Source organism: Buteo buteo, chromosome 6 (assembly GCF_964188355.1).
Source record: "Buteo buteo chromosome 6, bButBut1.hap1.1, whole genome shotgun sequence".
NCBI classification, from domain to species: Eukaryota; Metazoa; Chordata; class Aves; order Accipitriformes; family Accipitridae; genus Buteo; species Buteo buteo.
This window is the reverse complement of record NC_134176.1, coordinates 3,933,001-4,056,109: the sequence shown is the minus strand read 5'-3', so window position 1 is coordinate 4,056,109 and position 123,109 is coordinate 3,933,001. Positions and strand designations below refer to the sequence as shown.

The window sequence follows — 123,109 nt, the reverse complement described above, 5'->3', positions numbered from 1 at the left end:
CCCTTGAGAAACTTTCGATGACTACATTCAGCAACCGTTCCTTCAGAACTGCAATTTCCTTTCAGCGAAAGAGAAAAAATGAAACGGCAAAGGAGAAAGCAACAGTAAAACTGCAGCTCCCACCTCCAGCTGGCATTGAGAATAGGAACAGGGACAGGTGTTGGTGGCCTTAGCTTATGGCCCAAACTTCAAAAATAAGCTATAACCATTCCCAGGGCTTCAGGAAACAGTTTGCCACCTTTTACCCTCCTCCACGGTAAAGCCAGATGCTCAGCTCACTATTTACATCACTGTAGTGCTCAGAAACTGACTTTTATTTAACTTTCTAATTGTTCCATGCGCACTGGCTGTAGCACCCAGACCCAGCAGCTCTGTACGAGGTGCATTTGCGTCTTCTGACAGTCACGATAGGAAGTTTTCATTACTAACCAGAAAAAAGGTCCATAACAACCATTAACCATAACATTAAAATATCGTTGCCTGTCCTGGTGTAATTGTTCTCCACCTTATGCTGCCTGTTTTGTCTCACAGCAATGGGGAAAGATAAAACCACACAGCTATTAAAACTGACAGGGAGATGCTGTTAAGCAGTGTGTTTCCTGGTAAATCTAGAGTTAATCTCATGTACTTGTCTGTCAGCTGAGCATGCCCAGAGTAATCCAATTAGGATAATTAGAAGTACAGTCTAGTACACTACTGTTCCAGTCCAACGTTCAGGTAAGTTGCACAGTGCAGTTGGTCAGTCTGCATGCACAGCCCTGGGGGTGGAACTGATCAGAAAGCAAAAAAAAAAAAAAAAAAGCATAGTGAACAGATGCCCTTAAGAACACCAACACCTTAGCCTCTATGTTTTTACTTTTTTCGGTGGTTACTCAAACAGCTGCAGCAGACTGCTCATAGGGAACACAAAGGCAACCCCCATACAGCAAAATTCCAACCTGGTAAGGTGCAAGCAAAGCTCTGTTCAGAGCTCCAGAAGTTTTAGGTACACCACTTTGCATGTCTAAAGCGGCACAGGTTCAAAGTATATTGGACAGTTCCTGGCTACAGAGCAGCTGAAAGGGGAACTTGGAAAGGAAATCCATCTTGCATATTTCCCCCACTACCCCAAAAGCTGTAATCAAAACTTTTATATATCAAACTGCTATCAGTTTCTGCACCTCCACTTAGATGCTTTTGTCTATAAGTTGGCATTCAGCATAGGAGTTATCCTAGCAGAAGGGAAGATGGCAAACATTTCAAAAGACTTGTTTACTTCTTGCATTCTGAGGAATTAAATGCTAGCTCAGCTAAATCCTCTTCCCGGACTTCAGCAGTGAAGGAGTACATAAATACCACTTGCCCTCCTCTGCCCGAGGGAAGGGTTGCCTCCATTTGGTATGTAAGGCATAGGACTCCAATACAATCCTTACACCAGAGAAAAGTTGCTCTTCGAATGTTGAAGACACAGAACTCAACTCTCTTCAAGAGTTACAGAGAAGGTACACCAGGATAAGCAGATTTAAACAAGTTTTATTCATAAACTGTTTGGGGAAAGGAAATATACCGATATAAAAAAAGTCAAGAAATGAACTGACTTTCTTAAAGTCTGCTAAACCATTCAGGCACATTTGTAAATTCACACTGTAATTGCTAAGAGAACACATCTCCACACATTTTACTTAACCTGGGCTGTAATGAATATTGTATTTCAGAACTGTACAGGAAACACACCTGTAGCCAACTTGCAACTAGTGATACCAAATTACTAGCTACATGTTACACAAACAGCTTACAATAATAATCAAGAGGTACATTACTTCTCTCTTTTTATACAATTAACCCAGTATGACATGTGCAGTCAATCACAAATTGTATGGTTAATTTAAACAGGTTTGTAGTCAAGCTTGGACTCCAGCTTCTTAGAATCAGCCACTTTTCTAACAGCTTTCATGAAGTCTTCCTGAACTACAAAGTCATGATCGGCACGGATCGCAAACATACCTGTGAAAAATAATTTAACAGCAATAAGCTGGTGCTTCTTGCAGCAAGAGTACAGAGAAGACAGTACATAAAGATTCACTCAAGTTAAAGTGAGAACAGATCCGAGTTACACTATCTGCATGTAGACTTTCACATGCAGGTCTTCAGTGTTGGGAAGAGGAATAAACTTCAGTGAGGTCCCCTTTCTGAACTAGGTAGAAGAAAAGTATAACTTGCTTTAAACTGTGAGTGTTTATTTACTGTGTTACTCAGCCTTCCAATGTAGGCAAGCCCTAAGCGTACAATGAAATTATAATGTGGAAAAAGCATAAAATAGTATTAACTATTTTAGCACCCAGGTACTAAGAGACTTGGATTCTCTGCAAAAAGGAGAAAAATGGGTACCATTGCTGTTTCTGGAATGCATCTAGTTCTTATGAGACAGTACAACATATGCCACGATACTCAGCCAACAAGTGGTTAGAGGCCAGCTCCAGCTCAGAAACGGTATGGCTGGTTTTTATCTCCCATCGTGCTGAACCTGAACTACAGAGATCTTTTATACCACACAAGTCACAAATCCACATAACTCTGTGCAGATCCAGCTTGTGTACAGCAGGGGATACTAGCAGGCGCAATGTCACATGAATGCAGTGCCACTGCTCCGAACTGGCAGCAGATCTGCACGTATCAGCTGGACTGTTGGTATGCCTAGCTGGGTTATCTGCAGACCTGATAAGAGACTTGTCTGTAACCTTAGAGGGAGCATGTAAAGAATCAAGTTCTGGGTGACTGTATAGGTCACAAGGAAACTTGGAAGAAAGAAAAGAGATTTTATTCAAGTTGTTCCATCAAAGGTTCAAGGCATGTCACCATGCTGCTGCTTGTGCTTAACAGTCCAGACACATGTGACACACTGTGAAATATGCAACCGTTTTGGCATTTTGGTACTGTCCAGGTGCTAACATTCCATTAAGTAAATGCTACCTAGCCCTTAAGAACGGAATACAAGAAGTGAGCCATCAGTGAACAAGCGTCGCGTTCCAGCAAAATATTTTTGACCTCCTGATTTTAATCCATTGACAGAAGTATCGGAGAAACAGCTCAAGTGTTTAGCATTAACCAAGACTTAGCATATCAAAGTTAAGAGTTAAGAAAATACCTGCTTCAGTACAGACATTTCTCAAGTCTGCTCCATTAAAGCCATCTGAAAGCTTCACAATTGCTTCATAATCTATTCATAAAACACAAATGTCAATTAGAAATAAAATCACACTTCCCATTATGGATGCCACCAAAATACGTATCTAGCTAACAAAGAAACACTTTACTGTGATTTCAGTGCAAATAGACAGCTGTCCATTAGACTGACAAATTAAATCAACTGAAATAATCAGCTGTATTACCCCTGTCATTAAAACAGAAATGTATTGCAGCCAAAAGCTCATATTATATAATTAAATGCCAAAGTTACTAACTCGTAGCTTTTCTTGCATTTCATGTTGATGCTTGTAACCACATCAAGGCAATGTTCTTATCATTTAAATGATGTAATAAAACCAGAAACTTATCTCCAAGTGATCATAACTCAGTCCCTTTCCACTCATAACAACTGCATCTACTAAAAGCATTTAATGTCTTGATATATTAAGCCTTGTATTTTATGCACATATATTTACTAAAAAAGTGGCTATGGTTATAGTTTCTAGAATCAATCTCTAAAACACTGAGTCTGTTGAGCCTCCAGCAAGTTCTGATTTTTGCAAGGCTGATTATTTAAAAAAAAATAAAATCAACTTTTCTGCAAAACTTTTCAAAACAGTTTACCTTCTGTATGAAATTCAAAACATTTGAACTGAACGTTTTTATATTAAGAATCCAAAACCCCCTAGAGATTAGAAATTCTTCAACTGTATTTTAATTCCATGTAGCACAATGTCCTATAAACAAGTCTTCCAATAATTGGAAAGTCAAAAAAAACAAGCGACGGGACCAAGCAATGTTGAACATCACTGAAGACTCTGAACTTACAAACCTTGCAGACACCAGTACTAGAGCAGGAGAATCTCACGCTGGAACCTGGAACAGGTCATTATCTTCGGATTTTAATGCAATTCACACCCCACCTTGCCAGTAAGTTCTAGCCTTCCTTTCAGGATCTCAAAGCTGAGCATCATGGTCTTCCCACATCACGTTCGGAAATTTAGCTAGTACCCATCTGACATCTCACCCTGCTAAATGGTGTAAAGGAATGATCCTACCCTGCTTCCACTCCAGTGCCCAAAGATAGGAGAAAAAGAATGAAGTACTTCATCTCAGGTTCATGATTTGCTTTGGAGCTTCTTCTGTATCTTAGACTATAGTCACATGCATGCACGTTTAAGCCAACATTAAGCAATCCTCAACCCTCTCGCCCTCCCCCAGCTCATTCCTGCTCCCGAGTCACCCCCTCTGTTGAGCTGCAGCTGCTCGTGCAGCCAGATGGTGAACGAGATCGTTCCACTATCCAGATCGCGCTGCCTGGCTGCATGAATAGCTCATGTCAGCAAAGAGGCGGGGGCGGGTCGCATGGGGCTGGGAACAAGCAGGCAAGGTCTGTGGGGCCTTACTGAAATAAAAGGCAGCCACCATCATTTTAAAGGCAAATCACAATTACAGTTTTCTTGAGGAAAGCTCTGAAGCGTCACAGTAAAACTAAGACTCTGGTCAGCTTAGAGTAACAGAGTCATTAAATAAACCTTCCCCATTTTATCTGATTGATACTTCTCCCCCTTACGCTCTGGAGAGAGCTCTCTCCACCACTAACCAAAGACAAGCTTTGTTTCAGACAACAAGGTTTTCATTACACCATCTCCGAACTCCAAAGTAAGTTTCTCCATGACTTTTAAAGATTCTTTACTGTTTTCAGACTTCTGCAGCAACAATTTCTCTTTCTTTGGGGGGACTAATGAAAATGCTGTTTACTTGCATTAAGGTATTCCTTTAGAAACAGGAAACTACCTGATGAGAACCATGCTGATTTTCCAGCTTACAACTATGCTCCAGGGGTTTATATTCAGTTTTCCTTTTCAAAGGAAGACTCAGCAGCAGTTCAATCAGGATGCATTAAAAGAAAAGAAAAAAAAAAGAAAAAAAAAAAAAGGAGAATTCCAAGAGAGGAAGTTGTGTGGCCAGTGTAAGGGTAGGAATTAGAAGGGCAGTCATCATTAACAACTCACCCTCTTCACGTTTTTACAAACAGAAGTAGGAAGGATATCCAGGTAGCTTCCTACTTACCTATTTCACCATGTTTAGTAATAGGACCTGCATGAATCTTCAAAATATCTAATCTGGCTTGTTCATTTGGTAGATCAATATCTAGAAAGAATTACAGCTTTAATAAAAGTGAAAAACCACAGCTCATATGGATAATACCCTCCTTCCAGCCACTGTGAAGCAGTAACTCACGGATTTTTCTATCCAGTCTTCCAGGCCGCAGAAGTGCAGGGTCCAGCGTGTCTGGTCTGTTAGTAGCCATGATCATTTTAACTCTGTGCAGAGTATCGAATCCATCCATCTGATTCAATAACTAATAGAAAACAGAAGTTTGTTTTTAAAAAACCCAAAACCTTCCTAGTGTGATCTATTGTACTTATTTTCTGCATAAGTATTTTCACCAAGATGTATGACCGGTAAAGATAAATCAGAAAAAAACCTGCTACAAGCCTTTTAATGAAAGGCCACAGCCCCCTGCATATTCTATAAGCAATAAAGAAGAGCTTAAGAGAGACACTTGAAAATGCTTTGCTCAGAGAAAAAGATCTTGAGCAAAGCAGAACTCAAACGTGAAAGACTTGCCTAAAACAATAAGGCAATGAAAACAGCACAAGTACTAAAGGAGCCAATGGCTGGCTGACACATTTTGATTGTATTGCACTAAGTCCAGGACATTTAAATTAGACTTGGAGAACAGCCTCTAGAATACTAATACACATGTACGGAGACATTTCATTGTGAAGATTCAAAGTACTTGCTCTTTGATCGCAGTGATTTAATTCTTTATGTAAGGCAGACACATTCTTTTGAACCGGACAAACTGTTTGCAAACATAGGCCAACGAAGTTTCCCATTAGCTTCAGAATTCTTAATTGTCACCAGTGGTTTTAAAATTCCTTTCACACAACCCTGTTTACCAGAGCAATTAGTACAGAAACAAAGAAATACAACTACTTCTCCTCTTAGTTTTGAAAAATCAAACTGTAACAGTTCTAAAATTGTATAGAGTAAGTGCCTTTGGGACTAAAGGAGACAAGCTCCACTTTCCCTTCTTTAAGAAAGAGGGGCCCTCCAAACCTTCAAAGAAGATGCAGCAAGCAGCAGCAAAGCAAAGTCACAGTAAGAAGAGAAAATATCCCAAATAATTTCAGCAGTTTTTCTTTCAATTAGTCTCCAAGTTGAATGCATGGCTGAGTTATCAGGATTTGCAGCTGCCTTTTGTAAAAGCAGCATCTAGTTCACTTCTAGCTTAAAATTATTAACTCAGAAAAAGTTCTACCAAGCCAGATCACAGTGTAACAATTCACATCTGTATTATTACTTGGCGTGGACTGTAAGTACGTAGTCAGGGATTAGACACTCACCTCCATCAGAGTCCTCTGAATTTCTCTATCAGCTGAGGTGCCTTCAGAAAAACGGCGACCACCTGCAGCATACCAAACTCCTAAGTTACAGTACTTTATTTTTGCCTCCATATAATACTAAATCTGAAGACAATTAGGTATCCCTTTTAAACTGGGGGGAAGTAGGTGTGGTATTTAAAGAGTTAAACGGACACATTTTTAAAATGCTTTTTCATGTAGTCAAAAATATCCAAGCCAGATACGAACAGGTGTGGTTCTAAGCTAGCTCTAATAGCTCCAGGAGGAAGCTGAACCACTTGTCCCGCTATGTTTCTTCTGAACAAACATGCATGCACACTCTCTTTGGAGAAGACAGACTGGCTTTATAGCCATTTTCAGCGTTAAAAGGAGACTCTAGCCATCCTCCAGGCCGTTAGCCTTACCAATAGCATCTATCTCATCCATGAAAATGATACATGGCTGATGATCTCTGGCATAATTGAACATCTCTCTGATCAGTCGAGCACTTTCACCAATGTACTTGTCCACTATTGAACTTGACACCACCTTTTGAAAGGCAAGAGACACGTGAATGAAGAGATTGGAGTGCAAACAGATTAAGCATGTGTGCATGTGCGTGAGTGCAAGAGTAAAATTACACTACCTTTAGGAAGTTGCAATCAAGCTGGCTAGCAACCGCTCTGGCCAAAAGTGTCTTCCCCGTACCTGGACAGACAAGAGACTGAAACTGTTTAACTAGTAACCCAACCTTGCATGCTAGCAACATTTAGAAACAAACAAACAAACAAACAAAAAGAAACAAACAAGGCTACTGCCACAGTTTGAGAGTGATAACTAAGCATTCATTACCCTTTCAGGAGACTCACCAGGGGGGCCGTAGAGCAAGCAGCCTTTTGGAGGTATAATTCCCACACGCTGGAATAATTCTGGGTTTGTAAGCGGCAATTCTATTACCTGTGAAGAGACAGATAAACAAAATGAGTCTCTGCATTTTAAAATAGATCAGCAATCCCAGGAAGCTAATGGTACACTTGCCAGGCTGTTTTCCAGATACCCGCATTCTTATTTATCCGTGCAGCATATCTTGTATGAGAAACAGTTATGTAAGCAAATGTCAGATTGATCTAGTTGAACGATCCACAATCCTGCCCTTGTTGTTCAGACTTCAGCTCTGCAATGGCTTGTTTCTCTCAATGCTCTTTGCTCAAAACATGTTTTGCTGCGGTCATAATACCACTACCCAGAGCGATTCTAGTAGTTTTTGTGCAAAATTCAAGTTTGACAACCAGCAAACCAATCCTATCTATGCCCTCCCACTTGACTTTATGGCACTCCCTCAGCCTAATGGGTCTCAGATCCTTCAAACCCTCTTCAGAGGATTTTCTTCATTTTAATCTCAATCTGAACTTCTGTGACAGTAGATAAGATATAACCAGTTTGAGGACTGGCCTTTGGTGATTAGAATAATCTTTCTCTGCTGCTGCAAGGTGTGTGCACAGCACAGAAGCACTCTCTGTTACAGTCAGTTGGCTCACAGCAGCACAAGCTCGTCTTCAAACACCCGCATTCCTAGGCAGGCTTGCACAGCCTGCAGCACTGATGCCCAAACTAACAGGATTACTTCAGTATGAGCGCACCAGCACCCCGCAATCACAATGCTGTTTGTTAGAAAGACAATTACAAAGCTGGAAAACATTTAAACACTTCAGAAGTTATCTTCTAGTACAGGAAAATGTGGTCTAAGTTAATGAAACATGGAAAGTGCTCATCTGATAGGATCCTTTAACAGTCTGTCTTACGATAGTTTAGGACAAACATCAGTAAGACATTTTTGTACTAAAAAACTTCACTCAGAACACATCCCACTATTTGGTAAGCATTTTTGAAATACTGGATACCTCTCGCAGCTCTCTGATTTGTTCTGACAACCCTCCAATCTCAGAATATGAAACATCCCCTGGATCTTCATGGGACATATTATAAACCAATGGATCCACTTCCCTTGGCAAATATCTGGAAAAAAGTTAAGAGTAGACATTTCTCACTGTGCAGACATATTTGTAAAGTTATTGCAATAAATTTTACAGCAACTATGAAAATGATTTCTTCTCTTCCCACCTTGATAACAAGACAAATGTTTGCTGAAAAAAACAGAATAAACCCCAAACCTAGCCAACTTTCTCAAGTTTTAAACTAAACAAAAGCTTCAAAAACTGCTGAAAATGCCAAGTTTTAACTGTTTTTTTTAAAGAAAACCAACTTCTTTTTAAATCATATATGATAGACACATAAGTCTTCCCTCAAAGTAACGGTCCTTCCTTAAGCCCTGCTTTGCAGAAAACATTTACAAAATATTACAGAACTGATTATTCAAACCTTTGTGTAACCTACTCAGATCACTTTTTCCCCCCCTCCTTTACATGATGAGCAGAAGAGCAGTCGTAAAGCAGAAACCTACCTCATAATAGTCAGAGTGGTCATATCCAGAGCAACTCTTGTCCCCGGCTTCAGCTTACTTTTGTCAAGCTAGTCACAAAGAAGGTATTTCCATTAGAACCACACTCCAAAACAATGTCTGGTTTTAGCCAAGATGTTTACTGTAGTTTGCACTCTTTGCTCCATCACACACAAGAAGAAAACAAAGCCACTGAGCCTTGCCAAGCAGCTCATTTAGTAAACTCTGTGCCCCTGTCACCACTGGTTTTGGGAATGCTTAAACTTGTAAAAAGCTGGCCTGCTGTTTCATGGGAACATGAACTTCAGGAGAAGCGATCCAGGAGCTGGCCTAGACCAACGAACCTGTTGGTTGTCACAACTGGACACCAGAAAAACTAACAGACCACAATAATTTTTGTTAACATTGAAATAGATCTTGAACAGCAAGTCATTAACTTACCTCTGCTACTTTTGAAAATAAATACTGTTTTCTAGATTGTAATTTTTTTTTCTTTTTTACTGCCGTCAATCTGACTGGATTAGTGAGAGATCTAATTCTCCCTTCTGTTCAACACAGCACAGACCCAGCTGTTTCAGAACAACTAAGCAATTCTCCTTTAAGGACACATGGAACAGCCCGCCCATTTGAATCCGAACTTGTCACCCTTCTACTCAACGGCATTCTCATTTCTGGACTGACAGAAAGGGCAAATAGATGCCCCTAACCTATTTTCTCCAAGCCTTCCATCATTTGCACATTTTCACATAAGTAGTTATATCCCATTTTCAAAGTCAGCCATTCTAGTTGTTACTCTTTAGCTGTCATTTACCTCAGATGCCCTACTCATCTGCCTGAGCAGTTTTTGTCTGCTTACTCCGCTTTTATGAGATTTTTTAACACATTAGCAGTCCTATTCCAGTACCCCCTGCTAAATTCTGCTGGGATTAAAACAACTAACTCGCATTTCTCATTTTGTTTTTAAGAAACCTGTCTAGGAGAGCAGCCTCACCTCTCACACAACACAACCTTGAACAACAATCATAGAGATTACCTTGCCACTCTAATTTCTTCTCTTAAAAAAAAAAAAAAAAAAAAAGGTACCCAATCCACATTTGAAGAATATGAAACCTATTTACCTATTTATTCTGAGCTTTACTGACATGGCGTCTGAAAAACAGGGATTTCGACAACCATTTGCAAGGACTGCCTGAAGCTTCCCATTGTTCCCGCTAGGGGGATTTATAAGGTCCCTTGCACACACGGGCTCTTCAGTCTCTGGTAGTGTTCAGGATCAAGCTGTCACCCCTCCCTTCCTGGGGTCACTAATAAGACCTCTTTCCAGCTGCCTAATCTTAAGAAATCTGTAAAACCTTGAAATTCTATCAGATTCAACACTGGCCAATAGATTTATGTTATTCTGCAGTGGGAAGAAAACAAAGAGAAACACTTGACCTTGAATTCCTTAGGAAATGCACTTTAGATAGGGAAGTAATTTTGTTTCAATTTAAACAGGGTCACAGCACAGCCACAAGCACTTTGATCAAAACCTAGTTCTATTCCATGAAACACTCCATGGCAAATGATTTGCCTTGACATTTTGAAAACAATCATGGATATGTTTGTTTAGTCTCTGGTATCAAGCCAAGGATCTTTTAAGATCGAAGAGTGCTTTTACTGAAGAATAAACTTGAAATGTGTATATGTTGCAATGCCAGGCTCATCCAAGCACAACCTCTTCCTTAGCATTTATCTCTGTTTCAACACTGAACCTCAAGACTACCTCATGTGCTCCAAAGTGGAATTAAGCATACTTATGTTCCAGAAAAGTACTTTGTTCATTCTGGTGAAAGAAAACAGCGAGTTTGCACCACAACATCTTGAAAGGGATGAAGCTTAAAGTTATGTATTTAAAGAGCATTTCAATACTACCAATTCTTGCAGATGTTTTATGCAACCAAAAACATATCTCATCGGTACACTCGACGAAAGTCAAGGATATCTGTATATATACTACAAGAACTAACACACTTACTGGTACCCCATTTCTCAAATAGTTTTTCTCTAAAAGGAGGAGAAAAGGTCCATCCTTACTGAGAAATACACAATCCACTGACAGTCAATGGCATAGGAAAATACTTATTGCATGAGTTTTGCTCCCTGCTTACTGCTAAGTGTTGTTAATTGTGGGCCTTTACCAGGAATTCCTCTGACACCTAGAAACACCCCCTCTGCCCCTCTTTTTAAATTCTTCAAAGTACAGTAGGCTCCCCGCTCTGCCACTTGCTTGCTGCCCCTCAGCTCCTACAGCCACCACAGTACCATTTTGGCTGAATCATCTAAATAGAGTTGGTTAACTTTTGTATGTTGGAGTTCTATTACATTGTTCTTCAATTTAACTTCCATGTACAAACCTTAAGCTAATCCAGAGATTCTGGGTACCGCAAAACATATGCACATTAGTCTTGCAAACACATTTTCCTTCTTTACATAGAACCAGTAAGAGTTCAAAATTCTGCCAAGATCGACAGTTTCTCTTCAGAAAGACTAAGAAAAGCACCTCTAACATCAATACTACACCTGTGCTCCTTTTACTGAAGAAATTTCTATTTTTTACAACTTCCATAATATAGGAGAACATGCTACAATCATGATGTGTTAAAAGCTCAACTGCAGTTACCTTTCTCCACCATAAAGGAATTGGTTCAAGATGCACTGAGAGGTCACAGCTGTTAAAAGATCGTACACTTACTTGTGCATTAAAATAACTACATAAAATGCTGCTGCCTTCTCAGTATATATGATCCTTCCCTGGGATCGCTGTTCTCTGTTCAGAGACACCTTAGTGTCTAACATTTCATATATATTCTTCTTTGCTTCCACTTCTCAAAGTCAGGGAGGAGTGTAATAAAATCTAAATAGAGATTCACTTTTGCTCCCCCAACAGCTCTGCAGTTGCAGAACACTTGCACTAAGTATTGTGGTTCCTACTTAATGGGCAGCATTGGTGAGGAACAGCTGATCTACAGGTGTTAATTACTCTAAGTGGGTCACATTCAGTGCTCAATTAACCAACAAGCATTTTTTAAACCATGCCTGCACTACATCCCTTATACTTCTGTATAAAAATAAAAAGCAAAGAGTACCTCTAAGTGGTTCTTGCTGACTACAGCAGATGGATTACGCTGGAAGCAAGGTTCTCTATTAAAGTGTCTTTACTTCTACAGAATTTGCTGTAGATCAAAAAGCTGTTGTCCTGTGGACTAGAAGTGCCATGGCTTTTTTTAACATCATTAAGGACAACTAAAAATCCCTCAAAGTGTTTAGAACAGGAGCCTTGCCCCCCATAATTATTTAGTGAAGTGGAGTGCAAAAGCATTAGAAAAAAATCCGTGAAAAGCTACATAAAACATATAGTTACAAAACATCAAATCTAAAGCTCAGCTCTATGACAGTAATGGTCATACACCGTGCTCACAACATAGCAACGGGGACCTTACACAATTGATAAATTTTCATAGGGATTAATTTTTAGAGAGTTCAAAATCCGGCAGAAAGACAGAGCTTCAAATCAGTGAAAAGAATAAAACACATGCAAGGTTCCACGAATGCTGTGGACTGTTTTGTCTTTACTAGGAAGTTACACTACTAGCAGCTACAAAGAGGGAGGACAAGCAGATACCAGTATAAAATAGCCACATACACCTTAAAGAAGAAAATACATAATCCCACTAAGGACCCAGTTTATGAAAAGTAATGCTAATATTCAAGACCAAAGCAAAATTTTAATGAATATTCATATAGATCAGCTACCTGACGACGACAGCCAACCACATATCTTGGTCCATTTGTAGCCTTCACAATGACTGGCGAGAGAAGATCAAAGAAAAACATCAAATTTACTTGATTCACTGCTCTGAATTACGCTTCTGAACTATCCAGTATATTACATTCTTCTGCCAATAGTCAGATCACCAATACTTGTAATTGTTTACTCCTCCAAATCTCTAGCTGGATTTTAACTACAAAAGCTTATTTTCACCATTTCAAAGAACGTAACAGTCCAGCGTACTTACATTTCTCTTCTGTTAGCTGCTTAAGAACCTCGCCAACAATCTGCAGAAGAATAAACACAGTATTAGCCTACAGATAAATTACCATTGCAAAATAACATTCAACGTGTTTCAGCACATGGAAGATGACTGTCAACTTTGAAATTCTTTCTCTTGCTTCACACTGCTTGCCAGTACTTTTATTTCTTTAACACATCCCTGTTAACCAGGACAAACACAGGAAACCTCTCTAACCCCTATGTTCAGTGTCTCTGTCCCTGACGGTACAGCTCCTCTGTTAGCTGTACCATTCCCGCTTAGTCTTTCTTGATACCAAAAATGGACTTAAACGCTACTTCCAGGCAAGTTCATTGTCAACCACCACCACAGGATGCTATGACCTCGTTTCTCTTACGTACCTGCCCGACACTCTGCAAGGCCTTGAGATCATTTTCTGACTTTTCATATTGCTTGGTGAGCTCTTTCAGCTGTTCCCTTACTAGAAAAAGGAAAGGAACACAGGATTTTGCTGACATTCAATCCAAGAGTAACTCGTGACCAGGCCCTTTTACAGCAGAACAGCAGCAGTTAGAGCTAGATTGTGGGGGATCTGCACACCCAGTAAGCCTCCCTTCTGCGAGCACAGCGGAGCCCCTGCTCAGCAACTCCAGAGCCTGCCCACCCTCAACACAGCGGTGTCTCTTATTAGCAAAAAATCTCTGCAGAAGGCGTCTAAAAACCCAATCTAGAACCTAAAAAACTCAAATTCAAAGGTACCAGTGCTTCTGCACAGCACTGATTTTTGTACGGGGGGACATGCTACTGCCAGGACAGATGTAAGAGAGGACATTTGCATCAGGAAAATAAAAGCTGAGAGAAGAACCTTACGGGAGAGGGGGGGGGGAAGGCTGAGGAAAGAGAACGGCCCGGCTCGATCTGGGGGCGACAGGGCCTGACCCTCCCGCCCACCCCAACGCAAGGGGGGTTCCCAGGGCTGCCCGGCGGGGCCCTCCCAAGGGGAAAAGAAAACAGTCACGGCGACCGGCAGCGCTCCGACAGGGCCCCTGCCCGCCCTCCCTCCCCTCAGGCCGGCCGCTGCCCCGCGGGGCCCGGCTAGGCCCGGCCCATGACGAAGCGCCGGCAACGGCTCGACGGCCACCGGCTTCCCTCAGGGTTTCCCCGGTGCTCTTAACAACGGCGATCCCCACAGCGATCACCCCCGGAGTAGACGCTCACACTCCTTGAGGCGACCGTCGATCTCTTTATGCTCCAGCAGCTTCTTGCGGTAATCCTGCAGCGCCTTGTCTCTCGGGTCCGCCATGACGAGCAGCCGCCGCTCATAGGGAATGCCGGGAAGGGCCATGGCCGCCGGGGGCAGGGCCGCGCGCCCGCCCCGCCCCGCCCCGCCCCGCCCCGCCCCTCACAGCGCCCCCTACCGCCGCGGAGGGGATGCAATGCGGGAAGGCGACGCGCATGCGCATTGCGACAGGCGCCAACATCCCCGCCTGGGCGTCCTGCGGGCCGCCCGTCCCCCGTACAAAGTACGTGCTTGTATTTATCTTTATGTCTCTGTGTATATACGTGCCTGTGTGCCCGTACCCGTTGCGCCGAGGTGTCCGGTACGAGTAAGAGCCTCCGCAGGGAGCTTCACCCACCCCCCCATCCCGGTCCGCGGGTCCTCTCCTCAGCCGTCGCCTCAGGGTTTCCTGTCAGGGGTTTAGGCCCTTCGGGAGCTCGTCAGGCGCCAACGACAGAGGCGAGTCGCTAGACTACAGCCGAATTATAAATGCCGTTAACTGAGTTAGCAAGGATTTGTTGTCGGCGCTGACTGGCAGCGGTTTAGGGATTAAGGAACGGCCGCGGCCGGTGGGTACGGGAGAACCCTTGCGCAGGCAGAGCCAGGACAAAAAGCCCGCGGTTCTGTGAGGAAAAAAAAACGGCGGGAGGAGCGCGGGCGGCAGCGGGTCCCGGGACGTCCCGGCACCGGTGAGTCACCTCGGGCGGGCAGCAGCTTCGCCCGGGTCACCGCCGGCGAGGACCCGGACGCCCTTCCGCAACGGGGGAGCCCGCCGGGCCGGGCCGGGGCTGCGTGCGGTGCGGCGCGTAGCCGGCGGCGGCCGCGCCCCCGGCGAGGGGCGGTGCGCGGGGCGGCTTCTTCAGGCGGCGGAGGCGGCGGTGGTGGCGGTGGCTCGGTGAGATGGCGGCGGGTAGCGGGTTGCTGCTGAGGGCGCTGGGACTCGCCGTTCTGCTGCTGCCGGTGGTGCCCCGTGGACCGCCCGGCGCGGCGGAGAGACGCTGCTTCTGCCAGGTGGGCTCTGGCCCGGGGGGGACTGGACGGGGACGGGATAGGGCGGGCGGCGGTGGGGTCCCTGCCCTGGGCGCGGGGGGAGCCGACCCTTCCGTGAGTACCGCTGGGTGCAGGTGTCTTAGTGCCTCGACTCCTCTCCGAGGATGGGAAAGCCTGCCTAGAGCAAAGGGACTCGGAGGGTGACTTCTGCCCACTGAGCAGCACCATGCCCTCTTCCTTGCCTTCTTAACTGTGTTCTCTCCCTGCCCCTAGCAGGGAAGGTGAGTGTTTCAGCTAGGTCTTCCCTAACCACCCAGGTGCCTTTCGTCGGCTGTTTCAAGTATGTGTGTTACTATAAGGTCTTCCCTAACCACCCAGGTGCCTTTCGTCGGCTGTTTCAGGTATGTGTGTTACTATAATGTCTGGGAGCTGCCTCATCCCCTCTCCTGCAGGTCTGCCTGGCTGTGCCTCCCAACTCTACTGTCCAGGAGAGAGTGTGGCTGCAGCAGGCACCTGCTACCCTACCCTGCCATGCCCAGGGGTGAGCTGGGCTGCCCCTGCTCTTTAGAGCTCTTCCAGGGTTAATTCCCCTTGTTGATGTGCCAGGTGTCTTACCGTCTGGTCCAGCGTGCTCAGTGCAACTTCCGTTGATGTGCAGTAATGAGAGAACTGGGTATAGTCAAACAGCTAGATTTAGGGGAATGGTTGCTACACAGCTTCCTTTTAACTTAACTTTGCGCAAGCACTTTTGCAAGATTAAGGAGTGAAGATGGTACAGTGTATTTAGTGCTTTATTTTTGTTGCCTTTTAAAAAAGGAAGCTGTTGAAAAGCCTACTCTTACTGTATTAAAATGCTAGTGCTTGAATGGGAGTCAAATTGAGAGTGGAGAGAGAAAACAAATGCCATTGTGCACTTGGCTTTGCCTTCTGGGTGGCTCTTGACAGTTGATTTTAATGTGGAAATGGTAAATACAAGCTGGACTGATACAGAATAGAAAAGCATGCATTTTGAGTCTATATCTCTGTGGGGTTTTTGCTTGTACACTTCCTGCTTAGCAGTGAAGTTTGTCTCCTAAGGATTGAAGTCTGAGTCAGGAGTGTGGTATGGGATAAAAAGTCCTAACCACTAAATGAACTGGCATTCTGGCATAGTAATGGCTTGCAGGCTTTTTTCCTTGGGTAGAAGGAACTGGCATTGTACTTTGTACACTATTGGTTTGTTGCAACGCACTTCTTGTTTATGGAGTAGTGTATGGTTTGGTTTATTTTTCAGTACAAGTGTTCAGGTTCAAGATTTTTCCAGACTTTATTGCCTTTGGGAAAATGTGTTATGTAGGACAGTGTTTCTCACTCTTAGTAACCACTTAACCTTTGAAAAAAAACACCCGAGGGCTGCCTTGTCTTTTCATAAAAAACAATCTGCTGATCATCTTGCACCGAACTGGTCTGGTGGTTTTTATTTACGACCAAATAAAATATAGGGCAAGCCTTAAATGGTATGTTTTATCTTCCTTTGTTTATATACTTGAAGGCCTGGGTATAGCTTTTGGTTTCTTCCTGTGAACCATCTCTTGCTGTCTCATGAGCTTGTCAGGTTAAGAAACCTTGATGTAGGGTGAATGGAAAAGCTTTGACTTGTCCGTCAGCCTGTGTTGGGACAGTTGACAAGGGCCACTTTTGAGAGCGCTTGCTCTAGCAGTACTTCAAATGCTGACTTAAGTGGGCCGTAATTCTGGAATGGGCATTGTGCTCTTGTCTGTCTACGACTAAGAGCAATGTCTCACCTGCTTTTTTTTGACTGTTACTTTAGCTCCTCATTTACTTAGAGAGGTTGCTAACCAGTACTGAAACTTTTCTTAGAAACATCCGTCTGTTACTAAAACCACTTAAATTTCACATACTGTTTCTGCTTTCCAATCTGTCTCATTAGTGCTGAATAACATTTCAATATCAGATTTCCCTTGAACTTTACAAACAGCTCGTCCCCCACCCAGATATTCCTGTTTGCATTAATGCTTTAGTCAGCCATGAATCAATTCTCCATATTCCTAGTAATTACTGCTCATTTGCTGTTTACAGACTGATGTAGCTGCATTAAGGATGTGCTGCAGGTGTTCAGCAGCTTGCGATTTTGACTGGGTTTCCGGTCTGGCAGAGGACTGGTTTCCTTCAGGGGCATTTCTGTGGCCAGTATGCTGTCATTAGGGGTGAGTCCAGGCACTGAGAGTTACCTTGTTGTTACCTGAACAGACTTTCAAGCTGCTCTTAATGTTCTTGTTGAATTGGTGTTCACCCAACAGCCTCCCAGGCAGGAATTCATACCTAGGATGGTTCCCGATCTCTGTAGGGTGGCTCAAGAGGTAGCTTCCAAGTGCAGAGCAGCTGCAGATCCTTCTTTGCTAGCAGATGCTTGGAGGTGCCATCTGACAGCACTTCAGCCTCTGCGTTTTAACCCCATTGTGAGGCTCCCATGTGAGGTTTGCTTCTGCGTGAGCTTCGGAACCCCTGGTCCTTGTTTTCTGGGCAAAAGATGCGGGAGGAAGCACCTGGGCCAACATATACTGCTTCCAGGGCAGAAGCTGGGCATGACTGTCCTTACCTGGCTGCCAGCTACTTGTTCCAAGTGCTTGCAAGGATAAAAGGGAGACCTAGCTGTAAAGAGTGACACCGGTAAGCAGAGCCACAAATTGCTTGTACAGGACAACTGCAAGGAAGCTTCTGCTGGGGTAGCAGGGAAAGCATCAGCTTGCCATCAGCCTGGGACTGGTGTGGCTTCTCTGGAAGAGCAGGCAGCTGCCAGTGAAGTTGGTACAGGCTAAAAGCAACTCCTCAACCACTGTAGTGTTCCCTTCCCTGTGCCCTGCTGTAGCTGCAAGTGGGAGATGCCGAAAGGAGTTTGCCTTCTTTCCTGCCCAGCTGTGCAGTAGATGGTGGTGTATGGGTCTGGGACAGAGCCCATAGCAAGAGAAGAAAGCCCTAAATCCACTCCCCAGGGGAGATTTCTGTGACGCTGAGGGAAGCAGAAAGAGGTAGGGAGAGACAGACCGGCAGTGCAGGGGAGAGCAGACTGACAGGAGCCTGGGATGGAGGTAAAGGAAGATGAAGCAAAGGCCAAACCCAAGGACTATGCAGAGTCCACGTGTGGCGGTGTTTCAACCTGCGTTACGCACACAAGGCGGGTACATCAGTGTTAAGGGATTGAGAGCGGCTGTTGCAGAGGGCCAGCTGAACGCCTTCCTCGGTGCTTACTCAGCAGCCGGAGCCACTTGTGTCACGTCTGTCCCAGCGGCTCCGTTGCATCTCTTCCCAGTGGGCAAACCCAGCCCTGCCCTTCGGTCTCATGCCAGGCTCTCACACCCCTGCTGGGTGGAGTGAAACCCATCGCTGCCGCTCGGTGCAGTGATTCACAGGTGCCAGCAAGCACATGGCACATGTTTGGGACTACATCAATTTTTGTTTCATCTTAAACAACTGTTCTAATTATTATAGGCTGAAGATGTAGATAAATGTTTTAGGGAGGTGGGGAGGGGGGGAAGTGTTCTAAGGCACCGCCCATTGCAGGGCATGCTTGAGACATGCTGTAGCTCAACTGCTCTGACAGCAGGAATTGAAGTCCAAAACAAGTGAGTGTCTGGCTGCATACAGGGCTGAAAGAAAGAGGTTCTGGGGTGGCAGGTGGTCACGGAGCAAGAGGGAACTTTTGGGATGAAGACCGTGCCCTGCCAAGTAGTCTGATACTGCCCACTTCCCTGTGTCTTAAAGCGGGTCAGTGCTGGTTGGTGGTAGCATCACTGGTGCTTGGATCTTGGTCTCTGAGGAGGTTTGGCTCTTGATGCTGCCTTCCGTACTCCTTTGCCTATGAACTTTGGTAGGTTGGCCACATACAGGCGGCATCACCAGGCCTGGCTGAGCTTTTTTTCCCAGCAGCCTGCTGGCTTAGGAGGCAGAGCAGGAAGGTAAGCAGGCCAGCGATACCTCATTGGCCATGTGCCAGCTAGGGAAACTGCCCATTTTTGCACAGTCTGACTGAAATTCTTGGAGGAAGAAGGAGTTTTCCCTCTGACTTGAGCAGAGTTTGAGTTTTCCCCAGCGCTTCCCCTCTGCCTGTGCTGCCTCCGTGGGCATATTCTTGGTGGCATTGTGGCTGATCTTCTCACCAGTGTTCTTCTAAACCGAGCAGCAGATATTCTGAGATCTCCAAAGCATGACCCCCACCGACTCCTGAATACTGTGGGAGCATCTGCAGCACTTCACCCTGGATTATTTTCAGGATGATGTTTTGCCACGTTGGTTCCGACTTGAATTGGTCGCTAGACATAGTGAAGACAGGCCTGGCACAAATGGTGCGTCCTGTTTCAGTTGAGGGCTGGCTGGGTGCTCCGATGTTACCTCTTACAGGGATTCCCTTGGAGTGACATGTTTGTCTAGCATGGATACAGAGAGCAGCCGAAGGTTATCCACAAATCTTTTTGTAGGCCGCTTTTAGACCCAATCAATAAGCTGCCTGCCCCAATGGATGCCAAGTTTCCAGGAAATAAAAAATGTGGTTGCTTGTTTTTTTTGTTGTGGTTTGTTGGTTGTTTGTTTGTTGTTTTGTTTTTTAATTTTGAAACAGCTTTAAATTGGGTAACTAGATTAGCAAATTGCGGCTTTTTTTTTATAGGGGTGATTCAGGCTAGTGGAAAGCTTAATTGCTATGCTGTTAATCTTCATTACCATGCAAAATGCCTGACAGAATACAGTACATGTGTGAGGTGGTGGGCTTCAATGTGAACACTAGAAATAGAAGTGAGCCTCCAAAACATGGTGCCTTAACAGAAGCGATTTGCTCAAGTGGAGCAGGGCATTCTGGCATGCTCTGATAGATTTCCCTTCACTCCCCCTTAGGTCAGTGTGGCTGAGTCCAAAATATCAAATCTCTGTTGAAAAAAGCTCTTTGCAAAATACTGATTCCTGCTATGGAGCAGTCTGGGTCTAGAGCCTGGATTCTTTCCCCCTTGGTCCAGGGTGGCAGGAAGAAATTTGCACCTGCCTTTAAGGTGCTCTATGCTTAATCCAAGCCATTTTTTCCCCCACCTCCCCATTGCATGTGACTGTGTGCTCTGAGGGCAGGTGCTCTGTTTCTGCCTTCCTTCTCGGAAGGAGGGCAGGGAGCTTCATTTCCAGAGTATTAATTATAATGGTTTAAGTTGATGTGTAGCTCTTGCTGAGTTATCTGAGGGCTCTCCGGAAATGCGTCAAGGCAGGTGGCTCATGTTTCTCACGTGGCGCTCTTTTCTCTCTGCGCATAATATATTTTGCCCTAATTGCGAAGGCTGGAGTAGCACCTTTTTTTGGATTCAGGGAGGCTTTTTCTTGAGGCTTGCAGGATTTTACACCCATTTCCTGGCTCTGACTGCCAAGATGCCTGTGACTTCAGTCATCTGCTGCCTTTCCTTCAAGAGGGGTGATACCTGCTCCTGTTTGCTGCCCCACAGTGTTCAGCAGCCCTTAGGCTGGTTGAGTGTTTTAAACGTAAGAAAAGGGGGAGCCCCTTAAATACAATTCAGCGCCTTCTTAGGTGTTGTGCATCCCCCATCTGCCTGTTTGTTTCTGGCCTCCTCTGGGGAGCTTTTATGGCACTACTCGGCAGTGCGCTCTGTCACACTCTGCAGTTGCTGCCCGTGCCAGTGTTTCCAGGCTTACTCTGCTTGTCTCTGTTTCCAGCTTTCTCATGCACAGAGAGAAGGCAGAGATTGGACATAACCTCCTAGAATGGTGTAGTGTGGAGTACATCGTTTCTGTGCTGTCTGCTATGAGGATTTTGTAGGCTTTCTGGGACTGAAGTGGCAAGAGGGTTTCTTATATCATGAACAGTGGCAAACATCCCATTCTTTGCTTCATAAATTAACAATATTAATTTAAAACAACTGCCTGATCTTAAGCCCCTGAATTTATCTGATACTGGGGAATGGCAGCTTGCCATGTGTTGTATTGCTACATCAACATCCAGGAAAAATCCCTGGCGTGCTGTTGAGAGTGAATGAGTAGTAATACTTGATTTTGGCCAGGGTGATTTCCCCAAGTACACATCAGGGGGCGTGGGGGAAGCAAAACTACTTCTGTGTTGTGGGACTTTGTCATCCAGACAGTAATCTACGTGTCAGAAAGCCATAGCTGAATTTGTGCTACATTTTTTTTATTATTTTTTTTTTCTTCGGGGCTTGCACACAGCTTGTTGAGTTGTTCAGGATGATGCAAGAAGTATTTGCTTTCTACATCAGATTTAGAACAAATGTTTTCTTGCCAAATGGCTCTCTGAGGCAAGGAGAGAGACTGTTGCAGTTGCTGTGGTTCTGATCAAATGGCTGCAGCGCAGTTGATTAACAGCAAGGACTTTCTTTGAGAGCTGTAATCTTTGGTGGCATTATTGTTGTCTAACTGGTCCCTTATGCAAACACCAGCTCTCACCTGTATGCCATTCTACAGGAGTGACATACTGAGGCTAGTCTCAAATGGGAACCTGAGCTGGCAGCGCGTATGGCTCACAGCTGTTACAGCAGCTGATTCCAGTGTCTTGCTGGATTTGGCCCTGACAGAAACATCTGTGATCCTTATAACTGTGTCTGATGTGTGGACCAGGGCTGTGTGGTTTTTGTGTCTGTGTGTGACACAGTCTAGTTGAATGTGTCTGTCATGTCTGCTTTTTGAAGAGATGGAAGTGTCTGCCTGATGCCTGTTACTCTGACATCAGTGAATTCTAATAGATCAATGTATGTTAGAGGAAAAGCGTTTCCAAATAAAAGTGCCTGTCCCCAAGCAACAAGTACAGGACAAATCCTAAAGGATGCATCAAAAGAAGTTCTCTGCCAATTCAGCAGAGTCTGGTTTAATGTTGTTTAATTCTGGTTAAACTTAACTAGTTGACTCACTGGTAAAAGGAAAGTGAATTGCTTTATTGTCTGCAGTGTTAAAAAGTACTGGCTAAGTTGTTCATAACTGTTTGTTTGTTGTTTGGGTTTTTTTATCCAACAGGTTACTGGTCATTTAGATGACTGCACTTGTGATGTAGAAACCATTGATGCCTTCAACAACTACAAGCTTTTTCCTAGACTGAATGAACTTCTGCAAAGTGATTATTTTAGATACTACAAGGTGATTTTCTCATTCAAGAACTGTATTTATTTTGTGTGCTGCTGCTTTTTTTTCCTGCTTTTTTTTCTCTCTCTCCTCAATCTCTCTTGAAGTTATTGCTGGTCTTTTTAAAATCAGCCACCTATATTTTAATCCTGATCTTTTAAGAATGCAGTCAGTAAGTGGGACTCTTCTATTATCAGGAGAATCTTAATGTGGTACAACATGCTTATAAGATGCACAATTTAAAAGATATTTTCTTAGGCATTTTTCCCTCTTAAGAACTTAAGCAGTAGACCAATGAAATGACTTCTTTCATTGAGCTGTGGCTCAGGTCTTGATGACTGGAGATCCACATTGCATAATGAGAGTATTCATAGTGTCTCCCCATCAACACAGAAAGCCTGGTTTAGTTACCAAACAATCAGGTGAATTGATGGTGTTACTGGCAGACCATTGTCATCAGATGGATTCTGCTCCCATTCAGTGAGACTGCATGTATATCACTAAATGTGGGGTTTATTTGAGTGTGCTTTGGTTATGGGGCATTATTTTACCTGCTGCATACAGATACTGAACTGTCACTTTGCCTGGTTGTTTCTGCAGGCAAAGCAAGTATTTACTCTTCTGTAAGAACAGTTTAAAAAGTCCTTGACTTCACTGCACTGCAAACTAGAATGGGCCCATATATAAAGTCACAGGGGTAGAGCTGCTTTTCCCTACTCCCCCTTCCTACCAAACCCACAAAATCTTGTTAAATGTTAATTGTTTTTGAAGAATGATACTTGATACCAACTCACAGAAAAGAAAGACTAGGATTTGTTAAAGAAGTTAATGTCCTTTCCCCTTCCAGTGTTGGGATTTGTTACAGAAATACTAAGATTGGTCTGAATGAAGCATGAATGGAAATGTCTGTGTGTGAAAGCATCAGAAGAAACAGCACAGCAAGGATTACAAGGATAACCTGTACTCATAACCAGGACATGAGCAATAGCAATCAATCTGGTAAACACCAAGGAATTATTTGTTCCTGTCGAACCCAGGAGGCTTGCACATCAACAAGGCCAGAACACAGATGACTTGACAGCAGACCACCTGCGCTCTGGCCACAGGAGGATGGCAGTAAGGCTCCAGTGCATCGTGTTCCTGCTCCTGCAATGGGGAGGCAGGCTGTAGTCCTAAGATGCCCAAAACAAAGAAAATTAATGGGGAGCAAACTTCCCCTAAGAGTTGTGGAGAATGAAGTGAGCAGTATTTCAAGGCCAAAGATTGCCCCATAGTAACTGTTGGCTCCTAAAGAGTACAAACCACGTGGCCCAAACCCAGTTTGTCGTTGCTCAACAGGAGCCTCAGGACGTGATTAGGAATTAGTTGTCTGTGTGTCCTGTCTTCTGTGTTACCACAGACAGTCCTGGCCAGGTTGCATGGGCACACACATCTCATATGCAAGACAAGTGAATGAGTATGATCAACTTTAAGATAAATAACACCATCTGTTTCCACTCTCACTGCACTCAACCTTGCACTATGTTTTGTTATCTGAAGTCTTGCACTAAGGCGCTGAAGATGCGTGTTGGTAAACTGTGGTGTGGAAGATTGGCTTGGTTGCATGGAGGAAATGTGTAATAGGATAATATGTTATTTGTAGGTAAACCTAAAGAAACCTTGTCCTTTTTGGAATGACAACAGTCACTGTGGAATAAGAGACTGTGCCGTAAAGCCCTGCCCATCTGTGAGTACCAAATCCATTCTTTTACCTCTTTTCTCTCTTTGGCTTTTGCAGACCAAGAGGAAGAAGCAGGTCAATGACTTGCTCTTCTCGTTATCGTAGCTATAGCAAAACTGTGGCTCTGATGGAGCTTTCTTAGGTGCAGTAATACTGGTATCCATGTGAAAGGCCAAAATGCTAAATTCTGCAAGTTTAAAGAAAGACTAGGCTTTTAACAGCCAGCCCGCTGTGAATGGCCAAAAACTTGTTCTGGTCCATCTTTTATTTTTGGTATTAGTGGGATGGTTTGGGGGCAAATCCACTGTAGTTACAAGAAGTGCCTTTTGTGTTAAATGCTAGGATACGCACCCTGTTGGCCTGTGAGCTGCACTGTGATTTGCAGTTTTGGCTGATGAATTTGACCAGGCCCTTTCCAGGCCTCTCTCTTTACATGAAATGGCTCTTTCAGAGCCCTCTGTTTCCCAGTACAAAAGCAAACACTCTTGTCCCTGTATCCTGGACAAAAGGGTTTTGTTTGCTGAGAAAACATCTTGACTGCAGGTGTCTGCCTGAAAAGAAGGGGACGAAAAGGGAGTGAACCGGAACTTTGTTGCTGGGTTGACAGAGGTGGTGAAAATGCCAGCCAGCCTGGCTTTGTAGTTGGCAGCCAGCAACAGGCCATCTTACACTCTCATTCCTGGGTCTCTAGAGCAGTCAGTGTGTATGCTAATGGTGTGCAGGGGTATGCCATGCTGATGGTGCGATGAGTGCTCTCTATGAGAGAGGCCTCCTGACCCTACTTGCATGCATTTTTCCTGCTCACTGGTTTATTTTCACGTACAATTTAAAGCATGCTGCAGTGAAGCAGGTGTCTGTCCCCCTCACCTGGTAACTCTGTGGTAACCTGATGTAGTGTAGCTGGTGGCTGAAAAAAAAAGCTAAGCTGATATGACACCTTGAAACAAGCTGGTACTCGTGTGGGGGCATCATTTGTTATGTAAATTCTGATATGTATGTTAAATTCATCCGTCTTCTCAGCAACTACTCTACCTCTCAAATAAGAGTCCTTTGCTTCCCTAGTCTTCAAAAAGCACCTATTATGGACCCAAAACGGAATGATGGTGGTTTGTTTTTTTCTCAGAATAACCCTAAATTTTGTTTAAATACTTTTCTTCCTTAAGAAGGATGGTTTGGTAATGATTATGACCAATGTGACAGAGTAATGTTACAATTATGTTAGTATTAGCTAGAAGTTGTTCTTATTTTAAGAACTGACTGTGTCACTGCTGGTTTTAATTAATTTGATTTGGGTCCATTTCATACTGAAAGCAACAAAAATAAGTCTTATTCATTGATTAATTTTTCTCTTCCTGTGCTGCTTGCCATCATAGTATCTGCTCCTGCAGCGTAGAAGTGGTTTTATTGCCTTCCTACTGATGGAGGAAATGGAAGCTGAGGAGCATTTAGGGCCTGATTGTCTTGTGCGTACTGCTTGGGTTGTGTGGGGCTGGCAAGCCTGACATTACATGATGGAGTGGTAAAAGGGAAGTTTTTGAATGATGTATATCAGGGGCTGGTAGATGCATTATCTGAGGAGGCGCCTGGGCTCCTGCCAGGAGCACCAGCATCACCGGAAGACAGGATGCCAGACATCAGCTGACCAGAGGCAACTCCAGCTCCTCTGAAGTTTATATTGGCTTCCCTAACCTCACGCTTGGGTAAGCAAAACATAACCTGATGTAGCACTTGTGGAAGGCTGCTGACCTTTTGAGAAGAGGAGTCTTGTGAAAAATCAAAATAAAATACCAAGAATATTGCTTAACCTTAGTCCGTGGAGGAGCCAGAAATCGGATGTGTTGTAAGCTGAGCCGAGTGCTTTGATTACCTTCTAACTTCTAGAATCTGTGGTAACCTTCCTAATCTTTCTCAAAGATTAGGCTGAAAGGCCTCATCAGCCCCACATGTAGCACATGCTCAATTTTGTCTTTCAGGACGAAGTCCCTGATGGAATCAGATCTGGAAGTTACAAGGTAGGTGTGTCTGTCTGCATAAAATGACGCAGCTTATAGGACCAGTTTTGTGTCACTGCAGCTGATAAAAGCTGCCTTAATCAGATGGGCAGTATTTGTTGGGATGCACTTTATGGCTAAATTTTTACCCTCTTTGAGTGTTTGGCATGCTATAGACCTTTGAGGTGGCTGTCCTGAAGTCAGGTATTCCCCTCCACTAACATAGAGCAGTTTAGCAGACTTCTCCAAGAGCAGGTATTGTCAGGCACAAAATGCTCCTATGGCAGTGCCAGAGGCTGCTGTGAGTCCCTGCAACAGTCATCACTATTGCATAAGCCTCTGAATATCTGCAGACATCCTGTGGAAATACAGGGTGGAATGAATCATAAAAGTGTTTCTGATGCTTAAACTGGTTAGTGCATTAAAGACAGAATTCTAACAGCAGAAAAACTGCTTTTTAATCCTCCTCTCTCCCCACTCTTTTGCTTTTCAACCCAGTATTCGGAAGAAGCCAATAACCTTGCTGAAGAATGTGAAGAAGCCAAGAGACTTGGAGCTGTTGATGGCTCTTTGAGGTTTGACTTCTTTTTCCACAATCCTTACTTGTCTTGAGGGAAACCTAGTATCAGTGCTCTTTCTGATAGTCTTTTTCCACTTTCCTTGCAGCAAGGAAACCCAGCAGGCAGTGCTCCAGTGGACACGACACGATGACTCTTCAGACAGCTTCTGCGAAGCTGATGGTATAGGGACCTCTTACATCTGACAAGTCTTGTAATGGGATCTTAAGCACCCCTGCAGAACTTTCAGGCCAATGTGTAATACTTCAGCAAGCCTGGAGCATGTATAGCTTTTCTTCTCCCCCCCCGCCCCCCGCCTTCAGTATTTTGAAAATAATACGATGCAAATATTTCTGACAAAGTATTTCTGACCCCGCTGGTCAGGGTCTTGCTGTGTTTAGTAAGTTAGCACCTTGGATGGAGCATGCTCAGAGTTTGCTTTGCCATCAGCGGCCTTGTGCTCTGATAGCTCTGAAGGCCAGAGAGCTTTGCCCTGCTGCAGTGGGTTGATGCATACCAAGTATTATGCACCTGTCTCTGGGGAGGGATGAGCTGGTCTCTCCTGGCAAGACTGTTCAGTATGCAAAGGGGTGGCTGGATCAGCCTTGGAAGATGTCATTTTCCTTCAGAATTTTTTGTCACTGACCCAGCACTCTGCTTCACAGACATCTATTCTCCTGATGCGGAGTACGTGGATTTACTCTTGAATCCTGAACGCTATACTGGCTACAAAGGACCGGATGCCTGGAAAATTTGGAACAGTATTTACGAAGAAAACTGCTTCAAGTAGGTGCTTTGGGAGACAGGTTCCACAAGCCTGCAGGCGCTGATTTTTGCAGAGGGGCTGCATGTGCTTTAACTGTTCCATTAATCCCCATCCTCCTGTCTTTGCTGCAATGCTTGTGCAGTGTGTGCTGTCAGAGGAGGGGACAAGCCATGTGGCTGCTCCGTGAGCCCCCCTTGGCTGTTCTTTGGACCACGGCTTGCCCTGATGCAGGCTCCCGATGCAAGCCCTGCAGTGTGGTGAGACAGCAGCCTGGCAGGGGGTGCGCATCTCTTGCGTGATGTGGTCCTGGGCGCACAGTCCTCCCTGGCCATCGCACAGGTGAGGTGAGCTGTCTCCCCAGTCTGTGTGCCAGTTTGAAGTCTGCTATGAGTACCCCTGGGGCTGATGCACAGTACTGGTGGGCATTGGTCTATGGTCTTGCCTGCTGTGGTCTCTCTAGTGATTTCCTCCCCATTCGTGCTAGTGTATCATGTAGCACCACGGCCATGGTGCACCACTAGCACCTTTCTAGACCCTTGAGTTTTCCTAGCTGTTTGTTCTAAAGAAAGAAGGGGGGGGGGGGGGTGACATTTTGCTCTACCCCTTTCCTGTCTGAGCAAAGCTGAAGCACAGAAGGAGAACTAAGAACTGCTTAGGCTATTTGACTGCAGAGAATTAACTACTTCTGCTGTGCTGTGTTTCTGCACAGCCAGGAGACAGTGACTTAGATACCTACCATATTTAAAGGATTTTTATTTTTTTTTCCTCTTAGGCCTCAGAATGTAAAAAGACCTTTGACATCTGGTAGAGGTGAGTCATTTATCTCACTAAGTGGTTTAGTAGTGTACTGATCCTAGCTCCAGGAACAGTAAATGCTCTCTGAGCTACTTCTACTGAATGAGAATGGACCCAGGAAGAGCTCAGGGTTCAGTCCTGCTCCCAGTCCCTCCAAAGCTCACATTTCTTCCAGGAGTGGAGGATCAGACTTCCTTTCTCTGGGACGGGTGCTAGAATGCCACACTTCCAGGTGCCCTTGCATTAACCATAAAATTCTACACTTGATCAAGAGCTACAACAATCTGCTCTTCCTGGGTCCCTGGTTTCTGTACTCGGCAATGCCAAACCATCTGTGATGGACTGAAATGAGAATCTGGCTGGGTTCCTCTGTGGAAACCATTCAGTAAGAGAAACTCTGCCCTAGAGGCTAAGGCTAGACAGTGTAAATGAAAGTAGGGAAGGGTTTTGGAAGTGTACAGTCTTCTTGCCCAAGGCTGCTAAGAGACCTCATGTCTTCTGAGGCTCCATCCTGCCCAGACATCTAGAATGTCATCGACCTCACTCCCCATTCGTTTGACCGGAACACCGCTCCAGCAGTACCCTCTGGGGTGATCTCTTGATTTTTCCCTAAACTGTGCAGGTGCTTGCCCCACTCCCTTGAGCCTTGTGCAAAGGAGTGGCACTTCAGGAGCAGCACTGGTGAAAGAAATGTACAATGGCATTTAAAATATCAGTCCTTCCCTTGACCACCTCTGGTGTTTAGGCCAAGATCAGAATGAAATAGCACAGGTATGTTGAGGGGAGAGGGAAGGACTGCTGTTTTGCAGATGAGGAAGCAGGAGGACATGAAAATAGAGAATCTGACCTGATACCTGCAAGAGTTGTTGCAGGCAACTAATAAACTGCAGGGAGCAGGGATGATGTCTTTGAGTATCTTGTCAGAGGTCATACAGGAGATCTCTGGCAGAGGCGCACATTTGTGTCCCTTTTTTTCTGGTTTCTGCTTCAATTGTGTGGTGGTTTTACTTCCTTTGCAAATATTGATCCCTCCTGCGTTGGTCAGGTTATTCAGGAGCATTGCTCATTTGGTACGTTCACTGCTGCAGTTAGAGATGATATTTTCTATGTTCAGAACATTTCTAAACGTCCCTGGAGAGGCTCATTCTCTTGTCAGAGCAGATTAACAGAGTGATCTTAATGCTTGTGCTTTGGAGTTTAATTTTGGTCATGTGTAATTTTTATCTTCTCTTTTCTCTCCCTCCACCGCTCGTGCTTTTTTTCATCAGGAGACGATGGAGGTGAGTGGCACTCTGTTTGTTTTTACTGATAACAGAAACAACTGTGGTGTCTTTATCACACTGTCACAAGCTGTACCATTAGGTAATGCACCTGGTTAGAAAAATCATTATGCAGGCAAATCAGAGGTTGTCTTGAAATTCTGCTGCGTTCAGGACCCTGTGGAGAGATCCCTCTGAGCTCCCTGTGCCTGAGGCCAGCCTGTCCTTGTGTGGAGGTCTCAAAAAGCACCAGCAGTCTTTTAAGAGTACAAGTCCCATTTGAAGGTAGCTACTGAAGTGTTGTAAGCCTTCAGGAACAGGACTTGTGTTTTTTCAGCGCTTGTTATTGCTGAGAAAGCAGCTCTCAGTCTGGAGCTTTGAGAAAACTCATAGGTAGTCCCAACAGCCTCTGACAGCTGGTAGGAGCTGGGTGCCCAACTCCCTTAGGCCCTGCAGGGCTTCCATCTGGGAAGGGCTGTGCCCTGGAGCTCTTCACCCTCTGCAGCCCTGGGCCTGTGTATATGGCATGTCTTTGTCTCCAAATTAGCTCCAAATCCATGTTTATGTTCTCCAGATTACATTCAAGCATGTAGTAGAGGCTAGTGTGAAACACTGGCTTGTGTGATTGTACATGCTTGGTTGCACTGTTTTATTTTATTTTTAATAAAAATATCTGTCTCGCCATCCTGGCCAGAAGAGAAAAGTGATCCGTGGTCCTTGTTTCCCCTTATGCTGTGCCGTTCTGCAGCGCTTCTGCACCTTCATCCAGCCCTTGCTGAGATAAGTGGGAAAGACCACGTGCTATGTTTAGCTGCTGCCACGCTGTGCTGTAGAAGCATTAGTCAGAAGGGTGGGGAGAAAAACTATTTTCATGGTCTTCTAATGCTCTTTTCCCTGCTTCTGCAAACTGGAGCGAGCAGAGGTCCTCTGGGGGCTGGCCTCAGGTGGTTTCAGGGCATCAGGCTTGGGCAGTACCCTCCTCTCTGTGGCTGTTGCCCTCCAATGCCGCAGAGGGGAGTGTACTGCCCTGTCTCATTTGTGTATCATCCTGTTGTGCTCTGAAAGGTGTGGCCAAAGAAGTGGCCTAAAACATGACACGGTGTGTTATAGCCCTCTTGCTGCTGTAAGGCATCTCAAACTGATGTGCTTGTTTTCCTTTTGTTTCCAGGGCATACGTTTTACAAGTGGTTGAAAGGTAATCCTTTTTCTAAACTTGGTTGCTCTTCCTGGGATGAATGCAAAATGGCCAGGGAATGGGTGGGAGTTTCTGGCCCAGCTCAGGTGGGATTAGATTTCTGTCTGACAGCCAGGAGAGGAAGATTCAACGTATGCTTTCAGTATCTTGAAGCACCCATTTCTTTTCAGGTGTCTGTGTAGAGAAACGAGCTTTCTACAAACTCATTTCTGGTCTCCACGCAAGCATCAACATCCATTTGAGTGCCAGGTACCTTTTACAAGGTAAATGCTACTTCCTGCCTCAGCTCTCCTGCATCAGTCCTAAATTGACACTTCTGTGGCTCCACTAAATGCTAGCTGGAGCCCATTCTACCAGGGTTCAGGCCTGCTTCTGTGCTCTTCTCTTCCCTCCCTCAGCACACAGGTTGTGTAACAGAATTAGGAATGCAGTTACCACATGCCTTCAGGTCTGAAAATGGCTGGACTGTGCTCTGTACCAAGACTTCCAGCACGTATTCCTTCTATTCTTCCTCCAAGGTTATTTTGGAGTGGGTTTCTAACTGCATGTTGAGGACAGCCTGTCTTTATGACGGTCAGTTTAGCAATAATCTCACCTAGACTGTGAAATGCTTGGCTGGGCTTTCCCAAGAGCCTTGATCCATTTCTATATGCCATTTCCATTTCCTTTGCGTGCCTTTGTCCATAAGTAGCTATCTGAAGAATCTAAATGTTAACCCTGGGGTTGAAAATCTAGGGTGATGTGAAAACATGATTTGTGTGTCTCACGTGGCCAAGGGCTGTGGCACGCTGCTCATGCAGTGTGGGATGCAGGTTGTGACTGACTTCCTGAAGGATTTAGTCACAGTAGTTTAGAGTTGTACCTGTGGACCAAGCCTACCACCTTTATTCTGCTAAAGCTTACAAAAATCAAGTACAGATTTAGAGATAGCTGTTGGAATTTGGATAGGTAATTGAGATTTAACTAAGTAATTACATTTAAGTCTCACAGCCCACGTAGGCCTCGTCTTGATGTGAGTTAGGCTACATTAGAGTTAGGAGATAGAATAACAAGAGAAATATCAGAGGCAAGACATGAGTTGGGACTGCAGAGAGGATTAGGAAAATAAGGTTGGCTACAGGCAGCCAAGTAAGTGTCTTTGGCTTGTGTAGAAAGGGATAACTGCTACTGGTGAAAGTCTACAGAAGGTGATCTCTGCTCTGAGAAGGTGTTCCTTGGCTCAGCTTGGGTCCATGCAGGGATTTCCATCTGCAGGTACCCTGGTTGCCTTGTAGAGCCTACCTCAGCTCAGAGCTGGGAAGGAGTCCTTTTCTGCTGGGCTGGTTATCCATTGGTGATTTAGAAGATAAAGTTTCTCCCTTTTTTCTTCCATTTTTATACATCAGCTTGATATAACTGTATTATATCTCCCTTTATATACTTTATATACTCTTGAGTACACGGTAGGATGAGCAAAGAGATATATTCTTTGTGAAACCTGTGGGCTCGATAATGGAAAATAGAGGCCAATCTCCTCCCATCCTTGGCTGCTTTTGTTCTCCTGCATTTCCACAATAGAAGGAATTCTCTTAAGATGTCCCTGTTTGTTAGGAAACCTCCCAACCCCTGGCCCCCATGCTGCTTCCCAGTGCAAGATGATCAGGAGGTCTGCACTGTCTGCCTCTGCAGATGCTTAGATCAAAGCAGAGACCTCTTCCAAGTTGTCCAGTAAGTTAGTGGCTTTTGTGGGTGGGAGTGAAGGAACGAAGGGACCTTCACAGCCTGTCTGGTACATTCATCCAGCCCTCTTCACTTGCAGACAAATATTGAACCATCATCAGCTTACGTAGAACTGCTCTTGGAAACAGTCAGCTCACCTGATGAGAAACTCTTCAGCTGATTTAACTCTGTTTAAAATGGGCAGCCTCCATTTTTAGCTTTTGCTTGTAAGTCTGGGTCATCTTTTAAACCAACTGACAAAGCTCTGCAGGAGTTCTGCATTTGTTGGGGTTTGATTTTGGTTAAAAGTGTGCCTCTCTTGACTCTTGAACAATTTGCGGTTAGTGAAAGGGCTGTGACTATCATAAAGCTTGGATCTCCCTGGTTAGAGTTACATTTCATCATTTAGCTCAGGACGGTGGGAGGTGGTGCACCAGAAATGTACCCATCTGCCTCACGTCTTTGGGTTTTTTTGCTCTCTCAGATACGTGGTCAGAGAAGAAATGGGGCCCTAATGTTACAGAGTTCCAGCAGAGATTTGATGAAGTCATCACCAGAGGGGAAGGTCCCAGAAGACTCAAGAACCTGTATTTTCTCTACCTGATAGAGCTGCGGGCCCTATCTAAAGTGCTGCCATTCTTTGAGCGCCCAGGTTTCCAGCTCTACACAGGGAATAAAAGTCACGATGCGGAAATGAAAAACCTATTGCTGGAAATTCTCCATCTGGCCAAGTAATTACATTCAGTACCTGGGGAGAATGGCTCTTTCAACCCTGGCGTCTCTGAGTGGGCTTAACCTTTCCTTTAAAGCACCTAGAAAGGCAGGTTCTGGGTTCTTTCTTGTAGTGGGATAGTGTGTTTTGTGCAGTAGCATAGTATTGCTGGGAGTACATTGATATCTGTATTCAAATTGCAAACCAGGATAATTAGGCCCACAGTTTAATAGTCTAGGCTGCCTTTTTGATTTAGCAGAATGCATTTAATAACTGCCTATGTGTCAGCCCTGAAACTGGCTATCCGTTTGACTCATCTGTGGAAGGCCAGTCCTGGCTTTGTGGTTTTGACTAGAAAAACGATCCTTAACATGTTAGTAACAGAGGTTTGGACTATTGGACAGACTTTGGAGTAAGAGGAATGAAAGATACCAGAACCAGATGGAAATGGGTGTCTCCTAATGTGATCAATGTTTGAATTTGTCTTGTCACACTCCTTTGCCTTCAGTGCTTACGTCTGTTAGAAAACAGACTACAATTGCTTAGAAACCGTAGGGCAATTGCTGAAAATGTCTCTAAGGTGAGACGCAAGCTAAAATTGAAAGCCTCCAAGAGATCTAAGAAACAAGCAGCTTGCACTTAAAATACATCTAGAGATGTCCAATGTCTAACACCTATCAGTTTCATTCACACACCTAACCAGATACTTCTGTGGATCTGGACTTCAGCCATACAAACAAGCTGTGGAGAGATAAAACTCTTTTCATTCTATTTCAGGTCTTTCCCACTGCATTTCGATGAAAACTCATTCTTTGCAGGGAATAAAAAGGAAGCTGTTAAACTAAAGGTAATTGGCCAGCCCTTCCCTTTGGGGCATTTGCTACCTAAAGGGTATTTTCAGGTGTGTGTCTGGGACAATACTAGATCTGAAAGGGACTCCAGTACACTCAAGGTACTGGGTCAGGTATTTCCAATTCATTTTGCTTTCTGAATGGTTTGGATACTTGTGGGTAACTATAGACCGTAGGGTCTGTCTTAAGGAGAATGGTAAGTTGCTGCTGAGGACCCCACTTCAGGAGGCATTTCCCTAGCTCAGTCCCACTGAATTTAGCCTGAAGCCCAGGATTAATACATTATTGGATTTGGATTAATACATGGAAGAAGTCCTAATCAGTGTGTAACCACCATCAACTTCAATGTCTTTTCCCCTAGGAGGAATTTAGGCTGCACTTTAAGAATATTTCTAAGATAATGGACTGTGTTGGCTGCTTCAAATGTCGCCTGTGGGGGAAGTTGCAGGTAAGCTTTGTCAGCAGCTGGGGACGTGTCTGTAAGCACCTCATCTGATGGGACTCTGGCAGACAGATGCTGTTCTTAGATACTGGTCAGCTCCTAGATACAGATCAGGGCTGCTTGAGTCGTTACCTAGTCCAGTCAGCAGGAAGCAGTGTGCCAATTCCAGCTTGCTGGGCCTGGCAGCAGCTGCCTGTTGCCTCTGCACTTGAAAACTGGGTTAGGCTGCTACAGCTGCTCCCCGGGAGAGGGGAGGGGGCACAGAGCCTCTGGCAAGCGAGGCAGAGGGGGGTATAAAACCGTGGGTTCAGCGAGATCCGCACTGAATTTTACGTGTGGTCAAACCTAGGCAGGAAGCTTCTGCTGGGTAGCTCTGCTATCACAGTTAACACTAAATAAATAAAGCGTCCTGGCTCTGTTCTGCTCCCTTCTCTGAGCTGTGTTAAGTGAAATCCAGGTCTTGCTCTGTTGAGATGATGTCAACATGAATCCTTGCAAAGATGAAGGAGGGAAGTAAAGTTAAACTTGTGAGTCAGGCCCTGGATGTCTCCCCGCTATTAAATAATCTTGTTTGTCATGCACAGACACAGGGCTTGGGTACGGCGCTGAAGATCCTCTTTTCTGAAAACCTTATAGAAAAGATACCTGAAAGCGGCCCTTCCTATGGATTCCAGCTGACCAGACAAGAAATTGTTGCCTTATTTAATGCTTTTGGAAGGTTAGTTTGAGACTTTTTCCTCTACTTTTACACAGGCTGCTGCGTTAAGTCCCATTTAAGCTTAAACAGTCAGTTCTTACCAGCAATATTAGTATTAACTCCTGCTCTGATCATACAGTCTCATACATTAACTCCTGCTCTGATCATACAGTCTCATACAGAAGCTCTCAAATATCAGACAATGTTAATATGGAGCGCAACAGTTGGAACAACTTAAAACAACTTCTTTATACGCTACATTTCTGTAAGGAATTCAAGGAAGCATTTGTATTAAGATACAAAGAATTTGGTGATTTTTAAGAAACTGTGTGACTGTCCTCGGAGCACATTGTCCCCAGACACGGGTTGCTTTTCTTGTTCTATGCTCACTTTAGAGCTCTCCTTCAGGCTTCTCACTTCTACCTATTAATCCCCAGATCCGTTTGCAATGGTTGCGTTTAATGGGAATTCATTAGTCCAGCCCTTGTAGAGAGCTGGATGAGGAGTTTTTGGCAGAAAAGGAGGGTAACAAGGCCTTTAGGAGAGAGAGGAGATTACAAGACACTCTGGTTATACATTACCGTTTAGTGGTGTTGACAGACCTGGAGTTTCTGGCAAACAGGTTTTTCAAAGGATTCTTCAGGTGACGTTGCTGCCAATTCTGAAGCTCAGGGGTCCCGCTGTGCCTCACTTCAAACCGACTGATTGTCCCTTCTGCATGTGAATCATCAGCAATGGGGAGACCCTAATGTACATCAGTCAAATCTGGAAAACCCCAAAATACTCTTCCCCGGGGATGTTGTGGCACTCCCCTCCTGAGCACAGCTGCTGCGTTCCCCTTACACTAGAGGAGCTGGGCTTCCTTCCGCCCTTCTCCTGCTGTGTCGACACAGCCTTCGGAAGCAGCGTGTGGGAGACTTACGGACCCTCTGAACGTCTCTTTCAGAGGAAGTTGAGGGCTGGCAGGCAGAGAGCCTTTTTCTTCCTTCCCTTCCCCACTCTGCTGCCCAGCTAAAACTCTACCCTGGAAGTCCTTTGCTGTGCAAAAAGACTGGGGCCAGGCAGCTCTTTCTCGGACTCCAACCTCATGTCCCACCCACCTGGCTTAGAAGAGCCTTTTAAAACAGACCTCTGTCTTTTGCTGTTGTTCACAAGTGATTTGGGTTATTCAAAACCTCCTTAAAACAGAAGTTTGTCCAGGCTGGGAAGGGCAGACCTCTCCTTTACGGAAGAGGCTCTCACAGGCCCTGTCCTCAGAGTCTGATCTGGCATCTTCACTGATGCTGGTGCTCCAGGGGCAAAATGCATTTAGCAAGAAAAATGAGGTAGGTGATTCAAAAAGCCCTTCAGAAGAAACAAGCTTATATTGCAAGGAGACTCTGTGACCTGCCTGCACAGCCGGTACTATTATGGTCTGTTTCTTGACCTCTAGTTAATGGGTTTGTCTGATCACTGCTGAGCTCTCTGTAACATCCTGTTCCACTGTGTTTCTCAGTGTTTGCTTTAAAAAGAGTCTGCGAAATTAGTGAAGGGCCTGGTTGTAACCAGAACCTAATTTAGCTGAAATTCTAAATTCTCTCTTCCCAAGAGCTCATGGAAGCTTTATTTGATAGCAGTCCCTTTCTCTTAAATTTTAAATAAGGTCTGATGCATATGTTGCTCTAACGTTTCCCTTTTGCTTTCCTTGTGCACAGGATTTCAACAAGCGTTAGAGAACTGGAAAACTTCAAGAACATCTTACAAGATATGCGGTGAATTCACTGGAGAAAGAGAGACTTAAAGTTTTACTGCTTGGCTGTTCTGGGTTCTCTAAAAATGGACAAACACCATCGTTCCATCACACTCCCAACCACTACATCATGAAGACCGCTTGCTGGACCTCCTGTTCCTAGCCGATTGTCTGTAACCTGCTGATGACAAATAATTTTGTACAAGGGGAAAAAAAAAAAGCTACTTTTTTGTATAAAAGTGGGGACTATGTGTAAAGTTTATTTTATATATTGGAAGATCATTCTGAATAACTTCTTTAAATATTGCTGTACTATTTTGATGGATTAGACCTATCTCTGTGCCTTCAGAAGCTGGAGGTAGGGCAAGAACCGTGCCACTGAATAAATTTGGGGAAAATTCCTTGTCTGCTCCATGATTCCAATCAGCCCCTCACTTACAGTGTCCCTACACTAACTTTCTGCTGCATAAAATGCTGCAAGGGATTGTAGGAGTCCCCAGTGCTTCAGAGCTGCTGCTGAACAAAGGTGCTTTCCTCTTCTTGGTGAAACTTTCTTCTGGCAATGAGCTGTTCCTGATGGTCTTTGCCGCAGTAACCCTGCTGCGCTGACTGCGTGTTGCAGGCTTCAGCAATTGCTTCCTTGTCGAAGGCAAGGGGAGACGACAGACGCAAAGCAGCAGCACGCTGGAGGAACCCCGCTTCTCGCCGTTTGGCCGGCCTTGCGCCTCCATCTTGGCTAGAACCTGGTGGGAGCAACGCTGCTGGAACCCTGCTGCCCGGTGAGGAGTAAGAATGCACCTTTTAGAAGACGGCGCTGGGTTTTGGTCTGTTGTGGGAAGGAGAGGGTGGCTACAAAGGGCAGGCACAACCCTCTTCTACCTGTTCCACTGTTGGGGACCAGAGGGGAGGCAGAAAACAGGGTGTCATTTATGAGCCCTGCAAAGCTGCTCTGCTTCCAGCCAGCACCTGAAGGCACCCCCTGCCCCTATCCTCATTTAGGGCAAGGGGAGTCAGCGGTACCTCTGGATACCCCCCTGACTCCCATGGCGCAGCAGCTGCCACCAGGACCTGAGTTACAGCCTCTCTCCTGCGGCAAGCGCCGGGACCCGTTGGCCTTTCTGCCTCTCCCAACGTGTTAAAGCAGGTTTGTCCTCTTTTGGGATCCCCTCGTCTGAGGCTGGTAGCCAGGCAGGGCTAAAAAGGGAAAGGACGTACCCGCCGCTGGGCTGCCGCTCCTCAGAGGCGGCGTGGAGCTGCTCGGCGGCTGAAGCAAAGTTGAATTTTGCCGCTCCAAGGACAAGCAGCTGGGGAAATGGGACAGAGAGCTGCTGTGGCAGAGCAGAGGGCCCCTCCCGGGCCTGGCCCAGCTCCCCCACAGCTGCCCATCCAGCACCGCAAAGTAAGGGGTGAGACACCCCGGCCCTGCTGCCAGCCGGCTCCCGCAGGGATAGAGCCAGCCCCGATTACACCATCCACCTTTGCAACAGGGGCAAAGGACAGTCTCATGCTTGGGCAGCGCTGCCAGAGAACAGACACCCGCCCCGGTGCAGCAAGGGGGTGCGGCAGCCATGCTGCTTTTCACCCTGAGCCCCCAAAACAGGCTCTGGGCGCAGGTGCTGCTGCGCAGGAAGATGTAGCATGCGCTCCAGCTAAGCCGCTGCTATTTGCAGCGAGCTCAAGGCCACGCAGATAAACCCGTGCAAGGAAATAAAGGAAGCACTGAGTTACTGAGCTGGGGTTTTTCAGCTCCTCCACAGCTCAGTGCCGGAGGAGGCTGGACGGATCGCAGGTCCCAAGAAGGGGACAAAGCACAGCCCGCACCCTGAAATGTCTCCGGACCTGCCCTGGGAGCTGTGTGTGTGGAAGCAGAAGGCGGTGAGGTGCAGGGGACGTGGTTCGAGCATGTTGTAACTCACAAGCTGAGGACACAGGGAATACCGCATCCCTCTGGGCCGCAGCCAGCCCTGAAAAACAGCAGAGGATAAAGCACCCTGTGAGGGCAGGGGGAAGGGTCTGCCCTCCCCAGCACCAGAAAACCACAGCTGCAAAGGGGAGCTGCAGGATCGCTCACAAAAAACACCTCTGGGTGCTCTGCACCCCGCCACATTCAAGCCCCAGAGATGAACTCACAGCAATGCTACAGTCACACTGGAGGAAAGCGCAGCGTACTGGTCCCCAGCAGCTGCCGGCTGGCCAGCACCAAGCTACACTGCATCCAGCTCAGCCTCCAGAGCCCATCGAGAAGCAGCTTTATCAAGTTACCGGACACAACTCGGCAGAGCAGACAGCTTTCTGGGGTCCCATGCTGGCACAGCCAACCAGCCCCTGGCCAGGACAAGGGGGACTGCAGGACCTGGCTGGGTCACATGGAGAGCAAAACACAGCCAGGCCTCTGGCAACCTAGCACAGAGGCTTTTGGGTTTGTTTTTTGGTGGTTGTTTTTTTTTTTTTTTTTTATTTCAACATAGTAGTGCTTGGTTACAGTTTAGTGAAGAACAAATAGGTACATTCATTGGCCACAGCTTCCTGTTGCAGCCAGCTGCTGCCTGACTGCAAAGCCAAAACACTGTTAAACCATACCAAAAAAAGAAAGTTTAATGAAAGGCAACTATGCATTAAAAAAGTCATTGTACTTCTCAGCTATAAATTACTTCAGTAAAACACAGGACCAGCCCCAGCAGGAGCGGTCAGAGTTTTGAAATTAACGGCCATCCATACAAATGAGTAAAACCAAAACACTTTGCCAGTCACTCACGAGTACATTAGCAACAAGACTCACTGCCCCGACCTGCCATCCTAATGCCAGGAAGATCGTATTGTTGTTGTGTGCTTCAGTGCAATATGAACAATGAGCCTGTAGCCCTTTAATTTTTTATTTTTTAATTATTTTTTTTTGCACTACACTCCTTTCCCTCCAAAGAAAACTTAAAGTGCTCCTAGTGCTTTGGAATTTAAGCAAGAACAGGGGCCACTAGCGTCACTTACTGTCTTTGGTGACTTATGGGAGAAGAAAGAAGGGCAACGCACCAAGTCCAGGTCCTTCATTAGCTTTGCCATAAGCCAAGCCGTGATTGAGATGGAGCAGCCTGTTTCTGCACCCCAGCCGAGGCAAGGAGACAGGTCCTTTACACCAAGCAAGGTGGAACAGCCAGGAGAGCCACAGCAGTCAGGGCAGAGCTCTCTGGTTCAAGTACTAGAGCAAGAGGGATGTGCTCAAAGTTATCATCGCAGAGCCTTCCCCAAAAAGAAGCAGGGTTTGCTCCTTTTTTTGGGCCAGCAAGAGTGAAGCAGGTTAGCAGGGAGAGGCCCACAAGCCAGCACAGGAGACCACACAGAAGGACAGGGTGTTCTCAGCGTGACAAGTGACATCTAGCTCAGTACAAGCGAGGTGGGTGATCGAGTGACCAGACCATACTAGTGAGCACGTGGCAAGTGAGGAGGGGCCGGGGCTGCCCCAGTGCTCGGGGTTTCTCTCACACACAGCTGTGGACACTGAGGCTGCCTCGGGGTCCCTCCAGCACCAGAGGCCAGCCCAGCGTCCCACACCCAGAGCCGGGCAGCACCGTACCACTCTGTGCACAGGTAAGTCCTTCACCCCAGCTGGGCCCTTCAGTGTCAGCCTTGGGTTTGAACAGCAGGAGCAGCTCTAGATGGGTTAAAAAGCAGTTCCAGTTCAGGTTGTCACTAGAGGTCAGAGCAGCTGTCACCTCTGGATCAGTTTATCCATCCAAGTCTGTGCCCAAAGCTGCTTCACTCATCCCCACATCAGGCTCAGGGACAAGCCAGGAATAACAGCAAGCCTCATCAACAAGGGCCCAACAGAGCTATAGGCCAGGTCAAACTTGGCTATTTTGGTTAAAGAGAGACAGAGAAACCTCCTCCCAGATTGACCCAGCACACTCAAACCCTGTGTACACCACCAAGCGCTGCTGACACAGCTGTGTGGCAGCGGGAGGACTCCAGGCCCACCATCCTGCCCCACGGCAGGGGAAGGGAGAACAAGGCACCCAGGGAACAGATCTCCGCAGTGTCTGCCACTTCCCTCCACAACAGCAGGCATTGCCTCCTCCCCAGTGGGGACCCCACCAGTTCACATTCACTTCAGGTTAAAACTCTTGGTTATCTGCTAAATGCAATTTAATACTGAGGGGGGAAAAAGGGGAGCCCCACCATGGGTGATGTGGAGGGGGGAGCAGGACTGCTCTCACCACCCACCAGTTAAAGCAGCTCTAGTTTTACATATGCTTGGGGCCACACGTGATCCTGCACGCACACTCTTGCTGAGCCAGCTCCAGCTCTAAGCTTTCCCTGAAGGCAGCAGCCTATAAAGTCTTGCCCCCTCACTTGACAGCAGCTACCATCCAAGCCAGCCCTCTTCCTTTGCCATAAGCTAGTGGGTTGGTTACAACGTAGTGATCTTTAAGCCAGTAGGAGCACTTGACCTCACCCTCGCAGGCCTCTGCTAGGATATGCTTTGAGCTCAGCTTTGAACCCACAGTCCTAGGTAGGACAGTTCAGCAACCAGGTGAAACAAGGACCAGCAGCCAGAGCAAGACCACGCTGGGCCCAGAGGCCTCAGCCCTGCCAGGCGTGAATATGGCACAGTATGCTTTAACATTCACCGCAGGAGGCCCTGCCCGTAACACGCTCGCTTAACAGAGCTTCACACTCCCAAGTGAGTCAGGATGCAGAGTACTTCACGGAACACGTCTTTGCAGGAAGACAGTGCCTCTCCCAGCTATGGATGTGCAATTAAAAGAGTAACTAGAACAGTCTCAGACTAAGCACAGTCTGAGCAAGATTCGTTCCTTCCAAGTGTGCAGATAAAAGTGCAAATATGCATTTGATGTTTCTTTTCTAGTGAGGAAGCTCTGGTGCATTTAGCTGCCAACATCTTGAAGACCAGACCAAGAAAAAGCTTCCAGAGAGTTCAGCTTCACTTTGCTACATGGTACCTTAAAGTCACAGTTCTCTTGCTTACTGCCTGCAGCCATAGGCTCAGTCCTGCTTACAGCTGCAGCAGGTAGTGGAATGTTTGTGTCAATGAGTTAGATGCTTCAGGGAAGAAGGAAAGAGAAAACCAGGTTACAATCCTATACATGAATGCCACTTCTGGGAAGAAAGGGACCTCGTAGCCTCTTCAGTTCTGTGGTGCAGGGTATGAGCTATGGTGATTATTCATCTCCGAGCCGCCTGCGGCAAAGAGCAAGGGGGCACTGTCTGTAGCAGTTCCGCTGAGATGGGGACCCACCGCGCAGCTGTCATTCCCCGCCAGGGACCCATAGCAGCCAGAGCACTGAGGGGTGGCCAAGCTGGGAGGAGAGACAGAAAAACCAGACATGGACTCTTAGAGAGTAATAATTTGACTGTGGCTAGCCTCCACTGCTAGGAAAGACTTCTGCTCCCAGCACTGACCAGGGTATCCAAGTCTGCAGAAGCAGGCTATGACACACAGGCACAGTATCTCCAAGGAACCTGGCTTTGAGGAAACAAGTACAAGGGAAGGAGCACCAGGCCCTACAACACTGGTCAAGAAAAGCCAGAACCTCTGAACCCCTCACTATAGCCCTGGGCAGGGACAGGGCTGTCAGGTTTCCCCTTACAGCTTTGCTAGGGATACCTGACCGTTCTCCCCCACACCAGGAGTTCCTGCAGAGCTTTGTCCCAGTTGGCTCCCAGAGACCATGTCCCTCCCAGGACTTCACCACCTCTCACTTTCCAGTGGAGAAACTCCTCTGGAGGTCATTTAAGAGCCCTCTGCCCCCACAGCTGAGGAATGATCCTAGCAAGATCAGCCCTCCTGGATGAGGCCTCCTGTCTGCAGCCACTGCTTATTTCTTCCACCTGTGAGTACCCAGTGCAATATCCACCTCTCAGAGTTGGTCACTTCTGTCTAATAAAAATAGCTCCTTGGTTTTGCTCCCTTCTGCAGCTCACAAGCTCAGTCAGAAGGCTCCTTGCCCCATCCACCTCGCCCAAGCTGCCTCTTATATCAAAACTTTTTCCTAAGAGCAGAAGCCAAGAGCTCTGTTGCTTCCACACTTGACAGCAGAATGGCAGCTGTTTCACTCACCCAGCACAATGCTTACCCTCCTTCTCTGGCCCCAAGCCGTGACAAGTCATCATCGCTGTCATAACGTCTCGGATTGTCAAAGAAGTAGGCTCTGGAGCTGTAACTGTGACTATTGACCATCCCCGCTGCAGTCTGTTAAAGAGAAAAGAGTGAAGCTAGAAGTGAGATATTTCTGACAGTCTTCCTAAAGGCCTACCCCCCCACCCCAGGCACCTCGGGGCTCCTCTCTGCACAGGGGTACTCAAGCTACAGCAGCTTGCTCAGGCCTACCAAATTCTGACTCAGTCTCTGAGCCCGGAAGAACAGCACCACAAAAGTCGTTGGCACCAGCTCCCAGAGGAAGAGGACCACTCCGAACACCACATACTCTTCACTGCTCACTTCCACATGCACCTGTGGACAGAAATTAGAGGTCTTTGTATAATCCAAGCCATCAGCAGAGCTACACAGCTTAGAACTAGGAATGCAGAGAAACTCTTACAAAGGCAGGAGTCCCTAAACCAGAATGGGGACCCTTACCTGACTTCTGCTACTGTTTCTAGTGAGCTAGTTCTCTTCAGTGTGCTACCAGGGTACTGTTAGCTCCCTCCCCACACCAATGACTCTCCCTTGCACACAGCCACGCCTGATTAAGCATTGCTTTTCTGCTCTAGTTGACTTGTTCCTCCTCTCCCCCAAAAGAAGAGCTGGCAGGCTAAAACTGAAGAGCACAACAGGGAATCCCTTCTGAGGAAGTAGCCAGATAGAGGAAGATTCAGGTTTGCTCTGGTGGAAAGAGCAAGCAGGGCTTCTGAAGGCAGAAACCCAGCTCATCTGGGGATTCAGCTTAACAGACACCCCCACATAGACCCCTTTTCCCCTACACATGCCCTCACAGGATGGTAGAGTAACTGCCTTTCACTTTATTAGCTCTGGATTGGGGGTCACAGACACTTACCTTGTCTGAAAGGTTGTCCCAGCCATAGTTAAAAGGACCAGGAACATTGTCTGGAGATATGGCCACAGCTACCAGGTTATAGCAAGCCCTTGAGGAATACAGAAGAGCAACTACAGATCCCACAAGAATAGCCTGGCAGACAGATGTTCCCTAGAAGAGGAAGAAAAAACAGTTTTAATACAGACCTTCTTAGAGCTGCAATTCTCACCCTCCCCTTAAATGCATGAGAAGCTGTGCAGGCAAGAATGACCTAGAACATTTCTATGTTGTTGCTAAAATATTCAGAGCTGGTTAAGAGCTTCCTTGTGTGATGAGTTCATTGCAGTAGCAGAGCTACACAGCCAGTGTCGCCTGCGAGAGGGAAGACCTGAGGCACAGGAGTGTCATTCTCGGGATCTTATCAGTCAACTTCAAACTGGTGGTCCACAGAGATGCTATCCCAACCACTACCTTACTGTGGTAGTCTCCAGAAGGCAAGCCAATGACCATTAAGAAAATCAACTTGCTGCTTCTACACTCTGATCAGACTCTACAGCAGAGATGTCCACCCAGCTCATTCACTCTGCAGCAGTTTGGCACCCCAAACATTGAACACAACGTTTCTCTAGGAAAGAAACCCAGATATTTGCTGTAGGCAACTCTGAGAACAGTCAGAAAGACCCAGCACTTGAACCCCAGCACTGCTGTGGGACAAACCAGGCTTTGCTGTACACAGAGCAGCATGCTAAAGAGCAGCTAGATGTTGTGGGATCTCTGCTTCCTGCTAGCTGTCCTGTGCTGGTGAAGAGCAGCTTTCTCCACAATGTATCAGATGCAGTGCTGTCAAAGGGATAGCTGCATGAGGTATCTGAAGGTCACAGTACTTACCTTTCCTGGACAGCTAGCCATGGGAAAGCAGCTACTTGGAGACCTGCAAGTGTCCCCATTTCTTTGCTAAAGACACCCACAAAGCCTTTAATAGCCACCAAGTCACTGCACAGCAGAAGCCAGTAAGTGGGCAGACAAACATCTCCGCAGCTGACTTGCCTTTGTATTTAGAGAGATGATCTGCTCAGGAAGCACACCTCATTGACCTGCTCCACATCCGAGCTACAGGTATGCCAGCTCTACTTTCCTAGCTTTACAGCGCTTGCTCAAGACTGTGTCTTGGAAGAGTCAGCACAAAAGTGCTGCTAACAAACAAGTCCTTGTGACACCACCAAAGCACAAGAACACAGCCTGCTCTAGCACTGTTAGCTGAGCCCTTGGTATTCAGGACAGCAGAAAATGAGGCAGAAAGGCTAGTGAAGCAAGTCTCCAGCTAACAAGGACCACAGTATAGGATCTGGCAGCAGTTCAACAGCACAGCCTCCTTCTGAAGCGTCAAATGGCTCTAAGGTTCCTACCTTCAGTGGAAGCAGCAGCCTCACCAGGCCCCTCCAGCCTTGCTGTGTTGTTTTGAGTCAGCAGGTTCACAGCTGGAGTTCAGGAGGCAGGACAGCCTTTTCAGGCATTTGTGTAACACTTCTGCTCATCCCCACCCTATTTTTGCAGCTCCTTCAAAACACAAAGTCAGAGCATGCCTCCAAGGCAGGGAAGGGAGACAGCATTTGAATGCAAGAGACCTTTACCAGACAGTCAGGTTGAGTATTCAACCTGAGAGCAGCCTTCTCTAGAGCACGTTGTACTAGAGCACAGCCCCACAGGCAGCCTCGGGCATGTAACTGGAGGAAGTAACTGCATTTGTAAACTACTGCTGGGTGAACTTGATAAGTTAATTAGTGTCCAGAGCCAGTCAGAGCTGGATACCTGGCCCATGCAAGTAGGGATCTGAGCAGGTTCTCAGCTTAGTCATGGCTCCTCTGTCTCACTTCAGATCACCTGGCTGCAATCTGCAGCCTCTGTGGATAGCTGTCACAAGAGCCAGCTAGGCAGCCACTCCCAGCTGCCTATGGCCCACACACCCCAGACTCTGGGCAACCACAGATGCTCTCTGCTGCTTGAGAGGCCCAGACTTCTACAGAAAAGTCTCAGCTTCAGCCTTGACAGCACAGCTCTGGCCACCCTCTCAGCTTTCACTCAGCTACCCTCTCTAGGAGGGGGGGCAATGGACCACAGCCACTTTGAGTGGTCATGCAGATGGCCTGCTAAGGAGCAAGGAGATGCCTCCAGCCAACACACAGTTGTCTGGACCCAAAATGTCTTTGTAGTAGTGCCTGCTGCAAGGCAGCTTGTCACCCTCTCCATCCTCCTCCTGAGGGGGGACAGAGCCATCCAACCAACAGCATCTGGGAGCACTACAGTCTGGGCAGCCTCTCACCTGAGCCAGGCATGGCAGTGCTTTAAGCCCAGATAGATTCATCTGACTGACAGCACACTGGAAATAAGGAAGCCAGAGCCCCACCTTCTGACACCTGGAAAGAGGCAATTCAGAGCATATGGGGTAAGGAGCTGTACTACTGCAAAAAGACAGCAGCTCAAAAGTGCTAGAGCCAGGCAGCTGGCTTCCCTGAGCCTGACTATGCTCAGGTGCTCAAGCTTTCCCTATAGATGCTTCCAGGCTCATCAAGAGACTGCTGTCTGCCCTTCTCAACAGGCCAGGTCCCCACCCTGGAATCACTGCCTTTGATAGGAGTGATATGGCTTCCCAGAGGAAGAGGAGGCAGCTCAAGTGCACACTTAATTGCAGCCTACTGCCACACTAAGATAAGACTGCTGGTGGCTTATCCACTTTCCTACCTGCTTGAGAAGTTGTGTATGTTCAGACCCTCACTTGTCCTTCAGCCTCAGGGCAGGACCTACAGCAACTTCTCCTCCCCTTCTAAGATGGTCACCTCACCCAGGATGGGCAAGCACTGCCTTTGGCTCAAGCAAGCAGGCAGGCAGCTAAAGCTGGACTGCTGGGGGGGATCCCCTTTGCAGAGAATTGTTACGCATCTGCCAGAGGTAACAATATGCTGCAGACTTTACTGTCCTTAGTGACAATATACTGCAGAAACTGCATCTGCTACTCTTAGAGAGCCCTCTCTTCCAGTCAAACCCTAAATTATACTTCTAAACCTGAAAAGCATAAACAGCACCTAAGTCTCCTGTTGTGCCAGCAAAGCTGCAGACAACATATTCCCCTAAAACATGTGGGGCACTTCATTCCCACAGCAGCAGCATGCACTTTCTGGAGGGAGGCATTCAAGACCTGTCACCTCCACACTGGAGGGAGTATCTGAGCTCAGGTGCCACCAGGCCAGCATTGCTCTGAGTAAGCACACACAGATCCAGCTGAGAATCCAGCTGATGATTGTGCAGTTCCAGCATAGCTTACAAGGCATTTACCTACCTTAGACTCGAGGTAGACATTCGCTGAAGACATCTTTCCTAGTTTGCACATGCAGCAAGCCAGTGAGATGGCACAGAGGATGAAGAGGCTGTCGTTGACTAGGGCACGGGCAAGGACCGTCCACCTCAGCTGGTTCTCCGGGACCTCACCATGGATTAACATTGCACAAGTTAAGTTCACAACTAAGAAGAGGAGGCTGGTAAATACGGAGCCCAGGTACAACAGGACCCTGGAGAGATGGTGGGGGGAAAAATGGAGTTTGAATCAGACAATTCTGGGCTCATTCTGCACCACCCTCCTGTCTCATCATGCAAGGGAACCTCCCAGCATGCCCAGTGCTCTGCTTGCTATGAAGATCAGACATTCCAGCAAGTTTCAGTGGTTGTATTGACAGCCCAAGTCTGCAGAGTATTCATTTGAGCTGCTCTCATAATGCATGAGCAGTGTAAGTAGTCATGAGTTACAAGACTCATCTTCTGACAGTCAGGTTCTTATCTTGCAGATTTTAAGTGTTGCTCTAGCTCTGCATTAACTTCAGTCAATAAGCTATGAGTCATCACAACCACTGCAACTTCTTTATTGAAAGCCACTGGAGCTCACATTTTCCATTGTGGGTTTCCCTGGAAATGGCTAGGAAGCACCTGGGCTGCACAAACAGATGTCTCACCTATTGCTCAAGCCTTATCCTGCAGATCTTTTCTGGGGTGGGACAGCTCAGAATGACCTTGAGAGTTCATCTAGTTTGCTAGCAGCACCAGTACTGGGACACTGGTGACATATGTGGAGGCATGCAGCACATGCTTTAGCTTCCTTAGTACCCTTGAAGCTCCCAGTCCTGCTCCAAGGCACAACACTGATCCTTTGTCAGAGCACAGCTAGGTATGGCATTAGCTCTGTTCAGTCTTTGGGGTCTGAAGCTCCCACTGCTAGCACCGCAGCATGAGTTCACCTTAAGCCAGCTTTGAGGGTAACATTAGAAAAGTATGACTTACTTGTACTTGTTGAATTCAGCTGCACATTTCACTTTGAATATGACCTAGGGGAAATTTGCACAGTATTACTTAACATGACCTACAGTTCTCCTTTAAACTTAGCAAAGATACATACAACAAGGGAGCCAGCATCCACTTGGACACCTTGAAGGACTCTAGATAGGATCAAGTCTTGCACTGGACCCACTTGTGAGAAAGACTGGTACTCTTTTTCGTGCAAGAGCCAAGCCCAAATGTAGGTGTCCAAGAGGCATAAACATATTTATTACCCCATACGTGACAAGGACTTTAACACCACACCTAAGGACTTCAAGAAAAGCAGCGAGTTTAGCACTCAGTAGTCACTAAGGTCATTCAAAAATACATCTACTTTGCCCAGCTGCATATTTTAGGACCTCAATCATGCTCAATTTCCCTGTTAGAGAAGGCTGCTTCAGCTGCTGCGCTTTAGCAAGACAAATAGCTGATCTAAAATAGCCCTCTGGTATTGCATTATGGACCTGCAGGCTGTAACAAGCATTTGGAGCTCAGAGCTCCTCCACCCTTAGGATTTTTGTAGGCCAAATACACCTGAAAAGTAACTCTGAGATGGTAGGAAGTCCTCCAGAGGTGGAAAGCCCAGCCTGCTAAGTTGCATGGCACACTTGACAGACAAGTGCATTAGATGACAGTTAGTCATTTACAGACTGTTTCACCCTTCAAAGCAACACTCACTCTGTCCAAGAGTGGATCTGGGTTCTGTTAATCTCCTCACCACACAAGGGATTAGGAGACTCCAGCTGAAAGTTGCACAAGAAGGACCATTGCTTCAAAGCAAAGGCTCACAGGCCTCTCATCAGACTGCCAGGGTCTGAACACATGCCTGCACCCCCAGCCATTTGGGTTGGGAAGGCTGGAGGAGAACCATCAGCTCATACTCAGGCAGCCCTACAGCACTCTTTCCAATATGGCAGACAAGCTTCCATGTGCCTTTGGGCTGGAGGTATGCTTCAGCAGGAGCCACCAGGGGCAAGACTTCTAGCCTAAGGAAGTATGGACAGTTTAGGAAGGTGAAGACACACTCCCAAGTCACAGCTCAGATGTGAGCACAGCAGTGCTGCTGCAAGGGGACAGGTAACCAGTGCTCACACATGGTCAGGACAAGCAGCGGGAAAGCAGCATGCTGGCAGAGCTACATGGAGCTCACTTGTCACACACTGATTCAGTACAGCCATAGCAGGAGCTGGGTTTTGTCCCGGGAAAAATGCAGATCCTGGTACAGAACCCACCAAGAAGGATCCCAGAGCTGAGGTCACATTCAGTCTCAAACAAAGCTCATGTCCTGACTAAAGACTTTGAAGGAACTTGGGAAGAGGTAGAGAGCCATCTAGCCAGATCCAGTAGACATGTACTTCTGGTCAGCATAAGACCACTGTGGGATCACTGCACAGGTGTGGAGGTTTAGTTTCACTGCTTCTGCAAGGAGTCCTCCCTGTCAGCTTCCAGACTGTGGCTGCAGTGAAGGATCACTCATCTCTTACAAGGCACCCTTAATCAGCTTTTTTTGTTCCGATGGGATTTCTTGGCTCCTGCCTTCCAGTCAGCACTGAGGTAATGGCACTCTGAAGCTTCAGAAACCAGGCTCCCGCCAACAGGATTTCCAGAGACATTTCAGGATTTGAGGGTTGTCTGATCCATTGCAGTAGTTTCAAGCATTTGAAAGCCCTCCTACAGCACACTGGACAGCCTCAGCAACCCTGTTCTGAGAGCCAGTTTCACTGCCTGACTCCTCTCCCCCAGTCTGAGGGAAGATGAACTCAAGCAACACTTAGTGGGAAACAAGACACAGTACTTCAGCAGAGGGAGGTATCCAGCCCCCATGGCTGAGCAGTACAGTACTACAAGCAGTCTCTGAAGCCCTCTACCCTGTTGTCCTGGCCCATACCAGCCCAGAGAGGTACAGAAGTGTGGCATAATCCACTCTGAGCCCCAAAGCTCACCTGAGCTACAGGAAATCTGGGCCTCGGAAGGACCATATGGTGATTTCGAAACAGAAAAATCCCCGAATCCTCCTTTGTCCTTAGTTTGCCTGTAGGCTATATTCAAGCACTTTGGGAGTGTCACAACAGACACAGAGGACATCCAGCTGGGAAACCTCTTGGTTCAGTACCCATTCGCACAGCACAGAAATCCACTTGAGGTATTCATACTTCTGTTCTGACTCCCAGAAGAGCCATCTGTAATCGCAGCCTCCAAACAGCAGTGCAGAGTCTGTGGCTTGTATTCCAGCTGGTCACTCTGGGTGAGAACAGCCCCTCAGCTGAGCAGGGAAATGCCACTGGCTAGCAGAAAGAAGATGTTGACTTCTGCAGCAGCCCTGTGCAAGGCAGTCTCTCAAGACCCTCCCCTACAGCCCTGAGGACTAAGGCACACAAAGCTGTCTCAGGGTTAAGAGTGCAACAGCAACCTGAGACTCACGCTTGGACTGCTGCCACAAAAAGCAGAGGGAGACCACAGCACCAGACTTACACTTTTATTAGCTCCCAGCTATTTAGTCCTATAACTTCAGGGAGAGAACAGGCATCACTCAGTTCACAGTGGTTTTAGTTATTAAGACATAACTCATCTGAAGATTGCTTTTTCTTCACAGGGGCTGGGTCAGTAGGTGACACCAGTAGTGTTCACAACACACCTTTGGGCTCTTATCCTTGACACAATCTTGCAAGGCTTTCAGCACTGGACTAGCTCTGCTGCTTTCAAAGCCCAAGGACAGCTGATGTAGAGGGTTCTGCTGTGAAGAAGCTAGTGCAGAGAACTCAGGAGTAGTCCTATTCTTCATAAAAATAGGAAAGACAGACCCCTGCCCTCAAACAGGTGCATTATGCCAAGTTGCTAGTAGCAACCCTCACAAACTGAACAGTTCCTTCAGTTCCTAGCTGAGACCAGCCCCAGAAGTCATGCAGTTGCCTGCTGAAAATAAGAAACAGGTCTCTGCTAGCCCAGAGCAGCAGGACTGAGAACATTTACTCCTAAGCAAGCCTTTTATAACAGTTAGGCAACACTCAGTTGTCTTCCCGGAGCCACAAATTCTTTGAGCACTTCACATCAGCCCCAGACCTGGGAAGAAGGAGAGGCCAAGAAGAGCTACAGACCTCAAAATCCCCGTGATGCTGGAGGCTTTTGTTTTTGTGATGAGTGGATATATTTCAGAAAAGTGAATACCTTGGTGACATCACTAAGCCCCAAAAGTGAACTTGCTAAGGGTATGTTCTCAGAGCATCATTTAAGAAACACACTCATCCTTATAAGGTGTACTGGAGGTGTCACAGCTGCTATGAGAAGATGACAAGTGACAGACACCACATCCCACAGATGGCTAAGGACCACTTTCAGTACCTGTACAAGCCAGGATCTCAGCCCTAACATTGAGCGTCAGATAGCACTTCAGCTTGGTTTTGGTACAGCCATTCACAACAGATCTCAAAGATCCAGGAGAGCCAGAAACTTGTCATTGTCTGTCTGATGGAATCAAAGTGTCTTTTGCTCCGTAAAAAAAAAAATCATGAGTTTGGGCCCTTGAGATAAGACACAACCATGTCCTGCCTTGACATGAACACGCCCTCTCTCAGTTGCAAGAGCATCCACAGACAGATTCCTTCTCTCACCACAGTCATTCAGCAGTGAGCATCGAAGCAGAGCACAGACTATTGTGGGACTACACCCCATAACAAGTGTTCAAGCCCCCACCTGCCCCTCAGAAAAATGGAACTATCTATGAGGAGGATCTCTGACCATCCCCACTAATACCAAGATCATCCTATGCCATCATGAACAGAGGGTAAAACTTGCATGTACCCTGATTCCCTAGAATAGCTGGTTGCTGGCACAGCCACCTGTTCATTTGGGAACCATGGGGCCCATGGGAATCATCAGCTTTGGGATGGAGCAGTTTTGAGTTTAAGTGACCTCTTGCCAGCTGTCCCTCTGAGGCAGAGGGCACATGCTAGGTGTCTGCTAGACAAGCAAGGTGGAAGAGTACAAGAACAGATGGAAGCTTTTGCAGTTTTCCATCTGAGAAGGCAGGAACATACCGGACAGCAAGGACAAACAGCTCCCAGGCTGGATGCTCTTTCCATGCATGTCTGCTCCAGTGCAATTAGAGCAGCAAGGGATGAAAGAGGCTGATGTCATCTAATCAGATGGAGCACTTAAAAGAAACCCAGACAGGTTAAGGGTTATGGCCACGCCAGTCTGGCGGAGCAGCCTGTCAGAGCCTCACCACTCCAGCAGAAGGCCTTACTCATTGTTGCACGCAATTGCTGACTCCCAAGTGAGACAAGGATGCCAAGTGCTCAAGAAGGTCTTTGAAAGGATCAAGATGGAGGTTGTTGTGGCTACATTTCCATGTACTGTGCTCCTGACCATGACCTGGGGGAAAGCAGGAACTGGCAGACTCTTGGGAAAGGTAGCATTACTCAAGCAGATGTCTAGCTGGCAGCAGAGGAGCTATTCCAAAACCAAGGCAGAGAAGCCCTCTGGGTTGGATATCTGAGCCATGGTTCTGCCAGTTTGAGGCAAGATTGGGAGTGGATCTGAGGAATTCTGACCTGATATACTGTGAACTCCAGATTTCCTGAAAAGGAACTCATTCTGTTACAAGCTGAGGCAGAGAAGAAGAGGTGCTCCCAAGCAAAAGGCATTACACCTTTTGATTTTCCAGGTAAAAATAAGGCAGTGACAAAAAGAAATGGTTACCACCAAATAAGCATCCCACATGCATTTTGTCAGACCTCCACGTCCCCTCAGGAATCTCAGGGGCCAGGAGGGGATAGGAAGAGGATAGCCTCTCCCCACAGAAAGGGGGAACACCAGGCAGTTTCTTGACTTGGAATTTCAGCCCCAGAACAGCCAGGAGTACAAAATAATGCTAGCTCTCCATGGGTATTTGTTGTTTCCTGGAGCTCTTCCCCCACCCAGCACCATTTCAACCTCAGCTTGTACATAGCCTGAGGAGCTCTGTAAATCAAGCAAGATTAGCTCACATAACATAGCAGAGGCCACACTTTCTTCCACTGCTTAGACAGATGCCATTTTTCCAGCATCTCCACAAAGGAGACACTGTGTACAAAGACAATTAGCCAGGCCTTCAGCACAGAAGCAGCCCATGCTTTTATCTGAGGACATACCAGACTGGGATGACACCCTCAGAGTAGCAGAAGCCCAATGCCCTTCTACAGGTTGCTACCAACTGGCCCTTAAGAACTGGGAACAGACAGGCCCTCCACAGCAGGTTCTGCATGAAGTCACACTCATAAACCTACCAGTCATCTCTAGATCTTGAGCCACTTCAGCTCAACTGCTGTGGTTCCACCATAGCTTCTCTCCTTCCTCCAGGTAGTGATAATTCTTGTTTAATTACACCCTAAGCCCCCTTAACATAACTCCTTCTGTGCTTTAAGAGAAGCACTGAACACAGCCAAGCCAGGCACATCTCAGCTACCAGCACATGGCACCCTTCTGTCTAGGGAAGGATGGGATAGTTTAATCAGCCTGTTGCCCAAGCAGAGGCAGCCAAATATCACTACTCAGCATCATTTTCTTTTGTTAAAATGGAAGCCAGAAAACCACCAAAGGATTTCGGTCCATCTAGCTGCACTCTTTCTCCAAACCTCCGGAGCTGCAGGCTTCACTGCCTACCACCACTGAGATCACCCAAAAAACACCATGACATGCTGGACACCCATTCTGCTTGCAACAGCCAAGTGTCAGACCCTCTCTGTAACTAAGCACACATACTCATTTTAATAAGTCATTTTATCCTTCCCCACTCTAGATTCTGAGCTCTTATTTCCTCAGACAGGATTTCCCTTGGCTCTAGGTCTTCAAGGAGAAAGAAATGGGGTATATTCAACCAGAGTCCACTGAAAAACAGATATAGTGGGAGGAAGGGAAGCCCGAGAACCTATTTGAATTTACTTTGCCATTCTTTAAAGGAGCCTTTTAACAAGCCTGCAAAGAGGCAAATCTGCTGTCAAGTCCAGTGACTTAGAGGAAAACAGAAATCCAGCCACTTTGTGGTACCAGAACATGGGATCCCTTCCTCAGCTTGCCTTTCAAGTGACACACAAACACCTCCTGCTTGGAGCAATTGGTAGGTCAGGCTTCCTTTAACAGACAAGATGGATTATGCACACTATGCACCATTTGTTATTTTGCTGCCACTCGATCGGCAGCATATATAACACTGACAGCTTTTTACCCCAGCGTCCAGGTGTTTGTGTCAGAGGGGGAAGAACCAAAACAGCTGAACAACCCAATTTCTCCAAGTCTCACATTATCATGTGAATGTTGATGTCCTCGGGAAAATGAAATCATAACTCCCATCGGTGACACATCGGAGCGATGGAGCGATTTCGCTGTGTGTTAGCGATTCCTTTGTGAGGCTGGTGAACAGCTGAGAGCTGCAGAGCAAAGAATCTGAACAACAACAACAAAGCTGGAAGGAAAGTACTGCCTATTTATGAAACAAGTCACCAAACTGGAAGGCAGGCAAGCAAAGGGCTGCTCATGAGAAACTGGAGCAGAAACAAAATATTCAGAGGAGAAAGGGGAGGGGAGAGCCAAGGCTTTAAAAGATAAAGACAAGTGAAAGGACTAGAGAAAGGAGGATAAAAAAAATAATCACAAAACAAGTGATGGGAAACCCAGAAAAGAAGGAATACAGCTCAACAGCAATAACAAGCAGCTACGCACTGTCCCAGTAGCGATCATTGTGCTAGGAAGGGGCCCACCTCTCCAGCCCCAGGCTGTTGTCTGGGGAGGCAGAGGGATCTCAGGGTTTTTGTCTGACAACAAGCTGCAGAACAACAAGCCCAGTTCACAGCGGAGCGGAGAGATGGAGAGAAGGAGGGAGCGCAGCAACAATAGCAGAAGAGGCTCTAGCTGGTGACGTAATGGTTGGCATCACTCCAGGCCAGAGCAGCCCCTGCTGCTGCCACTTTCTGGTCCCCTTTAGAGAAGGGGAATCAATTAAAAAAAAGATGCAAAACAGTCCCCCAGGAGACCCCCGTGGCACTGCCACCCCTCGCAGGGTTGCAAAGAGGAAAGCCCCACCCGGGAGCAGGGCACATCTCTGCACCCCCCAACCCCAGATTCAGGGCATGTGACTGTTTCCCCCCCCACACCCCATGCCACCCCACGGAGTCTGCATTCAAAGCACACCCCTGCATCCCACCACCCTGACGCTAGGATTCAGGGCACACTTTTTGCTCACCCCCCCCCCCCATCCCACCCCACCCCCAAGGCTGGATTCAGGGCATAATCCCTGTGTCTCTCCTCCTCCCCCCCCAAGCCTAGATTCAGGGCAGACCCCTGCATCTCCCCAAGCTGCCCCAAAGCCTACATTGAGGGCAGACCTCTCGGCACCCTCTCCCACCGAGACTGGTCAGGGCACACACCTCCACACCCCTCCATCCCACCACCCCAGAGCCTCAGCTTCAGGCTGTGCCCCTCCAAGTTTAGGTGTGGAGGGGGGGGTGGCTGAAGAGGAGGCTTTAACCCCGGCGTCCTGCAGGGTGGGGGTTTGGCGCGTCCCTCCCCCCCCCCCCCTCAAAGAAAAAAAAAAAAACAACTTACCTCAGCGAAATAGAGGTTGAGGAGGCAGAGGCTGGAGAAGAGCAGGCAGCCGGGCAGGCAGTAGAGGAGCCAGTGGGCGAAGGGCTGCTGGAGACGGAGGGCCTGCAGGGAGTTTTGCAGGTAGAAGGAGAAGAGGGTGGTCCTGAGGGCTGCCCAGAGCAGGCAGAGGAAGAGGCAGAGCGTGTGGTAGCTCAGCCGCCGCTCCCGGTAGTAGAGGAGCAGCCAAAGCTGCAGGTAGGCGAAGAGAAAGAGGGCGGCGTAGAGCGCCGTGTGGAGCACGGTCAGCCCCAGCTCTACCGCGTAGGGCACGGCGGCCCCCTCAGCCAGGGCCGCCCCCTCAGCGAGGGCCGCCGCCGCCGCCGCCGTCGTCGAGCTCATGGGGCAGCGGGAGGCAACGGCCCGCCAACGGTCGCCGCGCGCGCTCCCGCCCCGCCCCTCTCCTCAGCCCCGGCTGGACACCCCCATACAACAAAATGGGGGTGAGGGACGGGGGGGGGGGACGGGGGGTCTTTTCTTTTTTTTTTCCGCCCCCCTCCCCGTCTCGCCCGCCCTCCCGGCTGCGCCGCCCGCCCGCCCGCCGCCAAACAACTCTCTGCCGGGGACAATCAGCTGAGCCCGATTATTTGAGGCGCTCGCTCCTGACAGCCCCGCGCTCCCCATTGGCTCCCCGCCGGACCGCCCCCACCGCGCCCATCCGCCTCGCCGAGTGGCCGCCGCCGCCTGTCACTCACGGCCGCCCCCGCTTGCTCCCCTCTCGCTTCTTGGGTTGCCGCCGCCGCCCGCCCTTCCCTCCCCTCCGCTCTCCCGCCCCGCCTACTTCGAACGGCGGGCGGAGGCGCCGCCTCCCGCGCTCCCGCCCTCCTCCCCTCCCGCCTTGGCTCTGGGGGTCTCCTCAGCGACGGGGGCAGAGACCCTCCGCCTTGGGGGGGGGGGGAGCCGGCTCTTAGCAGCTCTCTAGCTCCGGGGGGCTTCGTGTAGGAAGCGGAGAGCTTTCCTACAGGGGTCCCCGAGAGCTGTCGGGGGTTGGGGGGGGGGGGGTTGTGGAGACCCCCGGTAGCCTGTGTGGGTGTGCGGGAGGAAGCCCCGCTGTGGTAGGTGGCAGGTTGGGTCTCTGGTGGGGTGAGGATGGCTCAGTGCGGCTCAGAGACCGACCGTTCTGCGTGGGCAGCGATCCCGATGGCTGCAGGGAGAGCTCAGGGATCCTAACAGGCAGGTGGGCAGCTGAGAGAGACCCCCCCCCACCGGCTACCGAGAGACCTCGGCTCGGGTCTCAGAGATCCCTTCACTGGATCCGCCAGCTTTATTTTTGGCATCCCAGCTTCGCCAGCCGTACAGCCAGGCCGCCGACCGTGAGGGACCGCTGGGGCCGAGGGCAGACCTCGACGCGTGATGCTCTCCCAGCAGCCGTGGTGGAGGGGCGAGGACTTCAGCTCGGGACGCCCAGGTAGGTGACATCCCTAAGCCATCTGGGAGGCAGCTCAGCAATGTCATCCGTCATCACGGTGCCAGCTGCTTTCCAGGGAATTTGGGGGGCTGGGCTGTCCCCAGGGACAGACTAAATGGGGGCAGCAGCAGTGGGTGAGGCTGCGGGCCGTCTGCTGTGCACGGGCATCGAAGCACTCCTCTCCCGGTGCGGGCAGAGGGGAAGGCCGCAGCGTGTCCTTCTTGCAGCCTCGGGTAGCAAGCGAGAGGCCCAGCAGGGCTACTGGGTGCTGGGAAGTGGGACCTGGAAATGAAAATGAAAGTGAAACTCTCCGGGAAGTGGCAGGAGGCGGGAGCATCGCTGCAAAAAAACCCAGCGAGGCAAAAGCACACTGGGCAACAGGCTGGGATGCGCTTTGATGCCGATGTGTTTCCCACCTCTGATGATGATCCTCGAGAAGGATCCCGGTGCTGCGAGATGCTGCTCCCACAGCTCACCGCAGCCATCCCTATAGGCACCCTCGTCCCCTGACTGCAGGCCCGTATCTTGCATTTGCACCGAAAATCAGGCACGTCTGGTGCAGGGGGTCAGAGGCTCAGGGGAGAGGCAGACTGGAGCTCCGTTATCGTCCGACATGGTGTGCCAGATGTGGCTCCGGTCTCGTGAGCTGCCCCGGCACGGATTTGCGCCGCGGGCTGATTACGCAGCAATCTGCAACGTCCTTAAAACGCTGCTGGTTGAAAAGTGCGCCTGCCTGTGCACAAAAGGCCTGGCAGCACTCCGGCTTGAAACAGCGTTTGTGGATGAATGCAGGATAAATACCTCTGCGGCGAGGCTCTGGTTTCTGACTGGAAGCCGTGCATGAGTCTTACTGTGGGTCCTGACATCACAGCCTGGCTTGGAGGCTTTTCAGGGCATCCAGTGCAGGTGGAAACATCTTCCCTCAGCTGTAGGGTCACGGCCACGGCAGCACACGATGGGGGGACACGGCTGTAGGGGCTTCGCAGTTGCAGGTTGCAACCCCTGCCTCCTCCTCAGGCTGCTGGGGAGAAGGGGCAAGTGGGAAGGGGCAGCAGGTATTTCAGTCCCATGTTTGCAGGCCCATCCCAAAGTGATGGAGAACAATCTCAACGCTGTCCCGGCTCCAAATGCTGGGGAACTGCAGCTTTTTGACCTTACTCAAGTCAGCCAGGTCAAAGAACTTGCCTTTGGAAAATTTGAAAGGAGCTGAGTTGAGCTCTGTTCCAGCAAAACTGGGTAGTGATAATTAACCTGACTTGTCTGCTGATTAGGAAAAGGCTGGTGCTGGCCACTTAAGATGAGCAGGGAAGGGGAGCGTGTAGTGAAAAATATGCAAAATAACGCAATATCTGGTAAGGAAGTGAGGTTATTGCTGGGCAGCCATAGGATTCCATAAAACTAACACATAACCTCACCAAGGAAAAAAAAGGACTTAAATATTGCTTGACATAAACAGTATTTCAACAGTTGTCAGCAGTATATGTCAACAATTGTCAGGCATGTGACTTGGGGCTGCGTGGTCTTCTGATGAATTAAAAACCTGCAGGACAACCCCCCCACCCCAGGCAGTGAAGTGCCCGCAGGGTGACAGTTTCACATAGTGGGTTGTCACTGGAGAGTCAGCGTCATCCCGATAGGCTTCAGTGGGATCCCTAGGATGCTTTCTTTGGCCCTGAAGAGCCAATTTATCATCTCTTCAGGAGAAAATAAATTTGCAGACAATACAGCTGTTGGGACAGCTTCCATCTTCAGACAAGCTGGCTGCAAACAAGTTGGATGTGTTTGGGAAGGGCTTGCTGGTTGGGCAGTGACGTGTGGCTGGAGGGATTCATGTGGATCTGTGGAGCAGAAGGCTGGAACAGAGAGGTTTTCAGGGATTTTTTCTGGATCCCCTAAAGGAAACCTGTGTGCATGGCCCACAGTGCAAGAAGAACCGTCAGTGTTATGCTTTCCCTTGCATTTTTCAGCAGCAGGTATATTTGTGCTGGGGCATCCAGCCATGCTGGGGAGAGTGTTTCAGCCTGTTTAGCCTGCTGTAGCTAAGAGGTTGAGGCAGCCCCACGTGGATTTGGGGTCTGTTACGTGTCCTCTCTGCCAGCAAACTTGGGAGGGCAGCACACTTATTAACTGCTGCCAGAAGGGCACAAAAGGCAGGTGAGCGTGCTGCCAAAAAACCTGTACTAGCTGGGTGTGGGGTGAATGTCCTGCTGCGACAAAAGGCCTGATCTGTGTCTATCATCACAGGAGAGGTTGAAGCAACTCCATTTAGGAGCACCCTAAATGTTCCTGGTTTAGGAGCATCTACCTAAGGAATTAAAACTTGCCAACTGAGGGCTCTGCAGGCTGGAAGATACTGATATAATGAGATAAAATGAAGGGGAAGCAGCAGTGTAACATATTTAGACCAGATATAAAGTGTAGGGTTTTTGCAAGAAGGTAATTCATCACCGGGAGGAAAATACCCTGCTGAGGGATGTGGGAGATTTTACATCACTGGCATTTAAGTCCAGGTTGGTCGTGGTTCTCCCGAGGTGAGGGAGGCCCATGGATGATGGAGATGGTAGCCAGCTGGCTGTGCAGTCTATGATTCCAGTAGGACAGTGGTTCTTCCTTGTCTTGTGAGTCTTAAAAACCACCCCACATCACGCTCCCTTGAATGAAAAGTACTGCAGCTTCCTCAGTAATAAATATTGGGAGCCAGGGGCTCTGTGAGGCATGGTGTCAGGGAAAGCAGCTGGGTTCACAGAGGTAATGCAGGGATCCCAGCCCGTGGTTACTTCTGCAGGATTCCCAAGCAAAAACTGATGTGGAACAAGCAATTTATACCAACACAGGAGTTTGTGCTGGGTGTCTCTGGTGTCTTTGGTTTCATTTTAGGTCATCTACAGTGGCCTTAACCACCTGGCCTGGCTCTGTCTTGGAGGTAGGACAGTGAAAACATGAACCAGGTGTTGCATACCATCTATGCTGGGCTAGGCTGCCCTACGGTCCATGGGCTTAAGGGTTTCCCAGCAGTGACACAGAGCTGGTTCACACATCCCTGGTATTTTCACACGTCTCTGGTAATCCTGCGAGTGGCTGCGGTACAGGGTTCTGGCTGTTTCCAGCCCTATGGTGTTAATTTTCTGCTGATGGAAAAGAGGTGACGGAGGAAATGACTTAAAAGCTGAATATTCAAGTCTGGATTGATGGGGCTCAGAGGGCAGCTGCTGGGCAGGACGGAGTAATGAAGAGGTGAGAGGACATGAGTAGGGAAGGGATGAGCACACGTTTTTGTGTGAAGGGTGAGAAAAGCATGGGGAGGAGCAGGGTCGGGGGTGGTGGGACAGAGGGAGGGAGACAGGCATGGGGAGGAGCGGGGGCATAGGACGGAGCGAGGGGTTGCGGTGGGGCAGACAGGGCTGACTTTGGGCAAGAGGTGCAAGGAGAAGAGCAGCAGTCACACAGGGGTGTGGAGAGGGCAGAAGGTGGATGCTAGAAAAACTACAAGAGCCAGAGGAGACATGGAAGAGAGAGTGGGACTGGGTAGAGGCTGGAATTGTGTTTTTAAACTGCTGGCACCCTCCTCCAGGTATAATGCCATGAAGTCTTTGAGTCGTTAGAGGCTGCTCCTCTTGCCTCCTTGACAATAAGCTCTCCCATTTGACCTGGGCTGATTCCCACACGCCACAACTGAGTTTATTTTTCCATCCCGCTGTAGCCAAGTTTGTCATTTAATAAACATTGCCCCTCCCCACCCCGATCTCTGTCCCCTCTGTAAGCCAGAGGAACAGATGGGAGGGCAAAGGACCAGAAATGCCTGGCACTTCCCAAAGCTGGAAAGAACTGGAGAATTTAAGATGAAAAGAAAAAAATTCATACCTTTCTTAGCCCTGTCTTTGTTCCTTTGTGCCATTCAGGCCCGATCCAAACCCCTCACCTACATGAGAGGGAGCCTGTGAAGGCTGAGCATGCCTGGCTGTCACTAACTCCTCGCTCTTGGAGCAAAGCAAAGGGACTTTGGCTGCTTGTTTTTGAACATTTTAGTTGGGTTCATCACAGAACAGCGATAGTAAGCTGACAGCATCTGACGGGGTGTTGAAGGGAATGACAGTCCATGGACACAGGGGCATTTGTTAACGAAAACAGCTGCAGCTCATGATGCAAAGCAAACAGCTTCTACATGGCTTCAACTCTGGCTTTGTCTCTTTGTTGACCAGGGGCCAGCCGTGCTCCAGCACACTCAGCAGCAAAGACCAATACCTGAAGAGCAGGCTGTGAAGGAACCTGGTATTAAACAGGGGAATGAAGTGGGAAGAAGGTGTTTTCTCATCCTGTGGTGGCTGTCCACTTGAAGCTCTCCTGAGCCCCTTAATCTGAGCAAGAAGAGTTAAACAGCTGTGGCAGGGCAGCCTGGGGAGGCCTGCTGGTGAACCCTGGCAGCTGACTTGCACGCTTGGTCTCTGCTCTGTTCTCTGAAGCATCTCAGAAATTTCCTTGGCTCCTCTCCTAACCAGCTCCACATGGAGACCCGGGGTGGAAGAGAGACTGCCAGGACTGCCCTGCAGCCTGGTGAGGGTCATGGGTTTTGCTCCTGTGCCACCGATGTCAGAATAACGTGAGGCTGGACCGAGCCAGGCATGACAAGCCCCAGGAGTTTGCACAAACCCCTCTCCCTTTTGGTGTAGCTGAAACCTCGAATGGCAGAGAGATTGGGCAGGCACATCATTTGGCATGGTCTGAAGTAAGCAATACGGCCCATCCCTTTGTGAACACCTCTTTCAGTGGCGCATATAATGCTAGTGGCATCCTCAAAGCTTTTTAACAAGAATTGAGACAGTTTGGGGGGGGAGGTTGTATGATACTGTCACTGTTTTCTGCTTGTACATGTAATTTCTGTTTGACTCAAAAGACAAAAAAAGGAGGGAAGAAAAACAGCCCTAAACTGAAAGCATTGAGGGTCCGTGCACTTGCAGATAGCACTCAGAGGAAAGAGAATGGCCTTGGCTGTTATCTTTACAGTTGTCTGAATCACCTGCTGTTCTGGTGACTAATTCATGATGTCCTCGAGATGTTTGTGTCACATCTGGAAATTACAATCATGCTGCACCTACCTAAACAGAAGACACTCATATATATGTTTGTGTATATATATAAAATACATATATATGTTTTTGATTTTTTTCCCAGTTGTGACTCTCCCGTGCCTGTAGCTGGTAACAGCCATGTCAGCCCAAAAGGACAGATGGGTTTCTTCCTTCTTTTTCCTGCTCTTCTGTGCTTCCTCCATCCCAACACACGGAAGTGCGAGGCTGCTGCAGGAGCTGAGCCCGCAGGAGTATTTCAGTAGCCTACAAGCCGGCAGAGCATCCCTGAGTTATTTCAGCCATAGTGGTATGTATTTAACAGTACGCATTTACATCAGCCTGGCTTTTCAGCAAAGGCTTGTGTGAGGGTGTGTGCAAAAGTGGAACACTGAAGAGGCAATTCCTGAGATTTGTAAACCCAAAGTGATTTTGAAGAGCTGGTCAAGCTCAGCTGGCAAATCTGTGTTTGCAAAGCTCCAAGTGCTCCTGACTAGCAGAGACCTCCTGGGGTGGGATCTCTCCTGGCTGTGTCCCCAGGTACACTCCTTCAAACCTTTTCATTAATTTTCTGGAGGTACCATGGAAGAGAAACCCAGCTTCCTAAGGAATTGTACCCTGATAGGGGCTGGGTTTCTCTTCCACGGTACCTCCCAGGGAAAGGGGGATCCCTTGCATGCAGGGGAGCTAAGGGCTGTCAAGAATTAGAAGGAGATCCTTGGCCTTGCCTTTCTTGTTCTGCTCCTTCATGGCCCCCAGGTATGGTTTCCCAGAGACATCGGTGTGGGCTGAGACACCAACACAGCTCCCTCATCAGCATTGGGAGGCTGGGTGTGTCAGAAAGGAAGGAGGTGAGACTGTGGGCATTCATGTTGTTGCCTGTAATTAGTCTTGTTTCAGTAAATACCTTACTCTTTGAGTAAGAGCAAGACCATATTGTGTCAAGCACTGTCCCAGTGCGTGGCAGGAGGGTGCTCCTGACTCTGAGGACTTGCAGCCCAGCACAGCAGCACCTATCTGACAAAACCAGTCCCAGTCCCACTGTCTCCCCCAGCCAAATCCCCACAGGTACCTCTGCCGGCAGCATGCCACAGCTCCCTGTTTGCCCTGCTCAGGTCTGCTCAGATGTCCCAGGGATGTTTGCATGGGGACCTTAGCATGCTGTTACCATGCCAGAGCACAGACAGTGCTTCCTCTGAAGGTACTGTCATCTTCCTCATCCGTAAGGGGAAGGGATGGAAACCAGGGGTTTTTGTGTTTCAGTTTCTCCTGGTGCCCAGCCCTTCTTGGAGCAGATTGAGAACTCAGCCGAGGCCCTCCAGGACTATGGCATTTCGGTGGTGAAGGTAAATGGGGATGAGGAGCGGGACAGGCTATTTCTGCAGATTCTTTCTGCAGGGCTTCCTGCAGGGTGGGCAGAGCCACCTTCGGGACTGACAGCAGTGGCACCCCACAAGAAAGCAGATGGTGGCAGACCAGGGCATCCCATTTTATCCCTTGCTCTGGCCTTACATCTGCTGCTTGTGGGTTGCATCACGCTTTCTGCCTGCGGGACACGGGCAGGTTCCTGTGTCCCAGAGAGGCTCAGTGTTGTGCCTGTGTCTCCAAACATAGCAAGGCAGAGGACCAGCAGTGCTGTGGGTCAGGCAGGGGCAGCCCTGAGCTGCTCCTGGCCTGCCAGTTCAGTCTCAGTAGATGAACCTGTGCACTTTGATTTGCATTCATGGGTTTAGGGGACATTTAGCTACTCACATTTTTCTCACAGATTGGTCTTTTTCATGGGCCACCCCACATACCAGGCTTAGGTGGCTGATCTAATCTGGCCTCCCAGCAGCTGCATGAGATGCGTGGAGTTGCCTGGCCATTGCTGTGTACCCATGGGCATGGCGCAAGGAAGAGTACAATTCCCCAGCGTACTGCACAGGAGGGCATCAGCTCGCTCGTCTCATTCAGGTGGGATGTGCCCAACTCTCTCCATAGCTCCCTCCTGCCAGCTCAAACTGCAAAGAATGAGGGATAGGTTGGTTCACTTCTTTTCAATTCAGTGCAATAAATACTTCATATAAAGGTTTTTTTAGCTGAAACTTTATGCAGATTTAGGTGAGGGAATTACAAATTTAGGCAAGTGTAATGAGATTATAAGAAGTGCTTTTATATGTGTGTGTATGTATTTCATTTCCTCCAGATACAGGCTGAGTTTAATAAGCAAGCAGTGATCTGTCACTTTGAATATGCTGGGCAGAACATAAAATCTCTTGATCCCATCTGACCCAAATCAAGGCAGGCTGAGCTGGAGAACTGAAGTACAAACTCCAGTCCTCATCTCTGGACTCCATTTTATTGTATTTTCTCTCCCAGCAGGTTTGGAAAGACTGTATTTACACTCTTGAATGGAAGAAAACTGTAGTGCTGTATGTTTGTAGCCACTTGTGGAGCTGAATGTCTAATTACATGCTTTCGATGTCTAGGTGAATTGTCCCAAAGAGGATGTCTCAAGATACTGTGTAAAAGAAAATGCATTAAGGAAAGCCTACCTGTTCAGGTGAGGGGGGCTGTTTGGGCACCACACTGCGACTGCTTTCCAGTGCAAATGGTTGAAGGAAACACTGTCAGTGATCAAAGATGTCTGTGGAGGAAAAGAGGCGCTATGAAGACAGCAGTGACATAGAGGGTTTAGCAAAAAGTACTCCCAAAAGGCCCAACACAGGCAAAGTAGATGCCTTGTCCTCAGTGTGAAACCTCCCAAGGTTTCTGCTGAAGTATTCAGCAGAGTGAAAATTAAATTAGTACATGTAGCTAACCTTTTGTAGTTTCTTTGGCAATACTCTTTCTTCCCTCCCTAGAGGTAACGTGCTGATCAGAGAGTTCCCCACTGATGCCTTGTTTGACGTGAACTCCATTGTTGCTAACGTTTTGTTGTAAGTACAGACCAGATACATCTCTGTGAATCCTTTACTTTCCATTTTCACTTGTTGATACAAAGTTTTGTATAAATACAAACCTCACATATTCCAGAGGCTGCTCTCAGCCAAGCAGAAGGCTGCTTCTCTCTTTGGTATGGTTTGACCCTGTTAGATCTATGCCCTTGAGATGATTTACCAGCACACATCTGGGCATCTGTACTTGGCTGTGAATTGTCAATCTGCCAGCAAGAAGCTGGAATTTTACCTTGTTTTTCCATCATGGTTATGTGGCTGCAAATTCGCTGTTAAAAGAAAATAGTTGCTAATGAGTTTTTTTCTGACTCCTCAGTGCCCTGCTCTTTAACGAAGTTAAATATGTTGAAACACTGGCAGATCTTCAGAACATTGAAAATGCATTGAAAGGGAGGTCGAACATGGTCTTTGCCTATGTACCAGCTACTGGGACAGCAGGTATTAACACTCAGCTTTTCATCTTTGCTTTCCTCCCAGAGCCTTTTTTACTAAGGTGCAAGGAAGCTGGGTTTCTGACCCAAAATCCTGCAAACAGAGGATCAAGGAAACCTGAAAGGGCCACCCAGGCACAGGTTCTCCACCTCTGTATGTCTTGCTCTGTTTCCAAAGGGATCAATTGCACCAGAATAGTTTTGCTGGGAGCATAAACTTTCAGAGACAGACTTGAGAGAGAAAGCAAGCTGGTGGCTGCTGTCTTAAAAAATAAATAAACCCATAGGCAGGCAGATCTCTGGTTATGCAGTAGAATGGATTTACATGCACCACCTGTGTGTTTACTGGGGATCAGCAACTGGGTCCAGCTCCAGTTACTCAGTTACCTTCATAGCATGTCTTCAGACAGCTATGACTTTCTACCAGGAGTTTGTGAAAGCCTGGGCATTGATAATAAGAACTGGGAAGGATGAAGAGGGAGATCTGGAGGGAGCTGAGATTATTTCGTTTTGCCTTTCTCTTTCCAGAGCACAGAGCTGTGATGGAGGCAGCTTTTGTCTATGGGACTGTCCACCAGTTTGTTCTGACAACTGAGGCAACGCTGTTGAAAGACACCAGGTATGTCCAAACACCCACCCACCAGGTAGAGCTGTTCCCCTGCACTGTTTGGTCTACTCTTGGTTTCTCAGATTCCCAGGTCAAATCTGGGATGGTATCAGAATGTTATGCCAAGGGTGGACAGTCAGATCTGTTTTGCTTTTCCAAAACCAGCTGCTGCTTGTGTTCCTGGACTGGGACTAGCCATGCCATTTGTGACTGTTCATTGAATGGGATTTTATAGGAGAAGAGCCCACTGTCTCCTTTCTGTAGCTGACTGATCAAACCTCAGCCATGGGTTTTCAGGAAGGCTGATAAGGCTGATGTTCTAGTCTTAAAACACTCAGCCCTGTGCTTTGATGATCAAGTCTGGCCAGCTGAGAAGGGTAAGAACTGTGACAGTGGGTCGGAGCAAAGCCCACCCAGCTCCATATCTTACCTCTGCAGTGGCTATAGGTGCTTCCCAAGGGGTATGGGGAAATGGATGTGTGTTGCCTGCAGCCTCCTGTCTTCTGGCAGTCAGAGGTTTCAGGACTCTCAAGAGATGGGAGCTGAACCTGTATCATGGTGTTAACAGCCACCAGAATTTTTTAAACTCATTTTTACTTTTCATCTCAACAACTTCTAGCAGCAGTGAGTTCTGCAGTTCAGCTGCACGAGACACTGCTCATGTATTTGGGACTTCCCACCCAGCTCAGGCCATCTCCTTCCCATGCAGGAGGAGCTGCATTAGAAGGGCAGATCCTTCAACATGACTTGCTGCTGATGGGACCTACTGCAGTCAGGAAACAGAGGGAGGAAGGTGGGAATATCACATAGCATGTTGCATCTTCAGCAAAGCATTTACACGACGATTTGCCTGCTTTCACAGGTGACACCAGGGCAGGCACCAGAGTGGTCCTTCTCCAAGGTGCCATTCCATCCTTGCAGGATCATGGTGAGGGACAGCATTTTGTGGCTGCCACTAGGTGGCACGGTTGTCATTTGGACAGGAATTAACTTCGTTCTGCTTAAAGCCCAGAGGACACCAGCAGGTCATCTTCTTAGCTGATGAAATGGTGGTAGCTTCATCAACATGAATAGCTTTCAGCCAAACGGGGCAGCAGACTTTGAGGTCTTAATACTATGCTCTACTCTTCCATAGAGAGATCTTAAAACCCTTTACAAAGAAGGTGCTTGCTGTTTTAGAGGTGAGGAATGGGAGTGTGGGAACTGTGACTTCCCACAGTTAACCCACAGGCCAACACCAGTGATGGTATCAGAGCAGGAACAACTAATCAGGGAACCATCCAGGGAACTCCATCTCACAGCTTCCTTTGGCACAGCCAAAACCAATGCTATTCAAAAGGTGGAATGTTCCTTATACAGTCTGTAAGATGTCACCAGTGAGGTAAAAGACATGAGCAAAGCTGTAGACTTCAGCTCTCGTCCTCCTGCCAGTGTCTCCACTGCAGTGGCATGGCTGGTCCCACTGAGAAAAACTTAATTTGTGTCCTTCTCGAGCTGGGCCAACTGTTCTGGAGTTGGGGTCATTTACACCTGGTGAGCCAGGGGCTTTATTAGATGCTCAGCACAATTCTGAAAGGCACTTGGACACAATTGTACCTGTCAGTAGTGGGGCTCTTGAAGAGGTCCCACAAGCCTGCCAAACTCTGAACTTGAGGATCATCTGCCCTGTAAAACATGTCAACAAACATGGTCATTCTGTCAGGGCATTTTAAAACCCTGCATTGAATGCCTAGCTCAGCACGGTTTTTGTTTTCTCTCCCACAGCAATGATGAGCCTGATGTGTCTTCTGCCCGGCTGTTGTTCTGCCACTGCCAGCGGACCACGGACCTGGCACAGCCCTGCAGGAGGACGGCCATGGAGCAGGCTCTGACGATGCTCAACATCCACAGGCACCTCAAGCTCATGGGGGCTCCTCTAGTGGTATGACTGGGAAAGAGGAGCCACTTGGGCTGTGGAAATGAGGGCAGCTGGGGTGGTTGTGAGGATGAGGGAGGTGTGAGGAGAAGGCAAAGCTGGGCATGAGAATCTGCCCCTTCTCCATGAAGTTAATGGCAAAGCTCCCAGGCTGGGTCCAAGCAAGGAACAGGCATGGGGCTGGATGGGAGCGACACTCCCTTGCCCGACTCTGCTTGCCTAGACCTTCCCAGGGAGCTCTGGCACCAATGTATGCTCCTCTAGTTGTCTGTAAGCACCATGAGTGGGGACGGGGTGGAGGTGCCCCTTGGACTTCACTGGAACATATAGCATAGCATAGCATAGCATAGAGTGCAATAGCATAGAATATAGTGGAATAGCATAGAATAGAGTAAGATAGACTTCACTGGAGCATATAGAATAGAATAGAACAGAACAGAATACAGTAGAACAGACTAGACTATTTCAGTTGGAAGGGACCTACAACGATTATCCAGTCCAACTGCCTGACCACTTCAGGGCTGACGAAAAGTTAAAGCATGTTATTAAGGGCGTTGTCCAAATGCCTTTTAAACACTGACGGGCTTGAGGCATGAACCACCTCTATATGAAGGTTGTTGCAATGTTTGACCACCCTCTCAGTAAAGAAATTCTTCCTAAACTCCAGTCTAAAGCCTCCCCTGTTGCAACTTTGAACGATTCCCATGTGTCCTACGCCTGGATACCAGGGAGAAATGCTCAGCACCTCCCTCTCCACATCCTCTTCTCAGTATGGAGAGCAATGAGGGCGTTCCTCAGCTGCCTTTTCTCCAAACTAGACAAACCCAAAGTCCTTAGCTGCTCCTCTAGGCTCCCCACAGCAGGCTCAGCACCCTGGGGAGTTCGATATCAGTCATTCAAGCCTTGGTGAGCACAAGGGACTGGAGGCTCCCTCCTGTCATCTCCTCTTCCCATGGGGCAGTGAACTTCAGCAGGCCTCCAGTTCCCACTGGTGGCATCTCTGCCCAGCCAAAAGGACGAGGAGATGAGCTGGGAAGTGTCTCCTTCAGCCAGCCTTCTGGGTTAGGCCCATGGAAGGAAGGCACTTTGTTAAGTAGCTCCATGCTCTCATGAAGCAGCATGTCCAAGGCAGGAAGGGAGAGGATGCCAGCTCTTGCATGTTGCGGCCAGGGTTCTCAAAATGCCCCAGGGCATGGATGCCAGGTAAATAAAAATTAATGGAGATTTGACATCTGGAGTTGCTAAGTCACAAAGAACATGCATAATAAAGCCCAGGTTTCTAACAGGGAGGGTCATGGCAGGTTGGAACAGTTTAACAGGAGTTGTGTGGGTTCTGCTTCAATGGATGTTTTAGAATTGGGCTTGGAGGCTTTTTCTCGAGGGTGTCCTTATTTCTGTGGCTGGGGAACACATGGTGACATGGGCTATGCAGAAGAAGAGCTGAGATACCTTCAATGGTGTGGAGATGTGCTGCAGTATAACCATGTCTCTTCTCCAGACAGAGGTCACTGAAGACCCAGAGAAGGTTTCCACCGTTCACTTACAGCTTGGGCTACCACTTGTGTTCATCCTCAGCCAGAAAGAGACCTATGAGGCTGACAGGAGGACAGCAGAGTTTGTGGCCTGGCAGCTCTTGGGAAAAGCAGGAGTTGCCCTTTTGTCCAGGTATTTGCTCTAAGGTGTTTTGGGGTTCTCCTTGCTTTTTGTGGTGTTTCTGAGCTCGGTTTCTCCACCGCCAGGATGATAGTCAGTGGGCTTATTCACATTTGTATGAGAAACAGTAAAACTAGGCTATGTCCTGTGAGAGGACATCGCATTTAAGGACTTGTCCAGAATAAGATTAGTTTGGTTTCGGACTGGCTGGAAGTGTAGAAATGTTTGAGTCTCTTGCTGACTTAGAAGTGGAAAAACAGTCAGACTAAGAGAGATTTTGGAAAGGAAACTTAGCACAGATGGAAGACTTGTATTTTGCCCTCAAGTTAAGGGCAGAAGGACATCTGGTAAAGGAGGTGGACTGTGGGTGCTGGGTGCCTGGGTGCTGGGATGCGATGGGAATCTCCGCTCAGTAAGCGATGCCTCCTCCATCAGCGAGGGCTCTCTGAGTTACACCAGCACACTTGTTCCCCAGGAGGACAGGAGGCAGGCTTGACCACCAGCTATTTATCTCTGCTCCATGGGCTCAGGAGCAGCCTGCGTACAGCAGACTGGCTTGTGTTTACAAATGTTTCCATGGTTTCTTGCCAAAGGAGGTGTGCAGCCCCTGTAGGCATGGTTGCACAGCCTTTGGGGATGTCTGCTGGCAGCTGTGCAAATGGGAGGAGGTAGAGGAAGGATGGGTGTGGGCTCTCTTATTCCAGCTTTCTGCCATCATGGTACCTCCCTTTGTTGAGGCACTTCTTGGCTGCATTTACTGATGAGCTGAAGTCTACCAGCAGGGCAGCTGCACTGGGATGTGGCTACCAGTGCGGAAGCAAAGACCTGAATCACAGAAAGGGAATCCAAGCCCCTTGCGAAATAGGCACGTTGTACAGTGCAGTCCCACTGGAAGGTCACTTGGAGCCTGTTTCTCCACCACTGACATTGATTCTGTGTTCCTGCAAGTTCTCGGGGGCCCTGAAGCATGACTCTGTGAGGACATGGTGCTGCTGAGAGAGGTGGGCTTGCCAGCCAGGCAGGCTGAATGGGGGTGTGACCTTGCACATCGCACCATCTGATGTTCACTTTGTATTTTGGAAGGGACCTCGTAGATTTGAACGTTCTGCTCCGGTCAAACGTTGCTCTCAAGACACCAGATGAGGTTAGATGCTGGATTTCTTTATTGTACAACTCTTATTTCCATATCTGGGCGTGGTGCTCTTGAGAGGTGTTGGGGTAATGCTGAGCTTCATTGTTATTTGACAGCCTTCCCAGAAGCTCAAGGGGAAGTGTCTCTCCTTAGATGCACGATGGAACTGCCTGAGGTTGGTACTGCAGAGCAGTTGTGCCTGCTGGTAAAGATAAAATACTGAGTTTATTTTGGGTTCAAAACGTAGGGTGACATCTCCACTACACCTTAAGGCAACACAAGGTTGTGAACTACCTAAGGTAGTAGTCCAAGTGCAAATTCCCTGAAGATTTGGACTTCTAAAGGCCCTTGTCACCTTAGGAAAGGCGTTCAAAAGATGGGAGAGGAAATGGGTGTGAAACTAAGAGCAAACAACCACAGGTCTGTGCTGAACTGATGTAACCGAATTCCTCTGGCAGTGATCTGGGAAAAGGACAGAGTGTAAGTGAAATGAGGTTGATCAAGATGAGCTAAACTCTGGAGGGACCTGACCCAGCTTGTGAGGCAAGATGGAATTCGGTGCTGACAAATGCCAGGGAGCACACGTTGCCCCAGATTACCTGAACTGTCACACTTATGATTGCGAAGATACAGGATCAGACCTGAACCTGAGCATCCCCTGAGGGCTTCACATGCCCTGGTGAGAGATGTGCATGTTGTGATTCTCCTCTTAGAGACAATGGGAGGTGCCAGCAGTTTGTCATTTCTCTCAGTTCATTATAAAATTCATTTTCTCTGAAATGCCTTTTGCTGAGACAGTGCCAGAACTGGTTTTAAGCCGACAAGGTCTCATTTCTGAGAAACACATTTTGCTCTTTTCTTTCCATGGACTGGCAGCCTGTGTACGCTTGGGAGCACTTTTCTTGGTTGAGCTCCAGCAGATAAAGGATTTTTTGTGCCAGTTTCTCAGGCTGTGATGGGCTGCTCTGACCCAGCCTGACCCCTCTAGAGGGGGGACAGCCGAGGGGACCCTGTACCTCCCCCCTCTCCTTCACTCTTTGGCCACTGGGCTTTTCTTTGCAGCAGTGGATCCACGTTCAGATGCTGGGAGGTGGAGCTGGTGTTTGCTTTCACCACTCCAGCCACAGGATCCCACATTGCCACAATTACTTCCTTGCAAGGAAACATCAGTCTGGAGTGAGAAAAACTCATGCACAGGTGAAACCAGGCCAAAGAAATGCACCCCAGAAGCTCCCCTGTTCGGCAGCTTTAGGAATCTGTTGACATACCCCAAAAATCAGGAGTGGGTGATGGTGCCCCATCAGCCCTGAGTTTGGTTTGTGGACAGAGTGGGCTCAGGGTGATGTTTTGCTCCCACTGATTTATTCTGTTTTCTTTAGGGAGTGCCAATCAAATACCTGGTCTTGGAAGACACTGATGAAGTTGTAACCCTGGTGGAAAATAAGAGCAAGGTCGAACAAATCCAGGAGGATGAGGAGGAGGAGGAGGAAGATGAGGGTGAAAAAGAGAATAACAATCAAGGTGCGCAACTAAACAGTGAAAAGCTGATTGTCATCAGATAGGACATGCAGTCAGCATCTGCTAGAGATGTGCAGGCATATGTTAAAGCATTAGAGCATACTTTTGCAAATCCAAGGCAAACCATCACAGTCACATCACGGTTGTACAAAGTGGCTCTTTCATTCTCTGCACATCACTGGAGTTTCATGACAGACAGGCATAATTTTTAGGGGAAACACCAGGGAGAAAAATCAGCAGCTGTTAGTGGAACAGTTGCAGAAGTGCTGCATGAGTTTCAGGGGTGCTTCTGTTTGAATGCATCCAGCTTCAGAGACATGAGGGATTTAAAGTGCACCCAACACTGTCTCCTCTTCAAGCATCAGAAGAAGAGCCTTAGAATTGTCAGTCCCTTTGGAAACATTTGAGACATGTTTTTGTAAAAGCTGTTCCAGACTTGCCTTCCCTAGGGAGAAAACACTGGCCCCTGCAATGTGTCCTTGAAGATGCATTTGTTTTCCATACAAAATTGGTTTTGTTTTCCGAAAGAAGTGACACAGGATCCTAGAGGAGCCAACATGCTTAAAGAATAGTGTTCAAATCAGAGGGCACAACTGGTGTGAGATGGCATAAGTGCATTTCAATGAGTTTGTATGTGTGTCTGTGCCTCTACTCCCCCATACGAGGCAGTTACCCCCCTGCTGACAGTCACCATGTCTCTGCTGAGAGGTGCTGGCTTACAAAAACGTGGCTGATGGGGTGGCACGAGGGGGCTGCAGTTCCCTCTGCCTTGTGTGCATACCTGTGTTCATGCACGGCTGTGGGTCCCTTGCAGACATTCAGGATGATCAGGTGGTGGAAGCAGTTTCCAGGGACAAGAAGCGAGAGCTGCCCCTCGAGCAGATCCGTGCCCTGACGGAGGAGACCTTCCACCCTGCCCTCTTGGAGACTGCCCGGACAGTGGTGCTGTTTTATGCCAGCTGTGAGTATGAAATGTGGCCTGGTTGTCCCTTCTCTAAGCTTGCGCTGCTCACCATCCTTTCCATAATGTGGTGATGCTGTAGACAAGTTTAAACAATAAGTGAGTGAGTGCTGCGTCGTGCCTCCTGGGCCTCCACCCACTGTTAGCAATCAGATTAAATCAGTTCTTCTCATTGACTGATACTGTGTGAAGACAATATCTCTCAGTATAAAGATACCAATGTTCATAGGTTTTTAACCTTCATTTTACAGGGACCGAATGTAGGACAAGAGGGTAAATCGTGGTAGCACGGGCTCATGGGATAGCCTAGACAATGTGGTTGCTGTCTGCTGCACAGAAGCATAAAGTCCAATTTCCCTCATTTCTTTCAAGTCTTTCAGAGCTTGAAGCACCTTAGGATGCAGAGAATCATAACATGACATTGTCAGTGCGAGGTGGGGCTGGTCTGTCTGGGGCTGGAACCTGTATGTTCCTCAGGGCTGTGTCTCTTTTGTGTTGCAGGGGAGGCAGTGTCCCTGGCAGTGCTGCGGTCTTACACCGAGGTGGCCGATCACCTGAAAGGTAAGGTGCCACAGGTCTGAGTGCTTTACAGCTGGCAGGCACCAGCCCTGGCAGTAGGAACCAGAAGACTGGGAGGATGCCGATGGTACCTCACTCCCTCACCCGGAATAGACTCGTTTTTTCCCCTCAAACTCTTGAGGAAGGCATACCCACATCAGGTTGCTTAGGAAGAGTCCTTTGTTTCTTATTTAGGGATCTTTGCGGTCCATTTGTGCCTCTATAAAGTCATGGGACTGGGAATGCAGCCTTCTGCAGTTGCCCTATGTTGTTGGTGTAAATTGGTACACACCAGCTGCCCAAACTGCCTTGCAGCTGTGGTGGCGATGTTGGTGGGCCCAGTGACAGCGTGATGGATGATGATGGTCATGTTGGTGGGCCCAGTGACAGCGTGATAGATGATGATGATGGTGATGCTGGTGGGCCCAGTGACAGCGTGATGGATGGTGATGATGGTGATGATGGTGATGGTGGTGGGCACAGTGACTACGTGATGAATGCCCAGGAGTATGGAGAGGGTCAGGGTAGAACACCAGCGGCAGTGGGTGACACAGGGTGGGCTTTGGAGCGAGGAGGGGCAAACAGCAGGCACTGTAGCCTGCGTCACGGAAACAGGGTCCTGTTTGTACCCCTCGGTGTTAGGTCCTGCACAGACCAAGGAGATACACTACATGCTGCACAGCAAATCAATGTGTTGGGTGGCACATCAGATCTCCTGTCCCTAGAAGTACTTGATCTGGAAAGGAGCAGTAATTGGCCCCGGCTTTGGTGGAAAGTGTGACAGACAGGTGTGGGCAGGCCCAGATCTACCAGGGCAGGATGGTGTCAGAGAAAGAATTTACAATGATGGTGCCTTCAGGGCCTGGAGACTGGCTTAATTACATGGGAAGTCTCGCAGGCGGCCACAGAACTCCATAAATAACATGTGACGGTGAAGAATCAGCAACACTTAAAAACAGCACACACTGGGTAGTCTGGTAGTAAAGGCAAGAGGGAGAGATCCTTCAAGAGGGTCTGAGCAGTTCCTAAGCAGTGTGAGCCCCAACTCAGCTTCATCCAGGTCTTCAGCCCCATCCCTCTCTACGGTTAGTGGAGAGAGGTGCGTTCTTCGGCACATCCATCACTCTTACATGGGCTGAATCTCCTCCAGAGGTGCCTCTTTCTTGCCCTGGCTGCAGGGGACACTCAGATGACTTCATCCCCAGCTCATTGCAACCTAGTGGAAAAGTTGCATTGATCTGGGTGAGAGCTGTTCTGGCACCCCTGAGGGTGGCCGGTGCCTTCCCTTGGTTTTTTTTCTTCATCGAGGCTCATTTCCTAGTGATGGTACTCCCCTGGGACTGGGGACCATGTCCTGCAGAGTGCAAGCAGGATTCAGGCTGAGGTCTCAGCAAGGGGGACATGTATAGAAGCAGCAGAGCACCCAGCCAGCTTTCTGGGAAGCAGATGCAATGGGAGCTGCTTACAAGAAACCCTCCTGGGAACGCTGCGGACAGTGCTGTGGTTTGGATGAAAGCGGTTCTGCATTCATTGTTTGCATGAAGGGAAAGTCACCAGCGGCTTTGATCTGGACTGAAATCCCAGGAATAAACAGGAAAGGTCAGGGAGGGTGGTTGTTGTTAGAGATGTGATGGTTGTTGATGGTTTGGGGTTTCTTTTAGACTCCCCAGCAGTCAGACGAGCTAAAGGAGCAACGTGGGAGAGTCAGTGCGTGAAACCCTACCTCTTCCTGAGCCAGTGGCCAAACCTTGGCTGATTCTGTGTGGCCAGGCTTTCACCATGTGTTTTTTGAATCATTTGATAACAATCTCGGTACATGGAAGCAGCCACAGGCAGATTCTCAACAGAGATTATGAACTGATTGGGGTCAGGGCCTTTCCTCTGTGATCAGTGAGGTCCTTCCGAAGACTCCCAGGCCAGATGTGACCTGTGGAATGACTCCAGTCTGCTTTCCCTGCTGCGGCCTCGGAAAGGATGGAGAACAGCTGCGTTAGGAGATCTAGAGATCCTTTGTCTCTGCTGCTGAGGGACCCCCAGTCACAGGCGGGCTACCAGGGGAGCTGGAAGACCTAAAAGGATGGGGGTCCCTGCGGTCTCAGTGATGGCCAGGTTGAGGGAAGATAAAGTGCAAGGGACAGAAGTCTGGATCGGGAAGAAGATCCTGAGCTATGCAGGACTGAGAATAAAACACAGGGTATGGCTTTGGGGCAATCTCTCAGCTTCCCCAGAAGCCCTGGTATTTCTGTCTGCTCTCTGGGGTGGAGCTTTCTTCCTAAGGGCTGAAAAGCCAAGACCAGCTGTCTGAGGCATGAATCACTCACTCTAGAGGCACATTTTGAGTTGCAGAACCAGGTCCCACTTTTGATGCCAATTCTTTGTGCAAAATGGCACAGAGAATAGGCCGTATGAGATCAAGGGCATGGGGGAGGTTGGAGACTGGAATGACCCTGTGAATTATCCAGTAACAGATGTTCAGCAGATCATCACAAAATTAAGTTTATAGCCCCCCAAGTGTTTTCCCTTTGTTGAGAGATCCAATCTAGCAAGACATAAAGAGAAGCATCTCTGTCTTGCTGAACTGAGCACATTTTCTGCTCTTGCAGCAAGAGCATGCCATTCTCACTGCCACTGGGGCTAACTGCTGCAGCTCTTGTTTTCATCTGCAAGACGTGAATTTATGGAAGCAGTACCCCTGGGACAGGGGAAGAGGATGTGAAGGTGAGACAGTGCTGAGCATTTCTTAGGTGTGTGGCCTTTTTTGCAAAGAAGAGAGAAAACCGGTATCTAAGAAAAGCAATATACCATGATGAAAAACAGTTCTGCTTCCCTCTTCTGTGCTTGTGGAGTCTTCTTGTCTAATGACTTCCAAAGACAGGCGTCTGAAGTTGTAGTTCAAAGGCATGAAAATCACCTGTGTGATTTAGCAATGTATATTCATGGAACCTAAATCTGAAGTAAGGATTTAGGAGTCTATTATGTGATGCTGTCTGGGTAGTCGTTTCCCATTCTGTATGGGATTCCTCCTCTTGAAGTGCAGCACTTCATACATAACTTACTTCTCTTTAATGTTGTAGCCTTTGGACCAGCTCAAGTGAGCTGTTTCTAATGCCAGTCCTGCCCTCCAAAGGATTAGACATTTAAGGGATTGTTGATTTTTCTTGTTCCCTGTAGCACTGATGATTTTTCTCGTCCTGGTTTTATAAGACCCCTAGGACAGAGGTTCTCGCTGTTGCCAGTTTTAGTAGCACCTAAAATCACGAAACAGTAGGATCTTGGGTTTCTCTTTCACCTTTCTTCCCATCCAGCAGCTCAACAGTGACCACAGGGCTGAACAACCTGTTGCTGAGTTACTCAACTCCTGAAAATGCTGCTCATTCACTAATTAATAATATGCTCGTTTAGTAATTAATAATATGGTGCAGACTGTGTTGGGAGAGTGATCATCCTGTACAAGGTGTTTCTCAGGCCAGATGGGGCTCCTTTGGAGCACTTTTGATACGTAATCCCCCGAGGTAGTATCCAAACACTAAAACTCATATTTGAGGGACCTTAGAGCAGCCTTGCAACTCAATTTTAATGACACATCAAAGCCCTATTTCCATGTCATTATTTTTCAGAATTGGGCAAGAGACAAGATTATGTGGTAAGAGATGATGAGAACCAGCTATACTGGATCAGAGGTGTGAAATAAATAAATCCAGGGGCAGGCTTTTAATTTGAGATGTTATTTCAGAGCCTGGAGAATGACACAAACCATTTCTACTCTCAGGGAGTGTTTTGACAGCTCTTGACTGTCTGAGTGGAATTGCAGACCCTTAGCTCCGTGCTGCTGCTTGCTTTTTCTGTACATGAGTTTGACACAAGGCAGAACAGCAGCAAACTCCTTACGTGAGCTGCAAAGCAGAACCTAAAATGAGGATTGCAGAAAATGGTCCAGCAGGATGCCAAGGACATAGGGATTGGGGATAGGAACCCATGCTAAGGTCACGTCTGCCTCACCCTTGTCTGTGAAGATGCCTTACCCATCCCTGGCAGGCACATTTCTAACCTGTGATTAAAACCCTTGCGCAGCTTCTCTGCCAAAAAGATTCAGCTATGCTTGGTTCTCAGTAGCTTGTTTTAATATTTGGTCAAACCTCCCCACCTGGGAATGGGTTGTTGCTTGTCCTTGCCCAGCTGGCAACAGAGTGATCTCACTGTCGCCTCCAGAGCAGACTTTGCATATTGTTAGATTTTATTGTTTCTTTCTTCCAGGCAATTTCCAATCAAAAGAAACACAGTTCTTTGGGTTGTTCCTCAGGAGGCACGTCTTCCAAATTTCTCCAGATTCTCTCTCATCTGCTTAAGCCTTCCCAAAAACATGTTTCCCTGCCTGACTTGCTGGGCTCTGCAGAGGTCTCACTGGGACAGAACAGCGTCATTTTCTTCCCATCTATTGCAGATGCTGTTGAGGGTTCATCCCAGAATGAGCTTTGCTCTTTTCTGCAGCACTGATGATATCTGTGCATCCTGCTTCTCATTACAGAACGCTGCTGTTTTTACACTTTGCCCTTCAAATTGCTTTCTGCCCCTCTGGGCTTGGGATCGTTTGCAGATTGGATGTGTATGTTTTATTCCATCAGCCAAGCCTTTAGTGAAAATACTGATGAGAATCAAACCCAGCACAGGCAGAGAAGAAAGCTTGGCTGTTTTGATCTACTGTACTCTTGAGAAATCCTCATCACCTGCCGTGACCCTGGTTTCTGAAGGACACTTTGCAATGGTCTGCCTCCATGTGTGTACTTGTCTCTAGGTTTCATCCCATTCTTCCCATGTAACTGTTGAATGCTGTTCAAAGAAATTTAGGGAAGACATGAAGATTTCTGAGATATAGCATTCCTGCAGTGGGCATGGACGACGTATGGCCTGAGGACTGTACGCAGCCCTGCTCTCCTTGGTCAAGCCTGCAAGCAGGTAGGAGGCAGGTTAGGCAAGGCTGGCAACCAAGGGGTGGTGGCTAGTGAAGCTGGTGATGGTTCATCTGCCAGCTGGTTAGCACAGGCTTAGCCGAGGACCAGCAGCAGCATGTGCTGGTCATCGCCCAACCTGCAGATGAAAGAAAGGCTGATAAGGACATGCTGGAGTTGCAGGCAGAGTGTCTTGGGCTCATGGAGAGTGTTCAGGGAACCAACCTTCATTTGTTTCACTGCTTATGAATCCCTTGAGTTTATCGCTTTGGTGAGACCCATAAAAAGTTTTTTTAGTAGCAGGAACCAAAGTTGGACTGACTGCTCTGTAAGTTCCAAGTGCTCTCCCTTTCCCTTACCTGTGAGACCCCAGGCTCTTTCTTAAGGTCCTAAAGGTACCTGCTAGTGGCTTGGAGATGGGCAGCTTGCATAAGTAGGATAGGGTGAATGCCATCAAGACTGCCAGCCTCTATTACATCTATCATATTTATGTGACTTTTAATTGCTCCTTGTGTGTTGGGCTTCATGTTTTAGGTAAAACAGCCACTTTTCAATACTGGGCAGCTTATAAATGAAAAAGCCTTGAATGCATCAGCCTCCTCCATGCCAAGCTTTATCTTTCCTCTTTCCTGTAAGCAAGGGCCTGCATTGTTTCTTTGTCTTGGCCTTATTCCTGAGGTATTTCCAGTACCTTTCCTTACTGCCTTTTATGCTCTGGACAGTTGCCTCAGGGTTTCATGGTGTTCCTTTGAGTAACCAGCCAGATGTGAATGTCTCTGGGAATTCCGTTCTGAGAAGTGCGGCCTATCACTTGCCTGAGTTTATTCTCTCCATGGTCTGTTGTTTGGATCAATCCACACCTACTGGGGTATTTAATACATTCGCAGGCTGGAAATAGTTACTATTATGCTGAAAAGTGTATGGCATGAATGGTGCTATATCCGTGAATGATTTCAAGAGGGAGATAGCCTGTACTCAAAAGTATTGTGTATTAAGGGCTGGATTTTGACATCTTGCCCACACAAAGCAGCATTTGTCTCCAGGAATGGTCCAGCAACTTCTCAGCAGTAGCCTACCTGGGCTCACTCTTAGTGCTAGGATCCAGCCCTGTAGGATGCACGCCAAAGCAAATAGGAGTTCTGGCAGCATTAATACAAATATATGCGATAATATCCAAAGAAGCTCACAAAAAGCTGTTTTTCAATTGTTTCTTTTTTTTTGTCTTTCATATTATTTATATGTATTTGTTTTCCACTCTAGGAACTCGAGGGGTTTTGCTGTCTCGAGTAAACTGCTGGGACTGGCCTGGCGTTTGCACAAAAGAGAATGTCACTCAGTTTCCTGCCATCAAGATTTACAAGAAGGGAGAGCGATCAGTCATGTACGATGGCATGTGGGGAGCCGAAGAACTGACCAGCTTCATCATGCTGTAAGTGCCTGTTAATAAGTCCCCACACGGTAAGATTGGCACATCTGCTAGATGATGTTCTGGATTCTTCATGGCCTGTGTAATGGAAATCCTTTTTGGAAAAATAATGTCAGATCTGACTGTAGACCTGGTTTGGAAATCGGCTTAATAACTTCTTGTGCTTTTCAATGTCAGGGAACATGTGTTCTTGGGCAGTGCATCCATCTGTTACCACTTTCCCTCTCTCTTTGCTGGTATTCCTTCTCTGTTATTTTTAATGGGGATCCCAAGGATCTCAGAGCAACCAGTTTGGCTCAGGGCTGTTCTCTCTTCTCCATAACCGTCTCCAGTGCCTTTCTGTGAGTAGGCATTGCCCTTCCTTCCCAGGCAACTGATTTTTGTCATTGAGGCATAACAGTTGTCATATTGGGTTGGGGCATTGTTGGACTGAGGTTGCACTTTTGTCTCTTCATCCCAAAAGTGAAGAAGGTGGCAGCCCGTGTTGTTTCTCTGCCTCTCCATAGGAACCGAGTTTCCTGCCCTCTGAAGCTGGCCACAATTGAGGAAGCTGAAGGGTATTTAAGAGGAGAGTTTCCGTCTGAGCTGTCATCCTATCACCACACTTCGCTTCTAGGAGTATTTAGCACAGCCACGAGTGAAGGTTAGTGTGGTATTTGTGGGTTAAGCACTTGGCTTCATTCCTGATGGGAGAGGGATGATTCCAGGTGCTTGGAAGTTCCTCTGTGTTTCATTTTCTCTAAGTGTGTTTACTCACATCACAGCCTGCCTGGCACCACCCTTTTTATTTTTGCATGAAGAAGGTAGCAGGTGATTCCAGATGTGGGACCTAAGGGCCATGTTATGGCTCAGAGGACATTCAGCTGCCAGGCATGTTTACTACGTCCAGCATGGTAGCATCTGACAACCCCAACAGAAACTGAGACATGGTGCTTGGTGCAGTACAAAACAACAGTGCCCTGGGTGACCTGTCTCTGCAAAGAAATTTTTGCAGATGTCCAATCTGAACTTACCAAGCCACGATTTGTGCCTGTTGTCCCTGTTGTATCTCCTGCCCCTTACCGTGACGAGTTTGGCTCGATCCTCTTTATGAGTCCCCTTCAAAGTAGTTGTAGGCTGCCACTAAATCCCCTCTTAGCCTCTGACTGAACAAGCCCAGATCCATCAGCCTCTTCTTGTAGTCCATGTACAACATGTCACAGCATATTCTTTCTTAAAGAAAGCCCTTTCCACTACTGGACTGATAGTTATCTTGCTGACTCCTCCTCCAGCAAATGTGGTAGTCTCAGTCCTCACAACCAACACACAATCCAAATCCTTTTTAAAAAAAAAAAAAGCGGCAAAGCAGCAATAAGATAAAATACAAATTTCTTACATCAAAAGGAATTAAATGTGAATAACTCAATGAAATCCACTTGTGGACTTCTAAAAAGGTGGGCACAGCCCCCAGAGTAGTGGACATCAGCTAGAAATGCTAAGCAAAGTTTGTGGAAGGAGTGTTCTGAACTTGTTTGAATTTGTCTCACTTTGTAGTTTCAGTCCATATAGTCCTGACCAGTGGCTGAAATTTGGAGCAGTCATGCTCTCCCTCCCCTGCCCACTGCATAGGGTGCTGTTAGTCACTCCGATGCTGCTCCAGTATCATTCCAGTTGCATGCCATAGCTGTGGTCTGGGATCCACTGGGTTTCCACAGCCTTTCTGAAAGATGGGAAAATTGACCCAAGAGCTACAGTGATTTTTCATGTGACAATCATACCTGTTAACAAGGGAGAGAGAATGAAGTCAGTCTGGAAAGGGAACCTCAGGCAAATCCACAGCGGAGAGCTAGGACCCCTGGGAATTACTGCATTTAAAAAAAGGAGAGTTTTCTGATCTGTCTTAAGATCAAAATTTCAGACTATTTTTTATTTTTAAGCTCCCTTGTGCCTGTAAACTTTCGTTAAATGCAAACCAAGCTACTTTCTCACATGAGGAGGTCCAGAGGGAATCCACTGAGCACAGAGGTAAGAACAAAATTAAATGTCTGGAACCAACTAGAAAACACTTGGGTTGTGTTCACCAAGCCAGCTGACAGCTAATATGCCTGCCTTCTTCTGGAGGGTCTAAGTCTGTTAAATATAGCAGAAAATCTTACTGATCTCAAAAAACCTTTAGCCCATTTCTCCCTGCTTTTCATCAGCGGAGCTGCAAAATCTCCCCTCTATTCCAGATAATTCCACTCTCTGCAGTAGTGGAGCCTGGATTAGCCCCATGATAGGACCTTGGGCAACATGGGGACAGTGAGAGGGGTTCATGGAAGGAACCTGCCTGGATCTGGCTGGATGTGTGAGCTCAAGACTCTTTCCTATATAGGAGAAGTTAATTTGCTTCCGTGCTAACAAGAGTCTTGGAGGTTTCCAGACGGCTCGGTGTGGAGCCCACAAGTTTGCCTCTTTCCTCGGGGCGCACTCGGTCTGCAATCTGGAATGGCATCCGCAGTCTGGGGTAATGCAGTTGCAGCTGCCAAGGGAGACGAAATACGTGATGCTTTCACCACCTGTAACCTGCGGGGTGTTTGAGTGTCATGCAGAATGACCCGAGGGAGCAGAAAACTGGAGCCAGCTGTTGTGACATCAAACCCAGGCCAGAGTCAGGGAAACCACATTGCTGCTCTTATCAGCCCGCAGACTTATCTGGAATTTCCAATGATTTTCTGACGGCAAGAATTCCTGCTCTAACCTGAATGAGCAACGTGCCATATCATGGCCATTTCTAGTTAACTGAAACAAAGCAACGAGATGTCCAGTTAAATAAAGCCCTGGACTTCTTCCAACACTTAGTGTCAGGACTATGTTAAGAAGTCATTCAGTGGGTCTGAGCTACAAGAGGCTTGTCGGAAAAATCATAATTAAAATTTATTACAAAGAGGTGAATCATGTTACTAGGGCAGTGAATGAGCATTTTCCTGGAAACTTGGAGAACTTATAGGAGACAAATTTGTTGGCTCTGCAGAAACGGAAAGCATACTTGGAAGTAAGACTCTGTCCTAAACTGTGCAGCAAATGTTTAAAAATACACCTGTGTTCTGCAAAGCTCTGGTACCATCATAGGGCTTGCCAGCATTGGTGTAAACAAAGTGAAGAAGGTATGCAAAGATGCTACAGGTGCTGCTGGAGAGCATGGTTTCATGAGATGCCTTCTGCTAGAGGGATAAGGGGTGATGCTCAGATCCTGCCTCTGAAAACTCTGCAGGAGCTGTAGACCCTTCCTCATCTGGCAGTTTTATTCCTTCTTGTTCCCAAATCCTGCAGTGAAGTTGGGCTTGTGCAATTCGCGGTGGCTGTCATGGAAGGCAGCTGGGATTCCAGCTGGAGGCATCTGCTGCAGCACATGATCAGGCCCTGCGGGGAATTAAAACAGTGCTCTCAGGGGGGACTAATTTTCTAGGAAATGTTTAAACGGCTTCTTTAGAAGGGCTTCGTGTCTGTAGTGGAGGGTTTCTTGCACAGCAAGAGATGGTTGCTGTGAGCGGTTGAGAAATGAAGGCTGGTGCGTGGCTCTGGGTCTGGCACAGTCCCCAAAATATGGAAGAATTTGGAAGTGTGATAGGGAGGGAAGATCTCATCAGGAATGACCCTGATGCAAGGAGTAAGCCTGGACTCTGCTGAAGGTTGTCCTGATGTAGGAGAGAATTCCTGCAGCCAGGGATGCTGCAGGGCACCGCTTGAAGATGAGCTTACGTCTCAAGCACGTGAGAAATGCTCTGCTGAGGAAATTTGGTTGCGAGCCTGGTCTTTCCATGTCAGGCTGTGTCCTTTAGTGCCTTATGGCACAGGGCATGCTCACGGTCTGCCCCGTGGCCTTTTCTGTGGTAGCTGGGGCACAGACAAGTTCACAAAGGGTTTGTTGGTGAAGTTCTCGGTGATCCTTATCAGCTGGTCCTATGGGTTGCTTTTCTCTCAACACTGATAAAATCAAGTGACCAAATAGCTGGGAACTAACGTCAAACTCATCCAACGGTGGTTTCTCTATGACAAGATGAACTAGCCAAGCTGTGTCGCCAGCTTTGTTGTATGTGTGTTGTTTCCTACAATGTCTGAACCCTCAATGAGCCACTCCTTTAAGGATCTAAGCTTCCATTTGGAAAGGAAAATAGTATAAAGGAAAGTTTGCGGTCCCTGTGGTTCCAGGGGAACACAATGGAAAATACGGCTTTGAGTGTAGCTGGAAAGCAGGAGGCAAAGAACCAAAAAGTGGCCAGTTTTGAGCCAGCCTCAGTCTATTGAGGTCTGAGTCACCAGTCCCAAGAGCTTGGGCTGGCCAGTTGTGATATGACGGTGAACATTATGAGGAACACTAAATAGTATCTCAATAAAATCTTAAGTTATAAAACAATATATATTATGGCTGTATCTGAGATGTAATCAATTTTTGGGAAAATCTGACTTCTCCAGGGGGTGATTTCTTAGTGTCCTTAAGTCAGAAGAGCCTTTTTTGTTGCTTTCGATTGCTCAATACAAAGGGGGAGGGAGGGGGTGTTGAAATCCACCCCATTTTCACCCTACCTTTGGCAGCAGCAGTTTTGATCTTTGATCTATAACTGTATTTTACAAGCTCACACACAATGGCTTGCATGTTCTCACAAAGCTTGTCCCTCCCATGGATCCAGCTGCCTAAACCAGGATATTTTCTGATGGCATAAACCAGCTCTGGAACCAGCTTCATTTCAGGGCTCTGCTATCAGTCTCTCAACATGGGTAGATGCAGCTGTGGTGGATCAAGAAAGCCCCAACCCATCCTTTCCTCCCCATCCTCTACCTGACCTTGCCGTCTCGGTAGGGCAACTGGTGGACCATCGCAGCTGCTGCACATGGGTTTATGCTGAAGTGTGTTGGCAGAGGTGCTGCCCTCTCTTTGCAGCTGCACAAAGCGGTGGAGCACGCTGTGTCTGCAAGGCATTTTAGCTTTTTGACCTTCCCTATCTTAGCTGGATGCCCGTGACAGACCCTGCCTGCTCTAAGGAACTGGATAAAACCAAAAGGACTTGGGGGAGAGGTTGGTTTATCTGCTGGGCACTTAGCACTACTCCAGTTAAGTCACCATCAGTCATTTCCAAAGGGTCACTGGGATTTATAAGATTTCTAATTAGACTTATAATTGGTCTTTTTGTATCTTTGTCTTTCTTACAGCCAGGGAAGCTTTCAAAGAGGCAGGAAACATCTTAAGTGGCCATGTAACAATGGGGATGTATTTCGAAGATGATGCCTTGGCTTTGTAAGTTGGTTCTCTTTTTATCTGATGAGAATTTAAACTGATCTGCATTTAGTGAAAGCCAATGCCTAGAGCAAGTGTCACTGGCCAGGCTGAGTGTTTATCAGCAGCTCTAAGCAGCTACGAGTGATTTAGTCCTGTAGGGAGATTGGTCAGGACTTGGCCAAAGGGAGATGTAGCCCTGGCTCTGCCACCGATTTGCAGCTTGTCCATGGGCAACTCATTTAGCCCTGTTGAAATGAACAGTCATCTCCCTTCCTGCTGTTTAAGTTCACTCTGGGTATTTTCAGTCCTCCAGCCCTGCCAGCCCCCATGCATCTGTTGGGTTCCTCATACAAACAGGACCAAACTTTTATGGAGGAAAAAACAGGCTGGAAAAATGATATCCTCTAGCTAGGATCAGTGTGTGAGGAAGAAAAAACAATTCTGCCCTTCTCTTTCCATCAGGAAGAGGTGATGAATTGCTACTGGTCTTTTTCTTTCTGCAGTCCCTTCAGCTTCTCGTCTCCTCTTCCCTGGCCTGATGCTGGGAAAGTGCCAGTGAGGATAGGGAGGGGGAGCATAAGGGGATTGCTGCAAAGCCAGGGCTCTAAATGTGAGTCTTGCTCTGATGGTTGCCCCCAGTTGCCAAGAGCAGCCAAAAGAGAGGCTCCTTGTGACTACTTGCAGGCTTTCTTGGGTAGCAGTGGAGTGGGCATTGTGTCTGGGTGCTGGAAGATGGTTTGAAAGACCTGAAATAAATGCTCTCTTTCCATGGAGCTGCCTTGGTGTGGAGCAGGCGGCCTTTCTGCAGCACTGGGAAAGGTGTTAAACCCCTTTGGTCTCATCCAGCTTCCCGGTGGGCGCTCGCATCTGGCTGTGAGACGTTTGCAACTGCCAAGGATGGGGAAGAACCTACCTCTATCTTTTCAACAGTTAATCTTAATCTTTTTTTGCTTGAATGACGAGCTCACGCGTTTCCCTCCCTCAGCAAGAGCAAAATGTTACCGCCGTTTCCAGACAGAGCTCTGGGGAGGTGCACCCTCTTTCTGGAGGAAGAGTGCTGGAAAAATATAGCAGCCTTCCTCCTGTTCGTATGGTAAAGGCAAAGTCAAGGCTTTTTCGGTCAGTTCCTGACTGACTAAGAGCATCAATTGCAGCCCTAACTTTAAGCCAAATTGGAGCTAATGGGATCTGAGCATGTATCAGTCCATGCACTTAACTGTGTCATTAAGACTCACTCCAGCAAGGGGCAAAGTGCTTTGGATTAGACCATGAGAGATGCTTCAGTGCCTATAAATGCAGCTAGATCCAGGGGGAATCTTCAGCTTGTCCTGGCATCTCATTTCCGTCAGGAATTAGCTATCAAGGCAGAGATAAAAATCCCAGAAGGTCCTTGGCCTGTTTTCCAGGTGTGGGTTTAACAGCCAGTAATGCAACAGTGAATTATTTTCATTAGTTTCTTACAGATGCAATGCATCTCTAGTGTGTCTGACAAGACACGGGCATTTTTGTGGCATGCACGGAGAATAAAAATGCAAATATCTTGCTAGTACGTCTCTATTAACCAAACTGTGCTGATAGAAGTTAAAAAAAGCAAAGAAGGGCAGGGTGATCTCACAAAACAAGATACCAGTAGAAAAAGCCTGTGTTTTCTCAGCAATGACATGGAAGAATACACCTCCATCCTTCTGCTCCAGCCGCAGTCTGCAGCGTGCTCCTGTTTAGTTGGAATAGTTAATACAGTTTATATAGATATTCATTCTGCCAAGTTTGGAATTTGGCTGTGATTTGTGGGTGAAGCTACTGTAGCTGGTCATCTTTGCAACTGTAAGTAGAAAGTAAACACTTACAGGAATTTCTTATGCAAGAGCCAGGCTCACTTCCCTTCTTAAGAAAAGAAAAGCTTTTCTTCTGCTAAACACTCAAGGAGGAAATGTTTGTGACTCCCAGGTCACGGAAAGCTGAGTCCTCTCTTCCCAGAGAAAAAGGTATACAAAATACACAAAGAATGTTGTTAGCAAAACTGTTTGCTCAGCAAGCACATGCTCGGTTGGTAACTAATGAAAAAAAAAAGCGTTAAGGAAGAAATGCTTTGAATGAAGTAATTATTTATTTCTCAAATGCTTAGATGTCATAGATTCCTGCCAAGTATTTGTTTGCAGATGTTTTTGATTTAAATGCAAGTCTCATATTACCCATCGAATGCCCCTGCTGTATCAATAGAAAGCTGTGGTAAGCAACAATACAACCACTTGGTACCAATAAGATGAGAAGTGATTTCAGGGTAGGCTCTAGCTATTAGGTGGGGAATTTGTTGGTTTTCTGGCACTATGTAATAAACTTCCTTATCAAAGGCTGCTGAACAAGTTGATGTATTTAGACATAGGGAGCAGGAGTCCTTACCTCCTCTGAGAAGTCATCAAGGCAGAGTCTCTTTAAGACCTGTGGAAGTCTGAGAAGTTCAAAATCCCTCAATTTAAAAATTTTCTAGGGTTTTACCATTCTTAATTGATTGAAAATACAGGTTAATTTGAAAAACAACAGAGAGGAAAGTTAAGGACCTTCCTAATAGATCAGAGGATTCCCAGCCGTGACCAGAAGTGGGAAACTCAACTTCCTTGACTGGTGGAGCTCGGGATTCTGGGCAGAAAGGGGAAAGCTTAGCTCAGGGCTGGATTTACAATGAGAAATTTTAAAAAGCAGAGGATACTGCAAAAAGAAACTGAAATGCCTCGGTTAAATCCAAGAACAGTTTGACTCACAACATTTGAAGGCCTCAGGGAAGTCCAAGGTCATTCATTACTGCTGCTCTTTATCAAGACATCAGTGCAGATCTTGGGTGCCCCTTAGAAATTTGCAGTGGGTGTATTATTTCCAGATGGGTAAGTGCTGTGGTGGAGGAAGTGAGAGGCCTACGTATGAGCTGAACATCATGGAAATGTGTTACCTGTAGTTCCCTCCACCTGCTTTGTCACTGATGACCTAAAACACCAAACACTGAGATTTTTAAAGCAAATTTGAACAAATCTCCATCCCATTCAGAACTGCTGATATAAGTGTCCAAACTGAACTTGCCTGAGCAAACCATGGAGGGAGGTGCAATTGGTTGTAACATGACTTTTCTCTGAGCTGCCTTTGCAGTAGGCTGAGTCTGTGTTGCATCTTCCTCATATGGAGAAAAAAACAGATGGACCAGATTACTTTTGAAAAGGAAATCAAAGGCTTTCCACGCCCCCCACCTCCTCAACCCAAAACGTCCTTACACCTTGCTCACTTCCCCAGCAATTCTGAGGTCACAGCCTTTGAATAATTACCAGCAGCCTTGAAAAATAGACTACAGATGTCCCCCAAAAAACTGTTGAGGCAGCTGACTTCCTCTGTCACGCCCTTCCTCTGGGCACTCACATCTGGAGCCTTTAGGACTGAAGTTCCTCAAACTTCCAGAATATTGCTCTCCCATCTTGATGTACCCCCTGCCCTTTCATTGCTCAGACTTCTCCTATTTTTGCTCTTTCCATCTTCTCAGCTTTTCTTTAAATACCCTTGAACCAGAAGAACCCTTCTTAACCAGAAGAACACTGGGGAACAAAGGATGAGCTGGTTTCTCCACCAAGAGTATATCTGTGCAGTCTGTGTGTGTTGCTCTAATGCAGAGCTGGACTTCAGCAAAATTGCCCATGTTCACCAAGTCAAAAATTAGATCTCCTGGAGCTTATTTTGTGTAGGTTGCTGTCCCTCAGATGGAGTCTAAGACCTTCTGTTTGCCTTGGCTTGGGAGGCAGAGTAAAGCACTGGGTGTGTATTTGCAGCACCTAACCTTAGGTGTCAAAATGAAAGAGAAGTGCCAGCAAATAGTTTAGATGGTGGTGTTTTGAATTTGCCCTATTTAGCTGTCGATGTCTTTTTTTTGCAGAAGAAAGTGCCGTTTGTGTGTGTGTGTGTATATTTAGCATCTGGTGCGAGCTGGGTAAGTGCTTGTTTCAAAAGGGGACGAGGGAACACATCAGCCCCATCTCTCCCCATCAAACCAGGACTGTGCAGGGGCTGGAGACTGGGCAATGGGCAACATGACCCTTTCTTCCTGCAGGTGCCTGTGCCTCTACATCCCTGTCCCCACTTTTCACTGGGAGAATGCCAGCTCTGCGTACAGCAGATCTGGTGTGTGTCAAATCCCCTGGCTGGTTCTTGTTACCATCCCTCTTTTTCAGATCCCGTAAATATGCAGTGTCTCCCCCTGCCCTCCTCCTTGCCAGGAGCGGAGGTCGGAGTGTGGAAGGCATCGCTTTGTCCAAACAGAGCGTGCAGGACATGGTGCAGATGATCAGATATGAATTGCTGGACATTTTTGTAAGTACAAAAAAAATATAGTGTCCTTTTTCCATTGCAGTAATTTGCAGAACTGATTATAGCGTGGAGCTGTGCAAAATAAATATGTTTGCTCATTATTTCTATCATGCTGAGTTACGTTTGTTTTTAGATTTTATGGCTTGGATCAGACAGTCTGGACAGAAATCTGCTGTTTGCGGTGTGGTCTCGTGGGAGGAGACCCTGGGAGTTGATGGCCTGGCTTGTGCTCGTAGTCACAGACCCGCTGCTGTGGTGGCTTGGCCTCTCGCAGGGTCTGGTCCCTGCCTCTTGCACATGCCTTTCAGAGACTGGTTATAGCCATAACACATGGAGCTGGGCTGAGCTGACCTTGCTTCTGCCTTCTCTGCTCACACCCCTTCATCTCAGAGCGCACAGCTGCTCATACAGACTTGGCTTGCCATGGGCAGGGTTGGGCGTAGACATCTCCAACGTGCACCAAGATCCCAGCACCCACACTTGTTTTCAAGCTGCTTGCATTCAACATGGACACTACAGCCTTGCTTTAGCCCCTGCACCCCTCGCGTAAGGACAGAAAGTCTAATTTTGTCTTATTCTCCCCTCCCTATAAACCCCAACTTCTTGTTTTGATGTCTCGCAGCCAGAAATCACCGTGCAAAATCTGCCCCGCTACTTGCAACTCAGAAAGCCCTTCCTCATCTTATTCAGCGATGGTGACATCGGTCAAATGGAAAGCAAGGAAATGCTGAAGCTGGCAAAAGGAAGACCCCAGCAAGCATTTGTGGCTTGCTGGTTGAACTTGTGAGTGTGTAAAAACCTCTTTTCTTCTTTCCGTTAGCTCGCTCTTAGCATTTCAGTGCAAGGAAAATACTGAATCTGCAATTACTGAAAACACTATCTAGCTGGTAATGTGATTATTCGGTCTGAAATCATCATGAGTTGGGAGGTCAAATCATTTAGCAATGATTCAGTATGTGTTCTGGGCAGCTGCAAAATTGCATAACAAAGTAAAATTAGTAAATGTTTAATTGATTGCAGAAATAATTTTCAGTAGAGTAAAATGTTCTCAAAGATATAGCATAGTAACTTGACCCTGGCTCTGGTGTTATTTGTATTTTCGTCACTTGTGGGGGGGAAAAAAGTAAATTTGCCCTCCTGGAGTATCTTGGCTTGTTTATTCCATCAGCAGTTAGAGGGAAGATCAGCAGGGCAATTACCGATTGTTGACTGGGGGAAAGAAAGTTTTCAGAAGAAGGGACAGCCAGAAAAAGCCCCATAAGGCAAACTTAAAAAATATTCAAGAAACAAAATGAATCCAGGAGCTAAGAAATAGAAGGTTGTAGGAGAGGGGATTTTTTCCTAATCCTCCCCTCCCTGGTTGCGTTTTCAATTTTTAGCCTCTCTTTGTTTTGCCCAAGCCCAGAGACACCTCACTGCCTTAATCATAACGTGCTTTGAAGTCTGGGAAGCGCCTCGCAGCGTGGGCTGAAGTTTAGCTAACGGGGAATACACATGTTTTCAAAGAGAAGACGATTTGTTTGCCAGTAATGCACAAGAAACGAGAACCCCTGGAACTTCCCCACCTACACATCTGCCTTTGCTCTCCCTTCCTGAGAAAGAGCGAGCTGTCCTTTGTCAGAGCAAAAGGGCATGGCCACAAAAGAGGGCAGAATACAACCATTGGCTCAGAAACAGAAGCATAGTCCTAGAAAGAGGTCCTCATTTCCATGGGAGAGCCAGCTCAGACCTCGAGCATCTCTCTTAGCCTGAAAATAGTGCCGGAAGCACTCAGCATCTTTGCGGGCTTCCTGTCCCTCCATCTCGATATCCTCTTTTGGCTCTCTCTGTGACACTTGGGGAAGTTGCCATCCCAGCAACTTGGGCTTTGGGGAAGCCCCCAGCAGCTGCCCAGTGGCTGGACCACCTGAGCACAGCCCTCTGCATCAGCCCCTGCCTTTCCACCCGCTGTGGACTTGCCGCAGCTGTGGGGCAGTGGCAACCACTGGGCTGGAGGGAGCTGGTAGCTCTCCCTGCAAGCAGCGGGGCTGCAGGACCTGTCCCGCTCCTGTCTTAAAAACTTACGGTGGAGAACATTTCACACCTTCCTGCAGCGTTTGCCCCAGCTCCTCCTGCTCGAGGATTTCTTTACGCATCTAATCTGCTGTCTGCTCCCTCTCCATTGGACTCTAATGGCTTGCTTAAGGCATTGAGCTTATAAATAACGTGATGAGCTTCTACAGCCATCCCATAGGCAAAAGTGTGTGCTTTGCTGGATGTGGCCTGAGGGCTTTGGCGCTTGCTTGGCTCTCAGTCCTGTTGTGCTGCCAGACCGCTGGTGAGCGAGTTGAATCTCCTTTTCCCAACAGGAGGAAGACTCCAGTGGGGCGCGGGGTCCTGAAGGCATACTTTGCCACCATGCCTTCGCTGCCTGTTCTCATCTGGGTGAAGCTTCATGCCGGGGGTCAGGTATTCAAGTTCCCATCAGAGCAGTCCATCACTGAAATGAACATCTTGTCTTGGCTGGAGAAGCTAAAAGCAGGACTGGAGATTCCCAGCAGTAAGTGGACACACTTCTGTAACGTTCCTAAGCATGCATTGTTAGCTCCGGTCTGTTTATGAGAAGATGCTACGTGCAATAAATTGTCTCCCCTGGAATTTAATGATGGAAAAACTGGCTATGCTAGCGTGAGCTGGAGAAGTACAAATAGTCCGGCCAGAAGAGAATACCCGCATTCACGAGTGTGCTTTGGGACTGTTTAATGTTCAGAGCCAAGCAAGAATAGTTCTGGATCGACATCCCTTCCCCATCATAATCCCCAAACCTGGCTGTGCTCTCCAGTTGCTGCGAACAAACCTTCTGAAACACAGCTTGCTAATAGAAAATCTCCTGACTCCCAGCTGTCAGCATAAGAAATAGCTGCTCTTTAGGCACCTTCCAGCATTTTTTTGGACGGGAAAGGATAAGGAAGCTGGTGCTTTGCTGTGGTCTTTGAGACATAAAGGGTTGGCTTGTATTGTGAAGCTTTTCACTGCATCCCTCCTGCCTTGATCAGCCTGCTGAAGCTTTGGAGGAAGGCAGCACAGATGTGCCTTCCTCATGTCTTATGTGTAGCCAGGGGATGCTACAGGGATCCCGGGAACTGCTGGCTGCCAGCCTGCTTCAGGCTCCGGAAAGGCAGTGGGGTTGACTCCACTTGATGCTTGTGAATTTTAAAACGAGCCTTTCAAAGCAAGTGTTTCCAAAAGCGTGGCAGGGTAGGATGTGTAGGCTCTCGCCAGAGCTGAAGACACCATTTCTGACCCAGTAGTCGCTGGAAGAACCCTGTAAGCCAGCCGTCTTCCCACTCCCACACCTCTTTCCATTTCCACTGCTAAAGGCACCTGGCTGTCATGTAGGTCTCTAGGAAGGGACCTTAGTTTTCAGGGGTGTCAGAGGGGTGAGCTGATGGCTGAGCCGCTCACCACACAGCCAAGGGCTGTGCCAGCCATCACAGCCTCCTTCCTCAGGCTTTTAAGTGCTACAAACCGTGTGATCAGTCTTAAAATCATAAAAAGGTCACCTAATGCGACCACTTCCTCCTGGTATGGACAGGAGTCTCCTCTCACTCCTAATGGCATCTCAGTAATGCACAGTCATTAACACAGTTATCTGAGACCCGAGTGAAACATCCACCCACTGGTGGACAGAACCCGAGTGTGACCTTTGCAGTGGGGGTGTCTGAGGACAGAGGACCCCCATAGCCTTCAGGGAACAGAGCCTTGGCCAGCTCCAGTAAATACTAATGCACCCCTGACTGGTTTCATTTGGGTGGTGGTATTAGTTTTGGAGGAAAGAGGGTGATCTTTAAGAAAAGATCTTTAATTTTGCGTTCACTGGAAAGGGCAAAAAAAGCCATAATTGCTTCAAAAGGGAAATGTCCATGGAGTGGGGCTGCATAACTCTTAACTTTTTAACACGGGACTGAATTTGCTTCTCAGGTACCTTGTCTGAGGAGGACTGGAAACCCCCTCTCCCTGCTTACGACTTCCTTCAGATGATGGAGACTGCCGTGCCCGAGCTCCCTCTCCACACCTCCCACCGCCATGGGGACACACCGGGGCGGCACCCGCCCGAAAATCCAGGAGGGGACATCATGGTCCAGGAGGAGCCATCCCAGGACACCAAGGCAGAGAAAGTCGGGTCCCCCGGCAGGGACCTTCGGGGGACAGTCCCGAGGCTGGCGGCAAGGGAGAAGCAGGGCAAGAGACACAGTGAGCTCTGAGAGCTGGGCATGCCCCTGCCGGGGGCAGTGAAAGATGTGGGACGGTGCCCAGAAAACCTTCTCACTTTCCCAGCCCTCCGTGAGCCTTTACACCAAGGAGTGAAGTGCTTTAAGCAGTAAATTAATGGTGAAGGGATAAAACAGCCCCTAAGTCTCACTGTGAGTTCCCTGCTGCAGTGTGCTGGTCATTCTGCGGTGGCTGTGATTTCTGATGCCAGAAACATGTCCGTACACCCCACACCTTGGCCCCCCCGGCTGCTCCTAGGATTGCATTGCACAGCAAGCGGCGAGAGCAGATCTGCAGGGAGGTTGCTGCGAGGGAGCTCAGCCCACCCCATAGCTGGGGGAGAGATGGAGTAAGCTCACCACGTGCTGGAAGCTCGCCTGTGCAACGAGCTATACTGGAAAAGTCAGTGCAGCCCTGGTCTATAGTTTCTGTATGTCTCACACAGGCACTTTGGTCACCCCTGAGCAAGAAGGCGTGAGTCATTCCAGGATAAAGCATTTTCTGTTCCTACGGTTGCAGTAGCTGCTCTACTGATGCATGTCGGCAAGCCCTGCTCTCAAAATGTGATTATATCTGCACTGTAACCATGTGGAGCTGGGAGGGCAAGTGTGCCACCCATCCCAGGGCTGCTTAAACTGGCACCCACTGGTGTTTACACCTGACTCGTGAACTGAATTCATGAGCGTGTTCATCCTCGGGACTAAGAGAAATATCTGGTTAAAGCAGTTTTATTACAAAGGCCAGAGCTCAGGTCATCACAACAGCCGTGAATAGCTGGGACAAAAATCTCCCAGAAAATCCCAAGGGCAGGCAAGTCGGAAGGTGGCTTTGCTCAGTGCTGGCATTTTCTTGGGTACAAGCCTGGGGGGTTATTTTCAGCCTCGATTTTTCTTTGCTATCGGTGACAGCAGCAAGGTTGGTGCCTCCTGAGCTGGGGACAGTGCAGGGAGTGAGGTCTGCAGAAAACCCAGCGCTTTGGAAACGAGGGGAGGGAGATGAAGGGCAAGGCCGGCAGTGCTGGAGACAGACCCTTCTGAGGTGGGATGGAGCTGCTTCACATCCATAGCTAGATGGGGAGACGCAGGACCTGGGGAAGTGGCTTTCCAGCCTCTGCCCATCTCCTGGGGACAGCAAAAAGTCTGTCGTTCCTGGCTGGAGGACCTGAGCCTGCAGACCAGCGTGGGATGTGGGCTGGGGAGGGCCGTGTGTTTGGAGGGAAGCTTTGTCTAATCCCACCCATGCCATGATCATCTTCCCACCCCCTTCAATAAGCATCTGCTCCCTTCCACAGCACCGCTGAGAGGTGCCAGAAGGGTTGGATCCTCCTCCTCCTCCTCCTTATGGCTCTGAAGTTACTGGGGAGGGGAAAAATTGATGGTAAGGAACTGCCGAGAGCATTGTAAAGTCTGTATTGCTTGTCCTGCAAGCAGCCCACATGGTTGGGAGTATTTTGAAATGTCCAGAAATAGACCATTAGTCCTGGGCTCTCCTTGAAGCCCTTAATTGAAACAGACCATTTTTGGACTTAATGACAGGCTTAGAGCCAAAATGTATGTATTTAAAGTAATAAAATGTAGCATGCAGATCAGAGGCTGCCATGCAGCTGAGCATTCCCAAGGGAAGGAGTAGGTCAGGGCGCGAACAGATCCTCCATGAGTTCCCGTCATTCCTCTTCTGTATAAGGTCGTTACACTGCTGGGCTCTACGAGCTGTACGTTGGTCGGTTCCCACCCTGTCCTTAATGACGCCACTGCTGCCGTTACAGCATCACTCTCCCACTTGGTGCAGGTGAAGTGCGATATTTGGGCTTGTCATTGATGTCTTAAATAAATTCTATCTCAAGTACAGTCAATCTGCATCTGTCTTGGGCGCACCGTGGTAAGCGGAGGGGCTGGTGTCCTGGGCCAGGGTGGCTGGGATGGATGCATCCCTACGGGAATGCTCCCCCAGCCCACCGAGCCCTGTGGCAGAAGGATCCTTTCGTTCGGCAGGGTTTGTGCAAGATAGAGGAGCGTTCCCACGTCCCCGCTTTTCTTGACCGCACGTCCTTTTTCGATCGCAGCCCTTCGCCGTGCAGCATCGGGGCAGGAGCTTGTCACTAGGGGTCAGTGCCACATCTTGGTTATGGCTTTAAAAATTGCTGCCTCTCCAAGTGCTGCTTAATTGATGCTGGAGCATTGCCACCAGAGCGATGGCAGGTCGGGAACGGCTGTCCGGTGGGGTCCTGGGGGGGATGCTGGTGGCTGAGGGGCTGTTTGCTCCCAGGGGTAGGGGCTGTAGCAAACCTGGAGGGTTGGGGAGTCCCAGCTCTACAGGCTTCAGCCCCCACATCAACAGCGGGATCCACCAGCCTGAGCCTCCCAGATGGGTTTGGGGGTGCCAGGAGCCCCAAGCCGAGCCCAGCCAGCGGGTCCCTGCAGCTGCCAGCGCAGGCTCCTGTGGTGACATGGGGAAAGGACGTGCTTGTCCGTGTCCCACCGCTGCTAGCGTCAAACTGGGTCGGCAGCTGTGTTTGCTGGAGCTGCTGACTGTGAGCGTGAGTGCGGGTCAGGGTCCCGGACCACATCAGGGTGCATGGGCCTGGCTTTGAGTTTGTTGTTGTTTGGGGTTTTTTTAAATACAAAAATGTCTTTTTTATTGCATAGCACAAGCAGGCACTTAGGGAAATCTATTGAGGCATCTATGTGCCAGGATATGTACGGACAGGGAGAAAACGTGAGGGATATTGGGGACAGTTTGATTGTGGTCTGCATCCCTCAGATGCAGACTCTTGCACTAGGTTGTTTTTAATAGCTATGGCTCTGGGGACAGACCGATGCAGAAAGAAATGTTCAGTGGGTGTTTATGGCCTTGAGTGAGAAGCGAGTTGGAGGAAGGAGAGCTCTGGACCTGGGGGGCAGCTGCGAGGAACAGAGTACATCCCACCGGGCTTGAGGAGCGGGACGCCATCCTGCACACATCGCTCAGCAAAGATGCAGAAGGCAGCCAGCCATCGCCAGGGGGACGGTGTATGTGTCTACTGCTTCTCTGTGTGTCAGCACATACTAATGCTAAAGTGAGGCAAGGTCGCAGTGAACGCTGATGCTATCAGCTCCTTTTTCAACAGTTTGCACTAAAAGAGGTGTCTATTTGAGTAAACCATAGATCTATCTCTATCTCCTTAGGTGATGCTAGCGAGGTGCATGCTGAGCTGAAGAACTGATTAATTTCCTGGCAGATGCGGTATTGACTATTTGTGGCTTCAGACCAAACTCTTCTTGTGACGGTACTTTACTTCAGCGCTATGCTAAAGGTGCACAGTTGCATGGACTTCATGTACTTTGGGAACCTTTAAGGGGGTGTTTAAATGTCAGTGGTTGATCAGAAGATAAAATTATGATACACACACACACACACAAAAGGATTATGTGCTTGTGTGCTTGTCCTGGAGAACAAAACAATTTAAATTATTGTCTGAAACAAAAGGAAATTCTCCATGCGCTGTGGTCTGTCTGGTCTTTTGCCATCCTTGATGAGTCCTGCAGAGCCATCATCATCGGTTAGGAGGGAGGAAGGCTTGCAGCAGCAGTGCGAGGGAACATTAAGGGTGCACGTTGTGTTTTCCATGTTTAAAGAGCTTTTAGAGGAAGGGTTACAGAAGTGTCTCTGCGTGGCTGGGCCAAGGGGTGGTGGATTGGAGAGCATGAAATCCCCAGGGACCCGGCTGCAGGACGGAGGTTCCCATGCCGTCTGCTGCCCTGGGGTGTTCGGTGCTCGCTGACTCAGGAGCCGGCACGCTCCCACCTGCTCCCACTGACGTCTCTACTGGGTGCTCTCCAAACCATGGGATATCGGGAAGCAATCACGGCGTTTCTCCCAGCTTTTCAGCCCTTTGAGCAAAATGAAGATGGCGAAAGGCCAGGTCCTTGCGGTAGAAGGTGAATTTTCCGAATCGGCTGTTCTCAGCCCATCCTGGAGCGCTGATGACCCCCGTTCCCAGGCTTGGACCACTGATGGTCACGGTCCCTCCTGGTAAGCCTCACTCCATAGCCAGGCTCTTGTCTGGCTCTGTCATAGGGATCCAGCTGCAAGACGGCGGAAGAGAAGGCTGGAGCAGGGAGGAGGCGGGAGAGGACATTGCCCCCAGGAGGGAGATGATGCAAAGCAGGAGCGGGGGCATGGGAAGGACACATCTGCCTGTGCGCAGGCAGCTGCCGTGCCAGCGATTCCTGGCAGCGCGGCCAGGATGCGAAGCAGGACGTAGACCTGGTGAGCTGGCTTGTGTCTCTTGGGCTCATCGGTGCCTGGTGCGGGGACAGGGGGTCTGGCAGGGCTGGGGGACGGTTGGAACCAGTCACTCCATCCCATCTGGTGGTTCAGCCCGGCAGAGATGCTTTCCCTGCCGCCACCCGGCAGGGCAGGTTCCTCTCCAGCACGGCTTGGCCGTGGTCCCTGCCATGGGGCACCCTCCCCTGCCGCGGGGCCTTGCCGGCAATGTCGGAGCCGCGGCCGGGGCTGTTTGCCCGGAGTTGCTAGGTGAGGCTGATCTCCTGCCAAGGCTTTCTTGAATCACCTCGGGCGGGCAGACAGCCAGACCTCAGCCCACCCTGAGGGGCATCCAATTTTACAAGGGTGATGCAAACCATCCTGGTACCCTGGGGCTGTGATGCCCGTGCCCTCGGCACTGCCCGCGGGGATGGGAGAAGGGTCCCATGGGCTCAGCAGTGCCTGGGGTGGTCCACGATGACCAGCGGGACCCCCTGCCCAGACCCAAACCAGTTCCCCGAGCCCACACGACGCCCTTGCTGCCTGCCGATTTGGGGCAGGAGCGGTGGCTGAAGCACGGTGGTGGGGAGTAACGTAGGGGGGGGAATCTGGAGACAGACAGACAGACGTTGGTCTGGGGGTGGGACGGGAAGCCGTCGGTGCCGTATTGGCACAGCTGGAGGTGGCGGAGGAGCTGCGCTGGGGAAGGGAGGGTACAGGGGCAGGATGGAGCTGGGATGTGAGATAAGGGGTGGCAGCTGGGCAGGATGGGTTTCCTCATTGCGTAGGGTGGCTCTTCCGCCTGGCGCTTCCATCGCTAAAAATACAGCCGTGCTCCTGGTGCAGACCCAGGGCAGGTACCCGCAGCACCCGACCCCACGCCGCCCGCAGCAGCTTGCAGGATGGCCGTGATGGGGTGTCCATCCCTTCTGCCCCATGCTCGGCATGGGCAGGGGTTGGGTCTCAAGGGCACCGCTGGTTTTGTTCCATCCTCCTGGAGCCGGGGATCGGAATGGAGCTGGGATCAGCCGCCCGAATCAGCTCCTCATAGAATGCCTTCTCTCTGTATTTTTCCCTTCCCAACAGAGAGGTGCTCCACCTCCGGCATCTCCTTCTGGGACAACACCCACGGCTACAGCGTCCTGCTCTGTCCCCAAGCTGGGTGACGTGGGTGTCCACAAAGGGACCTCGCTCCTCATGCCGCCAGCCGGTCAGGGTGACTCTCACACCCAATGGGTGAAGTCAAAAGACCAGGCTGGAAGAACAGCATCCACAACGGACCATCCCACGGCAATCCCCTCACAGTGTCTTTCCCCCATCCCTGGAGAGTGGGAGCCCCTGGGATTCCGCAGGGTTGGGAAGGGAGCGGAGGTGGCACGTCCACCGGCGCCATGTCGGTGGCTCCATTGTTCATTGTTCTTGGCTCGGCGGAGCCAGCATGGGGACGGGAAGCGATAAGTGGAGAGAGGGCAGCTCTCCAGTTCCTGCTCTCCAGCAGGTTATTTCCCCACTCGCCTGACCTCTCCTTAGGTAAACTCAGCACTTCGCCTCCCTTAGAGTTTGCTTTGCTCTCCTGCACTCATCCAGCACGGCATGGGGCCCAGGGAGAACAGCACGGCTCTATTAATAGCCCATGGGGTTGCCAAATCCCTTCTGTATGTTGAAAGACTGGCTGCAATACCATGATTCAGCCCTCGGTGGTAACCCACGGGCTGTGCTGGGAAGGGTCCCAGCTTCGCTCCAGGCCTGGAGGGCAATGCTCGGCTCTCGGCTGGGGTGGCAAGGTGGGGAAGGGCCTTTGTTCCATCAGCTGGGGTTTTCTTGGCTTGCTTGCAACACAAATAGTCCTATCGCTAAACTTGGTGTTGTTCCTCTTCATTGGCAGCTGCCCAAGCTCATGGGCTGGACTCACTCTGCACATGGACCCGTAAAGAGTGAAAACCAGGACCGGCGGTGAGGGCAAAGCCATGGACCTGTTGCTGTGGCTCCTTGTAGCCGGGGCTGAAGCAGGCTCTCGGGGATGAAAGCCATGGTGCCCCTGGCCCAGCCTTGCTCCATGCGCAGTCCTACCTGGAGGAGAGCGGACAGCAGAGCCTCTCGGTGCAGCCCATGGAGCAATCCGCTCAGGCCCCTTTTGAGTTTTAAGTCTTGGACTCTTCTCTCCTGCAGCTGGGCTTGTGAGTGACCCGTGTTGGGGAGTGGGAGCTTCGGAGAGCTGGGTTGCCCCGGAGAGATGCTCTGGGTGACTCTCTGTGGACCCTGGACCTGCTGTGGGGAGGTGGGTGGGAGAAGTGACCCATGGGGAGAGGTGGGATCCTGGACATGGAGGTGCCACAAGGCTGCGTGAAGGATGCTACGGCTGGGAGAGTTCAGCTTTGCATGGCGGTGAGCAGAGGAGGGAGCCCCAGCCGCGAGCGGGGCCGGGCGCTACCACCAAGGCAAATATTTGGAAAGGCAGTTACTGCCCAGAAATAACTGCAAATGCTTTCAGGAACAAACCTGGAACAGTGTCCATGGGCAGTGGCCAGAGTCGCCCAGCCCAGGGCAGCTCCCAGTGCAGGGGGGAGAGGCAGGGCAGGGACAGTGCCAGCTCCTGGCCATTTATTACCCTTCCTACGGCAGTGTGTGGGGTCTATGGGGCTTCTTTTGGCTGAGCTTTTTGGAGACACCCCATCCCCATGAAGCTGGCAGCCGAGGAGGTAAAAAGTAGCCTTTCCTCCCTTGTCGGTACACGGATGCTGAAATGTGGGTACCAGCATCCAGGCAGCCTCCTCGTTCGCTCCCAGCAATCAGCACCTGTAGGTTCAAACTCAGCCTCTCTGTTGAACTACAGCCAGGATAAGGTATTTGAGAGCCTAAAGGGATTAGCACCAGCTGGGGGGGCCTTAGGCAGGGGTGCCTGTCCCCACAGACCTGCCCAAACCTGAGCACAGCAAGGCTGGAGCCAAAACAACAGCTCAGTCTCATCGCAGGGGAGCCAGATGTGCCGCTGACAGCTGCCTGCGGGCAAACCCGGGACGGTGAAGTCACCGGCTGTGACTCGCCAGCATTTCAGCAGGCAGCATATTGCATCTTTGCAATCCAGGGCAGCCTGCTCGCTCCCCGCCGGGTTTGTAGGTCCCCAGGGAAAAGTGGGGTGTGTGAGTTGCCCGGCCAGGTGCAGAGATTTCGATCCCATCATGAGACATCAGCCTTGGGAACTGTCACTTGGGAACTGTCTGAGCTCAGAGGTGGCAGGGAGGGGACGCCGTCCCCTCACCACTGCTTGAGCACCCCGATTCCCTGGGGACTGAGCTGCCCTGGGAATCAGCCCCGCACCGGGGACAGGAACACACTGGGGTGGCTCTCGAGGATCCTGGCAGAGTCACTCCGGTGGAGTATTTCCACCGGAAAGCTTGTGTGACAACCACAGGCTTCAGCCCAAGTCCTTGCTCCCAAAAGGACACGTGGTATCGAAACCCATCTCCCAGGTGTGGGAATGAGCTAAGGTGACAAATGGGGCTGTGAACGACTGCGGTTTGACCCGCTGGCCACCGTCCCCTGCCATGGTCCCCACCTTGGTGGCGCTCGTCCTTCCTCCTTGTGCTGCAGGCAGCGACGGCTGCGGGCAGGCACCGCTGCCTGCTGCCAGCCCTTCGTGCAGGGCTGGGTTTCTCCGGGGTTAATCATCCATGCTCTGAACCGTCCCCATGTGCAGACCCCGGGGTCCGTCCTCTTGTCCCCCTTCGGCACGGTGCCACCTCCCCCTCTTGCCCTTAATGAAGAGGATGAAAAAATAGGAGCTTGCAACCCTCTAATGCAGAGCCCTCAAGGGGCTCCGGCTCCTGGGGGACATGGAAGCCAGCTGAGGACCCCAGAGGGACAAATCCCAAAAAGCTCCAGGTCTCTCTGCCTCTCCTACAGCCTCTCAGTCTTCCCCTCGGGTCGGGGAGGAGGCAGCAGTGAGGCACCGCAGGTTGCGGGTGCAGGCAGGAACCTGCTTCATTTCTTCTTCTTCTCTGCAGAGGACAGATTGAGCTCCTCACCAGACTCTTCCTCACAGGGGATGCACTCAAGATGCTTTTGAAACCCTTAATTACGCGCTGGTAAAAGCTGTGACTCCACATCGGGGCTGACTGCGCCATTCGTCTGTCCCTGGGTCCCACCTGGCGCTTGGGCAGTGCTGCTCCATTTTCCCACTGATCCCTCTCCCCGGAGGATCAGCAAAACCCAGGATCCATGAAGAAAAAGGCACCAGAAACCCAACCTGTTCTTTTATCCTCAGCCCACGATTCGCACCGGGCTTTGAGTCAGGAGCTGGGGACGTTTGTGGCTGCCAGCTCAGCCACGATGCCGCAGCCTCGGCCAGTCAGATGTTGGAGCAGGGCTCGGAGACTGGTCCCGAGGGGCTCGGAGACTGGTCCCAAGGGGCTCGGAGGTCCCAGCACCCATGCTGGAGTTGGGTCACCTCCTGGTGGCACCTTCACCGGCCCCGAGGACTCCAGGATGGCCATCCTGGGTGGGACCAAGGCTGTTTCTGCAGCAGAGGCTGACAGCAGTGGTGTAGGGCAGGATGAGGTTGGCATCTCACCTTGCCTCTCCCCATCCATCCGGAGGGACACTCAGTCCTTTCTCCCAGTTTGCAACTGGTGGGCACAGGGCTTTCTGCATCGGAGGCAGACGGGTCCCTCACTCCCTGTGCCTGGTTGTAGCGGGGCCAGGACACCCGGCAGGGACTGTCCCCAGTGCTTGGACTGGGCAAACGGGGATCTCCCCAGGAGTGAAGCAAATCAGGACAAAGCCGGGCCAAGCCGTGGAGAGTGAAATTGGAAGGGGGGAGCATGATTCAGGCTGTGTCACCCCAGGGCAGCGCTGCACGGGCCGGAGAAAATCCCTCTTGATTCATGGCTTAGCAAGTTCTGTGGCTTATTGGGACCGCAATGACCCAGCGATGGCACCCCACGGCGGAGAGGGCTCTCAGCGATGGGGCATGGCCAGGCGCCAGCGTCTCTCCCCGGCTCGCCTGCAGCCTGCCCGCGGAAGATGCAGCAAGGCAGCGAGATGCCGAGGATGACACGCAGGTCGCCAAAATGATGCATGGGCTGAGTAAGAGAGAAAGCCGGGGTTTTTTTCACCAGGAAGGATTTCTCTCTTCCTTTATCGCAGCCAAGAGCACAGCACGGTCCGTTTTAAGGACTCGGCTCCAGCTGGGACGAGGCCTCAGATATTTTACTTTATCTCTGCAGTCTAATTCCCAGGGAACGGGAAGGGCTTCACAACACGGCCCAGCCGTCCCCGGCAAAGCTTCAACTATTCCCCTGACAAGCCGTGTCCTGCGGTATCGGAGGAGCGGGGCCAGCTGGCTGCTCTTCCCAGCCTTTCCCCTGTGCCGACGGCCCCAGCGACCCGGCAACGCTGAGGGGGGGGGTCTGGGAGGAGACCCCACCACCTCCCCTGTCCCCAAAAGGTGGGTTTCCCACCCGTGGGTACATCCCAAGCTCCTTGCCGTGGGGTGGTATTCCCTTCAGAAAGGGGGTAGGTGAATTCGGAGGGGCCGGGTTGGCTCTTGGTGACTGCTGACCATTGCCAGCCGAGGTTGCTCTGACTTGCCCTGTCCTTGGACTCATTCCCTAAACCCCAGCTAGTGTCTGCGGATGGAGACAAGCTACAAAGAGACCTTCAGAGTGAGCCAGCAGGGCCAGCCTTACATTCCTCTCCCTGAACAGCTCCCAGAGTAGATCTATTTTTTTAAGGATATGAGTTAAAGGCATTTAATCACAACCCTCCTGCTCTCCATTTCCTTTGGACCTCCTTGGTTTTCCGATTATTTTTTTTTGAGCAACACCCCTTTGAGATCCCAACGATGGTTGAAAATTGAGCCGTCAGCAGCGAGGACCACTCAGCCCTGCTCTCCTCTCTCCCACGCCATGGGTCTTCTTTGATGCACCAGGGCGCAACGAGGGCAAACTCTTCTATGAATCCATCCTCCTGTGGTGTGTCAGGGATTTCCAGGGAAAACGAGTGCTCCAGCAGTGCCGGGAAGCATCCTGCAGTCTCCCAGGAGATCAGGGCTTTTAGCCCAAAGGGTTTTGCCTACCCTTTGCCTACAGCCAGCCAACCCCAGTGACAGTCCCGGCTCTACTGGGAACGGGGTCCCTGCCACCCAGCCTCAGCAGGGAGCGGGGCCAGTCTTTGTACAAAGAAATGTCTTTTTTTACCCAGCCCAGTCTCCCAGTCTTGGCTCACTAGTGGTGTCCCAATGCCGTGAGCACTGTCCCCAGTCCTTGCACCACCATGAGGTTATTGGGACCCAGTTGCCCCAGCTCTTCGCCCAAGCCCTTCCATCTGCTGTTCGATATCAAGGATAGGAGGTATTTTTCTTGGACTTAACAGATAGGTCCCCTCCATTTTCTTGCCCAAATAGAGAAAGGTATTTTTTTTGTTCCTCCCAGCCTGCAAAATCCAGCTGGCAGCGGGCTGACGGCGCTGCTGTCATCGTTTAATTCTCTGCAAATCTCAGCTCTTGCTAATTGCTTTTGCTCTCCTGGCCGTTGCCTTCTCGCGGTGACCTCCGCCTGCCCTGTGCTGCTCCAATGCCCTTTGCGTCGGGCTACGTGGGTTTTTCCAAACCACGGCAGCCGTTGGTCTGTGTTGGGGCCAGTTTGGGGTCCCACGAACCGGAGCAGGACATGCCGTAGAGCTGCGGGCTGAGGAGGAGTTTTCAGCCAACCCCTCGTCCCCCTCCATCCTGGCTGTCCCCCAGCGTGCCATGCCCTGGGATGTGGCTCCCTGTGGGACACAGCCCTGCTCTTCCCGGCTGCTGGTCCTCCAAGACCCCCTACGAGGACAGGGATGCCCCCCTGCAAGGACAGGGACCCCCTATAAGGACAAGGGCACCCTACAAGGGGCTTAGAACCTCTGCAAGGATGAGGACCCCACAATGACCCCCTACAAGGATAGGGACCCCCCTATGAGAACAGGGACCCCGATGCCAGGACAAGGACCCCACAGAGACCCCCTAAAAGGACAAAGACTCCACAGGAGCTCCTTGCAAGGACAGGGACCCCCTGGGAGGACAAGGGCTGCTCTGCAAGGATGGGGACCCCAAAAGTGTCCCCTATGAGGCCTGCTGCTCCAGCTGCCGTATGGCCCCGCAGGTTGCCAGCACCCTTCCACTCCCAGAAAGGCACCGGCGAGTCCAGGCAGGGGGAAAGGGCAATTAAATATGATTTTAAAAATGCACCAGGCGCTGCTGTGCAAAGGCAAGTCTCAAAGCAAACATGCCCGCAAGAAGAAATCCTTCCTGGCTTAGTGCGTCCTTCTAAAAACAAAGAATGACTTCAGAAAAATGTGAGAAAAACACGAGCTGCTCCCCCCCTAAGAGGGAAAAAATAGAGCAAAGCAGCAATGTGATGGTGTTTGTGCTCCCGGGGCCTTTGGGTGAGCTGGATGGAGGTGCAGGGCTATTGGCAGCAGATACCCCGAGAGCATTGCTGCAATGCCCAGGAAAAGCTGATCTCCCTTAAAAAATCGTCAGACGCCAAATATTTGCTCGAATGCTCCCAAACACACTGCAGAAGGGATGCGTCGCATCAGAGCCCTTCAGCTCCCTCCCAGAGAGAGATTTTTTATGATAAACTTTGCCAATCTTCGTGATTTTTTCTAATAATTACAGCACATTCATCACAATAATAAATAATTAAGAGAATCAAGACCTTCTTGCGTAGCTATTTGAGAAGTGTTTGGCATCGTGGCTCTTTGAAGCTGAGCCCAGCTGCTCTGTGGGGCGGCTGTGCCGGTGCTGGTGGGATGCACCGGCAGGAAAACGCCGTGCCCGGGGAGGAAAAGCTGGTCCCGGTGCTCCGGCTTGCGCAAGCAGCTCCGCCAAGGAGGAAAGTGCTGAGCAAGCCTCCCCGGGAAGGATGCTCTTAGGGAAGGACCTCGCCGAGGGGGTTGCTTGAACCAGCGGATGGATGTCCTGCCCTGGATTTCCTGGTAGTTGTTTTTGACCCCTGAAACCCTCTCAGACTTGTCAGGGGCTCTGCGTTTTGCTGTCCCGGGATGCCCCCAACCCCCCCGGCAGCGGGAAGCCTCCAGCTCCTAAAGCATCTTGCAGGGAGGGCTCGGGTGTCTGGAATGATTTAGCAGCCAAAGCTTGGGAAGGCAAAAGGCAATGAATGGGGGGACTGATGGCAACGTACTACCCGCAGAGAAACCTTCTGAGCACCGCAATTTCCGATGGCCAAACACACCAGGATAGAGCCTGGAAGCCTTTCCCCTGTCCCCCTTCATCCTTTGCCTTTTTCCTTTTCTCTTGCCCCCCTGTCCCCATCCCTGCTTGCAGAGCTGCAGGAGGTTTGCAGAGGCTTCGTGCTCCTTCTTATCCACGTCACGGACGTGGTCTTGCAGCAGAAACGAGGGCTGGTGATGGCCTTGCTGGGAACAGCCCCAGGGGATGTTGGGGACAGCGATGACCGGGACTACTGGAGGAAACAGGACCATCCTCGCAGGATGCACGAGGTTTCCAAAACCGGTGCCTGATGCGATCACTCCAAGACCCCGAGCAGCGTCCTCCAGCAGCCCCGTGGACCAGTCGGCAGAGCCCCTCAGCCAGGGCGCGGGCTGCCCGTGCCTTCCCCAGGCGCTGGCCGTGCACCAGTTTGCTGAGAGTAAGTACTTGAGGACTCATCCTCACGATGCTATGGGTCAGTCCGGCCTCCGCAGGGCCCTCCGAGAGTCCTCACAGCTGTAAATGAGCTTTTCCCAGCCCCTACTGGATGAAAAAGGTCTTTAGTGGAGGAAATAGCAGCTGCTCATGACAAATAAATGTTCCCTCATGTATACATCCACTCAGCATGACAAACTCCATTGCTCTCAATTAGCTGCGTGGCCAAAACTCTAGTAGCACAAATGTCTGGAGATAAACACAGGCAAACCAAACAGCCCTGGAATGGCTTCTTGTAAATACAGTTATTTCTCTTTTTAAGCCTGTTCAAAATGCTGTCTGCTTTGACATTTCACATCTGTTGTGGCCAACACCATCTCCTCCTGCCCCCCCCCACATAGAGAGATAAAACCTTGTCCCCGGCACGCCATGGCAGCAGTATCGGGGATATTGGGCTCCCAGTAAATGGCATCCTTTGTGGTTTTCATCCACCCCAGTTCCACCAACCATTGCTATGCTGCTTATTCAGCATCTTCTAGGTGCTTTCTAGGGTTGAAATGACAGTGGAGGTGACAGCAAAGGAAGGAGGACAGTGAGGACATGGGTGCTGGAGGAGGTTTGGGGAGGGTGATGGGCTCAATGAGCTCTGGAGGTTTCTCCTAGCACCATTTTGGTGTCTCTAGGCAGAGGAAGAGGAGGCAGCGGGGAGCAGAGCCTTCCTTTTGCATCCTTGACCACTCCCCGGCACCCCAGCTAAGCAAAGACCCATGCAAAAAAAAAAAAAAAAAAAAAAAATTCAGCAGTCTGCTGCGAAAAGCCCAGCTGGAGATATTTGAATCTGGTGGGTGCTCTCTAGAGCAGCCGGTGGGAGAGAGAAATCTGCGGATGCTCCGCATGAGGAACGGCTCTGCCAGCCTTGCGGGAATCTCGCTCAGCCGGGGCCGGCACGGCGGCTTCGGCCGGGCTCCTCTCGGCACAGCACGGTGCCGGCAGCGTGGGGCTGGCTGTGGGAAGGGAAAACTGAGCCAGAGCAGGGACCGTTTGTCGCTGCAAAAGCTGCCAACGCTAACAGGAGCAGAGCTGGTCACAGCTGGGAGCTGGAGGATGCCAGAGGATGCCAGCGGCTTCGGGCTGGCAGAGCCCTGTGCCCTGGAGCAGAGGCCATCCCCAGCTGCGGCACGCAGGTGGTTTCACTGTTATTATTTCCCCTTTTTATTCCCTTTTTTAATTTTCTGGAGTTTCCCCAGTCGATGTGGGGTGCTGGGGGGAATGGCCGTGGGAGGGATGCAGCTCCTACGTCGGGAAGAGAATCTCCCAGAGCACAGAGGGGAAACTGAGGCAGAGAAATGCAGTGTGTCAGACTGGAAGGCTGGTGTTTCGACCATGACAGGACCTCACTCACAAACTGGCTGCTCAGAGAAACAAGCTTTTTCAGGTGGGTTTTTTTTTTTTTGTTAAGAGGTTTTTTATTTCAGCCACAAACTGTCACATTCTGCAGCTGGAGAGGCTCAGTGGGAACCGCAGCAAAAGCAGAGCAGGGGGTGGCTGCTCTCGGCCACCGCGCTGGGACACAAAACCCTACACAGATTTATAGTCTGACTTTCTCAGAAGCCTTTGCTGTCCTCCTTACATGAGCTCAGTTCACGAGGCTGCTAGCAGGGTCCCGTTTTTTATCTAATAAATGAGATTTGCAAGCGAGGTCACAGCGTTTAGCACGCGAGGCAGGTGGCGAGCGATCCATCATGCTCAGCGGTGCCTCGTAACTTTTATGGCCTTCTTAAAAGCCACATGCTTGACATGAGTTTGACACTGTTTAGTCTCTTGTTTTTGAAGATTGAGAACGCTTTGGGAACTGCACCAGCGCTGGCAGATCGGCGGCATTTCCCTGCGGATTTGATGGGCGCAGATGTTTCCACGTTTCAGGGAAATCCGGTTAAAAAAAGCAGCTCGGCATGGGAAAACCTTGCAATTTCCAGGAGCCTCCCCAAACACGTTGCCTACCTCGGCTTTTTGAGCAGGGACCCGATGTGCCCCTTCCAAACCTCTCGCGCTGCCTTTGCCCCAACAGCCCGTAAGCGTCGGGGAAGCGCGGTCCAGCCCTCGCCGCCGGCTTCTCCCACTCGGAGAAAGGCGATGGGTCCTCCTTCAGTACGCATCAGCTGTACAAAGAGCGGCAAGTGAGAATCTATCTTATCACATGCCTCATCTGGATGCTCTTAAGGGAGAGGGCTTTCTCCGGGGGCGATTGCCAGGCCCGCCGTGCGTGCACGTTGCCGCGGCAAACAAACAAGCGCTGGCCTCGGACGGCTCGCTCCCTCGCCGAGCCGCGGCAAGTCGTATTTTTAGCTCCGCATCCCAGTTGGGTTTGTAAAACTTTCCCTCCTTGTGTTTTCAATCAGTTGTAGATCATCTCTAAGCTCCGGCTGGATTTTTCCCAGCGCGTCGGTTGTCCTCTTGGTTGGTTTTCCAGCAGCAGCACGTTCTCCAAGCCGGAGGGGGAGGACCCGGAGCGGGGGCTCTGCTTCTTTTTTGCCCTTCCCATGCATGTGCTTTATGGCTCGGGGGCCAACGGGGATGGATGTATGGCTGCCTTCGCCATCCCAGGTCCCAGTGCCGTCCCCGGCATCCTCCGGCTCACCCTCCCGGCACAGCGGGCTCCGGCTACGGGGAGAAAGGAGCCCGCAGGAGCTGTTGGCAGCAGGAGGCCTGCGTGTCTCTCCCGCATTCCTCCCTTATGCATCAGCTCCTGAAGCCGCGACCGAGTACCGGGGAGGGACAGAGACCCGGGAACGTGCCAGGAACGAGCAAGTCCCCCGAGCAGCCGAAATGGTGGCAATTCAGCCAGTTTGGGGAAAAACTCAGCCGAGACCTTCACTCCCCTGCAACGCTGAACTAAAAAGCCAAAATGAAAAAAATTGTTATATTCATACATTGCAAAAAAAAAGCTTGAAAATGTGGCTGCAGAGAGGTTAATTCTGCCACAGCCCTGCTGCTTCCAAGGTCTCATAACCCCTCATAATGACAGGGGACAGGCCACGAATTACTCGTTCTGGGTCTTGGTGTTGGGCGGCAGGCTCTGATTTTAAGCCTCTGATGTTTGGGATACCCCAACAGCCTTCCTGGAAAGGGGCGATACCCTTGTTTACTGGGCTGCAAGGTAAAATAACAGCCTGATTTACACGGCAAGCTCTCCCCTCTGGGGATGCTGTAGGAGGAAAGTGCTCGGTGTTAGTCCCCGATGACCAAAAAGGGACCTGGTGAACCCAGGAAAATGGGAGATGTGGGGTAACCTGAGGGACCCGGAGGAGCTGGAAAGGTTTCACATTAACACGTGGGGATGCAGAAATCCAAAACCAGCTGCAAAAGCAGAAGGCAGCTACTGTAAAACCAAATGTTTCTCTTTTCCCTGCACTCGAACCGTGGGGGAATTGCCATCAGCTCCGACATCCGATGCCGAGGTAAGCCCTGGCACGGCTGCAAAGCTGGTTTGGGAGCCCAGCCGTGCCATCTTCCCTTAAGTCACTTCCTTGCCTAATTCATTTAATCCGGTTTAATAGCTATTGTGGCTGTGCACCCTCCTGGAGCCCGGGGAGATGGGCTCGCTGCCCACACTCTGCCTGGAAACGCAGCCGCCTCGGCAGGGCAGCTGCTTCCCACCCGACTCTCCCCTTCTTCCCAGGGCTCTGCTTTCCTTCCAGCCTCCCGAAGGACCGACCGGACCAGCCATCCCAGAGGCGCTCCGTAGGGATGCTGGGCTCGGACACAACGCCGCACGCAGCATATCACGTCACCCACCTTTGTAGTCTGTCCCCAAATGTTGCCCGCGTTTGCTGACCCCCGTGGATGGGGACGTGGGGCTTTTGTGGACCGTGGGTAGAGCAACGGCTGAAGCACTCGGGCTCAGCCAGGAGGCCAAAACAGCTGAAAAATGAAGGCTCGCTCCTTGCTGACAGCACACAGATGCAGAGGAGATGTTCCAAACAAGCCAGAAAAAGAGCGAGCGAGAAGGAAGCTCCCCTCCTTTCTTCTCTACTCTCCAAAAACGCTCATTTTCCCTAAAAGTCTGCCTTGCATCGCCATCATTTCCCACCCAAACCGTGCCCCGCCGCCTGGACCCTTCATGTTTTCCTTTTTAAGGGAGACAGCCCAGAAGGAAAGGCAGACGCCAGCCTCCCCGCTGCCACGGGGCGCAACTCAGAGCCACCCCCAGGCTGCTCCGGCCAGCTGGAGAGGGTCCCAATTCCCTGCGTCCCGCAGCTCCCCGCTCCCTCTGGCAGCTGCGGAAAGTCTCTCTCCGTTTTTAAGAGGTCTGGTGGGCAGCTGATGCCGTCCCTTGTCCCCAGCGGGTGGCTTCTCCCTCACTCCTCTTCGTCAGCTTGATTTCCAGATGGAAATGCAGACGTAAATACCTGCCTGGCGCTTTCTGGCACCGGCAGGTTTCTGGTATGGAAATAAAAAACCATTAAAGGTTGGCACAGACAATGAAATGACACTCTGGCACCTTGCATTTAAGCCGAGCAGATGTCAATCGAGCTGAAGTGAGTCAAATTAATTTGGCTTTTGTAATGGCTCCTGCGTAATGCTAATAAAAGCAGTGTTTTGTGCAGGCTCATGGCTCAGGATACAGAGACATTCATGGCCCTCCTTTTTCTCACGGAGCTCTAATTAAGGCCCTTTACTCATCTGAAAGAAGGAGCAGGAGGGGCTGATTGCTTTTTTCATTTTCTGGGCTCGGGGAGCAGCAGCGGCCGGCGGTAACCCACGGCCAGCAGCTCAGGGGTTGGGCCCAGACAGCACACCCGACTCGGGGGGGCTGAGACCCCCTCTGTCCCCGAGAAGAGCTGTCCCCAAGCAGAGCAGTGTCCCACAGCATCTCTGGGCGAGGGACCCGTCTCTGCAGGATGCGTCACGGCAAAGGGACTCAGGTCTCGGGAGGGTTCCTCTGCTTGCATGCACCAAGCCACTCCCCGGCTCACAACCGACTTCTCTTTTTTATTTTTGCATTAAATTTCAGCCAAGTCATTTCCCTGACCCCACTTGCCAGGATTGCTGACCTTTGCTAGGGACAGCTCGCACGAGATTGACTCCGCTGTAGCATCGCCCTGCAAAAAGCAGATCCCAGCAGGATGGAGGCTGGGAGGTTGTCTCCCAGCCCCGCGTTTCCCCATGACGAGCCATAAACCTCCCCAAAAAAACAAGCAGCCAGCAATTAGTGGTCAGCAACTGAGCTGGCAGCCGGTGGGAGCAGATCCTTGGAGCGAGAGCCGCAGGGAGCATCCCGCCTTCGGGTCGTCCCCTTGCACTGCCATGGATGGTCCTGGGTCCCCTTCCCACCACTGTCACATGCCTCGGCAGGCTGGTCTGTGCAGGATGTGACCCCCCCCGCCATTTCCAATGTGATAGCTTTTTTTTTCTTTTTTTTTCCCATCTTTTGCATGCCAGGCAGCCTTTCCCTCTGGCTTAGAAGAGGGTTAGGCAACTGGTCACGAAATTCCAGCATGAGCAACCAGGTCACGACCATCCAGCCAAATAAAGCACACGGACCCACGGCTCTTCCCAAAGCTTTTGGCTCCTTTTCAAGCCAAGCACCCGCTAAGACACAACAGGGTGCACAAGCCCTGAACCCCCAAAGTGCCTTTCCTGCTGCTGCATGCACGGATGGGGAAATAACTGGGGAGGGGAATGACCACGACCTCCGAGCGGCGGGTGCCAGTCTGCCAAATCTGGACACCCAGGGCTCAGCAACAGGGTTAAAGACTTAATTGCACGGACAGTGTGGGGAGCACCCCAGCTGCAGTCCCATGTACAGGACACATCTTGCAACCCTCCCCTGAAATTCCACCCCCCCTCAAATCCCCCCAGCCACAGGGTGCTGCCAGAAACCCGCCGGCAAGGCTTGAGCAATAGCAGCCCATGCCTAACATCTGCCCACACACATTTTGGAGGCCAGTAAACTTCCTGTGGATATTGGCCGTCTGACAAAAGTGACATAAATTCTGCCTTTTTTTAGGGTGGTTTTTTTGGTTGGTTTTTTTTTTTTTTGTATTTTGATAACAGGTAGGAGCTTTGCCTGCCTCTCCCTGGCTTCGGGTTATACAAGTTTGAGGGAAGAGCTCAGAGGTGGGGCTATTTCTGTAGCTTGGGGGCCAGTTTGCAGAGGTAAGGCCAAAATATCATCACACATCTAAAAAACACAGTTTATTTTCACTTTTTAGGAAACTGGAGGCACATGTTTCCCCTCCCAGCCTCCCCTCCTGCCCTCTCCCCCCATCCTCGAGGCTTCACCCCACCGATGCTCCAGGCAGGTGACACGTTTCCTCCAGGAGCCACCCTGAGGTGCATCTTAAGCACAAACCCACACGTGATTCAGCAGGCTCCTTTGCGAGACATTTATTATTTAAATAACATATTATTTTTTTTCTACATCACCTCAACTAACGAACCGCAGAAAAGCTCCAAATCTCGGCACCTTTGGGCTTTCTGAGCAGAGCTACGGCTCTCGAACGGACAACGAGACGCCCCGCTGGCAACAGCACAACGACACTGTGTGTGTCGGATGCTGCATGAACGGGAGCCACGAAAAACCCCCCAGCAACTCCGAACGGCAGCGACGGCCTCGGGACAAACCCAGCTCGCCCACGGGGTCGTATGTTCCTTACCCCGGCGGGGAACAACCTGGAGCCCCACAAAGCAACAGGCATCCCACAAAACAAAATAGCGTCGCTGAACGATGCTGCTCGATGGGGCAGGATTGGTGACCTGGATGTTTCTGCACTTGGGTTTTTTGGTTTCGTTGGGTTTTGGGTGTTGGGGTTTTTTTTAATTAAACCTCTAGAGACGTGATGTCCCTGAGCAGGTTTGTCCCAAGCCGGTGGGAGGGCAGTTGAGACCACTTTGCCAGGCAGCCCGGGAGGATGAGCCCTCCTCCGTGCCAACCCAAAACCCATCAGCAGCATCACCCTGCATGTGGGTAAAGCGCATGGCTGTGACCAAAACCCCTCGTTCCCTGGTCGGGCTCTTTAGTCCCCTTGTCAGCTCCTGTGCAAACTACAGGGCAACGATAATTGCAAAATGGGTGCTCAGGAGGGGCCACGCAGCTGTGCTGCCATCATAGCACTAGGGAAGTGCCACAATTTTTGGCTTTTTTTTCTGCCCGGTGCCCCTCAGACATGGTGGGCTGGCACCCACCGGAGCCTAAAATCCCTGGAGCGGGGGACAGACAGACACATGCACACAGACCTGATAAAGTGCATTTCCTCAGGCAGCCAGCCTACCCAATAAAGGGGAATATTTGGGGATACACTGCTCCCTTCTTCTCCTACCCGATCCCTAAGGACCTGGGGGCAGAGACGGGTGCTTGCAGCAACGGTGGCCATCCAGCCCCATCTCCAGGACCCGTACCCCTGCCTGCAAACTGCCTTCAGCCCGAAACGAGCGTGGGGACCTGGCTGGGAAGCACACCAGCAGGAGGCTCTGCTCCCCGACACCCCCCCCAGCAGCAGTGTTATAGCAAAGCCCCCCATGCTTCACCCCCCGACTGTCCCGCTGAACGCAACCTGCACCCTTCGCCGGGCGGGAGCAGCCCCATCTAAGGGCGACAGCGATATCCAGGTACTCATTAGCCCTTCCGATCTTGTCCCACTGTATTTTTTTTGCCCCGTGAGAGACCACACTGGCTTTCCAGGGGTTTCCCAGACACGGGGTGACACCCGGCCGGGCCACCCCGTACCCTGGCCCACCCTGCAGCAGATACGTCTCTTTATGGGCCGTAAGGCAGAGCTTCGTTAACATCTGTCAGGGCTGTGCTTCACCTGGCAGATGTCTCCTGGAATGGCCGGTGGATCTACTGCCCACCGGGGTCCAGCCGTGCTGCCAGTTTTGTCTTTGCGGGGGACGGAGTCCGTCTGTCCTGGCTCGCGGGGGTCACCTGGCAGCACAGCACCGAGCGCATGAACCGCAGGACCGGCGGCCTCAGGATGGCGAAGACCCAAGGGTCGACGATGGAATTAATGGAGAGGAATCTCAGGGCTAGGAGGTCCCAGCTGTGGTTGTCCTCCGCCTCGCTGAACTTGTTCACGTAGGCGCGGATCTGTAAAACACGACGGGGAGAAATAATGCCGCGTCCGGGCTTCCAGGATCTGGCCCCCGGGCAGCTTCTTGGGGAGATTTGGGCTGTCACAGCACACTTGCCGCCTCCGCCGGTGTAAATTAACTTCTTGCTAATGAAAGCCAGGCCTGTGCTCCGCTCTCAACACGCAGCGAGGCTTCGTTTAGCCCTAATGCAGTTAAGGCGGAGGCTGCTCAAGGAAGCGGTGGGGCTCACCTTGAAAACCACATAGGACAAAGAAACGTTCAAGATGGAGAGGATGCGGGGTGTTGGACCCCTCCGGTCCTTCCTGCGACGTGCCGACTCATAGCAGCTTACGGGGCTTCCTGGAAGGGTGACTCAGCACTCCTTACTCATACGGGTCGAATTGCCACCCCCTCGTTTCGGGGGAGAGGGGATGCTCGGCCAGGGATGGGAGCTGAGGGTGTGGGAGATCTGAGCATCCCTCCTGCGGCCGGGATCCGTTGGGTACCACCCAGGGACGGTACAACCTGGGACACGAGGTGGCCGCGGTGCAGCCGGTACCCGCGGCTGCCGACAGGCCAGCACTTCCGAGGGTTGCCCCGGGGCTCAGAGTTTTTTTGGGGAAGGATTTTGTGGTACTGTGGCTTGATGCTCTCTGGGTCCATGCGCCTGGGCTGCTCCTCCTGCTGCTGGGGGCAGCCCCAGCCAGAAGAGAAAGTGTCACACCAAGGAGACACTGGCTTGGTTTGAGACGCTGCCAAAACGCAGCCTGAACACAACCCCATATGGGAGCCGGGCGATGGGAAAAGAAAAGCTGGCTGTGCTTCTGGATAAGACTATATCTGCTACCACAGGGCCCATGGGATCCCCACCAGTGCCTCTTTCCCACCCCATCTGCCCCCAGCAGACCCGCAGGGCCCTGCCCGCATCGCCCCGCCAAGGGGTCTTGCTTCGCAATGACCACGGCACCCAAACTGGGGTTTTTTCGGGACACGGGGAGAGCTGCCCATCACGTGTGGGCCCATTGACGGGAGCTGAAGCGTCTCTCAGGATGTTGAGTCTAGCTCCCGGGATGCTCGCGAGCGTCCGGACATTACTGCTTTGTCTTTTCTCTGTCTTAAAACCCAGGCAGCCTGGCTTGGCTACAGCCTGTGGTTATTTTCTTTTCCCTTGGAGGGAGCACGAAGGGAAGGTAGCGTCTATTTAACTCCACAAGCACAAAATTAGCGCTGGCTTCGCTCCCAACCTTGGTGGGGCTCGCTTCTAATGGGAACAAAATGACCTCCTGCGGCGGCGGGCTCGCACACACGAGTGGCAGGGGACACGAGTGGCTCGAGGTGCTCCGGAGCCCGTGATGCTGCTGCTGGGACACGGCTTGGATGGATGAAAAGCGGACCTTTGGTGGGCAGAGCCCCGGGGCAGAGTCAGAGGACTCGCTCTCTCCCCTTCCTCACTTGGCTGCGGCGTTTCGACCCCGTATTTCTGCGGGAAGCCTCGGGCACGGACAGGGCACGGGATGCGGGCACAACCCTTGGGACGAGGCGTGCTGCGCCCCACGTGCCGGATCTCCGTTCGCAGCAATCACCCGCCTCTGTGCCCGCGCCCCGGTGCTGTCGCGGAGGAGCGGAGACCTCCTGCCTGCCCACGTCTCCGGCTCCATCCTTCCCTCTTGCCACAGAAATCTGGGATAACTCTGCCCACCCAGTGCAAACACCCACTGCCTCGAGCCCAGCAGCATCTCCTTCATCCCCACCTTTAGATATCTAATTTATTGCTCTGCCACCCCTCACACCTCCACTGTGAGCACCGGGAACCCCAGCGATGCCGTGTGGTCCGGGGCACCCCTACCCCAGACCCTGCCTGATCCAAGCTGCCCGGCCTCGGAGCTTCTGTGGGATGGGAGGGCACCCCTGCTCCTGCCACCCCATCCTCCTCCCGGCACTGGGGATATGGGGAGTGGTCCCCCCAGTTCCCCAAAGGATCGGCTAGAGTTTGTGGCAGAGCTGGGGGTCTCCCAAGCTTCAGGAGGAGCTAAGCTTTGACCTCAGCCCGTAAGATTTGGGCCGTGGAGCGAGGGGAAGCCCTATAAAGGGAGGGAGAGAAAGGGGGGTGCTGGGGAGAGGGACCCCGGCCCAGGGGAGAGGCGGTCGCACTCACCGTGAACGGCAGGGAGCAGATGACGAAGGTGATGGTCATGATGGAGAGGAGGAGGAGATGGTCGATCTCCTCGGCCATGGACAACATGCGCCGGCCGCAGCTGCCGGCCGCCCGGGGCTGCTCGAGCGTGGCCAGCCGGCGGGTCTTCTGCCCGCGGCGGTGCATGCGGGCCAGGTTGGCGATGACGCTGAGGTTGCAGAGCAGCACGGAGAGGATGAGGAAGAGGAGCAGGGTGGCGTAAAGAAGCGAGAAGGTGACGTCCAACCCGGACGCCTCCCTGCCGCCGTTGTGCCGGAGGTAGTCCAGGTGCATCTGGATGAAGCACCAGGTGCCGGGGCAATACTGCACGTAGCGCCCGAAGCCCACCAGCGGCAAGGAGCAGAAGGCGGCGGAGAAGGTGTAGATGGCGGGCAGGGCGACCAAACCCGTGCGGGGGCTGAGAAAGCGCTCGTAGAAGTAAGGCCGCCCCAGGGCCAGGCATCGCTCCAGCGCCATGGCGAAGAGGATGAGCATGGTGGCGAGGCCGAAGAAGCTCATGGCGAAGCCGAAGTAGAGGCAGACGCGTCCCCCCGGGGCGAGGGCGGTCAGGGTGCGGTTGCGGTGGTAGGAAGCCAGGACGAAGGGGCTGACGGAGCAGGTGCCCAGCAGATCCGTGACCACCAGGGCCAGCACCAGGACGTGGAAAAGCGAAGGCTGACGGTTGCGGGAACCGCGCCGGCAACGGACCAGCAACCCCAGGGCCAGGAGGTTGCCCAGGAGCCCGGCGGAGAACATCAGGGCGCTGACCAGGGGTCGGACCCCGGCCGGCAGAGCTCCGCCGCGTTCGCACGACCCCCGGCCCGTCCCGTTCATCCCGCCGCCGCCCCGGCACTGCCGCCGCCGCCCGCCGCGCCGCCTTCCCCCCCCCCCCCCCGCCCCGCACCGGGCTCCGCCCGCCGCCCCCGAGCCCGCCCCGTCCCGCGGGTCGTGGCCTCCGTCCCCCCCCCCGCGCCGTTCTCCCGGAGCCGCTCTCCCCCCGGCGGGGTTAGGAACCCCCTCGAACGCGGCTGGTCTCCCCGGTACCGGGCTGGGAGTCCCGGGGGAGGATTTCGGGAGCCCCCCCCCACACACACACACACGCACCGGGTGGGTAGGGAGTCCTGTAAACGGACGGGTCTCCGGGGGGGGGTTGGGAGTCCCGGTGCTGATTCGGGAAGGCTGGGCTTGTCCCGGTGCCGGTCCGGGACCCCCCCACACAGCCAGACCCCGGTACCGAGCTGGGACCCCCCCAACATGACCAGTCCCCGGTACCGACCCAGGAGTCCCGGTGCTGCTCCGGGAACACTGGGCTAGTCCCGGTGCTGATCTGGGAGCCCAGTGGTATGGCCAGCCCCGGTGCTGGTCCGGGACCCCCACACACAGCCGGCCCCCCAGTACCGAGCTGGGACCCCCACACATGGCCAGCCCCCGGTACCGAGCTGGGAGTCCCACTGCTGCTCCGGGAACACTGGGCTAGTCCCGGTGCTGATCTGGGAGCCCACTGGTATGGCCCTGGTGCTGGTCTGGGACCCCCACACACAGCCAGACCCCGGTACCGAGCCGGGACCCCAACACACGGCCGGCCCTCGGTACCGACTCAGGAGTCCCGGTGCTGCTCCGGGAACACTGGGCTAGTCCCAATGTTGATGTGGGAGCCCAGTGGCATGGCCAGCCCCAGTGCTGGTCTGGGACCCCCACACACAGCCAGCCCCCAGTACCGAGCCAGGAGTCCCACTGCTGCTCCGGGAACACTGGGCTTGTCCCGGTGCTGGTCTGGGAGCCCAGCGGTACGACCAGCCCCAGTGCCGGTCTGGGAGCCCCGCACACACAGCACAGCCAGTCCCAGTCTGGTCTGAGAGTCCCGGTGCTGCTCCGGGAGCCCCGAGGCACGGCTAGCCCCAATGCCCATCTGGGATCCCCGGCAGGCACAGCAAGACCCAGCGCCGATCCGAGACTCCCCAATTCACGGCGATACCCGGTGCTGGTCTGGGAGCACCGAGTTCACGTGGAACCGTGGTGCTGGTGCTGCTCCGGGAACCCCAGGGGGGCAGAGGGACCCCGAGGCGCGATGAGCCCCGGTGCCATCTCCACCGGCCTGGTGTGGGGCGGATTTACCGGGGAGCCGCAGCTGATCCCAGCTGTGTGGGTCCCCCATGGCCCCAGAGACACCCGGAGCCCACGGAGAACACCCTGCCCCATGGCTGGCCCCACACCACGTCCCCATTGCCCCTCTTTCCTATATATCATAAGAGGTCCCCATGGGGGGGTGCAGCCTGCGGCCGGTGTCTGGTCATGAGTGGGGGGCACATCGGAGGGAACCCCTCTTCCCACTGCAAGCCTGGCTGAGGGCGGCTCATCTGCCCCAAATACCAACTCCAGGAAAGTTCCTTCTGCTGGGGCTTCGGGCTCGGCTAAATGGCACAGGAAGCTCTCGCTGTTGCGTAGTATTTCCCGAGCCGTGACCCCGATCTTCTCCCCACCTTGCTGAGAGCAAAACCTTTGCCCTTGGCCTCCGAGCCGGGATCCGGCTCAGCTGGATGCCAGGCAGGGCTCAGGTGCCCCCCTTCATCCATGACGTAACGCAAAACCGGACCCCCCCCAAACCCCGGCGGAACGCTGCAGCGTTGCTCAGCTCCAGCGCGGTCGCGGCAGGTTGCTGCCACGAGCACGTTTGGGCTGTTAATTTTAAACCCTCGCTTTTTGTAACAGGAACTTCGTAAAGGAAACACGGTATACGGCAAACTCCAGGGCTGGGTGAGCTGCGGTTTGTGACAGCACCTTCGTTTCCGACGGGCTGCTCCTATTCCTCGCTTTGGTTTCCCACGTAGCGCAGCTCGAAGGCTTCTTCACCGCGGCGGGGAGGACGTGCAAGTCACCCTGCCGGTGGCAGGGCACCCCCAGCCCCAGCCCTTCCCGTTCCCATGGCCAAAGCAATGGGTGCGATGGAGGGGAAGGTGTTTTAGCCGACTCCCAGACTAACCCTCCGTGCAAGCGGGCCAGAAAAACGCACGTCCCAGGACCCTTTTTAACTCCTGTCCCAGCCCCGCAGACCCGATGCAGCAGAGCACCGAAGCGTGCGGACGCAGCCGATGGTGGGAGCGATGCTGTTGGTTTCCCGAGGGCTGGATGAGGCCCTGGCACATCCAGCCTTCCGTGGTATCCACAAAATTCAGGTTAAAAAAATGGAGCTGAGGCCCAATCCTGGCCTGGTCCATCTGAGCAGCTTGCGGAGACTGCGGTCCGCTCATCTGGAGACCTTTTCCAAGCAGCAGGCACCCCGCAGGGTGGTTGCTCCAAGGCTTTTCCCAGCCTCCCGCTCCTTTCTGGTCTTGTGTGTCACAGCTCAGGAAGGGGTTTTGGCATCTTCTGGAGCTCATTTTCCTGGCAGCTAATGGAGCCTTAAATACCCTTTTGGGGCTTCAGACTTCTCAACTGACAGTCGCCTCTGATGGGATATTTTTGCAATAATAGGAAAATTGCCTGGCTTTTTTTTTTTTTCTCCCCCTTCTGAGCTCAAAACCAGGAACATGCCACTTGGTACAATCTGTCCGTTTCTTGAGATGTGTTTGTTTTCTTCCTTTTGCTTTCATGTTTATCATCTCAGGTGTCTTGCCTTTAACAAGGACCATATGTCCTCCCACGGGTCGTTGGCGTTGTTTTCCCTAAAAGAAGCTTTCCAGGGCTGGTCCAGTTGGAGAAAAAACTCTGGGCTTGTAGGAAAGCTCCCTGAATTTCATATAAATCTTGCAGCCAAGAGGACTCAGTCCCTGGAGTTTACTGCCTACGGCTGGGGATCCTGCTCCATCCCTGGTGGGATTTCAAGGACAGCTTCGGCACCGCAGGCAGGGAGAAACCCAGCCCTCCTGGGCGTGAAGGGATGGACTGCACGGGTGGATTTCAACCCTCTTAAATCAAAACCCCATCTGACTTGTGTTTAGCAAAGCCAGACATCATTTTTCTTCCAAAGCCTTCCCAGCCTCATCCCTTATCTCGTACACCGGTGCTGCCAGCAGCCTCACTCACCACCCTGGAAAGGCAGGGCTGAGCACCGGCGCAGCAGATCCAGGTTTCGGTGCCTTGGCTTGCTGGGTTAAAAAAAAAAAAATAAAAATCAACCCCTTCACCGGCTGGTTGTGTCTTACAGCCCCACAGGCTGAGCACCCTGGCTCGGGTGCCTGGCAGCCCCGGCGCTGCTGCCTGCCCAGGCACGTGCCTTCCTGCTTCCAGAATGGCTGAAAAATGCAGGCAGACAATAAAAAAAAAAAAGGGCTTTTTGCAAGAGCTAAACAATTTGCCGGGAAATGAGCTTGTGCAAAGTTGTGTCTGGATTTCATGAGCTGAAAAAAAAAAAAACCCAAAAAACCAAAACAATTAACCATGCTCGATTTATGTCCAGGAAAGGAGCGGGAGGCAGGGTTAGGTGATGCCGGTGACACCGGTGACACTGCGAGCGTGGGACAGGGCAGCCGGCGGTGCCGGAGGGCAGCGGGCACGGCACAACAGCTCCGAAAAGGACATCGTTGGTGGGAGCCACAGCCTTGCACCGAGCAGCGTCTCTTTATTGCCTCCATTAAGCATTACGTCCGTCCCTTTGAGGATCGCTGGCACAGGAGCAATCTGGCACGGAGGGGGCCCACGGGGAATGACTGAGCAGTGCGAGGAGCCCGGGAGGAGGAGGAGGAGGAGGAGGATGCAGTCGGGGAGGGCTCGCACAGCAGCTCTCACCTCCTCAGCGTTTGGCCGGAGAGCCCTGAGCCTCTGGGCTTTTTTGGTTCCTGTTTAGCAACATTTACAACTAAATCGCGTGTTGCGGGGATAATTTTTTTTTTTTTTTTTTTAATTTTATTTTCATTTTTTCCAAGCTCAGTAATAGGAGGGGGCTCTGAGCTTTGATGTAACCCCTGAAGCTCCAAACCGTATGCGTTCGGGCATTAAAAAGTGGGTTGCCCAAGGGAGAATCTTGGGGCGGAGAGCGGCAGCCCCCTCCTTGCAGCGGCTGTGCCCAGCGTGCTCAGGCCGGCTCGGAGCCCAGCCCTGGCTGGGGACGTGCTGCCATCTCTGGAGAGGACCACGATATGGCAGTCCCAGGCCCCACGAATGATTTATCCATGCCGAGGAATGATTTATCTGCTCGGAAGGCGGCCCGGCATTCCGCCGCCGGTGCAAACCTTGTTGGCTGCAGCCGGGGTTCTGCTCGCCCGGAGGCAGCGGTGACCGGCTGGAGACTCCAAGTCTGCTCCCAGAGCAGGTAGGTCAGCAGTCAGGACAGAACGCTGATTAAAATTAGCTCTACCGAAGCCAGATGAACATGTCAAGGTCACCGGGACATGCACGGGCCCAGCCGGGGAACGGGGACAGTGCAGGGACGGGGGGGTCACCCCGGCAGCCTGCAAGCCCCAGCAGAGCTCGGTGGCTCCCTGATTTCTTTTCTCTGATGATAAAGTCACGGATGGGTCAGACACTGCGGTGTGTGCATCATCTCAGGGCTTGGATGGAGTCTGTATTCATGCACCTTAATAAAGGACCTGTTTGGGGTTTTTTAATTTAATTGCTGCTTTCCACAGAGCGTGGTTGCCCTGGGCTCTAAATGCACATATCGTGGGGCAGGGACCTCTCCTGGGAGGCTCTCTAGGAGCGATTCCTCGTTGGGGTGATGGGCAGATGATGGCCTGTCCCAGCCTGGGCACCCACGGAGCACCCACGGCGCACATCGCTGCACACTCCTAGCCTGGCCGTGCCTGG

The 123,109-nt window shown here is 50.0% G+C and overlaps 5 protein-coding genes across 7 annotated transcripts; 2 read left to right on the top strand and 3 right to left on the bottom strand.

The window, feature by feature from the left end:
• Positions 1-1,492: 1,492 nt before the first annotated feature.
• PSMC6 (proteasome 26S subunit, ATPase 6) lies at positions 1,493-14,451 on the bottom strand. The gene is made up of 14 exons (XM_075029482.1): positions 14,304-14,451; positions 13,487-13,566; positions 13,092-13,131; positions 12,829-12,881; positions 9,040-9,107; positions 8,480-8,594; positions 7,448-7,535; positions 7,225-7,286; positions 7,004-7,127; positions 6,582-6,643; positions 5,410-5,530; positions 5,239-5,319; positions 3,125-3,196; positions 1,493-1,983 (listed from the first exon to the last, which is right to left on the bottom strand). The coding sequence occupies exons 1-14, from the start codon at positions 14,428-14,430 to the stop codon at positions 1,865-1,867; spliced, it is 1,212 nt and encodes a 403-aa protein (XP_074885583.1). The 5' UTR covers positions 14,431-14,451; the 3' UTR covers positions 1,493-1,864.
• Positions 14,452-14,991: 540 nt separating this feature from the next.
• On the top strand, positions 14,992-37,276 carry ERO1A (endoplasmic reticulum oxidoreductase 1 alpha). Its single transcript, XM_075029480.1, has 16 exons — positions 14,992-15,375; positions 22,369-22,488; positions 24,116-24,199; positions 26,167-26,205; positions 26,683-26,759; positions 26,851-26,924; positions 27,407-27,527; positions 28,280-28,317; positions 29,571-29,582; positions 30,730-30,756; positions 30,927-31,019; positions 32,939-33,185; positions 33,944-34,013; positions 34,379-34,465; positions 35,044-35,177; positions 36,851-37,276. Exons 1-16 carry the CDS (start codon positions 15,265-15,267, stop codon positions 36,909-36,911), a joined length of 1,395 nt encoding a protein of 464 aa, XP_074885581.1. The 5' UTR covers positions 14,992-15,264; the 3' UTR covers positions 36,912-37,276.
• A 2,085-nt stretch (positions 37,277-39,361) lies between these two features.
• GPR137C (G protein-coupled receptor 137C) lies at positions 39,362-56,299 on the bottom strand. Its single transcript, XM_075029481.1, has 7 exons — positions 55,815-56,299; positions 48,201-48,244; positions 47,209-47,437; positions 43,896-44,045; positions 43,229-43,351; positions 42,975-43,090; positions 39,362-42,197 (listed from the first exon to the last, which is right to left on the bottom strand). Exons 1-7 carry the CDS (start codon positions 56,190-56,192, stop codon positions 42,026-42,028), a joined length of 1,212 nt encoding a protein of 403 aa, XP_074885582.1. The 5' UTR covers positions 56,193-56,299; the 3' UTR covers positions 39,362-42,025.
• A 383-nt stretch (positions 56,300-56,682) lies between these two features.
• TXNDC16 (thioredoxin domain containing 16) lies at positions 56,683-96,079 on the top strand. Of its 3 annotated transcripts, none has more exons than XM_075029477.1 (21): positions 56,683-57,027; positions 57,133-57,258; positions 62,428-62,631; positions 63,585-63,667; positions 64,790-64,863; positions 65,165-65,239; positions 65,574-65,695; positions 66,217-66,307; positions 68,060-68,216; positions 69,709-69,875; positions 70,947-71,007; positions 72,375-72,516; positions 73,328-73,474; positions 73,976-74,035; positions 80,239-80,407; positions 80,911-81,047; positions 85,574-85,658; positions 89,846-89,984; positions 90,604-90,764; positions 92,330-92,520; positions 93,942-96,079. In XM_075029477.1, exons 3-21 carry the CDS (start codon positions 62,463-62,465, stop codon positions 94,223-94,225), a joined length of 2,514 nt encoding a protein of 837 aa, XP_074885578.1. In that variant the 5' UTR covers positions 56,683-57,027; positions 57,133-57,258; positions 62,428-62,462; the 3' UTR covers positions 94,226-96,079. The 3 variants fall into 3 exon arrangements, with proteins under 3 accessions (XP_074885578.1, XP_074885579.1, XP_074885580.1); XM_075029478.1 differs by having other exon boundaries at positions 57,113-57,258; XM_075029479.1 differs by lacking the exon at positions 65,165-65,239.
• Positions 96,080-113,115: 17,036 nt separating this feature from the next.
• Positions 113,116-118,219, bottom strand: PTGER2 (prostaglandin E receptor 2). The gene is made up of 2 exons (XM_075029475.1): positions 117,350-118,219; positions 113,116-115,210 (listed from the first exon to the last, which is right to left on the bottom strand). Exons 1-2 carry the CDS (start codon positions 118,199-118,201, stop codon positions 114,965-114,967), a joined length of 1,098 nt encoding a protein of 365 aa, XP_074885576.1. The 5' UTR covers positions 118,202-118,219; the 3' UTR covers positions 113,116-114,964.
• Positions 118,220-123,109: the final 4,890 nt, after the last annotated feature.

Coding starts and splice junctions, on each gene's coding strand:
- PSMC6 (XM_075029482.1), bottom strand. CDS start 14,430: ATGGCCCTTCCCGGCATTCCCTATGAGCGGCGGCTGCTCGTCATGGCG. Junction 3,197..5,238: donor TACTAAACATGGTGAAATAG/GTAAGTAGGAAG, acceptor TTTTATGAATAG/ATTATGAAGCAATTGTGAAG. Junction 1,984..3,124: donor AAATGTCTGTACTGAAGCAG/GTATTTTCTTAA, acceptor TATTTTTCACAG/GTATGTTTGCGATCCGTGCC.
- TXNDC16 (XM_075029477.1), top strand. CDS start 62,463: ATGTCAGCCCAAAAGGACAGATGGGTTTCTTCCTTCTTTTTCCTGCTC. Junction 66,308..68,059: donor ACGCTGTTGAAAGACACCAG/GTATGTCCAAAC, acceptor TCTCTCCCACAG/CAATGATGAGCCTGATGTGT. Junction 68,217..69,708: donor TCATGGGGGCTCCTCTAGTG/GTATGACTGGGA, acceptor TCTCTTCTCCAG/ACAGAGGTCACTGAAGACCC.
- GPR137C (XM_075029481.1), bottom strand. CDS start 56,192: ATGAGCTCGACGACGGCGGCGGCGGCGGCGGCCCTCGCTGAGGGGGCG. Junction 47,438..48,200: donor GCTGAATTCAACAAGTACAA/GTAAGTCATACT, acceptor CCATCTCTCCAG/GGTCCTGTTGTACCTGGGCT. Junction 42,198..42,974: donor CTTGGGGCCAGAGAAGGAGG/GTAAGCATTGTG, acceptor CTCTCCTCCCAG/CTTGGCCACCCCTCAGTGCT.
- ERO1A (XM_075029480.1), top strand. CDS start 15,265: ATGGCGGCGGGTAGCGGGTTGCTGCTGAGGGCGCTGGGACTCGCCGTT. Junction 26,206..26,682: donor TCAGATCTGGAAGTTACAAG/GTAGGTGTGTCT, acceptor TTTTCAACCCAG/TATTCGGAAGAAGCCAATAA. Junction 26,760..26,850: donor GCTGTTGATGGCTCTTTGAG/GTTTGACTTCTT, acceptor CTTTCCTTGCAG/CAAGGAAACCCAGCAGGCAG.
- PTGER2 (XM_075029475.1), bottom strand. CDS start 118,201: ATGAACGGGACGGGCCGGGGGTCGTGCGAACGCGGCGGAGCTCTGCCG. Junction 115,211..117,349: donor TCTGCTCCCTGCCGTTCACG/GTGAGTGCGACC, acceptor CGTGTTTTACAG/ATCCGCGCCTACGTGAACAA.